At 43.6% G+C, this 144,179-nt stretch overlaps 1 protein-coding gene across 9 annotated transcripts; it reads right to left on the bottom strand.

Moving 5' to 3' along the window:
* Positions 1–46,743: 46,743 nt before the first annotated feature.
* Positions 46,744–124,288, bottom strand: LOC135519445 (FERM, ARHGEF and pleckstrin domain-containing protein 1-like). Of its 9 annotated transcripts, none has more exons than XM_064944678.1 (27): positions 124,082–124,288; positions 119,309–119,505; positions 78,073–78,177; positions 77,891–77,933; positions 77,267–77,345; positions 76,303–76,400; positions 75,697–75,811; positions 74,224–74,371; positions 73,721–73,816; positions 73,430–73,596; positions 73,147–73,215; positions 68,213–68,309; positions 67,763–67,973; positions 62,166–62,356; positions 61,722–61,811; positions 57,181–57,314; positions 56,028–56,109; positions 55,543–55,780; positions 55,289–55,419; positions 54,997–55,065; positions 54,006–54,095; positions 53,624–53,706; positions 53,148–53,260; positions 52,552–52,718; positions 49,576–49,683; positions 48,122–48,273; positions 46,744–48,015 (listed from the first exon to the last, which is right to left on the bottom strand). In XM_064944678.1, exons 2-27 carry the CDS (start codon positions 119,477–119,479, stop codon positions 47,934–47,936), a joined length of 3,129 nt encoding a protein of 1,042 aa, XP_064800750.1. In that variant the 5' UTR covers positions 119,480–119,505; positions 124,082–124,288; the 3' UTR covers positions 46,744–47,933. The 9 variants fall into 9 exon arrangements, with proteins under 9 accessions (XP_064800750.1, XP_064800757.1, XP_064800753.1 ...); XM_064944685.1 differs by lacking the exon at positions 52,552–52,718 and adding an exon at positions 51,727–51,863; XM_064944681.1 differs by having other exon boundaries at positions 62,178–62,356.
* Between the last annotated feature and the right edge of the window lie 19,891 nt (positions 124,289–144,179).

The following is a 144,179-nucleotide window of genomic DNA, read 5'->3' as shown; positions in this document are numbered from 1 at the left end:
TCAAATAAAATAACATTGTATTTGTCACATGCACCAAATACAATAGGTGTAGACCTTACTGTGAAATGCTTACAAGCCCTTAACCAACAACGCAGTTCAAGAAATAGAGTTAATAAAATAGACTAAATCAATTAAAGTAAAAAAAAGTATAAAATCAAAATGTAACACACTATATTTACATAACAATAACAATGCTTACTTTAGTGGGTACCGGTACCCTGATAATAAACAGCGAGTAGCAGCAGTGTAAAAACAAAGAAAGGGGGAGGGTCAATGTAAATAGTCCAGGTGGCCATTTGATTAGTTGTTCAGTAGTCTTATGGCTCGGGGGTAGAAGCTGTTAAGGAGCCTTTTGGTCCTAGACTTGGTGCTCCGGTACCGATTGCCGTGCGGTAGCAGAGAGAACAGTCTGACTTGGGTGATTGGAGCCTTTGACAATTCTACATTTGACATTTACAAATCAGCATGTAAACAGTTCTTGAACAATAATGGCAGTCATGCGGTGAAAGACTCCTAGACCCTGGATTGCACATTCAAACTAACACAGCACCCAGGACACAGTGGACGAACTGTATATTAGTCCAGCAGAAACAACCAGATATCAGCTCTGATGCCTAATTGGTTAGTTATTCTATAAAAGGAACAATAACACATTAACAGTCCATAATGACGTTGATCAGAGAGCTGTAATGTGTTTATACATGGACAGGAGTCAGGATCTGCCGGTTCCACCCCCTGCTCCTGTCTGCAGCAGAGAGAGATAATGTACTGTGGAGGACTTCAAAAGACATTGCCTCCCCCCTCTGCAGTGCAGCTACTGTATTCCCACACAGCCGTCAAGTCAACTACACAGAAGGGGGAAAGATTCTGGGTGAATTTGGGGGTTTTGTTATGCTATTTTGTTCAGTTTCTACTGAGACCAAGAATCACGCCAGACTTTAAGTTGAAACAGTGTATCCCTATGATATATATATATATATATCCTAAATATTCCTGAAATACATAACTACGGTACTATAGGATTGTGAAAGAGCAGAGTAAATACAGAGCTGTTTTCTATTGCATCCATAATATGTATCTGTATCTTTAAGATATGAAATAGTATTGATAGAGTGTGATGAAACACAAAGCAGAGCAGGGACAGAAGTCTGCTACAGTTATCATCATGTTTCATCATTACTGTTGCCCTTCATATCCACCCAGACGTTTTATCTGAAGCACTCTCATTAAGAAGAAAGAGTTGCTTCCTCTGTTTTAGTCCTCTGCATCAGTCCTAGACTTTTATTGAGTTTCAGTCTGCGTCATCACTGAATCACCTTGTTATCCATTTCAGTATAAGGGACTTTCATGGCATGAATGTAAATTGCTACGGCCTATGACACTGCATCTGGCAATAGAGGACGGTTATCAAATTGGGTAATGATAGCAGTGTTTTCATTAGGATTTTGCTTTAGCTCTGTATACCAATGATAAAGGTTAGCACATAGTGAAACACCCTCAACTAAATCTCTCTTCAGATGATATAAGCCCAAAAACAATGGCTGCCAGGTCTCAGTATGGACTGGTGTTTGCCCAGGTCAAGCTAGCCAGACATCCACACCCAGCTATCCCATTCCGGCCTGGAGGGAGCAGGGCTGGAGGGAGCAGGGCTGGGGCGGTGTGTTACATAACAAAGGCTTGATGCAATAATTGGGCCTTCTCTTCCCAGTAGGAGCCAGGGGAAAACCAGATGGGTGTAACCCTGGAATGTAACAAAAACACACATCCCCTCTTCATCAGAACACACCCTTCCCAGGACCAGCACCCAGGCTGTTTTCACTCCAGTCTCCCCGGGGAGCTCCCAGGCGCCAGGTAAAATGGAGAATTCACACTGACTGCATGGAGATAAGGCAAATCATAATACAGTCAGTGTTAGTCCACATCTACCCCCACTGCTGCTTACGTCAGTAGCGTATAAAGAGGTGAGAACAAGAGTCATCTCACACAAAGCAGCTGGGAAACAAAACATGACCACAGTAGGGATGGCTACAGCACACTATGGCATTTCCAGACTCCTCCTTCCTGCATAGATACATGTACTCTTATTCACCCAAGGCTGAACGCAACTCTATAGAACAAATGTGTGGCCCGTCAAGTTTGAACAGCTGCACATTGATCTACACATTGTTGCTCTAGTCTAGAGTCTCTAGGACTTGTTGCCAGAGCAGGTCACGGTGAAGGAGCCTAGCTTAGTGCTGGAGATAATGTTCTCCTGTCCCAATCGGAGTGTGTGAGAGAGGGCAACGGAAAGCACCTTCATGTTATTAGCATGTCTGGAAACAACCCATTCTAGGCAACTTCACAACGGCCTGAGACGCCACACACAATCATGACAAATAGAAAAACATTGCCCTAGCTAGCTAGATAGCTAAGTCTGTTGTTATTTAGCTGTGCTTACGGCGAGTGTGTAAAAAGTACAGGGGAGTGATCTGATTGTCTTCTCTCTGCAGAGATTTAACGGCACATTGCTTTCATGTGGATGTTCTGGTGAACGCCCAGCCTGTGTGTATAACACTGACTATCTATGGGGGCTAGTCAGAGTTTCCACTTGTAGAAAAGAATTATAAGGATGACATAAATAGAGGAGAAGGATTGTATGCCCATAAGGAATTAGGCTAGGATAATATATTATGATCTAATCAACGGACATTGCAAATAAATGGTTCCACACCTCGTCCTAACGACATTAAGACAAACACCAGACTAAATTCAACGTGGTCACCATCTAAAGGAACAACAGCCATCCAGGGGAGTAACACTACGGCTAATTCACAGTTATGCTGTACAGCAGGGGTATTCAACTGGGGCCCGGGGTACTGTAGGGGTCCACAAAAATGCATAATTTGTTGTCTATGGCAGTGATTGGAGTTTCTTTTTTTTTTATAAAAAAAAAAAGTGTGTGTACTTTAAAAAAAACATTATTTTTTTAAAGCACACACACACACACGTTTATTTTTTTTCCATAAAAAAAAAGTTAAACTCCAATCACCCGTCAGACTTTTCTCTCTGCAAGCGGTACCTTAGCCCCAAGTCTAGGTCCAAAAGACTCCTTAACAGCTTCTACCCCCAAGCCATAAGACTACTACTAATCAAATGGCCACCCGGACTATTTACATTGATGACCCCTACCTACATGTACAAATTAACTAACTAACCAACCTGTACCCCTGCACATTGCGTACCCCCTGTATATAGCCTCGTTATTGTTATTTTATTGTGTTACTTTTTATTTATCTACTGAATATTTTCTTAATTCTTATCTCTATTTCTTGAACTGCATTGTTGGTTAAGGGCTTGTAATTAAGCATTTCACGCATGTGACATTTTGAGGGGGGGGGGGATTTGATGAAGTCCTGAGCGCCCTGGAGCAGGACAACGACCCTAAGCACACAGCCAAGATGATTCAGGATCCGTTTTTAATTTTGAATAAATTTGTAAAAATGTCTATAAGCCTGTTTTTAAAAAAACATATTTTTTCCTCCCCAATTTTGTGGTATCCAATTGGTAGTTACAGCCTTGTCTCATCGCTGCAACTCCTGTACGGACTTGGGAGAGGCGGAGGTCGAGAGCCATGCGTCCTCCGAAACACAACCCAACCAAGACGCACTGCTTCCTGACACAATGCCCATCCAACCCGGAAGCCAGCCGTACCAATGTGTCCGAGGAAACACAGTACACCTGGCAACCGTGTCAGCGTGCACTGCGCCCGGACCACCACAGGAGTCACTATTGCGCGATGAGACAAGGATATCCCTGCCGGCCAAACCCTCCCCGAACCCGGATGACGCTGGGTCAATTGCGCGCCGCCCCATGGGTCTCCCTGTTGTGGCCGGCTGCGTCAGAGCCTGGATTCGAACCCAGAATCTCTAGTGGCACAGCTAGCACTGCAATGCGGCATTTTAGATATACAGAGTAACTGAGTCATCAGCATTTGTTATAAGTGAAAACATTGTTAGTCTATATTTCAAGCATTACTCCTCAACACACCACACATTAAAGCTTATTTTATCATGGCCCAACTTGACGGCACCATTCTCTCTCCCTCTCCTGCTCCCGAAACGACATTCCATTGATAAGAATAGCTGGCACATTTGCTTTTGTGTTGCAATATTGGTTTTGGCCTCAAATCTCCTGGAGCTCTAGAGGAGGAAAGAAGCTGTGCACTTGTCAACAGTATGGTAAGAATGTAAACATAGTGATGTACAACACAGCTAAGTAGTTTAGCAGGAGTGACAAAGACAAATCATGAAAAACTTAGAGAGCAGAATCCTAATAGCAGTGACCTTTGTCCCCTAAAGGCATCCACCCCACCCCTGAAGAGCGAGAGATGTGAGTTTCCTAAAGGAAGGAAAAGGGTGCGCTGGTGTAATCAGAGAGGGAGTAAAATAAGAGAACAGTCCAACTCCCAAAACAACCCCCCTAATGGCATACTGTGTGAGTCTGGACTGAAGAACTACCTACTAATAGCCACCCCTATCTCTCTCTCTCTCTCTGTGTGTATATGTGTGTGTGTGTGTGTGTGTGTGTGTGTGTGTCTGTGTGTCTGTATGTGTGTGGCCCACCCAGTGGCTTTTACCCCTTTAACCGTTCCTTTAAATTCCCCCACACAGAGATAATGACTTCAAGCCATGGGGAATGTATAGGACAACACTAATGGTTGACGTCTTTACAGGTTATGTGGACCAAAATACCTGCTATAAATCAGAAGCATAACAACAAGGAGAGCAAAACAGGGGATTCCAGTACGGCTGGTCCATCTGAAACATTGTTTTATGAGGGCAAGGAGCTAAACATGCTTCGGTTTCAACCATATTGCATTTCTTCTGACGTCCTACCGGTTACAGTATAGCACACGGGTGTCCCCCACGGGTGTCATGCGGCATCCTTCTCCCTGCCTGCACCTTTTCGCCTAATGATTTGTGACACGACCAAATGCTGAGAGGGAATTCAAATCAGTAGAGCTAGATGACCAGAGCATCTCTGAGCCATGGAAGGTCTCAATGCCCTTGACCTATACAGCTCTCCTGTCTTTTCAATCTACTCTACCTTGGAGCCGTCCCTGTCAATCTGTTCACATCACAGTTAACCCAATGGATGTCACATTCAGCAGGAGGAAAGAGCCATCAGTATCCTTTAGACACAGTTAGGAAGCATCCCAAATGGCACCCTAATCTATAAAGTGCACTACTTCTGTTCAGGGCCCATAAGGCTTAGTTTTAAAAAGTAGTGCACTATATAGGGAATAGGGTGCAATTGCATGCATCCTTAGAGAGCAAACAAGACATAGACAAAGGTCAAGACATACAAGCTGGTACTGGGTAGAACAGAAGATGCAGCCAGCCAGCAGCCCAAAGATGATGGATTTGTAGCAGACACGGAGCCCACTGTCTCTCCTCTCCTGCACAGGGTTTAACCCATGGAGCGCATCACAGAGGGTGAGATTCAAACCTCCTCCTCTTATATTTCACACACTGGTGCTTCAAGTAAAATATAGTACTGAAATAGGTGCACTTCTGCAGCTGAAATGCAGTAGGTCAGTTAAAGGAGGAAATTGATTAATTTGTCAAAAAAACGATTATTATGCTCCTTTTAAGTACATAAAAGCTGTCTTGTGGCTTTGGGTACCTCAAATGAAAGGATAAGAAGTCCATTAAAAAACGAATATGGCAACACAATGGGGTTCGGCCTACTTTCCTACAGATCATGTGCTGTTTCCTGAGTTGGAAAAACGGTATCACATTTTCCTTCAATGGAAGTTTGGTGTTAAAGGAGACCTTGAAAACTATATAATTCACAGGATATGGGAAGACAGTTGAGTGGATTTAGGAACTGAAATCCTGTCTCTGGACACTACTTTGATTTAAAGAAGCACCTGGCTGCTGAGGGAGGTCAGGACTGGATCGGAGCAGAGCTACAGTCTGGCAGGCACGTCATACACACACACACACACACACACACACACACACCTTCAGTACTCGAGGTGTTGGCCATGGCACCCGGGACTCCCTCCGGCTGCACGCAGCTTGTTCAGCCTCGTTCTGCCCAACGGGCTCGGCAGCACCACTTTTGCAGATGTACCCACAGTTCCTCTGTAAGACCGTACGCAGTCCGTCCAACACAACCACACTGGTGGTGCACCCCATCACTCCAGGTCCAAAACAGGCATCCCTCAGTAGAGCCGGACGATGACCCAGTTTCCCAGATCCAAACCTACTACAGCCTGGTCCATCCTGAAACACAGCTCCACAACTTCCTATGACTGCACCCCCAGGGCGAGGCTGCTGTCTGGGCTCCGAGAAACAGAGAGATAGCCTGGGAGCCTGGAGAGAGAGTTTATCCAGCCAGGGAAAGGAGCCTCGGTCAGAGCCACAGCAAAGCAGAGCTGTCCCAGCCTGTGTTTGCAGGAGTGCCTCAGTCAGCAGGCAAGCGAGAGAGGGGGGATGCTGTGAGCGCTGCTGCAGCTTCAGCCAATGCTGAGCCTCGACACAATGCCAGCTTCTATCGTCTGCTGCTGATGCTGTGCATCGCTCTCCCTTTCGCTCTCTCTTTTCCCCTGCCTCTCCCTTCTTTGAAACCTCAGCTCTATCTTTCCCTTACTCACAGTCAGACCACATCTGTACATGAAAATATTTGATTTTATTGCATTCTCTGGGGAATGCATTCAGAAATAAGCAGCCGGCATAACCGCACCCAAATACAATAGTTGTTCTTGTACAGTAAGGGGAGGGAATGTGATGAAGATTAAGGCGTTGACTAAGGAGTAAATGAATGTGTGCTAACTCTAGGATAGATTGTTTCCACAGTCAGGCAAAGAGCAATGTGGCTGAGTGCTTATTTAGTTGAAGTGAGAAACAAGGGGCAACGAAGGGACAATTTCTCCAAGAATCAAATAAGTTCATCATTTACACTTCTCTAAAACATGAATAATGATGACATGGCAGCATATTACGGTTGGATTAATGAAAGCCTTAATAAAGACACAGAGTAAAAACGTCCTCCACCTCAGCCAGACTGCTTGGAAAACTGTTTTCTAAACGGACATGATCCTCCGTAATCTTCTCGATCAAGGGAAAGCTCATCTAAAAAGAGCAGGATTTGAGTCAAACCTACTCTGTGACTTAACATATTCCAATTAAAGTGTGTGCCCACACAAACAGCAGCTGAGTCAGTCAGCCTGTGTTCAAAGACGAATCTGTTTTACTTTAGAAACCTGGAGAGAGAAAAAAAATCTAAACATTTACTGGCCAGTGCTTTTGCTCAAAGCCATCTTTATTTACAAAGCACACCAAGGAAATGTACGGATTTAAGCCTTTTATGCCGAGACGTCACGCAGAGAATAAATTCTAAATAAAAGATTAGCCTCTGGCTGGATGAGAGCATGTCCTTCCTGTTCTACCAAGTGCACAAAACATATTAGAAGTAGGACAGAAAAGGTTGATTAAGCCAAGACCTTCAAGGATGTCAAACTCGGATTCATCCAGATACAATTCAAATCGGCCACACAGTTTACCTAGGGCCAGGAACTTTACCCATAAAACCATGGACATGTTTATACTGACAAGAGTCTGCAGCGCCGTGTCTCATGTCCTGATTGGGGAAAGACAGACAGGGAAACCGGGCACTGTCCATCTCTTGTTTATTTATCAATTTCCCGTCATTCTGAGGCGGCCCTTGTTTCCTGCTGCAGCGGTGGGTCGCATGCTCATAAAGTACCCCAGTACACACACTTACAGGACAGTAGCTGGCAGGGAATCATCCACGGCACCTGGGGTTGTATTGTCACATGCACATATGAGCTACTGAAGTGCATACAGTGAACAGTCTTCCTAGATACTGGGAGGGATTTCATGAACCAGAAAAATAACACTGATGAGAGTTCACCACTGAGAATGAGATTCATACTAAAACATTCATATTTCATTTGATAGGATTTTACAAGCTGAAAATGCATGCGATGTAAAATGTCTAATGCAGAGTGGCTGCGGTCTTTGGGGGCACGGTAATTCCCCAAAGCCATGCAGTGTTCAGTTGACCGGTCAAAGGCTCAAACTCTGTGTGACTGGGGGAGATTTGCTACCACCATTGCAGTAAAAGTCATACTGTGGGGCAATAACATTGATCAGGACACACACACACACACAACCATCTGCAGCATTAGAAGTGCTTCCACAGGGCGCACCAGTGTAGTGTGCTGCTAAACCCCCTCAGCATGTGCGTGTGCTGTGTTAATATTTCAGCAGCACCTGACACACTGAACTACATTCGATTGGGGGGGGTGAGGAGTGCAGCTGAGCCCGGGGTTGATGGAATTCAGATATATGGGTGAGTGAGTGAGTGAGAGTGAGTGAGTGAGTGATGGATGGATGAAGACTTCAAGTATACTCATTGTTCTCTTAGAAATACACCCTCATTTCAACCTCATGGCTTCAACACGCTCTTCCCATCCCCCATGGCCTGCAGTCTACAGCAGGATAGACCGTCAGATGGTGGAGAGAGGGCTTTTAAGCTTAACATATAGAACAGCAAGAAGTAATCTGCTGTGAAATTGCCAAGTCAAACTCTACATTAGGGACTGATAAGAGCAGCCCGCAGAGTGGACTGTGAGGAATGAAAGCTTCATGTCTCCTGCTTGAACTGTTGCTACTGTAAGAGCAGTGATCACATCCCTAAGTAAGGTAAAGGGCAAGAGGATCGTGTACTATAGGGTTATGACAAAGGAATATCAGTGTGACTTCACAGCGTTATCGCTGGCTTGTCGTTCATAGTTATGCAGCACAGCAACTAAAATAGCATGCCCCTAAGCGACACAATACATGGACAGTCCACACACACACACACACACACACACACACACACCTAGTCAAGTAGGTTCTCTTTTGAAAACACTGTCTGTCAACAGTGAGACAGTTATTTTTGAGTGAGAACCATTGCAAATATAAGGTTAACTGGCTAATAATTAATTACTAGAGGACATGGTTTGAAGTGACACAGCTGGTTGGGATAAATCTCACCTTGAGGACACAGATTCATACTGAGGTATGTCTAAAACAATGCTATGACACTCACTAAGTCCCATTATGAATCTATTGCAGGGTAGAAAGACTGCCACCTCTCATAGAAGCCATGGAAGTTCAAGGCCGACATTAGTACTGCAGGCATTGTTTTCATAAAAAAGGATGACCATTATAGGCCTTGGTTCACTCCAGACCTGACTGCCATTGACCAGCACAAAAACATCCTGTGGCGGACTGCAATAGCATCAAATAGTCCCCGCGATATGCAACTGTTCAGGGAAGTCCGGAACCAATACACACAGTCAGTCAGGAAAGCTAAGGCTAGCTTTTTCAAACAGAAATGTGCATCCTGTAGCTCTAACACCCCAAACATTTGGGACACTAAAGTCCATGGAGAATAAGAGCACCTCCACCCAGCTGCCCACTGCACTGAGGCTAGGTGACACGGTCACCACCGATAAAATCCATGATAATCGAACATTTCAATAAGCATTTCTCTACGGCTGGCCATGCTTTCCTCCTGGCTACCCCAACCCCGGCCAACAGCTCTGCACTCCTCGCAGCTACTTCCCGAGCCTCTCCAGCTTCTCCTTCACCCAAATCCAGATGTTCTGAAAGAGCTGCAAAACCTGGACCCAATCAGCTGGGCTAGACAATCTGGACCCTCTCTTTCTAAAATTATCCGCCGCCATTGTTGTAACCCCTATTACCAGTCTGTTCAACCTCTAATTTCGTTCGAGATCCCTAAAGATTGGAAAGCTGCCGCGGTCATCCCCCTCTTCAAAATGGGGTGACACTCTAGACTCAAACTGTTACAGACCAATATCCATCATGCCCTGCCTTTCTAAAGTCTTTGAAAGCCAAGTTAATAAACAGATCACTGACCATTTCGAATCCCACCATACCATCTCCGTTGTGCAATCCGGTTTCCGAGCTGGTCACGGGTGCAAGTCAGCCACACTCAAGGTACTAAACGATATCATAACCGCCATCGATAAAAGACAGTACTGTGCAGCCGTCTTCATCAACCTGGCCAAGGCTTTCGACTCTGTCAATCACCACATTCTTATTGGCAGACTCGATAGCCTTGGTTTCTCAAATGACTGCCTCGCCTGGTTCACCAACTACTTCGCAGATAGAGTTCAGTGTGTAAAATCGGAGGGCCTGTTGTCCGGACCTCTGGCAGTCTATGGGGGTACCACAGGGTTCAATTCTCGGGCCGACTCTTTTCTCTGTATATATCAACGACGTCACTTTTGCTGCGGATGATTCCCTAATCCACCTTGACACAGACGGCACCATTCTGTATACATCTGGCCCTTCTTTGGACACTGTTAACTAACCTCCAAACGAACAAAACCCACTCGTAGCACGCGCTCCAGCAGGTATATCTCACTGGTCATCTCCAAAGCCACCACCTCCTTTGGCCACCTTTCCTTCCAGTTCTCTGCTGCCAGTGACTGGAATGAATTGCAAAAAAAAATCGCTGAAGCTGGAGACTTACATTTCCCTCACTAACTTTAAACATCAGCTATCTGAGCAGCTTACCGAATGCTGCAGCTGTACATAGTTCATCTGTAAATAGCCTTCCCAATCTACCTACCTCATCCCCATATTATTTTTATTTACTTTGCTGCTCTTTTGCACACCATCATCTGCTCATCTATCACTTCAGTGTTAATCTGCTAAATTGTAATTGCTTTGCTACTTTGGCCTATTTATTGCCATACCTCCTCCTGCCATTTTCACTATTATTCTAGAATGTAGAAAATAGTTGTAAATAACAAAATAAAAAACTTGAATGACTAGGTGTGTCCAAACTTTTGATTGCTACTCTAAGTATTCACAACCCTTTGCTATGACACTCCAAATTGAGCTCAGGTGCATCCAACTTTATTTCATCATCCTTGAGATGTCACTACAACTTGATTGGAGTCCACCTGTGGCCAATTCAATTGTTTGGACATAATTTAAAAAGACACTATATAAAAAGGTCTCACAGCTGACTGTGCATGTCAGAGCAGAAACTATACCATGTGAAGTCCACGGAACTGTCTGTAGATCTCTGAGATTGTGATGAAGCATATATCTGGGGAAGGGTATACATTGTTTTTAGTGTGTAGAAAGTTTCCAAAAGCACAGTGGTCTCCACTCTCCATCATTGGGAAATTGAACAATTATGGAACTTCCCAGACTCTGCCTAGAGCTGGCTGTCTTACCAAACTGAGCAACTTGTCGAGAAGAACCTTGGTCAGGGAGGTGACCAAGAACCCAATGATCACTTTGACAGAACTACAGAGTTCCTTGGCTGAGATGGGAGAACCTGCCAGAAGGCAGGGCCTGGGAGACTGGTATGGATAAAGGGAACAATAAGTCGAGCCAAATACAGGCAAATCCTTGATGAGAACCTGCTTCAGAGTGCAAACGACAGATTGGGGTGAAGATTTACGTTCCAATTGAATAGTGACCACAAGCATAAGCCAAAGCAATGCTGGAATGGCTTCAGAACAAGAATGTGAATGTCCTTGAGTGGCCCAGCCAAAGCCCAGACTTGATCCCATTGAGAATCTGTGGAAAGACTTAAAGATTGTTGTTCACAGCCACTAATTTAACAGAGCTTGAGAAAATCTGCAAGGAAAAATGGTAGAAAATCCCTAAATCCAGATATGCAAAGCTGCTACAGACATACCCAAGACGACTCAAATGTGTAATCGCCACCAAAGGTTAATCTACAAAGTATTAACTAAGTGGTGTGAATACTTATGTAAAAATAGATATTTCTGTATTTCATTTCTCAATAAATTTGCACAAATCTAAAAACATGTTTTCACTTTGTAATTATGGGGTATTGTGGGTAGAAGGGTGAGAATTATCTTGTTTGTTTTCTTTGAATCCATTTTGAATTCAGGCTGTAACAAGAAAATGTTGAATAAGTCAAGGGGTATTAATACTTTCTGTAGGTACTGATTCATTGTCAGACATTTCTCAATTTCAAAGTTTATTCCATAGCCAACAACAACATTTATGCCTGTGTCACAATTGAGGTCGACCTCTATAATACCATTTCTCAGAGTGGTCCATAAAACCTAACCAACTGTTAGAGAAAGCAGCCTTTTGCAACACAGTTCATCCTACTGTCATTTTGGAGGCTTGTTATCAGGGAATAGTTCTCTTAGCAATGCAGTGCAGAAATCCTCAATGCCTACGCAGGAGGTACAGTCCATGAGCACTGCTGGGTGTCTGCAATCCCACTCCACCCCTCATCACCAACCAATCACATGATCAAGAGTTGGAAGTCTCCGAGAGGGTTACCCCATAGAACAAACAGCTAATGATAAACCGGTACCGATAGTGCTGCAGCAGCAGTGCTGAGGAGAAACCAGACTGTGTGTGTGTGTGTGTGTGTGTGTGTGTGTGTGTGTGTGTGTGTGTGTGTGTGTGTGTGTGTGTGTGTGTGTGTGTGTGTACAGTACTGGGTTTGTTGTTATTTTCTGTGTTGTGCTAATGATGAATAATTCAGGCCATGCTGGGTGGTGAAGACTGCTGAGTCACAGGGATCAGCTGTGTTTCTCCTGCTTCACTCCACTCCTCCTCAGCAGGCTGCAGCACCGTAAGAACCTCTCCTCTGGACAACAAACAAACCACTGGGCCAGGATGTGGAGGGTAAACTCAGTGCCCCCCTCCCCACCCACCCACACAGTCCCTAACCACTCAATAACCTCAATAACATTGTGACCTACAAGCAGAAAATCCACAATCATCAGCCTCAGCAGAAAATCTGTCTTCTGTATGGACGCATTGTGGAATGAGACTATTCTGTACAGCAGTAGTTAACTAGACCAAGAGGAGCACTACTCCCTATACAGCAGTGATAGTACCATTGCAGGGTCAGCTATGGGAAATCGGAGTTGAAGCTTCTAAGCGCAAATCGGCTTAATGTATGCCATGGCAGAAGAAGAAGGCGGTTGTGTGTGTGGATGTTGGAGTGTAAACATCCTGTATTAGGGCATGGAAGCTGTACCCGGCCCACGCAGAATCTGGACACAGCTGCCTGCTGCTGGCTTCTAGATAAGCACGGTCTGTCTGGGACTCAGCTGCACTGATGTACATGGCTGGATTACTGCTGCTGGTACTACAGCCAAACTGCAGCTCTTCTCACAAGTCTGTTTCGTTTGTCCTCCACACTGATTACATCCCCCTCCCACCCGGTGTGTTTTGAAAGTTGGTGGCACGCAAACTCAGATTGATACCAACTGCTCAATCATACTTTTGTAGATGACTGGTGAATTCCCTGATTGGTGTTTACTGCTGTTTTCACATCAATATGAAGAGAGTCAGTGACATCGGCTGGGAACACTGCTGGACAGTTCTTCCCATCCGTCTATGGATTATACCATGTGACCGGAGGCTGCAGGACACACATCTCAGGGGCCAGCTCATCTGCTGCAGCCAGCTTAGGGCTGACATGGTACACACAGTGTCTAAAGATCTGAGGGCTGGACATAAAGGAAGGGGATCCAAGATGATAGACATTTAATATCCTACCAATAGAGTTTAATTCCTACTCAGATACACAGTGCATTTTGAGAGTATTCAGACCCCTTGACTTTTTCCACATTTTGTTATGTTACAGCCTTATTCTAAAATGGATCCCCCCCATCAATCTACCCACAATACCACATAATGACAAAGCAAAAACAGGTTTGTAGTAGAATTGTTATAAAAAATATAAAAAACTGAAATATCATATTTACATAAGTGTTCAGATCCTTTACTCAGTACTTTGTTGAAGCACCTTTGGAAGCGATTACAGCCTCGAGTTTTCTGGGGAATGACACTACAAGCGTGGCACACTTGTATTTGGGGGTTTCTCCCATTCTTCTCTGCAGATCCTCTCAAGCTCTGTCAGGTTGGATGGGGAGTGTCGCTGGACAGCTATTTTCAGGTCTCTCCAGAGATGTTAGATTGGGTTCAAGTCCGGGCTCTGGCTGGGCCACTCAAGGACATTCAGATACTTGTCCCGAAGCCACTCCTGCATTGTCTTGGCTGTGTGCTTAGCGTCGTTGTCCTGTTGGAACATGAACCTTGGCCCCAGTCGGAGGTCCTGAGCTCTCTGGAGCAGGTTTTCGTCAAGGATCTCTCTCTGTACTTTACTCACTTCATCTTTCCCTCGATCCTGACTAGTTTCCCAGTCCTTGCCGCTGAAAAACAGTTCTCTGTGACACTTGTCGCTTGGCATTCAGGCCAAAGAGTTCAATCTTCATTTCATCAAACCAGAGAAATGTGTTTCTCATGGTCAGAGAGTCCTTTAGAGACCTTTTGGCAAACTCCAAGCAGACACTCATGCCTTTTACTGAGGAGTGGCTTCCGTCTGGCTACTCTACCATAAAGGCCTGATTGGTGGAGTGCTGCAGAGATGGTTGTCCTTCTGGAAGGTTCTCCCATCTCCACAGAAGAATTCTAGATCTCTGTCAGAGAGCGACCATTGGGTTCTTGGTCACCTCTCTGACCAAAGCCCTTCTCCCCCGATTGCTCAGTTTGGCCAGGCGGACAGCTTTAGGAAGAGTCTTGGTGGTTCCAAACTTCTTAAATGGAATAATGGAGGCCACTGTGTTCTTAGGGATCTTCAATGCTGCAGAAATGTTTTGGTGCCCTTCCCCAGATCGGTGCCTCGACACAATCCTGTCTCGGAGCTCTACGGACACTTCCTTCGACCTCATGGCTTAGTTTTTGCTCTGACATGCACTGTCAACTGTGGGACCTTTATATAGACAGGTGTGTGCCTTTCCAAATAATGTCCAATCAATTGTATTTACCACAGGTGGACTCCAATCAAGTTTTAAAAACATCAAGGATGATCAATTTCATATCTTATAGCAAAGGGTTTGAATACTTAGGTAACTTTTTTTTTTTAATAAGTCAGCAACAACTTCTACAAAACTGTTTTCACTTTGTCATTATGAGATATTGTGTGTAGATTGAAGAGGGTTTTTATTTATTTAAATACATTTTAGAATAAAGCTGTAAGGTACAAAATGTGGAAAAAGTCAAGAGGTCTGAATCATTTCCAAATGCACTGTACATGGTTACCATGATGACACTGCGGCTAGACCGTGTAGTAGTAGCAGTTATATGTAACCAAGACTGCCCTGGTGTCACACAGTATGGATTCATAATACCATGCTGACTTGCTCAATTAATAAATGCTCCATCTGAACCCCTTAGAGACTTGAGGTCAGGAATCCCTGTGATCAATGAGCAGTGGTTGTTACCAGAACCCTTTATCTCTTCCACTTGGGGACACGGACACTGTACTCCACATCTGGTGACTGTGGACAGTGTCACTGTCCTGCAATAGCCTCTAACGGTGTCACCCTCCTCCTGAGGTATTATGTCATAGAAGTGTAATGTCAAGCTGTGAGAGCAGAGCGGGTGGGGTCTAATTAAAAACATCAAAGGCTGAACATGTGGACACAGAAGGGTCAGCTGGAGTCCCCCCGCCCCATAGCGGGGAGATGGAACGTCCCATCGTGTACACTACATTACACAGCCCCATGAAGTCTCTGGATTAGAGGAGTGGAGGGGGCGGGGAGTCATGAGGAGTTGGCATCTCATCTGAGGAGTGTCCAAGTCAGGGGTCAGGTCCACAGCTGGCAGTGTTTCTATGCCCTGGGTCGGCTAGGAGCTCTGCGGGGGGAGTGTGTGTGTGTGTTTAACGGGCCGATATATAGAAGTGGACAACAGTGACATCACCATGGCGTCCAACAGAGCAGGTAAGATAACACAGCGCTGCTCCCAGCTGGGTCTCTTTGGGGAGGTGGAGAGGGAAGCGGCTGTTTCCTTCTGATGTGTAAACCTTATCACAACAAAGCTACTCTCTTTGCCTACTTTCCTTCAGACTGACTTAAACCTCCTGAACGTTTGTCACTTGAATGTTAACCTCCTGGAGAGTTCACTCGCACTAACGGGAAGTAGAGTGAAGGTTCATTCTTCCAACGTGCCTTTTCCTGGTCAAAGGGTGTCTAAAGTGAGACAAAGTTCAGAACCATGATAGACAGTTACAAGAGACGGGGAGGCTGAAGGGAGGGATTACAGTTGTGCATACGTACTGTCAGAAGGGAGAGGGAACGGGGCTGGAATTCCATGGTAACGGAATTAAGCTTTAAAATGTGTGCCAAATAAAAACCATTGATTTCAAAAGTTTAACAAACCATACGACTCTATGCACAAGGACTACTTTGAACAAGTTAGAGACAATTTCACAAAAACACATTTACTAGAAGAATGGTGCAGATGGAAAATCTCTAGTTTTTTAATGCCAAGCGTTCCTCTGAGATGCTGGCCCATGTCGACTTCAATAATTCCCACAGCTGGCTGGATGTCCTTTAGGTGGTGGACCATCCTTGATACACATAGGAAACTGTCGAGCGTGAAAAACCCGACACAAACCGGTGAGCCTTGCACCTACTACTATACCCTATTTCAAGGCACTTCAATCTTTTGCCTAGTCTATTCAACCTCTGAATGGCACACATACACAATCCATGTCGTAATTGTCTCAAGGCTTAAAATCCTTCTTTAACCTGTCTCCTCCCCTTCATTCTACACTGATTGAAGTGGATTTAACAAGTGATATCAATAAGGGATCATAGCTTTCACCTGGTCAGTCTGTCAGGGAAAGAGCAGGTGTTTATAATGTTTTGTACACTCAGTGCATTTCTTATAGCTTTTAAGACCTTTTTTGGTAGATGTCATCAAAGACCCCTTTTTCCATCTGTTTGACCAGAAATCAAAGCCTTTGAATATTCCACATTTCGACGACGGAAATTGTTTGAAAAAAATGTATTTAAGCCTTAACAAAAAAATAAATACTCTTGGCTTTCATTTGATATCCAATTTGATATGCTCATACAAACTACACATGTTGGTGCTCATGGGTCATTTTAGACAGAAGTGCCCACAAGCCAAATGCTACACATTTCAGATGCCAATGCATGAGTTCACGTTACAGGCCAAAAAATACCTCCCTACTACTACGGACCGCACATGATTGAGTGCACAACAGGCTGCAAATACTACAGAGCGCTGGGAGTCTGGTTTGCACACTATATAAACTCTACTCGATCTTTCCTCTCTACTGACCCAGGATTATAGGCCCAGCCTGAAAGCATACTCCCATTGGCCTACACAAACTAAACTCTAGTCTCTCTTTTCACCTGCGACTGAGGTTAGCCTGTCCCTCTCCAAAATGGCACCGCAGCACAAATAAAAGGGGCCACATCCTCTTCCTCTTCCACTCAGTATTTTGGGATGGTTTATTTATCCCTGGAGAAGAAACCGACCCATTTTCCTGAGGGGCTTGGGCCCTGCTTCCTTTACTTTGTAGTGCTGCCACTGGGTGAGGCATAACTAACTTGGCCCGTTGTAGAAAAACATGCACTAACACAAATGTGGACGAACAGACCTGCGCACACACACCTTTTTTCCCCCACACAAGCCTATTGATTGTCAAGTGTACAGAATACAGGAAGACACATAGGCTACATCTCGGTCTTTTGAAGTATCCCCTTTGCATCCCAATGACTTACTTAATTCAGTCCTAAGCCCCCCTGGGACACAGATAAAGATTGCTGGGGAGCCTCTACAGTAGATATTTCACATCATCCGCCTATGCCCCCTCCTCTCTGCAGTTCCCACTGCAGCACCAGCGTTGGCAGTCTGAAGCAGTGCCAACCCCCATGCCCATGGGCCTGCTGTCAATGCCTTGTCACCCGGAGCCAGCTTGAGTTGGCACAGAAAAAAAACGTTAAAAATTTGTCAAGTAGTGCTGTGGAGTGAAGATGCGCTCCCAGGATTAGGAATGAGGATCAAGCTGTCATATGGGTTGATATTGGTGGAACTAACGCTTAGATGACATCGGCTCCATTGCTATTCTGTCTGCATTGCCTTAAGGCAGTAGCCTAGTAAAACTATATTTCAGATTATTATCTCATGTATATGATTTCAACAACTCCATGGTACTTTCCAATATTCCACTGCTCATCTTATTCTGTTCTGTTAAGTCAACACACCGTAAAATCTAACACAATCTTACATTTCTACCCTTGTGTTTTTGTGAAAATGTTCCCATAAAAAGATGAGCCATTGAAGTTCAACTGCTCCTCCTTCCATCACAAGCAGAAAGGTTATGGCGGCACAGGAAGATATCACTACCAATGCAGCTACTGCCACCTAAAGGCAACTGATCCTACTTCACCTCACACAACCATCCTCTTGTTTAGAAATGTTCACTAATACATTATTTTCATCACGCAAAAATACATTTGCATAGGTTTGTGTTCAAGCTCGTACTGCAAGCCATCTGGTTCCAATTAGACCTGAAAACACACAAACAGTCTTGATTCACCATGCTCTACTCTGCCAAAGTTATGATGTAATTGCTAAGGTCCTCTCCAGATAGTGAGTCATAATTGAGTATTGTGTTTTGGATATAAAAACTGCTTTTAAAAGACCATATTCATTTTTGCTCTGTAAGCATAAAGCTGTAGTCAAGCTCTTTGATGTGCAATGTTCTTATTATTTGTATAGTCTAGTCACTAAGCTTCTAACATTGTTCAGTCATCCCTACTTACAGAACGAGCCTGTGTTCGAGTAAGCGTGAGTGGTGTCATCACTGTCACTGTCCCTCCATGTCCCCACCAATGACGGTGCAAGACAAGTCACAGCCCGACCTGCCGGGCAACACTTGGCCGTCTTCACCAGTCACAGAGCTGACCAACTGTACCCCGAGCGTCAATCAACACACTGCAGTCATTGTTTATAGCTTACAACTCGGCCCTGGACAGCAGGTCAGTGAGAAAACAATCAGTACTCACACTGGGAGGACTTTCTGACCGCAGGCAGAGGGAGTACAGTGCAGTTAAGGCGGACCCAGTTCCTGGAATTCCAGCTTATATGACTTACTCGGCCTAGAACCACATCTAAGTCCACAAACATGACCATTACAGCAGACGGCCTGAGGGAACCAAATACCTACTGATAACATTATGATACCCACAATGTCTAAGCAAAGCTAAACATGACTACTCATTCAATTATTTTTGCGACACAAACATGGCTTTCACAGAGTAGCTGTGACTGTAAAAACCTGCTTCCCATTTGACAAGAGGCTACAGAAACCACAAATCAATCATTGACCTATAAGGGTTAAACAAACAGACTTGCCAAACAGAGGGGTTGAGGGAAAACCATGTGCTTTATGTGGGAAAGACATGGCTTTTCCTCCAACCAGACGCAGTATTTGGTCCACATGTACAGCGCACAGGGCTTAGGTGTGGGGTCTTTTCAAGACAGCGGTGAGGGTCTTATAAAAAGGGACGGTACACAACATGCAGTCACCCAGCTGGAGGAGGAGAGATCAGCAAACAAGCCCACTTGTCTGGCCCAGGGGTCACCTCTGTGAGAAAGGATATGACTGACCACATACTGTACATGACTCCTCATTGACAGCGACTGTGGTCCAGTGGTAACCCTCCGGGCATGGCGGCTCCACGGACATGTACGACTCTCCACCATAGACTGGGGCTCAATCTCTGTGTGCTCCCAAACCTCCTCGCCGACAGTACATTCGGAAAGTAGGAAGGTGGAAGGTGAACCTTTGCCCCAGTTTGAGGTCCTGAGCAGGGTTTCATCAAGGATCTCTGTACTTTGCTCTGTTTATCTTTCCCTCGTCTAGTCTTTTAGTCCCTGTAGCTACCTCTGAAAAACATCCCCACAGCATGATGCTGCCACCACCATGCTTCACCATAGCGATGGTGCCAGGTTTTCCTCCAGATGTGAAGCTTGGCATTCAGGCCAAAGAGTTCAATCTTGGTTTCATCAGACCAGAGAATCTTGTTTTTCATGGTCAGAGTATTTAGGTGCCTTTTAGCAAACTCCAAGTGGGCTGTCATGTGCCTTTTACTGAGGAGTGGCTTCCCTCTGGCCACTCTTCCATAATGGCCTGATTGGTGGAGTGCTGCAGAGGCGGTTGTCCTTCTGGAAGGTTCTCCCATCTTCACAGACAAACTCTGGAGGTCTGTCAGAGTGACCATCGGGTTCTTGGTAAGCTCGCTGACCAAGGCCCTTCTCCCCCAATTGCTCCGTTTGGCCAGGCGGCCAGCTCTAGAACGAGTCTTGATGGTTCCAAACTTCTTCCATTTAAGAATGATGGAGGCCACTGTGTTCTTGGGGACCTTCAATGCTGCAGACATGTTTTGGTACTCTTTCCCAGATCTGTGCCTCGACACAACCCTGTCTCTGAGCTCTATGGACAATTCCTTCAACCTCATGGCTTGGTTTTTGCTCTGACATGCACTGTCAACTATGGGACCTGATATAGACAGGTGTGTGTCGTTCCAAATCATGTCCAATCAATGGAATTTACCACAGGTACCGAGCTTCACCGTAATGCACCAGAGCTCAATTTTGAGTCTCATAGCAAAGGGTCTGAATACTTATGTTTTTTTTGTTTTTTTTTTAAATTAGGTGAGTCAGGTAAGAACAAATTCTTATTTACAATGACGGCCTACCGGGGAACAGTGGGTTAACTGCCTTATTCAGGGGCAGAACGACAGATTTTCGGGGATTCGATCCAGCAACCTTTCGGTTACTGGCCCATAGCTCTAACCACCAGGCTACCTGCCACCCCAAATAAGGTATTTCTGTTTTTGCTTTGTCATTATGGGATAGTGTGTAGATTGATGAGGAAAATAGGATATTAAAAACATTTTAGAATAAGGCTGTAATGTAACAAATTCCTACTTTCTAATAAGTATGTCTGTCAATAAAAGCATTCAAATACATTGATAGTCTCAGAATGGTGTTATGTAGTGTCCTACAGTAAGTTAATGGGTTGCTTATGAGATCAACAATTGAATGGACATTGGACAAGCCTTGCAGTATTATTGACTTGGTGTGGAAGGAGCAGCCAGTTGTAATGCACTAATGCATCAAAGTGAATAGAATTGTACAACAACTTGATGTTATTTATGCATATGCCTGTGTGCAGACAAAGGCATCGGAATATATCGAAACATATTGTAAACATAATAAAATGACAGACTCCTAAAATGTATCTAAAGGAGTCTAGAATTCAAAAAACACGGCATTTATTACAGAGTTAACCATTAATAACAATGGGATTCATTTGAAAATTAACCATGCAAAAATCAGTGGTTAAACCTTTTTCCTTTTGGAAACCAGTCTTCCAGTTGAGGCAGCTAAGAAAGGAGATGCTTACTGAGAAGAGCATGGGAAATCCCCACATAAGTGAAGTCATTAAGAGATTAACTTGCTGTCCCAACAGATGGTACAGTATGTAACAAGATTCCCTGAAAAATAGTTACTCCGAGTAGATTAAAAATACAGATCACTTCCTTCAATTGGCATATGTCATTTGAGATGCTTAAGCTTAGCATTGCCACACACCAACATAGCGTACTGTACAGTGTGTAACATGAGATATGCGATGGGCGGAGGGAGAGAAAGAAGGAAGAATGTCAGGAAGCGATCGTCACCCAGCTGGGGCATGCTGGGAGGAAGGTGCAGAGTGTCCGAGTCGCAGCGGGAGGGGACTCTAATCTTTAGAGCCCCCAGTGACAACCAGCATGGGACAGAACTCACTGGGCTGGGAAAGAAATGCCCCTGAGACAGTGAGTGAGCGAGAACCTGATAGCTAGGGGATCAAAGCTGTTCCTCATTCATCAATAGTCTATTTTTAAACCGATAGAGGGCTATAGGAAAACCCATCCTTTCACGTGTGCTTATTGAACACAGTGGGGTCCGGAATTAGTGATAAAGACGAGCAAAAAAAAAAAAAAGACTGAAATAAATACAAATACTGAACGCAACAACAAAAATTGTAATATTTTATACTAATACAATTGCTCAGAGAAAGATATTCTGTTTAAGAAGTAACAAAATATATTTTTTTAAAGGGTCAAAATTATTATTGGATCACTTGTTTTCAATACACCAGCACCCTCCCCCTGCGAGGATAACGACACAGCCTTTTTTCTAAAATGTTTTATGAGATTGGAAAACACATTGGGAGGGATCTTAGACCCATCCTCCATACACAATCTTTCCAAACCTGTGGTTTGAATTGACGAGGGCCGTCCATAAGCACAGATGAAGGACATGAAGGATCTGGTCATTTTTTTGAGCATACAATACAGCTCAGTATTTGTATTATACAGTCTTTGTTGCTCATCTTTATCAAGGGTGTCAATCATTTCAGACCCCACTGTATATTCCCGTACGTGTTCCTTACCACATTATACCCTGTGTAATTAAAGCATAAAGATCCTAATTTAAAAAGGATCACAGATAATGGTTTGTGACAGATGTCTTATGATAGGGAGGTGAAGGAGCAGCAGGGAAGGGCAAGGAAGTGGTTTGGATCCTCAGCTTTATCTTCTGTAATCAGTGGAAAACCTACTGAGCCTTGCTTCAGCACCCTGTTGACATTCAGAATGCCATGCATCCTTCCACCTGCACTGCTGTTGCTGTAACACTGAGAACCTTAAGCCTCTCTGATGAGCTGTGGACTGACACTGTAGGGTTGGCATACACACGAAGGTGACTGGACGCTGGACAGAAAACCTTGTGCATTCTGAGCTTTAGCAGAGGCAAAGAAATGCTGTCAGCATCCAGGTTAAATAAAAATAAAAAATTGATCTGGGTTAGCGTTTAGTTCTGTTGTAATGGATGGTGCTAAAACTGCAGGCGGTGCCTTTACGACTGCCTCCCTGGCCGGCTGGAAATTGGCAGGGACACTGGCTCGGTTTACAATGGCAGAGAGGTGGCACACAGCCCTCCTCCTGACATGGCAGTGTGAGATGGCTGCAGCCCGGTAGGGCTGAGGGTGAAGGTGGGGGTGGTGCCCCCTTGGAACCTCCCACCCTTCCTGACAGAGGAAACACATGTTCTGGCATCCCTGTTTTAGAAAGTCTGGGACAGTCAATATTGAACTGCATAGTTTCGTCTCATGGCCTGTCTGTGACTTGAATAGGCCACATTCTGCACACTGTCTCACCAGTCAGACCCAGTGTACAGTGCCTTCGGAAAGTATTCAGATCCATTGACTTTAACATTTTGTTACATTTAAAAAAAACAACATTTTTAAGTAATCCTCAGCTATCTACGCACAATACTCCATAATGACAAAGCAACAACAGAAATACCAAATTTACATAAGTCTTCAGACCATTTGCTATGAGACTCGAAATTGAGCTCAGGTGCATTCTGTTTCCAATGATCATCCTTGAGATGTTTCTACAACTTGATTGGAGTCCACCTATGGCCAATTCAATTGATTTGGAAACGCACACACCTATCTATGTAAGAACCAACAGTTGACAGTGCATGTCAGAGAAAAAAAAACCAAGCCACAAGTTCGAAGGAATTTTCCGTAGAGCTCAGAGACAGGATTGTGTCGAGGTACAGATCTGGAGAAGGGTACCAAAACATTTCTGCAGCATTGAAGGTCTACAAGAAGACAGTGACCTCCATCATTCTTAAATGGGAGAAGTTTGGAACCACAAAGACTCTCCCGAGAGCTGGCAGCCCGGCCAAACTGAGCAATCAGGGGAGAAGGGCATTGGTCAGGGAGGTTACAGAGAACCCGATGGTCACTCTGACAGAGATCTAGAGTTCTGTGAAGATGAGAGAACCTTCCAGAAGGACAACCATCTCTGCAGTACTCCACCAATCAGGCCTTTATGGTAGTGGCCAGAGGGAAACCACTCCTCACTAAAAGGCACGTGACAGCCCGCTTGGAGTTTGCTAAAAGGCACTTAAATACTCTCTGACCATGAGAAACAAGAGTCTCTGGTCTGATGAAACCAAGATTGAACTCTTTGGCCTGAATGCCAAGCGTCACGTCTGGAGGAAACCTGGCACCATCCCTACGGTGAAGCACGGTGGTGTTAGTATCATGCTGCGGGGATGTTTTTCAGAGGCAGGGACTGGGAGACGAGGCAGGATCAAGTGAAAAGATGAACGGAGCACAGTACAGAGGGATCCTTAATGAAAACCTGCTCCAGGACCTCAGACTGGGAGCGAAGGTTCACCTTTCAATAGGACAACGACCCTTCGCACACAGCCAAGACAACGCAGAAGTGGCTTCGGAACAAGTGTCTGAATATCCTTGAATGGCCCAGCCAGAGGCTGGACTTGAATCCAATCGAACATCTCTGGAGAAACCTGAAAAAGCTGTGCAGCAACACTCCACATCCTACCTGACAGAGCTTGAAAGGATCTGCAGAGAAAAATGGGAGAAACTCCCCAAATACAGGTTTGTCAAGCTTTTAGCATCATACCCAAGAACACTCGAGGCTGTAATCGCTGCAAAAGGTGCTTCAACAAAAGTACTGAGTAAAGGACCTGAATACTTATGTAAATGTGATATTTCCATTTTTTTTTATTATACATTTGCAAAAGTGTCTAAAAACCTCTCTCATTATGGGGTATTGTGAGGATTGATGAGGGGGAAAAAAATAATGTAATCAATTTTAGAATAGGGCTGTAATGTAACAAAATGTGGAAAAAGTCAAAGGGATCTGAATACTTTCCGAAGGCACTGTATGTATAGCACACAATGCAGCAACCCAAGCTTTTTAGTGAACTTTCAGCTGATGCACTTATTACTGGGATTAGGAAAGCTGCAATAGAGCTTTAAAACTGTGTGACTGGTTGCTATGGCAGCTGAGGTTGACTGTGGTCACACAGGGGGAGAACAAGAAAGGGCTTCTTCAGGGTTGGTGGTTGGTTGGACCGTCATTAAATCATGATCACCTGTCCTCAGGAACAGGGAGACATCCAATAGCCAAAATAACACTTTAAATGATTAACTAATAGCTTAGTGAGAGGGGGGTGGTATGACACAGGTCACGCCCCTGTAACAGTGACTAGAAACACTAAGAAGAGCTTTAGGAGGTCAGAGCTACTGAGCTCTTTATACTCCATCTTCCTGCAGGGCCACGCTGGTCAGAACAGACAGCGGTGGTGTGATGCGGCACGCTTCTGACACTCCCTTTTAGGGCTTGTAGGTTTTAGCCCCACATACGCTGGGACGTAAACAAAGCAGTGTCTGAGATCACCCTCGAGTCCTCGATCACAAACAAGGCTGATTGGGAGCAGGCCCCAAGGCTTACATACACATCACGTCCGGGCTTTATTTACACGGTCCCGTCGCAGCAGCAAAGTGCAAAGCCCAGTGCAATCCTGCTTCCTTATGATAAGTCCCTGTAAAACAAACGAGGAGCAAACAAAAACAACTCCTCAAGTAGAGTCCTCATTCCACTGTATACACAGCCTGGGACGGAGAAACCAAATACTGTCACATGGGAATATGATTTCCTGATTTCCTTGGTTTATGTCAATTGTTTTTTTGTCGCCTTTTGACTTTAATTTTCAATGTGTCAGCTGATGTAACGGACCACACGCATCAATGATCATACCTGACACTGGCACTGCAAAAACACAGTCATTTGTATGTAGGCTAAGCTATATTGTGGGAGAGTGTGAGGGTACAGCACAATAGGCTTGTGTCAGGTTTCCAAAACAACAGTTCAGTCTTTCAAGTACATTAGCCTCGACTGGGACACCACTTATCATAATTCCTCTATGATTGAAAGGTTCTTAAATATTAGCATTTTGCCTGAGCACAATAAAGAGAAGGATGAAACACCCACAACTCAAGTGTAACTTTTCCATTCCAGATCAGAACTCCAAACAGCTTTACAGGCTATAAAACATTACCACCAACCCCCAACCCACACACAATCCAAATAGCAGGCCAGGCAAACTGAACACAAACCCTGCCCATCCCCACCCGGTCTCTGAGAACAGCCCCCACCCTTGTGGGCCAGGCCTCTCCTCCTCCCTCCCTGGGCTACAGTTTCAGACTTAGGAATTCCAACTATGCAGCCAGCCTGATGAAAAGTAATTAAAGTTGATCCCCACTGGCTATGCAGACAGGTACCATACAGATACAGCCAGTGCAGTGCACAGAGCCATACGTGTGCTAGGCTAATGACAAAGAGCTTCTCAATCCCATTTAATCAAACTGGCACCAGGTAACATGGGAGGGGATATGATCAGAGACTGTGGCGACCCATCATTCAGGGCAGGTGTGGCAGTGCCCCTTGGGTGCTGCCATAGAGTTACATTAGAAGTGCCCATCCAAGAAGGCTCAAGGTCATTGGCCACATATAAAATGTTGTCAAATCAGGTTATATGTACAGTAGCTTTGATTGAACTGATCATGTCAACATCTTAGCTAGCTGTTGTCGACATCTGCTGGAAAATCCTTTTTAATCCTTGTCGAAATAATGAAGAGAAATCATATATAAAACGTATCGGTGCTCATCGGCCATTGAGCAAACATTACACAACAAGTTGGAAATCGCAAATTTGACAATGAGTGGTTTGGAAGCAATCAGTGACAGTGGCTAACTGCAAGCATTGCAAAGCAATCACTAGCCTGCTACTCAGTGGAGTGGCTGTGTGGTCCCAAATCTGGAATTAAGGGGATCTTTTCCAAGTTTGACACAATAAATATTCAACATTGGCCATGCTGTCAATGAAGCATGATTTGTGCCGTGCTCAAACCAAATAATCTCGGAACAGCCGAAAACTTGACTGCGTTCGGGAATAAACAAGCTGCGACTGGGAAAATAAGTTTTGAAAGGTCATCCAACTCAGAATTGTAAATCCATCCGGCATCTTTCTAGTGCTACGACCCGAAAATCAATGACGTCATCATTAACTTTTTCCCAGTTGTTTTGAAAGCACCATAAATCCAGAGAATACCAGACTTCAATCACAAAATTTGCCCACGAAGGATCGCCGCGCCACATTCCTGTTCAAGTGAGCACAACAAGGTTAAGTCCAAAAATGTATTGTATGCTGCTGCATAAATTATGAAATATGCCAGTGAGATATGTAGAATGTAGCTAAGAAAGTAATACTAAGTGTATGTTGTGTAGTAAGATGTTAGAAGCCCATGTGTCTCACCCTAATAATGTGGTATATTTTCGCCTCTTAATTTCACCTACTGTTCTGACTTGGTGGTGCACATGTAGCCTATAACCTGTTTTAGAGAAATGTAATCATTGAATATTGTAGGAGCTTTCATTTCTGCATTTATATGGCCCCTTTATTTATCCTACAGTTCTGACTTGTTGTACAGGGAGAACACCGTAAGAAAAGCCCATGTTCTGATTTCTGTCGCTGCACATTTCAAAAGTGCTAAACAAATAGCTATATTGACTGCGTCCATCCTAACTTGCTCATTAATGTCTTAATGGAAATTATGGATGAACTCTTATCCGCTTGTCGTCCCCTTATGCCATAGTTTGTACATCTCAATTGTCAGTAGAAACCCCATTTGTTTAAGCAAGTCAGCCGTATCAGCTACGTTTTTAAAAGGCAGTAAATGAGGCTAAATCAACTGTTTCACTGCCAATCAAGGCTCTGCTGATAGCCAGGTGTAGCAGTGGTAAGATGTTGGGACTGCTGTTGGGACTCTGCTGTTGGGACAGCTTTATGTAGGCCGTTTGTGGGCAACGTTTGTCAACGTTATAGTGCAAATAATGTATTGTTTAGTGGCTTTGCTGACATGCATCCCACTTTTTAACATTTTTTTTACCCCACCAAGATGTACATGCTAAAATGGCCACTGATCAGAGACATGGCCTTAATCTCGATTTAAGGTTTTATGATTTGAATACAAAACACATCTAAACATGCCTGTTGATAACAAAGCATAGATCCAATGGGACGAACTAAATACAATGACTGCAGTAGCAGATCCAGATAAGATACAGACAACTGGCACTGGAACACAAACAGACTAAGGGGGAAAATTCCAGAAGAACAATAAAGTTTTACAAACTTTCACTTTCATCTTGTAGACAGACTCCAGTGGCAGAGAACTGGAATTTTAAGTAGATCTCCTAACACACCACAGCATTCCTTCAAAATCAGAAGTCAAATATACTGTACCAGAACACTTTTCCCTATATGAGTCAATAGTAAAAGACTCTTTAATCTTTGAATTAAAAAAAAACACATTAGGTTTAAAATGTGTGTTATCAAATTGAACATCGACTATAAAAGGGATTTATTGATGATTTCAAAGTGTAAAGGGGGGGGTACTGGAAGTGGTTCAAAAATGGAGAAAAGGCCAAGTAGAGGAGTAAAGAAAACAGATGAGAGAAAGCTTGGCTTCAATTTCACCCTTCAGAGGCACCGGTCGATTCCCACAATTACAACGTTAAGGTAGTTAGTAGAGGGGGGTAAAGGGAGAGAAGCAATACTTTTATAGACAAATCAAGGGGCCTAAACGAAACAAAATAAACAACCTTTTAAATGAAATGTTTTCTCCATCAGTAAGTGAGATCCGTCTAGATTACACAATACTTCCCACACTTTACCTCCATGCAGTAAACACGGACTGGTCTCCACTCTCTGCTAGGTCCTGCACAGTTGGACGTAATGCTTGACATAATCCCCAGAGTTTAATCTACAAACTAGGAGGAGGAGGAGAGGCACAGCGCTGATCGTGCCCATAAAGGTTTTATGCTGGACCAACTTCATCTGCTGGTTATTGGAACATGGCCATGCACTCACAAGCCAGTGGATCAGCCCTGTGTGTGCGTGTGTGTGTGTCCAAGCACAGCTATAGACTTCCTCTGATTCACTTCCTGTAGAAGGGCTGGGAGGGACATGTGAGGGCCTGCCGTCTTTCCCCTTAATGACCGCATTAATATGGCTACTACCTCCAAGCTGCTTAGGGCTAATGGAGACATACTCATGTCCTTTCTTTAGAAATGAGCAAGAGTCTCAGGAATTACTGGGAGCTTTCTCAACATATGACGGGCACACCCTAAAGACAGAGGTATGTGAGATGAGGTTGAATATCTCTTCAAAAACTAAAGCGTCTGTGGGAAGATACTTCCCGGCGTCTGGTGAATATGTGGTTTATGGGGCTTCCCTCCAGGGGCTGAGGGGATGACATGACATGGTACCGTTCCATATTCCTCCTGGCTCCAGCCTGCCTGTCACTACGTCTCCACTTCAGTCACACAACAGGATAGGAATACGTTATTGGATAACAAATGAAGATTACTACAGTCCTATATCAGTTTACACTGGAATGCAAACTGGCTTTGCAACATAATCAGAGGAGGAAAAAAAGGTCAGGAGGATATGACTCAATCAGTTAGTCAGTCCCTCACCGCCACACCTACAGTTGAAGTCGGAAGTTTACATACACTTAGGTTGGAGTCAATTAAAACCTTTTTTCAACCCCTCAACAAATTTCTTATTAACAAACTATAGTTTGGCAAGTTGGTTAGGACATCTACTTTGTGCATGACAAGTAATCTTTCCAACAATTATTTACAGATTATTTCACTGTATCACAATTCCAGTGGGTCAGAAGTTTACATACACTAAGTTGACTGTGCCTTTAAACAGCTTGGAAAATTCCAGAAAATTATGTCATGGCTTTAGATGCTTCTGATAGGCTTATTGACATAATTTGAGTCAATAGGAGGTGTACCTGTGGCTGTATTTCAAGGCCTACCTTCAAACTCAGTGCCTCTTTGTTTGACATCATGGCTAAATCAACCAAGACCTCAGAAAAAAAAAATTGTAGACCGCCAGAAGTCTGGTTCATCCTGGGGAGCAATTTGAAAACACCTGAAGGTACCACGTTCATCTGTACAAACAATAGTATGCAAGTATAAACACCATGGGACCACGCAGCCATCATACCGCTCAGGAAGGAGACCTGTTCTGTCTCCTAGAGATGAACGCACTTTGGTGTGAAAAGTACAAATCAATCCCAGAACAACAGCAAAGGACCTTGTGAAGATGCTGGAGGAAACAGGTACAAAAGTATCTATATCCACAGTTAACCTTTATCGACATAACCTGAAAGGCCGCTCAGCAAGGAAGAAGCCACTGCTCCAAAACCGCCATAAAAAAAGTCAGACTACCATTTGCAACTACCATTTACTTTTTGGAGAAATGTCTTGTTTGGCCATAATGACCATTGTTATGTTTGGAGGAAAAAGGGGGAGGCTTGCAAGCCAGAGAATACCATCCCAACCGTGAAGCACGGGGGTGGCAGCATCATGTTGAGAGGGTGCTTTGCTGCCGGAGGGACTGTTGCACTTCACAAAATAGATGGCATCATGAGGGATGAAAATAATGTGGATATACTTAAGCAACATCTCAAGACATCAGTCAGAAAGTTAAAGCTGGGTCGCAAATGGGTCTTCCAAATGGACAATGACCACAAGCATACTTCCAAAGTTGTGGCAAAATGGCTTAAGGACAACAACGTCAAGGTATTGGAGTGGCCATCACAAAGCCCTGACCTCAATCCCATAGAAAATTTGTGGGCAGAACTGAAAAAGCAGGTGCGCGCAAGGAGGCCTACAAACCTGACTCAGTTACACCAGCTCTGTCAGGAGGAAGGCTACCCAAAAACATTTGACCCAAGTTAAACAATTTAAAGGCAATGCTACCAAATACTAATTGAGTGAATGTACATTTCTGACCCACTGGGAATGTGATGAAAGAAATGAAAGCTGAAATAAATCATTCTCTATAATATTATTCTGACATTTCACATTGGTAAAATAAAAGTGGTGATCCTAACTGACCTAAGACAGGGAATATTTTTACTAGGATTAAATGTCAGGAATTGTGAAAAACTGAGTTTAAATGTATTTGGCTAAGGTGTATGTAAAACCTCCAACTTCAACTGTATGTGTGGGTGCTGATCAACCAAAATAGCATCCTTCAACTAAAGGATACAGGCTGGAGTGAACAGATATCCCACCGATTGAATTACATAATGGTATGGTAGCAAGATAATCTGGATAATGTAACATATATTGCACACCATTCATTCACTTTAGCAGGTCTTAGGAAGTGCTTGAGTAAATGAGAGGGACGTTTTATCATGTAGGGAGGTGGTCTTTAAACCAGCCTTTAAAAACCTTGCAGGAGGCATGGCTGACTCCACGACCACCCAAAAGCTCAGTCCACCCAAATAACACCCCATCTGGATGGATGAGAGAGCACCAGAATCAAACAAACTGTCAGAGCAGCAGAGAGAGCATTCCAAAGAAACTAAACTCACGTCAGCAACAAGCCTCGACTAGACCAACGCTTGCCTCACTCTTTATATACAAACACACACACAAAAAAAATCTGTGTTTTGGTAACAAACCAAAATTTCTGAGTTCAAATATTATCATGAGAATACTTTCAACATTTGAAGGAGAAGCAGTTGTGTGGAAGCAGTTGATGTGTTGTCATGGGTGGTAGGGCGAAACAGGTCCCAGAGCAGTTGCCCTGCACTTGTTAACAGGAAAACACCATCTAGCCAGGCTCTTTAGAACTCAGGCACTTTGTTATGGTAACCTCCCTTGTGTTCCAAAACAGTCAGGCTCTATTAGGGAGAACGGTCACAGTGGGCAGGTTTCCCAGCACTGCCTGCCGGTCTGCTCCCCCAGTCCAGCTCCAACCACAGGAAACCACCTCTATCTAGGAACTATCAGGCCTCTCTACTCTCACAAGATGGGAGACAGGAAGTCATGGGCACTTCCTGTTTGGGCAGGGTCTATCAATTTTGGGGCAGTGCAGGTCAGTGGTGTATTCAATGGGGTGCCAAGTTTAGAGTGTTTTCATTTAGAGCTGGAAAATGGAAAGAGTTGCTCTGTTCTCTCGCCTCTGGTCCAAATGGAGAGTTATTTCTATCTCACCAAGCACAATTACATAAGAGCCTTTAAAATCAGTGCACACAAATGGAATCCCAGGCTTAGCCACAGAGAAATCAATGGGCTGATGTGCCAATAGGGCCAATACATCTGAGAATACAATAACCTATTGGAGAGAAGAGTTGGGAAACATAGAAAAGACGGTGCTTTTCCTTTTTTTGTTGTTGCAGGAAATGGTTAAATAAGCCACAAGTATGAAATGACCACACCTCTGGAAAAGTGTGATTGTCCGCTGGCACAGTGCACTTACTGGGGGTGCAAAGAATGTCTTCTGGTTAGCGGTCGCAAATATATTTACGGCTATGTGTCAGTGCAAGAATCAACCATGGTTAATCACTTTTCCAAATAAATGTTTTGTAAACAAAAGCGATCTCTGTCCTTGAAATAACTTGAGTTGGCCACATTGCTACTGGGTAGTTACAGGAAATAAGTGCATTTTGCTGATATTGTAAAGGGCAACTTAATGTCCTGATTGGCCTCATTTTAGATTTGGTTAATTAAGAAACGCTAGCGGCCATGACATGAGTTGGTTTCAGGGTGTGCTTTCATGTGGGTGTCTCATGTGTGTGTTTGCAGTTGGAAAGAGTTTGCCAAATCATTTAGAAAATTAGCTTCAGCTTGCTGGTGTGCGACTGTGGCAAAATTGGTTTGACTTTGGATAGCCTATTTCCGGGGATAGTAAAGAACCAGGCTTTCCGTTAGGAAAATGTGGTGCCGGACATTTGACCGGCAGTATTTTGAATTTACCAGACATTTAAGAAATGTAAGGGACTCATAATCATTGGGTGCGTAACCTGATTAGGCACGGTGCTCAGAATAACAGAAATCACATTTAGATTATGGTAATTTTTCTTAACAGAACATGCAAGTCAAGGATGCAACGATGTGAGGTTCTTCTTACCGAATTCCGATGCCCACATTTACTTTTCCTCAGCCAACAATACGAGTAACGAACAGCAAAATCACTAGCCTATGTCAATCTACTATCCCCTATAGTAGAAGAGTTGACCTATTCTATTGGTCAGCTTGTCGAGAAAGAAATGGCCTATTCCAAACAGACTCTGGGAAAGTTGTGGAACGATACATCCCAAATTCATACAGCCAGTAGGTCTAAGTTACACATTTTTATTTTATATAGCAATGAGTCTGATGGCAACAGATCAGAACATTTGGCTTAAAAACGTTGACAAACTATTATTTCTTAACATTATAGGCACAGCAATGCGCACAAGGCAGTAGGCGACACGCAAATGTTTGTTCCACAATGCAATTAGCGGGAAAACACTTGTCAAAAGCAAGCGGTTTCATGTGACAAATGAAAATCAGTTCTACATTTAGAAAGAGGGGAGATGTAATATGCAACAACTAGCATGCATGACTAGGATAGTGCCTTTGGCTAATGAACTGTGAAAGAAAGTTGATATAAAATAATAGCGTCTACATAGATGGTCTGATTTTGGCTTGGCTACTTTGAAGCAAGGTAACACACATGCCTCATAATATGCAGTAAAACGTTCAGGTTAGCAATGATTAAGTATGTGTTTTCAAAATGCATACTGCCTCCAGCTCATTGCAAAGTGGTGTTAGAGACGTGCTGATGAAGCCTGCCTTCCGTTGCCTTTGCTGTTTGAGATGCCGTCCTGTAGCAACAGCTCTGGCGCTGTCTGACAGATTTTCCGCTCAAAAGCTCTGTATGCTGTGTGTGTGTGATAAAATACATACCGAACATACATGGGCACAAATTTAATTCCACTCAATTATGCAAACTAACCTATAGACTGATAAGCATGACTGTTCAATTGTATTTACAGAAACTGGTATTTACATTAATGAATAGGCTAAAAAAGTATTATTTCAAGATGGGATTTTTTTTTCTTCTTCTCCCGGACAATTGGCCAATGCCAAGTCTATATAAAAATCAGCATTTCTATTTGTTCATTTATTTTTTGGCCAGAATCTGGCTAATACCAGCTAATGGAAACCCTGCCAGGGACTGTCAAATTACACAATGTAAATGGGATAATAATTTCATGTTGCACATCTTTTAGTTGTCTCATTAAATGCTTTCAATATTTGCATATGAATTTCTACAATTTATAGTTGATTTAAGATTAAGTCATTGAAATTTGGAGCCGTTGACCTTTTAAAATATTGTCCCGTGTACATTGTGTAATTCAAAGATGGTCTCCCTAACTAGCCCCATGGGAAAATCAAACGTCAAACCAAATTGACCATTGGCATTATGATCGGGTCGCGTGCAGCTGTGCTCCGAATGAATGATTACTTGGGTGCTGCCAGCCGTGGGCAGGATTAAGGAAAACTGTTACGGTATCCTTCATTCCATGACACCATTTTTTCCTATCATCTCGCAAATCTGTTTTGGACAAGACTGACTATTACCAAAAATGATAGATAAACATTTTATTCTGACTCATATCAATGCTTCTGTTGGCCATTTTCAAAATGAAAGGTAATTTTTATGGGGGGGGGGGGGGTCACTAACTTGAAATTGTGCATCAATATTGAATTTTAAAAGCCTGTAATATATTCAATTATGTGCCCTTTATTATAGACCACATGGATTATTCAGTAAATCAGATTGGCACTTTACCAAGTCTTTATTCATATAAAACAAATTGTTGTATTGTGACATGTTCCTCCATGCACCGTCTGACTTTAAGGAAGATTTTAATCCACTTAACCACAACATGTCTCCAAGTTCTCACCGTCATTGTAAAGCCCTAGTTATTTTTGCTGCTCTGACAAAGTAATTTCTGAAGATTAGGGATTCATTTAAAAAATAAAAAATAATAATTAAATTTAAAAAACTTCCTGTCAGTCGTTTTAAGGTCAACTCTGTTACGTGAACTGAACTCTCGTTTTAACATGGTTAATATATATTTTTAAAGAAACATTGAACATGTCATAGTCAAATCATGGTGTAAAAGCAGGTGAGCTGCTCTCTTTTTGGTCGTTTTCTGGTGTTTTGTGGTGGAAAACTGAGTGGGTCGAGCATAACAATTTAACCCTGTTACCAAGCTAGAACTGTTTCAACAATTTCATATTATTTTATGAAGCTTGCATTCAATTGCCCCTCCATGTTGCACACAACAAGCTTCCCTTCCCTCTGTCACAAGGGGATTCATGCCTGATTTAAGATGAAATTGCCAAATGTGTTAAGGTCAACCCTGCTACTTTATTCACCTCTAGGGATCGTTTTCCCTCCACAGGGACTGTTGAGCTAACGTGCGCTAATGTGATTAGCATGACGTTGCAAGTAACAAGAACATATCCCAGGACATAGACGTATCTGATATGGGCAGAAAGCTTAAATTATTGTTAATCTAACTGCACTGTCCAATTTACAGTTGCTATTACAGTGAAAAATATCAATTGTTTGATGAGTGCACAACATCAAAAAACTTACCACGGCAATTGCTGAAGGTAAATAATGTACTTATATTCAGTAATCTTGCTCTGATTTGTCATCCTGAGGGTCCCAGAGATAAAATGTAGCATAGTTTTGTTTGATAAAATCTATTTTTAAGTTTGAACCCCTGCTGTTTCTAATGTGTTATATTCTCCTACATTAATTTCACCTTTCCACAAACTTCCAATTGTCTCCTTTCATATCCTTGCTACAGGTCTACAGGCAATTTTTGTGTGGCATTTTCCTTTTAATTAAAACCTCTGAAGGATCGCACCCTTTCTTTAAATTTTTGCATAAAATGACATTCCCAAAACTATATTTTGGTATGTTTCATTAGTCCATTGTTGATATAGTCCAAAAATGTTAATACACACTTACTATAGTATTTTTTTTAAATGTAACTTCTTGAGATGGAAAAACTTTTTTTATTAACTTGAACATGTGCTCTATATGACAGAATGTTAAAATTAGGTGCAATCAAAGTAACATCTCAAAAAGGCACTGAATTGGTGGAACGACCCTACTGCATTCAGACAAGTGGAAAAACCAAGATTTGACAGACCCTGGCTTAAAAAGATCCCCCTTTCACTTGGGCATGATGGTGTTAATTATCCTCTGCCTCAAGTGCTCCACCGGGGACCTCTAGCATCTCTCCTCTGACCATGAGGACCTCAAGTGGTGGATCTGGTTTGGATTAAAACCACAGCTGCCAAGAACCCTACCCTGTGCCAAGGAGACGTTGTTTATGGCCGGCCCTGTGGGTGTGTTTAATTCTTTACTTTCCTTGACGCTTCCACGTCACAACTCACATCAGGTTTCAAGTTATTAGTCGAAAAGGACCCATGAGCACCAACATCTGAAGTTCATAGGAGCATATCAAATTGGGTGTCAAATGAAAGCTAAAGAGTAAGTTTTTGGCATAGATGATGGCATAGATACATTTTTCAACCATTTTCCAACATTTTAAAGTGAAAAAACTTTAATTCCGTTACCATGGAATTTCCCTCGTATCATTGGTCATAGCTGTGTCATATGGGCTTTAAATGTTTCTTAACATTAAAAGCAACCCCTTTCTGACATTTAAACATGGAAAAACATGACAGGAAAAAGCATTCCAGTTGTATACTAGGCTAGGGCATGAAAAGCAGCTGACCTCCTATTTCAGTTCTCTGTTGTCTCGTCCTATTTAGATAACAGATAGATGCCACTGAAATAGAATGCGCGACTCTAGCAGATGATCTGTAATTGAGCATATAAAGGCCTCTTCAAGTCCAATTCCCAAACAGAGGATTCTCTCCCAGTGTCACAGTCATTACATTGAGTTGGAATGATGGACTATACTATCTCTAATGAATACAGCAGGCCAGAGCCAATGGCTGCGGATAGTAGTGTATCTATTAAGGATATCAGAGAAGTTCAAATGCTGTCTACAAGCCAGACTGTTGTGTTGGGGGAGGCGCAGAGGGCTTGTTCAGTGTGCTAGATCAGTGGCTCTACATTTTGCCTTGGCCAAACCACAGAGGAGAGTGGGCCTCTTGATGGTCACATGAGCTCATGTATTATTGAACAAAAGGAAGAACCTGCACTCACTGAAATACTATTTAAGTAGTAATGTATTTGGTTTTTAAAGCAGCAGATCAGAACAAACGGACGTGTTTTGGTAAACGCTGACAAAGGCTACCACCGAAACGTGTGTCTGTTCTGACCTGCTGCTAAAAAAACAAAAAACAAAACATTCAAATGTCAAGAATATTGCAGTGCGTGCCGGCTTTTCCTTTCTTCAATAATGCCCTTTTGAACCCGGCACTCAAATACTTTGTTACTACACACATTTGAGCTGAGCACGCCAATTTCTCTTTCTCATGTATTATTGACCCAGGCAGGCTGACAGCTGATCTGTTTCACCATCTGACCCCCTGGACAGGTGTTCACGCTCTACAGGTGCGATTACAGAAACACATACACATTTCCCCAAAATGTTCCCCGTGTTTTATATGTTTAACTAAAGTACAGTTTTATACATTTAATTAAAGTACAATACCAGCAATTACAAAACATCCCACTTTAAAATGTATTATTGAATAGTCCTACAGCTTGCTCTGTGCTCGGGTAATATGACTCGAGTATAAAAAGAGAGTGGTGAATGCAGGCCCAGGTAGCCCCAAGCGTTTTATTCAGCTTGACCCCCTGTGGGATGGTGTGGCTTCCTTGACATGCCCTGCTGAATGAGAGAGAGCATGAAAGAGGGAGAGAAAGAAAAAGACCAGAGAGAAACCAGATAGAGATCGGAGAGAGTGCGTGCGGGCAAGCTGCTTAGGGCGCCACTGGACAACAGTGATAACCCACTAATCTCCTGACTGGCCTGGTGGCATACAGAATGTCACAGCCCACACATCACCCTCTCTTACTGACAGGAAACCAAATCATTTTACACGCAAGACTCACAGGGCAGAAGCTCAACACTGGATTCATGACTGTAAAGGGCCAAAAAAGGGCCAAGTGCAGGTGGATTTTTCCAAATTCAACAGACATGAATCACGTTAACCAGCCTGATAATAGCTCATTTCCAGTTTGATTCATTTCTCTAAACAGAATAGTAATGGAGTTATAGGCCTTTTTAGGTTGGTTACAGACAGACTGTCACATTTGGCCTATACCCTAGCCCATAAAGCCTATCTATCCTACTTAAAAAGGACTGAAGACTGAAGTGTCCTTGAACCGGGTAAGGGTTTTCACACTCAAAAAGTTTCCTGTGTGTATGAAGGATGATCCACCACTCAAAGAATACCCAGCCAACTTAACACAACTGTGGGAAGCTTCGGATACAACATGGACTAGCATCCCTGTGGAACGCATTCGACACCTTGTGGGGGGAACAACTCAATATTAGGAATGTTTTGTCATGAATGTTATGTACAGTGCATTTGGAGAGTACTCAGACCCCTTGAATTTTTCCACATTGTTACATTACAGCCTCATTCTAAAATGGATGAAATTCACATTCTTCCTCATCAATCTACACACAATATCCCCTAATGGTTGATTGGAGTCCACCTGTGGTCAATTCAATTGATTGGACATGATTAGATACACCTGTCTATATAAAGGTCACACGGTTGGAAATGCTCGTCAGAGCAAAAACCAAGTCATCAGGTCGAAGCAATTGTCCGTAGAGTTCTGAGACAGGATTGTGTCGAGGAACAGATCTGGGGAAGGGTACCAAACTATTTCTGCAGCATTGAAGGTCCCCAAGAACACATCGGCCTCCATCATTCTTAAATGAAAAAGTTTGAAACCACTAAGACACTTCCTAGAACTGGCCGCCCAGCCAAACTGAGCAATCGCGGGAGAAGGGCCTTGGTCAGGAAGGTGACAAAGTACCCGATGGTCACTCTGAGTTCCTCTGTGGAGATGGGAGAAACTTCCAGAAGGACAACCATCTCTGCAGCACTCCACCAATAAGGTCTTTATGGTAGAGTGGCCATACGGAAGTCACTCCTCAGTCAAAGGCACGTGACAGCACCTAAAGGCACCTGAAGGACTCTCCGACCATGAGAAACAAGATTCTCTGGTCTGATGAAACCAAGATTGAACTCTTTGGCCTGAATGCCAAGCGTCATGTCTGGAGGAAACCTGGCACCATCCCAATGGTGAAGCATGTTGGGGGATGTGTTTCAGTGGCAGGGACTGGGAGACTAGTCAGGATTGAGGGAAAGATGAACGGAGCAAAGTAGAGAGATCCTTGATGAAAACCTACAGCGATGATCCCCATCCAACCTGACAGAGCTTGAGAGGATCTGCAGAGAATGGGAGAAACTCCCCAAATACAGGTGTGCCAGGCTTGTAGTGTCATACCCCAGAAGACTCTATGTAAAGGGTCTGAATACTTATGTAAATGTGATATTTCCTGTTTTTGCAATGTCATTATGGGGTATTGAGTGTAGATTGATGAGGGGGAAAAAACTATTTAAAACATTTTAGAATAAGGCTGTAATGTAACAAGTGGAAAAAGTGGTCTGAACACTTTCCAAATGCACTGTAAATAAAATCTAAGTGTTTTGAATTATGTACTAGGCTATTTCACATATAAATGTGGACAGTCGGGTGCTTTGCAAATTCAAAACCGCTGGACGGCAGCATAATAAACTAAAGCACTGATCATTGGGAACGAGATCAGAATGACTGCCAAGGCTTGATCCATAAATTAAATTAGGAAGCCTAGCCTACAAAACTGAAACAATCTATATGTTGAAATCAAACGGCCTGATTAAAATGATGCAGGCACAACTCGAGTTCCCGGCGCCGACTCATTCAGAAACCAAAACATGGTTTAGTATTTCGTTTAAAAGCTCAGAGAAAAAGGCCAAGTGAACCAGAAACACTTTAATGAGAAAACAGAAGTCCAAAAAATAAGTCCCAAATCCATTTTCAAAGATGTCGCCTACGACAAAAACTTCTTAGCCTACATTTGAACACCACCGCAGAAGCATCGCTATTCTGCATCTTCCCAATTAAGTAGCCTAGTTTTGTTGTATGGCTACTTGAAGAGAACTAGGGCCTATTACTCACAGCACACCTCTTCCAGTGACTTGTGGAAAAACTTGCATTAAATTCTACTAGATGAAGAGGTGAAATGAGTAATATCAACCTGGCATTTAAATCAGAGTTGAGTTTCCAAAATCACATAAATTATTCTATTCTCGTCTACTGAAAATGCGTCATGAATGATTGCGTTGCTACCCACTATTCGTTGATTTTGGTAAAGCATCCCCATATCTAATTGATCAGCTTCCGTCAAAACCAAAATGAGTATGACATCCAGGCATTTAAAGTATACTTGATTTTCAAAATGTCGCTTACTATTAAATGTTCTTTTTTCTCGCATACTCAAAACAACCTAATATTTAGGACGCAAGTAAGGGTATTTGGACACGGCCCAGTGTTCCCTCTCTGTGGCATGGCCTATTTTTAACACGACCACCTGAGGTATCCCTGCGATTTTGCACACGTTATTTCTTCTATCTGGACCAAAATGGACAAGGGAACAGACAGCCAGAGACGATTTCAGCAGGTACTATAGATACTAGATAATCCTGAAGTTCTTTTTTTCAGGCTAATGGAAGTTTAGTAATAAATCCTGAGACACATAAAGCAGAACAACTCAGGGTCTGTCCTGTTGACCTTACTGTACGAATGGCCATTATGTCTCATCCTTTATCCTCAATGAAGACAGCTGGAGCTACTTATGAAATTAAAGTCCAATAGCTGAGGACACATGAACCCTTACAACTCTTACTGAGCGGTCTGTCAGTACACCGCTGTGAGGATTCATATCATGGAATAATAATGGCATGACTCACAAAAACAATTGTGACTGTTACTAGAAATGATGCCTGAAGAAAAAGCATAATGGACGATAACAAAAGAACACAAGTGGAGGAGGGAAATGGACAATTACATGGGTAGTGAGCGGATGTGCTTGACGACAGTTTGTTGATGCTCAGTAGGTTAGGGCCTCCTTACACTACTTTGACGACACAAACTAGGCCCAGAAGAGACAGTGTCTTCAGAAAGTATTCACACCCCTTTACTTTTTCCACATTTTGTTGTGTTACAGACTGAATTTAAAATGGATTACATTTAGATTTTGTGTCACTGATCTACACAAAGTAACCCAAAATGTCAGTGGAATTTAGTTTGTAGAATAAAAAATTAAAAGTCTTGAGTAAATAAGTATTCAACCACTTTGTTATGACGAGCCCAAATAAGTTTAGGAGTAAAAATGTGCTTAACAAATCGCATAAGTTGCATGGACTCATTCCGTGTTCAATAATTGAGGTTAACGTGATTGTAGAATCTCTGTACCCCACACATACAATGATCTGTAAGGTCCCTCAATCGAGTAGTGAATTTCAAGCACAGATTCAACCACAAAGACCAAGGAAGTTTTTCAATGTCTCGAAAAGAAGGGCACCTATTGGTAGATGGGTAAAAGAAATAGCAAAGCAGACAAATACCCCTTTGAGCAGGGTGAAGTTATTAATTAGGCTATGGATGGTGTATCAATACACCCAGTCACTACAAAGATACAAACGTCCTTCAAAACTCAGTTGCTGGAGAGGAAGGAAACTGCTCAGTGATTTCATCATGAGGACAATTGTGATTTTAAAACGGTTACAGTGTAGAATGGTTGTGATAGGAGAAAACTGAGGATGGATCAAAAACATTGTAGTTACTCCACAATACTAATCCCTAAATGACAGAGTGAAAAGAAGGAAGTCTGTACAGAATGTTTGGAAAAAGGCCCTTAAGAAATACTGCAAAAAATGTGTCAAAGAAATTAACTTTATGACATGAATACAAAGTGTTATGTTTGGGGCAAATCCAACAATACCACTCTTCATATTTTCAAGCGTGGTGGTGGTTGCATCATGTTATGGGTATGTTTGTCATCGGCAAAGACTAGGGACGTTTTTCAGGATAAAAATAAATGGAATACAACTATAAACACAGGCAAAATCCTAGAGGAAAACCTGGTTCAGTCTGCTTTCAAACAGACACTGGAAAACAAATTCACCTTTCAGCAGGAAAATAACTTAAAACACAAGGCCAAATCTACACTGGAGTTGCTTACCAAGATGACATTGAATGCTCCTGAGTGATCTACAGTTTGGACTTAAATCTGCTTAAATTTATGGCAAGACTAGAAAATGGCTGACTAAATGGCTGACGAGCAATGATCAACAATCAACTTGACGGAGCTTGAAGAATAATGGGCAAATATTTTACAATCCAGGTGTGCAAAACTCTTAGAGACTTACCCAGAAAGACTCACAGCTGTAATCGCCACAAAAGGTGCTTCAACAAACTATTGACTCCGAGGTGTGAATACTTACATAAATGTGATGTTTCTGCATTTAAATATTTCTAAAAACATGTATTCACTTTGTCATCCTGGGGTATCGTGTGTAGATGGGTGAGATTATTTTTATTTTTTTTAAATCCATTTTGAATTCCGGTATGAATACTTTCTGCAGACGATGTACTTTTGTAGGGTAAAGAGATGGATCTAGATTAAAATTTCTTGAAGACATCTACACCACATATCCTCAAAATAATTACCAGAATTTCCTTAATACCAGTAGACGGCATTTTTGCTCTTTTAGGCACATTGAAAATGAAAGGCTTTTAAAATATCCACACATTTGTGAATCATCGCATTAAACAAGTATGCAAAACTACATGCGATATGGTTTAGATGAGAAGCTCCTGTATAGTTTGAAAAGCTATCCTTATTTTGTGTCTGTATACTATGGTATTTACGGTATGCCAGTAGCTTCACTCACAAATAAAGCAGGAATGTGGCTTTGGCAACAGCTCATCCAAGACTAGTTTAAAGAGCAAATATGATGAAGATAGATACCGTAGATCTCACTAGACATATTTTACTAATGCCATATTTTATCATTATTATATAACTAATGTAAATCCATCTTTTGTTTGATTGAGACATGAAATACTCTGCTGTGCCTCCTGCCAAACAGTTTATGGGACATCTGATTTCTCCATCTCCCTCTGAGACAAATAAAGTGACCCACGCGAGGCTCCAAGGGCCTTGGCTACACAGACATTATACAAGTGTCTTAAATTGGTCTTTCACACAGGCCCCTGGACCATGTGACAGGCCTGGAGGCTGTATGTGATGACATCCCTCCTGATTTACAATCGTCTAGGCTCCAACCAACAGCAGGGCCAGTGTGGATCTAAGTTTATCACCATTAGCTGAAATCCAACATGGACTATTGATTGCAATTACATAACTGCCCCCAGCTGTTTTATAGCACTTGTGCATGAACAGATCATATCCAGCTGCCATCGATGGATTAGTTTCCACACTTTTCCAAACAAGGACAGCAGAGCTGGAATACAGAGCCTTTAAATTCAGAGGAATCTTCTCTAATGTATCCAATGCATTTCTGTTCTAATGTAATACGGGAGAGAGAGAATGCCGAGTCCTGTTTGTTTCAAAGGCAGACTTTGGAGTTACTGCCAGCACCACGACCAGCAGCACAACAAATTAAAAGCTGATGACGGCCATTATGGTTGCAATGGTTTTCACAAAGAGAGATCTGGCTCTGCTCTGAGCGTGCATGGAGAAATAGAGGGACATCTCAGCTATGAGTCCTGTCCACTGGCACGTCCCTTTATTCCAACAATAAACAAAGGGGCTCTGCCCAGTGTGTCCTCTCAGAAACATTACATGAACTGGCTAATCAGTGGAACTGTATTTGCCTCTGAAATTTAACTATTGCATTTGATCCTATCCATGATCAGTTTGAGCCATACAATATCTACTGACCAAAGAGGTCTATTCAGTTCATTATGACTTCTTAGTGGGTATTTGAATTACAATATTTCAGACAATACATTTGTGTTTCAATGCAGACTGAAACACAATCGTCCACGATGAGGGGGGGTCCGTCACAATCTCCCCTTTATGTCACTGAAAGAGATCCTTCTTCCTCTCGGAGGGTATTTACATGTTTCATGGAGGAATTAATTACAAGCTGTGTGTGTGGATGATGGTCTTGTGTAGAATCACATTCCTGTCCCACTCCACTGAGGGGCTCCACCAGAACAGAGCTATACTTCACACTTTATTCTTCCTACCATTCACCTTATGTTGGTCAGTGAACTTGGGAGTTGTTCTTATTCACAATGACTTCCTTATAAAAACACATTATTTTGCATACCCCTAGTCTCCTCCAGAATCCTCTGGCTTGGGTCCATGAGAGAAAATGAATGAATGAATAAATAAATAAATAATATGAAGGTGTGGTTGTGGGTCTGGGATCTTGAGTAAGGATTCCATTTCCCTGACAGAGAGCCTGGACGGTGTCCGTTTCAGTTACCTAGCAACTTCTTCTAGGAAAGTTGGAACAATTACGCCGAACACCACACCAAACACAGTACACACAAAATGGTAAACTCCTTTCTCTCCAGAGCCTTTGCAAAAATTAATATTGTGGTATCACTGGTCCCCGTTGCCCAAATGTTCCAAGCTGGATGGTCAAATTCAACATTAGACAAATGGCACCCGATACTGTCTGGGACACCGACCATGAAATTGATTCCAAACACTTCTCTTTGTAATGTGGTGCCTCTGAGCCTTTCTATGGACATAGACTACCTCACTGATACTAAATACCCTATAATGGTGCAGAGATTCCTAACATCTATTTGGTCACTATATAAATTGTAATTTCTAAAAGCAAAGAAAATAAAATAAAACAAATCCTTACACATAACCCCTTCATGTGTTTGGTTATGTACTAAAAATCACCTTTTCCTTGTATCATGCAAATATGTTGACCTGAAGGGGACAATATGGTGGCCTAATGAGTACAGTGTGCTAATACCGACATGTTGTGCATCCCATTAGACAGACCGGCCTAATGTAGTCTCTATAAGATTGGCCTTCCAAGTGCTCCATGGATCTCAGTATAGATGGCACCTTTAACACGTTACGTTTTTCACAACAGGTTATAAAAATGTAGGGCTAGTTAAAAAGTGCACTATGCAGAAAGACATTTCCATGTTTGCTAAAATTCTAAGAGTTTGCCGAATTTCAGTTTATATGACAAAATCAACAAGCGTAGTGTAGAGAATCCTTGTACCATCCAAACAGCTGTGATATATACTTTCCATAACCCAAAATATTGTGTTCTCTGTTTGAAGCTGGTGTACAGACCCTAAAGTAAAAGAACAGGAAGCATAGAAAGAACAGATCTACCACTTCTAAGACGTGCTTTCAGTGAGAATGACAGATCCATAACTCACATTTCTATGTTAATTTTGTAGGGTCGGCCAAAAAGTTACATATTGCAGCATTAAAAAAAAAAACGAATTTCCAGGATTATTCATATCCATGATAATCCATGTATAGGCCTACCATTGATGATGTGTGCATCTAATTTACATGTTTAATTAATGATAGAGGGATGATTGGCCTTGCTGGAGGGTCAGAGAGCAACAACAAAAAAATAGACTAGAATACAACTCAATGAAATGAGGGAGGCAGCTGAAGTTGGATTAACACTGTGTGCGCCAATAAGTAATGTAGGCCTAAACAATTAACAGGTAAACCAAGTCAAATAATAGGCAAACGACCAACATGGAATGCATAATGTAATGCTTTCAAGTAGGCCTACATGTACAAAATGTGATACAGGTCTTATTGCTGCACCTGCTGACTTCGAGGGTGGGTGACAATGGGCGCACATCTCTACGTGGCTAGAATGTAACACACAAGGCACAATAGCAAACAGACGTGTAGCATAGAGAGCTTAGAAGGGCATGGAAATTGTCTAGTGTACTTACAACAAGCACGGAGGTCCTGACAACCTCAGAGACACTTTGCCTTAGTTCAGCCGCAGTGCCAGGTTTACTTAGTCCCCTTGTAAATTTCCTGGTCTCCGGGTGTACTGGAACTGACATTGTCGAGTCCTGCCTTTCATCAATTTCTTTAGGAATTTATAAAACGTCAAAGAAGAAGAGTAAGAACGGAATCATCTGCCGGCTTTTTCCGTTTCTCCGTCAGCACAAGAGCGCACCTTGAGTTTAAAACTGGGTCATGTTGTGCTGGTTCACTCTGCCTTTTTGATCTCATAATTTGCAACAATTACTAGTGAAAGTTGTATTGTATTATCCTGCAGCTGTTGCATCCCCCCGCTGAGTTGTTGTTGTCATAATAAACCATTCTTCCGCGCGTTCACCGTCTCATTACGGCTGTCCGTCGTCGGTCTCGCTATGCTCGGTGTACATGCGACGCCAGCCCGAAAGCGTAATCTGCGTGCGTCGTCCTACCACGCTTCTCCACTCCTCCCTTCTCCAGTGATTTACAAAGGCCTGCCCAGTTCAGTTTCTGTATGAGCAGGCTATGAACGTACTGTAATCATTGTTACAGTAATATTCATAGGGAGGGGGGGCTGTTTTTATCGACATGTAACGTGGTAAATAGAGAAGATACAATGCCATGTCTGTCACAATAGTGGAAATTGTTCAGTGAATGTAGAATAACTATTAAAACGTGCATAAATTAAATACAGTGAAGTACTTCACACAACATTCTAAATTGGACGGTGAAAACCTAATGAGAATGACCAAGCTTGTTTTTAGGAGGACTACGTAGAATTCTTTCATCAGATTAAAATTATGCCATAACTTCGGGCCAGTACGTGACCAGCAATGGCACAGGTCTTATGTTATTGAGCAATGATGCCATCTATGGGAATACAAGAAACAAAATGTCAATTCTCTTGTAGTGTACTGAGGTGAAAGTGGTTAAAAACATTAAATGGGCAATTACACCTCTGTTAGCTATTATGGACTAGCAAAAGAACCCACAATACAAATGTTCAAATTAGGTTTTTATTGCTTTCATTTCCAAAGCGCTCTCTGGTGTCTGGGAAAACACAGCATTCCCTCAATAAGGAAAACCAAAGTTTTCCCTCTCTGTCATATGCATATATCCATTTAAATTTAGACTTGTAAAGGTCTCTTTACATATGGGAGGCAGCCTAGTCCAACAAGGGCAATGGTGCTTGGAACTGAAAGTTTAGATTTTGTTTCACACATATTCTTTAAAGCTTTCCATTACAGTTTCCTTCATAATACACAGATTATGAACATCTCACATTTCTCACACAATTGAGGGTGGAATATAATAGTCTTCAGAACACCCTCTGAAGTATCCTTACAACAAAGCATACCAGGAATATTCACTTCACTTGAATAATGGCGTTAGTGGTGATGGTAACTACCCTGATAGCTTTATAAGTAGTTCTAGAGTTAAGTCGATGATACAACAAAATATTCTGATATCTTACTTATCACAAGGTCTCTCACTGTCCAGAGACATCTTATTAAAAGAAAAATGGAATTTAAAGTGACTTTTTTTTTTTTTTTCTTACAACACATTTCAAGTCTCCTCACCACCAATGTAGTAAAATTGCATTAAAAGTGTAGGAAAATGGTTAAACTGTTTGGCACTTTTTTATTATCATTTTTTCATTATTATTTTCCCCCTTAAAGTAAACAAGGAGACACAAATCTTGAGGATGCAGTGATATTCTAACCATCTATGAAAAAAAAGTTTTAAAATGCAGAATCTCTGTATCAACATGTTCCCACCATAAAAACAATCCAATGACAGAATGTGAAACCAGAAGTACAGTAAGTGATTCAGCCCGTTAGAAAACAGTATAAAATGGCATCCTACAAAAAGAGGTTCAGAGCTGAGTAAAAATGCTGAAAATGCAGTCTCTGATGCAGTCTAAACCAGCGGACATGTCACCATTAAAGCATTAAAAAGCACCAAGATTGTGCATGGACACTGCTCAATGTACATATGTCCCAGATATGTGTAGAAAAGGAAATCAAGAGTGTCCAGAGAAGTGAAGTGAATGTGGCGCCAGATGGGCTCTGCTTCAGCTTGCTGCTTGGGGAGTCATAGTGTGATGAGAGGCTAGATGTGGCCAGACCCTATGGGAGATTGTGGTAGGGAGAAGAGGCATGGAGACAGGGAGAGAGCCCTTGCTCTTTGGATCAGTACGGATGGGGCTCTTTCCGGCTCAGAATGCGGGTGCTGCTGGCAGAGACGGTGGCACTGCGAATGACCTCCATCCACCTGTATGGAGAGAAAAAGACAGGGGGTTTCACACTGCCCAGTACCATCTGTAAACAAACATACTATATACTGTACACAATAGAGGATAGACAGAAGTGTACTGCACCTCTCAAAAGTGTATTCGCTCTCAGATCTGAAGTAGTAGACGTGGGATTTGAAATGCAGTTTGAAGACATAGTCCTTGTGGATGTTTTCAGACTCAGTGGGGATGGTGACCGAGTAGCCCAACAGGGGGAGACTGGCCAGAGGATAATCATCCTGGAGAGAGGGGAAAGGACCAAACAGTTAAGCATTCTGAATGTTATGAAGCTACTTACATCCAGTAACAAACAGTTAAAGAGATCGGGATTTCAAGGAGCTACTCACTTTCACTCAGTGGTGTAAAGTACTCAAGTAAAAAATACTTTGAAGTACTACTTAAGTCGTTTTTTTTGAGGTATCTGTACTTTACATGACCATTTTTTATTTTTGACAACTTTTACTTCACTACATTCCTAAAGAAAATGATGTACTTTTTATCCATACATGTTCCCTGGCGCCCAAAAGTACCTGGTACATTTTGAATGTTAAGCAGGACAGGAAAATGGTCTAATTCACACATCAAGAGAACATCCCTGGTCATCCCTACTGCCTCTGATCTGGAGGACTCACTAAACACACATGCTGTGTTTGTAAATGATGTCTGAGTGTTGGAGTGTGCCTGTGGCTATCCGTAAATGACAAAAACGAGAAAATTGTGCCGTCTGGTTTGCTTAATATAAGCAATTGTAAATGATTTATACTTGTACTTTTGATACTTAAGTATATCTGTTGCAAATACATTTACTTCTGATACTTAAGTACATTTAAAACCAAATACTTTTAGACTTCTACTCAAGTAAGACTTTTACTCTTTTACTTTATTTTACTCAATTTCTACTGTCTTTACTTTTACCACCACTGCTTTTCACTACAAAAACACTTGATAACACTATCATACTTTCATGGTGCATTTTAAAAAATGAGGGAAAATGCCCCACGGCTACAGGTCACAGAACATGTGACAAAACATGAGTAACTAACTATAACATTACAAACAATGGTTTCTTTCAGGTGGTGATTCTAATGGATTCAGGGGAGCTGTGCTGAAAGTGAGAGCAGATCAACTGGCATGGGGATGTGCGTAACTCCCTTACATGGCACATGGATTTGAAATTCCACAGAGAAATGGGATATTCTTAAATTAATGGGATATTGTTAGATTGTAAACAATACTGCCATGTTGAAGATCATGGATCATGAGCAGGAGGAGGCTAGGGGGTCATCCCCAGCACACATCGCTGTGCTTCTGGCCTTCACAGACATACATGGATCATAAGGAGGGGGAGAGAGGCCCCAGAACACATTGCTGTAGTTCTGGTACCTAATGTATCAAGCGTCTCAGAGTGCTAACTTATAATTAGTAAGATTACATGGACATGGGGGACCTGGTTGTAGAGCAGAAATCCTACTCAGACGCTTTGTGAACACGGGCCATGGTCTACAGACAGACAAACACGAGGAGTAGGTGCTAGCCCTCACCTGGTGGGTCTTGTAGAAGAACAGGCTGAAGTTGGTGAAGACCACCCAGAGTTTCTGCCAGCCGTTGCTGTTCTTGAACTTCCTCAGCAGGTTTCCTGACAGCTGATTCTACAGTAGAAAAACGATTTACAAATCAGTAAACTTTGTTCATGTACTACATAGAAAAATGACATGACAAAAATAAAAACATGTAGAGGGAATTTCAACAAACACTTACAGCACCTTCAGTAACTATTCACACCCCATCACCTGTTCCACATGTTTTTGTGTTACAGCCTGAATTTAAAATGGATTAAATCGACATTTTCTTTAACACTAGCCTACACAGAATACCCCATAATGTCAAAGTGGAATTATGTTTTTAGAAATGCATTCAATATGAATAGCTGAAATGTCTTGAGTAAAGTACTCAAGCCTAAATAAGTTCAATAAATAAGTTCAGGAGTAAAAATGTGCTCAACACATAATAAGTTGCATGGACTTACTCTGGGTGCAATAATAGAGTTTATCATGATTTTTGAATGACTACCTCATCTCTGTACCCCACACATAAAAGTACGCAAGGTCCCTCAGTCGAACAGCGAATTTCAAACACAGATTCAACCACAAAAAACTGAGTTTTTTTCAATACCTTGCTAAGGGTACCTATTGGTAATGCAAATTATAATTCAGACATTGAATATCCCTTTGAGAATGGTGAAGGTATTAATTACACTGGATGGTGTATCAATACACCCAGTCACTACAAAGATACAACTGTTCTTCCTAACTCAGTTGCTGGAGAGGAAGGAAACCTCTTATGGATTTCACCTTGAGGCCAATAGTTACTTTAAAACAGTTACAGAGTTTAATGGCTGTGATAGGAGAAAACTGAGGATGGATCAACAACATTGTAGTTGATCCACAAAACTAACCTAATTGACAGAGTGAAAAGAAGGAAGCCTGTACAGAATACAAATATTCCAATACATGCATCCTGTTTGCAACAAGGCAAACTGCAAGACATGTGGCAAAGAAATTAACTTTTTGTCCTGAATACAAAGCTTGGGGCAAATCCAACAACACATCACCCAGTACCACTCTTCATATTTCCAAGCATGGTGGTGGCTACATCATGTTATGGGTATGCTTGTCATTGGCATGGACTAGGATAAAAAGAAAAGTAATAGAGCTAAACACAGGCAAAATCCTAGAGAAAAACGTGGTTCAGTTTGCTTTCCAACAGACACTGGGAGACAAATTCACCTTTCAGCAGGATAATAACCGAAAACACAAGGCCAAATATACACTAGAGTTGCTTACCAAGATGATGTTGAATATTCCTGAGTGGCCTAGTTGCAGTTTTGACTTAAAATCGGCTTGAAAATCTATGGTAAGACTTGAAAATGTCTGTTTAGCAATGATCAACAACCAACAGATCTTGATGAATTGTTAAAAGAATAAATGTGCAAATATTATACAATCCAGGTGTGCAAAGCACTTCCCGACTTACCCAGAAAGACTCACAGCTTTAAATCGCTGCCAAAGGTGATTCTAACATGTATTGACTCAGGGGTGTGAATACTTATGTAAATGAGATATTTCTGTATTTAATTTTCAATAATTCTAAAAACATGTTTTGACTTTGTCATTATGGGTTATTGTGTGTAGATGTGTGAGAAGAAAGAACAAAACAACAGAATGTTGAATAAGACAAGAGGAACAAATATTGTCTGAAGGCACTGTATGTTAGTGCGTAAGGAATAATGTGTGCTGCACTGTAAGCTCTGAAAATAAACCCACTGTAATTAAGCCTGAGGCCTCTGTTCACTTCAGTGGTTTAAAGGAGGTAAGTACAGCTATAAACAGACAGCGTCTATCCTGGGGTCCATCCAGCAACAGTTTAAAGTCACTGAACTAACAGTGACCTCTATGGTCACTGTAAACAACTGCCATCTAGTGGCAATATAAAGCATTTACTTTAAACTGAGCCATCATTTTAGGCTTCCACCAACTTATTTCAGTTCATCGTAGGTCTTCACAGGTGAAAAGTGTTACACAAAAGCGTTCAACTTTTCACCAACGACCTCAAAGAAGATACAAGGTGCTAGTATACGACAGTAATGCTACAATGCGATGGGGAGGCCTCTCCTCTCTCCATGGCTCCTTTACCTCTAGACTCCTGCAGGAATCACTAAAGGAGAGGCTGTGAACTCGATACCAGCAGATAAGAGACAGAGGCACTGGTCCCTGGCCACTGCCGGGCCCCGAGAGGGAGGCCTCTGAGTCACTGACTGGACTAGGGTCCTCTACCACGGAGGACAGGCAGACGGACACACAGAAGAGACAGACAGAAAAGAGAGAGGGGGGGAGGGAGGAGAGGACAGAGACACAAAGACTGAGTAGGTGTAAACACACGCATGCACTGCAAGGGCTAAACACGGAGGGGGGGGGGGGGACCTAGCGGTGAGTCCAGGTACGGCTCTGAAGGAGAGAAAAAAGGAGCGCAAAACCACACGGGACATCCACAGTAGAGATTAGATAAGAAAACCACACTGGAACAGTTAGCCACAGAGGGCAAGATGAGAACAGTGTCCTGGCAGTGCACCCACCTCATGCTAAAGTCTGGTCTTGCTCTGGGCTCAGTATACAACATTACAGAGAAAATAAACGGCTTGAAAGATGCCGTCTCAGCTGCACTGAGATGTGCTGTTCAAGACTGAAAAAACGTCGATGACATCCTGCCGAGTGTCCTATGTAGCAGTTCACAGACGAGACAGTGCCAACAGCTTGGGGACAAAGCACTGAAGTAATCTAATGTCTAAATAGCAGAGGACAGAGAGAGAGGGTGGCACAGGAGGACATTGTTCCCAGGGGAGAGAAGCACATTCAATAAGGAGAGGAAACAGATACACACTCAGATACATAGTGAGTCAGAGAGAGATGGGGGAGGGGAAGGCAGGGCAGAGCAGGACAGGTTAGGACTGGTTGTGGTACCTCCACAGCTATGCTAAAGTCCACCATGGACACGCTGGTATTCCTGTGCCAGCACACGTGCACCGTGGTGTTACCACGGTGAGGGGCCTGCCTCTCCAGGGAGGTGCGTGACGCCATCAGGTCGTCCTCAGACTCTGCCTCCGCACAGGAGTCCTCTGTTGTGGATTCTGGGAAATTCAGGAAGCGGTTAATTCCACATACACACGGCGACAACGTGGGAAGACGGATCCTACTGTAAAACCTGATGAGATAAATAGTAGCACAATACTTCATAGTGGCTCGGTTTGTAAATACATGCAGACAGGCTGTAGGAATTTAGAAAAATAATTTCAAATCAAGACTTTATAAACCATCAATTTTGAAGCATTATATTTGAGCTATTCAAGCTCATTTCGGATGTATAGGTTGGCCCATTCTGCCTCTGAAGTTTCTAGAAGAGTAGCAACTGTCCGTGCAATGAGGGAACAGTATGGGGAGAACTCAGCGATAACTCATTAACGCGTGGGGTCGGATGATTCTCCAGACACTACTAGTTGTCCCCTATGGCAGGCCCAGTGCCCATGCTCTAGAGTCTTTGTACTGCAGTATCAACTTACTGTTATCAGTCAGACCTCTGGCCAGCAGGTCAGCCGTGTGGCCGTTGCTGGTCTCTGCCAAGTCAATGGCCATCTTAATGTCCTCCATCCACTTCTCCATCTCTGACAGGGAACTGGATGGGGGGGAAGAAAGAATGAGAGAGAAAGAGGGAGAGAAATGGACAGAAAAGGTAATGCCTTTTCTTCCACCAGTGCTGGGCTTCACCTAATAAATATTGCATGTGGTTATTTCTATGACCAAGTGTGCTGTATAAATAATGAACGTGCCTTTGTGATTATACAAATGCCTTATTGTCAACTGCTGAGTTTACCGGTCGCCTGCTGATTCACCAACCACTGTATTCTGAATACTGACCACTTTAGTCATACCACAGCAAACATGAAAACACACATCCCTGTACACATACTGTTGTCTGGCATCTGTCAAACGACTACCCAATAGTCCAGCTCGTTCGGAGTTCGGACCACAGACTCACCTAGCTGCTACCACCACTGACTGACGCTGCCCAACCAGGGTGAAGGCGTGAGGCACACCCCACTCGTCCTCGCTCTCCCGGATCTGGGGACACACAGACACAGCCAGTCAACACATGGGGCATGAGAGGAACAAATCTGCTTGTGGGAGAGGGACTGCGTGTGTGTGTGAGAGAGAGAGAAAAAGGGGGACAGGGAGAGAGCGACAGAGGGGGAATTAAAGAGAGACACAGATGGTAGGGGAGTTACTGTGGCACAGCACGCTAGTTTATTTACAGCAAGTAATTACAAACTTGTGACAGCTACTGTACTCTACTGTGCAGCACTCCACGCCAGGGCACAAGAGGGGGGTTAAGAAAAGGTGAAAGAAGAGAGTCAACTTACTGTCATGTCATGGAGAGGGAGCTGCCCATGCACTTTGAACTGGTTCGTCGCCGTCATCCCTCGACTCGTATACAAGAGGACGTCATTGAACTGTCACCAGAGAACAAGAGAAAAGTGAAGGCAATCATTAAAGGGTTATTAATAGCCACACCAACCTCACTTATTGACTTCACACAAAAAGAACACTGAACGATTGTCTGTGGCTTGGTGACATTGGCTGTGTTGGGCATACGCCTGTTGCAGCGGCACTAGATAACATTCCAGATTGTCTGTGGCTTGGTGAATACATTGGCTGTGTTGGGCATACGCCTGTTGCAGCGGCACTAGATAACATTCCAGATTGTCTGTGGCTTGGTGAATACATTGGCTGTGTTGGGCCATACGCCTGTTGCAGCGGCACTAGATAACATTCCAGATTGTCTGTGGCTTGGTGAATACATTGGCTGTGTTGGCCATACGCCTGTTGCAGCGGCACTAGATAACATTCCAGATTGTCTGTGGCTTGGTGAATACATTGGCTGTGTTGGGCCATACGCCTGTTGCAGCGGCACTAGATAACATTCCAGATTGTCTGTGGCTTGGTGAATACATTGGCTGTGTTGGCCATACGCCTGTTGCAGCGGCACTAGATAACATTCCAGATTGTCTGTGGCTTGGTGAATACATTGGCTGTGTTGGGCATACGCCTGTTGCAGCGGCACTAGATAACATTCAAGCTGTTCTAACACGAATCATGATTCAGATGAGTCGTGGTCTCAATTAGATGCCCTACAATAACGAATAGGGACACTGGCTCAAAAACAGTAAACAGCTGCATAGAAAGATAAGGCAGCCGTCGTCTTTGAAGCATTTTGTACAAAGTCATTCATACCGAGGAGGTTAAACACAGGGCTCTACTTTCCATAGCCGTCTATCTTGTCAGATCACTCGACTGAATAATCTGTTAAATAACTCATTCAGGATGACATCTCAGATGCATTGCAGACATTACCAGGAAAAACATTCGTTGCTGGAGGCCTTTTCCAGACAGCTTGCTGAGACAACCTAGCCGGATGAACTCCTGAAAAACACCAATCACAACTAATTCCATCACAACATCTCAGGGAAAGAGCAAAACTGATAAAAACAAATGAGTTTTTCAAACTGGCTACTCTCACGTACAAAATGTTGATATGGGATTCCGTCCAAAATGGCACCCTATTCCTTACATAGTGCACTACTTTTGCACTATATAGGGAATAGGGTGCCTTCAGGGACGCATCCAGATCCCTACTTGAACTCACCCGCCCTGGAGTGACTAGACTGTCGATGCCAATCAAATCCTTCTTAAGCTCCAGAAGCTTCTGGAAGTTCTCCATCTTGATCATGCTGCCGTGGAGCTGGGCCACCACCTCTGACACGTCCGCCAGCGCGGCTATGGGAGAGGACACAGCAACGCTCAGTCTGTGATGTCATAGACCTCAACTGCACCAGGGGGGCTCCCTAAGCTAGCCCGGGCTCAGAGAGCCCCTGACGGCTACAGAACAGTAACAGTTACCTCTGCAGTCCCTGAAATCCACGTGTGTGGGGGGGTAGTGTTTGCACAGACGCTCCAGGATCTGCTTGTAATGCAAGAGGCGGTGCAGGGGCCTGAGGATGAACACGTTGAGAGGGATGTAGCACACCTTCTGCAGCTCAAAGTCCCGGACCAGCACCTCCAGCCTCCGGGAGCCCCGGCATGCCTTCTCCAGCTCCACCAGGGCCTCCGAGTGCTTCTGGAGGTGGGCAGTCAGCGGCTACAATAGAGTAGGGTTGAGTAGAATAGATCTTTATTGGCCATTTGCACACACACACACACACACACACACACACACACACACACACACACACACACACACACACACACGGCTACGGGGAGCACAGGGTTAGCCGCAAAACAACGCCCCTGGAGCTGTACGACAGTTTGTACAAGTCAGCATACATTGGTCATGGTGCAGATACAAAGTGAATTTGATATAAAGTGCAAGAAAAAGCAGCCAATACCTTCAGGCCCTGTAGATTCTTCAGCATGACATCACCGATGCGCTGGTAATCTCCTTTAATGTGGGCATTGGAGCGCCCTTCCCTATAAAAAAATAAAACACTAGCAACTTCTTCTCTCTGGAACGGTTTCATGCTAGGGTTTGTGCTGAGATATTTCTGCTGTGGACAGCAGAGGAATGTGAAGCACTTAAAAGACTCTTAAAGCCATATTTCATATTCATGTGAGCTCCAACACTCATGCAAGGACATTTAAATGGCGTTTGACTGCACCGCTGAAAACCGCAAGCAGGTGTCTACCTTGAGCATGAATTGCAGTTGACAGCTAGATATAGCACCATGCAGACTGACCTTTCTCCACGCTCGTTCATTCAAAATATGAACCAATACGTTCTGGAGTGGGTAGTACAAGCCCAAAGAGGACATTTTGAATGTTATGCCTTTGAGATACAACCCCTGTTTCACTGACAAAACCCTCTACCAGATCTAAATCAAAGGTCAACAGTCAGGAGAGGGCTAAAATAACATTTGAATATGTAAAACAAGATAGCCAGCTACATGCATCTGTGCTCTGTATTCGGTCTGCTGATTTGCCTTTGGGGCTTTAGCCATGTTTTGAGAGAAAACACAGTCAGATCTTGCGTGGAGGTCCCTTTCGCTCTCGTTTGGTCTTGTAGTACGTCTGGACATGTGATGCTGATCACTACAGTATGAAGTCTGCAGCAGTGACAGTCTGCCAGCCAGGCCCTCTCTGTGCCACCATGGGGGAGCTCTGATGTAAGGACCACATCATTAAGAGGAGCAGACAGTGGAAAAACCCACAGGCTAGAAGTAGCGGCTTGATGCAGCGCGACCGTTGCCATAGCAACCCCAGCTCCCCAGGTCATCCACGGGAGGAGGTGCGTCTCTGCGATGAAGCCTCCCAGACTGAATGTCAATACCGCTCATTAGACAAAGACCAGACCCCGGGATCAATGAGCCCAGTTCACAATGACAAACCCCAACTGTGTTCTTAATCTAAGGGGACCTTACACAAAACGAGGCTAAGTGCACTGGCATTTTAAGAAAAAAAATGACCTGAACTATAAAAAGAGATGTATCATTGTGATGGATTACAGTCATCCAGTGAGGTACAAGGCCTTTCATGCCATCTCACCATAGAGCCAGTCTCTGCTCCACCTCTCTGAGGAAGCCGGAGTGGAACTTGTACAGAGGGTCAAAGTTGGAGAAGATGGTGCTCTTCAGGGAGTCCGGTGCAGCTTCATCTTTACCCACCAAGTTCTGAAAAGACTGGGATGACACACACACACACACACACACACACACACACACACACACACACACACACACACACACACACACACACACACACACACACACACACACACACACACACACACACACACACAGTTCTGCATTAGAGCACACTCTTTATTGTGCAAATCGTGACATTCTCAATTGCCAGTAGCCAAAAGAGGACTTGAAATCTAATGAGGTGAAATGCAGTGTTTCTGGTGAATTAGGAGCCCATCTGCTTGGATTGCATTAGAATCTGCCTGATGTGCTGCTTCCAAAAAGACCTCTGTGCTGTTGTTTAGCAACAATCACATTGGCCTCATGACTTCCACCAAATCCTTTAACGACCTGTAGATGAATGGAGGAATCGACCTAGAGATGAATGGAGGAAATGGAGGAATCAATAGCCCATCATTCCTGACAAGACCCAGGGGGAGTCTTTCATTAAAGGCTACCTGATCAGATTAAAAGGGAAGCTATAGCCTGATGTGGTTTGGGGTGGAGGAGTTGGAGATGGTGGTGGGGTGGTTTAGCTGGTTTGCATCACATATGACACCTTATTCCCAATATAGTGCACTGTTCTGGTCAAAAGTAATGCAAAAATATTCACACCCCTTGACTTTATCCACATATTGTTTTGTTACAAAGTGGGATTAAAATGGATTTAATTGACAATGATCTAGACAATATACTCTGTAATGTCAAAGTGGTAGAATTTATATATATTTTTAAATGAATGGATGTTAAAAAAACAAATATATCTTAATTAGATAAGTATTCAACCCCCTGAGTCAATCAATACATGTTAGAATCACCTTTGGCAGTGATTACAGCTGTGAGTCTTTCTGGGTAAGTCTCAAAGCTTTGACCACCTGAATTGTACAATAACTGCCCTTATTCTTTAAAGAAATTATTCAAACTCTGTCAAGTTGGTTAATTATTGCCAGACAGCCATTTCCAAGTCTTATAGATTTTCAAGCCGATTTAAGTGAAAACTCTAACTAGGCCACCAAGTAACATTCAATGTCATCTTGGTAAGCAACTCCAGTTGCTTCAGTAAGTATATACACCCCTTGACTTCGACATTTTATTGTGTTACAGCCTGAATTTAAAATATATTCATATATCATAATGTCAAAGTGGAATGATGTTTTTTGAATTTTTAACAAATTCATTAAAAATTAAAAGCTGAAATGTCTTAAATTAACCCCTTTGTTATGGCAAGCCTACATAAGTTCAGGAGTAAAAATTTGCTTAACAAGTCATATAATAAATTGGATGATCTTCGAATGACTACCTCATATCTGTTCTCCCACACACAAAATGATCAGTAAGGTCCCTCAGTCGAGCATTGAATTTCAAACACAGATTCAACCACAAAGACCCTCTTGCTAGATGGGTAAAAATTATAATGCAGACATTGAATATCCCTTTGAGCATGGTGAAGTTATTAGTTACACTTTGGATGATGTATCAATACACCCAGTCACTACAAAGACTCAGGTGCCCTTCCTAACTCAGTGGCTAGACGGGAAGGAAACCACTCAGGGATTTGGTGACTAATGGTGACTTTAAAACAGTTACAGAGTGTAATGGCTGTGATAGGAGAAAATTGAGGATGGATCAGCAACATTGCAGTTACTCCACAAAACAAAACAAATTTAAAAAAGAGTGAAAAAAGTGGAGCCCGTACAGAATAAAAATATTTTAAAACATGCATCCTGTTTGCAACTAGTCACTAAAGTAATACTGCAAAATAAATGTGTCAAACCATTCACTTTTGTGTTATGCGTTTTGGATTTGCCCAAACATTACTTAGAACCACTCTCCATAATGTCAAGCACAGTGGTGGCTGCATCATGTTTTGGGTATGCTTGTAATCATTAAGGAATTAGGAGCTTTACAGAATAACAAATAAATGGAATGACACTAAGCACGGGCAAAATACTAGAGGAAAACCTAGTTCAGTCTGCTTTCCACCAGACACTGGGACATCTATTCACCATTCAGCAGGACAATAACTTAAAACACAAGGTCACATCTGCACTGGAGTTTACCAAGAAATGTTGAATGTTCCTGAGTGGTTGAGTTAGTTTTGACTTAAATCTGCTTGAAAATATATGGCAAGACCTGAAAATGGTTGTCTAGCAATGATCAACAACCAATTTGACAGAGCTTGAAGAATAAAAAATAAAAAAAGGCAAATATTGTACAATCCAGTCTCTTAGAGACTTACCCAGAAAGACTCACAGCTGTAATCACTGCCAAAAGTGATTCTGCCATATATTGACTGGGGTGTGAATACTTATGTAAATTAGATACATCTGTAATTTATTTTCAATACATGTACAAAATGTTTAAAACATGTTTTCACTTTTTCATTTTGGGGTTTTGTGTGTAGATGAATGTGAAAAAAGTAATCAATTTAATACATTTTGAATTTAGGGTGTAACAAAATGAGCAATAAGTCAATGGGTATGAATACTTTTTGAAGGCAGTGTATATTTGGCCTTGTATTTAGGTGATTTTAGGTAATTTAGGTAATTGTCCTGCTGAAAGGTGAATTTGTCTCCCAGTGTCTGTTGGAAACCAGGTTTTCACCAGTGCTTAGCTCCATTTCTTTTCTTTTTATCCCATAACTCTAACTAGTCCTTGCCTATGATAAGCATACCCATAACATGATGCAGCCACCACCATGCTTGAAAATATGAAGAGTGGTACTCAGTGATGTGTTGTGTTGGCCCCAAACATAATGTTTGTATTCAGCACAAAAAGTCAATTTATTTGGCACAGGATGCATGATTTGGAATATTTTTATTCTGTACAGGCTTCCTTCTTTTCACTCTGTTATTTATGTTAATATTGTGGAGTAACTACAATGTTATCGCTCCATCCTCAGTTTTCTGCTTTAAAGTCACCATTGGCCTCATGGTGAAATACCTGAGTGGTTTCCTTTCTCTCCGGCAACTGAGTTAGGATGGACGCCTGTATCTTTGTGGTGACTGGGTGTATTGATACAACATCCAAAGTGTAATTAATAACTTCACTACGCTCAAAAGGATATTCAACGTCAGATGGGTAACAAAAATGTAAACAATCTACCAATAGGTGCCTTTCTTTGTGAGACATTTGAAAACATCCCTGGTTTTAGTGGTTTTGTGCGTAGGCCAGTGACACAAAATCTCAATTTAATACATTTTAAAATCAGGCTGTAAGACAACAAAATGTGAAAAAAGTCAAGAGGTGTGAATACTGTATGAAGGCAGTGTACACAGGAGAGGAACAGGGTTTAGAGGAGGTAAAGCAGGGTGCTGCTGAAAAGGCCTTGGGAAGCAGACAGCAGGCAGCAGCTGTTCCTCAGATGACTTAACAACACCAGCCAATGGGGGAGGGTGGAGAGGGGGAAGGAACAACAAAAAAAGAGAGAAAGAATGAGAGAAGAGAGAGACAGAGTGACCGAAAGAGAAAGAGCAGCCAAGGCAAATGTTTATGAGAAGTGTAAAAGGCTTCTCTAAACATCAGAGAAGACAAGAAGTGGTGGTGGCCCATATAAACAGCGAGAGAAGAGAGTGGTTCTGCAGTCTCCGTTTCCACATCTGTGAACGCTGCTACAACCAGATGATGTTCACAGGGTGAATACTGAATACTGACTTCATACCCCGCACGACTAAAACACTTGCCGCTCAACTCCCCTTCCCCAAAAGACGTGTAAATATTGGACTATAAATTGTGGCTGTATTATACTTATTCTAAAACGTTTATTTTATTCTACTGAGCCATTTACTTTATGTTCATATTATTATCTTTTATCGTTTCGTATTGCTGTTGCATTGTGGAGAAGGAACCTGCAAGTAAGCATTTCATTGGATGGTGTATACCATGTATACCGTGTGTATCCCGTACATATGACTAATAAAACATGACACCAACACTCACAGCAACTTCCTTCACTGATTGCAATACACTGGAAGGAGATGTGCCTTTCTTTTAATGTCCTGGTTTTTTTTGCGTCTCCCTTGAGAGACAAACAAAAATGCGTCCATATGTTTGTCTGTACAGAGGCGGTGGGAGCCAAAAGAAAAATGACTAAAATAGGATGTCAGCCCAACGTTAAGCAGGGACATTCAAGGCCGTGGATCTCATTGCACTGTATATTTACAGCCTTGGGTGAGATAAACAGATTAATACATTTCATAGCATTCTCAGACTATTTTCCCCACCTGCCAAAAAACATCTCCCACCCCCACTGCATGGATCCCTGTGTGTTTGCCATATGCTCTTTTGTAAAGCAGCTAGCCGGAATAATCAATGTTTTCTGCCCGGAGGATGGGAGAAAATAAACAAAAGGTCAGTGTTAAGTCCCTGAGAGAGCGGAAGAATCTATCTGGTGATGGGCCTTACCACAGTCACGACCTCCAGGTCCTTCAGATAGGTCCTCTCTGTGGTCAGCAGCTCCTTGGCAATAAAGTAGGCCTTGTCGGTGGGGAATCTCTGTGAAAAGAAGAGGACAGAGTGTGAAACTGAGCAGAGACAACACAGTAAGCTGTAGACTGTGTCTTGGGTATTTTTTTCACATTTTGTGTCATCAATTCCAGTGTTAAGACATGTAGCCCAGTTACAGTACATCACATTTTGTACAGTGTTCACAACACGGTTCCCTGTGGGTAGTTATTTAGGCCAGGTAATCTGGGTCCTCTGCTATTTTAGGTACTATATGACTGTAGCCTCTTTGAAGCTGGTTATGCTAACTGGAGATTTAAAACCACAATGACGTCCACACAGCAACTGACAACAATCCCTCTCTAGATCTAATCCTTTAACGGGGGCCCTCTCTGGACCACAAACCTTCCTCCGAACCTCGTCTTCATCATCGGTGCGCACGCTTCCGGCATCGTTGAGCAGGGGGCTGGTAAGGGGGGAGGGCTGCCGACCGTCCGGACTGTGACCACAGAGCTCGACCGGCTTCTGACCATTGACCATGCCCTGGGAGTTACCGGAGGAGGCGGAGAGATGAGGGCTGTTGGACACCACTCCTGCTGTAGCGAAGGAGAGGGGGATGAGAAATGAGGAAGAGTTAGAGAGGAACAAGTTCAATTACAGTCATATACATCTTATAGTATTGTCCCAGGGATAATAATGAGAGCTAAATTGGGGGATGTGCCTTGCCTGTAGCTAGTTACTGTAGCTACTTGCATCCAGACAAGAGTCACCCATGACTCACTCTGCTGCCCAGACAGCTCTAGTGCTCTTCTCTCTCTGTAATGTCTGCCATTTCAGCATAATACCATCAGGATTACGCTGCTGTTGGGTTGAATACAGTATTATGAATGACTGGAATCGATTACCTAAATCAACTACACTTCCACTAGGATGTTCACTAGGGACACTTGATTGCATACTTGCCCACTACCGTCTCCTGTCCTCTGATAGCACCACGTTGGCATGGACAGAACAATGATTAAACCAGCAACATCTCTGGTGAACACCTTACAGACGCCACGATACTACATTCTACAATGGAGGGAACAGCTGTGACAACAAGCACCACGGGAATACCAAACACGGACTACATGAACACAGCCACGAGACACACAAATGAGTGTATATTAAAAAAACACACTCTATAAACACACACACACACACACGTACATTTAACAGAGCTACGCTACATCTACGACAGCACAGGAGGATGAGGATGGGACTAGGGTCTAAAAACAGTCACGAGACAATGTTGGGGGGGGGGGGGGGGGGGGGGGTGGTCTTTATAAAAGAAGATTCTGGAGTCCCACTTCATAAAGGTCAACTTTATTGACACTAGTGCACAACCGTATACAAGGTTAAAAAGTGTAGAAAGTCTCCCGGGAAAAAGAGAAGATCCGGTAAAAAATCAGTATCAGAGCCCAGTGAGTGTCAAAGCAACATCAACACGAGACCGTAGCAAACAGTGTGTGACGGAAGTGAGTGAGAGAGCGAGTGAGTGAGAGAAAGAGGGAAAGAGAAACAAGTCAAGTTGGAATTTACAACAAGCATATTCTGGGACTTGTCTAATAGTACCTGTAGGTGTCACAGTGCACAAAGAGCTTCCCAGAATAAATGTCTCTATTGCAGTATTACTACGGATACCACTTTGCTAATACTTTATTAAGACAGTCAGTTGCTTTAGAGGGAGCATACCGATTGTACACTCAAGCTATGTTATACAAATCAATTGTGTCAATCGTAGGAGCAGCACAATCTGCAGAAGAAGCATTTTGTGTCCACTCGTTGTAAAATTGAACTTAAATCAAAGTTTAATGGGTGAGCAGTAATCATCGTAACATAATGCACATTGTCGTCTCAGATGGATCAAATTATACCTTGCTGCTGAAAGTGCTACTGGCTTGTCTGATGTGAGTGATATCTGCCTGGTGAAATGTTACAGCAGGTAGGAGTGAGGTGAGGGTACATACATCGTGAAACAGCCAGGGCAAGAAAGCATCAACATCATGCCTGAGCCCTGGGTTAGCTTCTTGGACATGCAATGGAACCAAGCGCGGTCGAGACTAGCGCACACACAAGCCTGGCCTATAGAGCCATGAGTTTAAGCCTGGCACACAATATATTACTATATTATATTACTATAGAGTAGATGTAGTGAATGTGTTGGTATCGAATACAAATCATGACCCGAAATATCAGCCGTGTGCAACAGCCCAACGCCACAGAGCCATAAGACAGTGCTTGGTGTACCTGACGGGGTTCTCCTTGCCTGCAGTGATCCAGCGACCAGCACTACTCTCACACTGTTACCTCTCACACTTAACCTGGAAGTCATCAATGAAATCGGGTAAAAACAACATTGTGTTATTATTTACAGTTTATATTCATTTTGGACTATGTTAATAAACAGGACCAATATCATAAAACGACACAATAGATAATAAATACTCTGTACACGTGGATAAAGCCCAAGCCTAGAAGAGTCTCAAAGATCCTAGCCGAGCAGAAGCCCGTGGCATTGACGGATGAGCTGAGAGACTGAGACGCTGCCCTTAAATTGCCTTTCAGACACATAACATGCAGCACATACTGAAACCTGCCTCCGTGTTCCCAGCGTATCCCCTGGTTCCTGTCATCCTGAACAGAGTCATTTCTCAACTCCCCCCAGTCCTACATTCTAGTCCTCTGTACTCTCTGCTGACAGTCACCTGGACCACTGCAGTAAAGGAGACCCAGTTTAACCCCCTTTTCTCTTCACACAGTCAGTTACAGAACAGCAAGACATCAGGACAGTACAGGAACAGGTTGACATGCTTTCAGAGCAGGGAAATAGAGACAAGGTGAGATTTAACCCCTTAAGTGTTGCATGCTGACAGAACAGAACAGTGTTTCAAATTGGACAAGGAAATTCGGGGAAAATAAAAATAAAAAATAAAATAAAAAAAAGCATTGTGATATAAGGTCAATAAATCCTTAATCAAAATTATACACTGCAAACAAATGACAAGGAGAATGAAGCAAAAATAAAGAAAAAAAAAATTGGGGACAGCAAGAAAACAAATAAAACACAAAAGTGCAGAGTAATTTTGTTAGGGAAAAATGGCTACCTTTGCAATGCTGGAGGAAAAGAACAAATCAGTGAGATAAGTATACCCCTGGAGTTCGCTGAACAATAGAGAATGAACGCTTACAAGAGATGTTTAGGTAGACAAGGAGAAGAAGAGATGCCAACAGTGGGCATCAGAGCCATATTACACCACCAACACCTGAGGTCTCTCACACACACACACACACACACACACTCTCTTAGGTCTAATAAAACATGCCTAAAACCCACAGAGAATTGCTTTTCTGGACAACCAGTACCAGCACTGTCCAGTAGTAGTAAGTGGGTATGGATATCTGCTGGTATGTCAAGTCTTTAAAATAACGTTCCTTCGTTAAAACGGATGTTCGCCAGAACAAACTACGTCTATGAAACATTATTGTGGCTCTGTTTGTGTGTATATATATATATATATATATATATATATACACACACACACACACACACACAGTCAACAGTAGTTAGCTGGATTTCAATCCGTTGAGTATTTGTACAGAACACAGGGTTACTGTAAACATAGTGAATATGAAATGAGGAGTTGGGACGTGCTGCAGCTGAACTGAAAGCTTTCTCAGCACCAAACAAAGACATGACCGGCTTCGCTCACTACGGACACCAATTAGATATCGACCGCATGTACAGTACAAGCAAAACCCACGTCTATAGTCAATACTATCGTGCCCTCCTAAGCAACTCCCTAAATATCAACCATTAATCAGACATAGAACATTAACACAGAACATTACAAGGAAACTGCCTGTCTGTCTCCTCTATTTCTAGGCACAGTATACTCAACACGAACCAACCCATCACAAAAGTCTACAGATACGATCATAACGATTACAAAAGCAATACAAGTGCATATACAGTACCGTATAAAACGTAAACCAACTCCCCCATCGACATGCTATCAAACAACAACATATTGTCAATTTACAGAATGGATGATATATCAGCGATGGGCGACTCCAGTCCTTGGACGGGAGTGATGTCACACTTTTCTCCCCATCCCTAGCAAACACAGCTGATTCAACTAATTGCGTTCTAAACTGAAGATCATGATTAGTTGATTATAGGAGGCAGGTGTGTCAGCTGGGGCTGGGGCAAAACTGTTACACCAATCAGGCCCCCCGAGGACTGGTGTTGCCCACCCCTGTGTTATATGAAGACACAAGACGGCATTAGACAGAGCATTGGAACCCTCCGACAATCAATAAACCCTACAATGCATCATCGTAGACGGAGTGTGAAACAATAATTCCCTCGACTACATCTCAAACATTCAGCTACAGAGCATCAGGGTGTTTGAAACCCTCACCGACCACTGCATTTCATTCATGCAGTGTTTGTTCAAAGGACTTGGCACTAGAAAACGATAATCTCTCTAATTCAGAACCACCTGGTGTGTGCAGACACCAATACAATCCGAGAAGACATGAAAGGTTAACCCCCTAAGGGTAGAAGAGAACAGAGAGAGCCTTCATCCCTCTCTCCCTCAGTTAAAGGGCAGAGCGACCCAATGGGAAACAGAGTGTCAGGCTGGCTCATGGTTGAGCGTACTCTACTGTATGCTCAGCACAGCGACAGAGGAGTGTGAAGGGGGTTAGTAGCGCCTTGTCTTAAACCCTCCTAAGCAACATCTGTCCCTCCACACAAACTGGCATAGCTATCGCCATCTACCACGCTAACCATCCCATCTCCTCTCAGAACCAACGCTACCCTACGCTGCCTATAGGGCAGGTCTCTGGACTTCTTTTCTCAAGGCTAGCCTAACAGCTGAACACCTGAGCCCCGTCCTCGTCACTAAAATTAAGGCAGCCATCTTCCTCCAACTCCTCATCCAGCTGGAGGCTACCGAATGAGTATTTGTTCCTGGGCATGGGGGAGGAGTTGACCCCCATGGCCATGGGGTTACCATAGGTCAGCGGGTGGCTGCTGGAGCTGCCCGTGGTGGTCTCGGTCTCCGAGTCACTGGACTCAGTGCCACTGCTGGTGGAGCCGTCAATCATCTGAACAGCCCCTATGTGGTCTACGCCACCCCGGCTGTACAGCTTCTGTAAGGGGCTGGGCTTGGGCTGGCCGGGGGCAGACAGGCCATTGGCCATCATACGACGCTCCAGAGCAGCCATGCGCTCGTTGCGGGAGACGACGGGTCGGGGATCGTGGGAGGGCGTGGAGGTGGCCTGCTGCGGGCTCAGGACGAAGGGGTCAGTGTCGGAACGGTTACGCATGTTGTGGAGCTTCTGTAAGTGTGGCGAGCGGGCCACGATGGGTGAGTAGCTGCCGTAGTTTGGCGGGGCCTGGCCCTCATCTCGGGGCCCCCCAGGGCCCCCCCGGGCGTTAAAGCCCCCGTGACCCGGTTCGTCCCAGCGCGGGAGCCGGGAGCCGTAGCCGTTCTGATCGGCGTGGCTGAGCGAACCTGTCCGGTGGAAGGTGCTCATAACGGGGCTTGACGTGGTGCTCTTAGAGCCTAACATATGGCGGACTGTCAGGGGGCTGCTGCTACGCTGATCCCCAATACCACGACCCCCCAAATCCTCCATCATAGTACTATGGAGAGGGCCACGTGGCGGACCCCCGCCGAAGAATGACAGGTTTCCCGACTCATCTAATGCACGGCTCATATTGAGGGGGGGTTTTGGGGAGGGAGGGGACTCCATGTACCTCATCCTACCCAGAGCGAGTTCTCGCTCGTTTATACTGCCACAGCGGGGGCCCGCCACCTCCTCCCCATAGCTCTCATTAGGGTGAGACCTGGTAACCCGGCCCTTGGCCACGTCGTATTCACTATCTATATCACTGCAGTCAATGTAGGGGATGGAGGAGCTGCTGCCCTTAGCGCCCCGGGAGGCTGGACCTGTGTTCAGATGTTCTGGGTGGGGCTGCCTGGCTGGGCCTGGTTCTGCCCCGGGGCCTGGCCTTTCCTCGCTGTGTGCCCCATTCCTCTGGCTGGAGGGGCTGCTTCTGGTCCGCAGGGCCGATGGGTCTTCGGCGCTCACCAACACGGACTCCTTCCAGTGACGGCGTGGCGGAGAGTCCACTACGTCTCCTGGAGCACGGCTCACACTCTGTGGCATACGGAGACGGGAGAAGAGGGAGAAAGAGAGGGTTGAAGGTTTTACTTGACAGTGAAACAAGGAAATAGAGTTTTTGTGTTATGGACGAGTTAGTTATTCACTCCACTTAATTATTAACACTGTTCTACGCACTATATTTTTCATGTTCTAATCTTCCTAAGTGAAAACATGCGTGGTTGGCTAGCAGATAGATAGAGACGGTTCCACAAAGTGCCATTTAGTACACTAGCCTCGAAGGAGACACTGACTTCTTTTGGCACTTGAGGGCGGTGCGGGGAAGGCAGTGGAGACAGACGGCTGCTGCTGTGCTGGACCCTGCTGTGTTTCCTGAAGAGGAGACAGGGTGACAGAAAGTGAACATGTTATACACCTGGCAAACCTTCACACATCCAGTCTCTGTATAGAGATAAATAGATAAAAAACACCGCCATTAAAAAGGGCTCTATATTAACAAACCTACGGTTAATCTAAGCGCTGGCGCTGTACATATGTCGTAGGTAGGGGTGTGTCAGAATCGTCTTTGCTATTTTCACAGTCGTTATTACAAGCGCAATAGCTGGCGGTAGTGCGAAAGGGCTGGGTTTGGATGAATAAATAAGTTGTAGGTGTGACGAGGGCTTGGCCACTCACTGGCCAATCAAGGCGTTCCATAGCTTAATACTGCATAGGCGTTTGCTTCAAGTTCTGTAGGTTATTGACAGTTAATTTGGCTGGGGGCACGGAATATTCTCATCCTAGTCCATTGTGGATTGATACTACAGTTTATTAAATAGCATAGGCTACAGTAACAAGTGATAGTAACAACAACAACAACAAAAAATCCTGTGTTTGCTCAATAGGTTTGGAATGTTAACAGTCAACATTGTAATTGGCTTCAACTAGTATTAGGTCTTTAGACATTGCACTTCTCCTCAAAAACAAAACACAGATAATGTATCTGTGAGGCATGTTCTCAATAACCTAGATATAGCCTCGGCCTAGCTTTAATATGGCGTTATAGGACAGCACATTTTGAACAGCCTATGTTTGGAGAAGTGAGTCTTTGTTAACTGGACAAGAGGAGTTCTTTGGAAATGGGGATGGATGCAAACCGAATGGAGTATGCACTGCCGGTAGGCCTGTGTGACTTGTAAATATTGAAAACGTAGGTCAGCAAAAATCTCACGAGTAGACCATTTAGAAAACTTTGATGAAAAGGCTCCGTGGCTAATAATTGGCCAGGATGAGCATGAAACCAAAACACATTGCTGTTAAACAAGCTTTCATTATCGTAGGGAAACGGTAGTCTAACAAAAGGACTTATTTTTTTAATCAAATGAAACGGAAAACAAGCCAACTGTTACAGGAAAATAACTTCAATGTTTCTAAATGAGTGTCACCAGGTTATGTAATTACTCGCTCCATGACGGGCATACAGCCGACATGGAGGGGATTGTAAGCACATCCAAAATAATAAGAGGAGCAGGCTAAAATCATTTAATAACCTACAGTTGAAGACGGAAGTTTACATACGCTTAGGTTGGTGTCATTAAAACTGGTTTTTCAACCACTACTCAAATTTCCTGTTAACAAACTATAGTTTTGGCAAGTGGGTTGGGACATCAACTTTGTGCATGACAAGTCATTTTTCCAACAATTGTTTACAGACAGATTATTTCATTTATAATTCAATGTATCACAATTCCAGTGGGTCAGAAGTATACATACACGTAGTTGACTGTGCCTTAAACAGCTTGGAAAATTCCAGAAAATTGTTTTTGGCTTCAGAAGCTTCTGATAGGCTAATTGACATAATCTGAGTTAATTGGAGTTATACCTGGAGATCAGCCAATACCTAAAAAAAAACAATTGTAGACCTCCACAAGTCTGGTTCATCCTTGGGAGCAATTTCCAAATGCCTGAAGGTACCACATTCATCTGTACAAACAATAGTACGCAAGTATAAACGCCATGGGACCACACAGCCGTCATACCGCTCAGGAAGGAGACGCGTTCTGTCTCCTAGAGATGAACGTACTTTTTTGCGAAAAGTGCAACTCAATCCCAGAACTACAGCAAAGGACCTTGTGAAGATGCTGGAGGAAACAGGTACAAAAGTATCTATACCCACAGTAAAACAAGTCCTATATCGACCTAACCTGAAAGGCCGCTCGAAAACCGCCATAAAAAAAGCCAGACTACGGTTTGCAACTGCAAAATAGGGACAAAGATCATACTTTTTGGAGAAATGTCCTCTGGTCTGATGAAACACAAATAGAACGTTTGTCCATAATGGCCATCGTTATTTTTGGAGGAAAAGGGGGAGGCTTGCAAGCCGAAGAACACCATCCCAACCGTGAAGCACTTCACAAAATAGATAGCTTCATGAGGAAGGAAAATGATGTGCATATACTGAAGCAACATCTCAAGACATCAGTCAGGAAGTTAAAGCTTGGTCGCAAATGTGGACAATGACCCCAGGCATACTTCCAAAGTTGTGGCAAAATGGCTTAAGGACAACAAAGTCAAGGTATTGGAGTGACCATCACAAAGCCCTAACCCCATCCTATTGAAAATCTGTGGGCATAACTGAAAACGCGTGTGTGAGCAAGGAGGCCTAGAAACCTGACTCAGTTACACCAGCTCTGTCAGGAGGAATGGGCCAAAATTCACCCAACTTCTTGTGGGAAGCTTGTGGAAGGCTACCCGAAACGTTTGACCCAAGTTAATTAATTGAAAGGTAATGCTACCAAATAATTGAGTGTATGCAAACTTCTGAACCACTGGGAATGTGACGAAAGAAATGAAAGCTGAAATAAATCACTCTACTATTATTCTGACATTCCACATTCTTAAAATAAAGTGGGGATCCTAATTTACCTAAAACAGGGATTTTTTTACCAATATTAAATGTCAGGAATTGTGAAAAACTGAGTTTAAATGGCCAAGGTGTATGTAAACGTCCGACTTCAACTGTATATGGATAAAAATGGGATTCCACTCACTATTGCTGCTGCCAAACTTGTTAATTTAATAAAGCTTTGGTGATGAGGAGAAGGGGGTGCTATGCTTGGTTTTTAAATCAAATGAAATAGGATTTTTGCGTTTCTAAATATGAGGTTTACGGGCACTAAAAGCACATCTCTCTTGTGCATATAGGTACTGTGCGTCACGGCTGGATAGGCCGTGCTTCCGCTGTCGAAATCCTAACCAACCCCGTCTTCTTTTATTTTTGTTATCAGCTTCAACATTGCGGCTTCTATCGATGTAATTGTCGGCATAATTCCCAATCCCCCATATATATATATATATATTTTTATATATATTATTTTAAATATATATACACAGTCCAGTTAAAGGTTTGGACACTATTCCTTCAAAGACATTGTAGAATAATGGTGAAGACAACAAAACTATGAAATAACACATATGGAATCATGTACTAACCAAAAAAGTATTATACATATCAAAATATATTTTATATTTGAGATTCTTCAAAGTAGCCACCCTTTTCCTTGACGACAGTTTTGCACACTCTTGGCATTCTCTCAACCAGCCTCAAGAGGTCACCTGGAATGAATTTCAATTAACAGGTGTGCCTTGTTAAAAGTTAATTTGTGGAATACCTTTCCTTCTTAATGTGTTTGAGCCAAACACTTGTGGTGACAAGGTAGGGGTGGTATACAGAAGATAGCCCTATTTGGTAAAAGACCAAGTCCATATTATGGCAAGAACAGCTTAAATAAGCAAAGAGAAATGATAGTCCATAATTGCTTTAAGACATGAAGGTCAGTCAATCTGGAAAATGTCAAGAACTTCGAAAGTTTCTTCAAGTGCAGCTGCAAAAACCACCAAGTGCTATGGTGAAACTGGCTTTCATGAGGACCGCCACGGGAAAGGAAGACCCAGAGTTACCTCTGCTGCAGAGGATATGTTCATTATAGTTACCAGCCTCAGAATTTGTAGCCCAAATAAATACTTCAGAGATCAAGTTTCAGACACATCTCAACATCAACTGTTCAGAGGAGACTTTGTGAAATCAGGCCTTCATGATCAATTTGCTGCAAAGAAACCACTACTAAAGGACACCAATAATAATAATAATAATAATATTAATAAGAGACTTGCTTGGGCCAAGAAACACATGCAATGGACATTAGATCGGTGGAAATCTGTCCTTTTGTCTAAGGAGTCCAAATTTGCAATTTTTGGTTCCAACTGTCGTGACGCGGAGATCATCCAGTCACCTACTCAGCATATGTGGTTATTTTGCCCATCTTAATCTTTTATTTTTATTGGCCAGTCTGAGATATGGCTCAGCACCCTGGAGTCGCCTCTTCACTGTTGACATTGAGACTGGTGTTTTGCGGGTACTATTTAATGAAGCTGCCAGTTGAGGACTTGTTTGTTTCTCAAACTAGACACTAATGTACTTGTCCTCTTGCTCAGTTGTGCACCGGGTCCTCCCACTCCTATTTCTATTCGGGTTATAGCCAGTTTGCGCTGTTCTGTGAAGGGAGTAGTACGAGATCTTCAGTTTCTTGGCAATTTCTCCCATAGAATAGCCTTAATTTCTCAGAACAAGAATAGACTGAAGAGTTTCAGAAGAAAGTGCTTTGTTTCCGTCCATTTTTAGCCTGTAATCGAACCCACAAATGCTGATGCTCAAGATACTCAACTAGTCCAAAGAAGGCAGGTTTTATTGCTTCTTTAATCAGAACAACAATTTTCAGCTGTACTAACAATTTCAAAAGGGTTTTCTAATGATCAATTAGCCTTTTAAAATTATAAACTTAGATTAGCTAACACAACGTGCATTGGAACACAGGAGTGATGGTTGCTGATAATGGGCATCTGTACGCCTATGTAGATATTCCATACAAAATTTGCCGTTTCCAGCTACAATAGTTATTTGTGACCCCAAACCTTTGAACGGTAGTGTATATATAACATTCTATTGGTTTTGTATAATTGTTTCTGAAATATCCCCACTGGCGCATACTGAAATTGGCACTTTGGCGCACGTTAAGGACACACCTCCGATATTGCCACCCATCCCATATCAGCGCAAGCGAGCTAATATAAGACAGGTAAATTACCAGTCCTGGCACTAGGGTATGAAAATAGAAGAATAGACAATCGCGCTGGCTTAACGTCAGCCAAAAATAGAGCCCTAAGTCTTTACCTTTCAAAGGGAATCTTCTTAAACTCAGAATCCTTCACGTAATCAATCACCTGCTTCTGGGTCCGACCGCTGCAGTGAGAAAAGTAGCAAGGGAGATGATTGAGGTCAGTGAACTTACAACAGAGCTGGAGCAGCTTTGTCCGGGTGACAGTTAGTAAATGAGATTCAGACTGAGGTACTGACTGGTTCTTCATCAAACCTGCTATATCCTGCTATATGTGTCATGAGAGACTGCTTTATTATTGTGTGGCCCCAGGGTCCCTCAAGGGGCCAGCTTGTCTACCTGAATCTGAAGGAGGAGCCTCGGGTGAAGAGGACAGGCTTGGGTTTGGGTTTGGGCTCCTCGAAGAGGCGGAAAAAGGCGTGGTATTCCACACAGATCTTCCAGAAGACTTTACAGCAGTCCCTGCTACCCATCAGGAACTCCAGAGTGTCCTGGTAAGAGCTCTGCTGCAGGGTGGGACAGATATAGATGTAACACGCATCAATGTAAAAAACTCAGGGCTGGACGCCCTGAGGCATTGGTGATGATTATCATTTTGAAATTCTTATAGTCTATTGCCAGATGACTTACGTTCAGGTCTGGTCTGAGCTTGATGAGAAACCGCTTCCGTTTGAAGCTCAATTTGCGCACTTTGGACCAGTTGAAGGCATTGATCTTGGTGTGTCCCTGCAGCCGATGTAGAAGTTCACACAATGGTTTAACATGGCGTGTGCCATGCAATAAAAGCCAGCCTGTTCGTCGTAATAATCCTGTCATCAAACATCAGCTCCACATTCCTCAAATAGAACTAGCTCTTAATCCCAATAGATTTGTGAACAGAGAAACTGTCACATGTCAAAAGCCTGTCAAACTCAATTCCACTTCAAAGAGCAATTGAAAAGCAGAACAGCTGCAAGCAAGTGTGGCATAACCAAGCTGGTTAATCATTTAAACTACCCATTTGCCATTACACCATCCACATCAAACGTTTGGATCAAACATCCTGTACGTTTCTAATTATAAACAGCAGTCTACAAATCCTCTAACTCCATCCAGCTCTACTCTGTGTTGACCTGTAAAGTAGTGTCGGTCACCTGAAAGACCAGGACACCAGTGTGCGCCACGGCCAGGCTCAGCTTGCTGCCCTCGCGGTCCTTGGCAGGATGCAGTCTCACTCCGTACAGCTCCAGCCTGCGTGCCACCTCCAGCAGCTGGTAGTCCGACTCTGCTGGCGTCTGACCCCTACAAGCACACAAACAATAGCCTGCGTCAAGTCTCATGTAAGTCTCATAGGCCTCTCCAAGGACATGTCCCAAATGACACTCTATTCCCTTTATAGTGCCCTACTTTTGACGCAGTCTCACACAAGTCTCTTATGAGCTTCACAATCACGGCAAGGTGGAGATGAGGTGGGATGCGTCAGAATTCAAGGCGTCAACAAACGGTTACATTTCACATCCATTTTGAGCTTCTGAACCTGGCTGCTCTAAATCAAGAACTGTACTTTAAATCGGAATAATATCTACCATCAAATACATAGTCCTATATGTTCTGTAAATGTGGTGAGAGACCAAGCCACAAGACAATCTGTGTTCCCACATTCAGTTGACACCACACACCACCGAGTTCTGGGTAGAAACGAAGTTGCACAGTACCTCATTTGCCTAATTCTTATCTGTGAAAAAGCTTTCCTGTTTCCTGTGTGCTGTAGTTAATGAGAGATTTAACTCTGGCCATGGCTCCCTGCCAGGAGAACTGTGGTTAGTGTTATCAGCTGAAAAGACAGAAAAGAAAAAGAACAAGCCGGGGAGGACAGTCAAATCTAACAGAGCTCCTTTCATCTTGTCAGCTGCTTGGTGATCTCCCATCTCTGCCGTGACACCAGTGTAGCGTGGAGGACTGGGGGGTGAGGGAAGGGCTGACCATGTCCTCCTGGCACATGTTTAGAGCCAGCCAGCTGCAACGATGAGGACGACACAGAGGGGATTGTGGGATATGAAAGCCTTCCACCGTGTGTTCTCCCAGGAGTACAGAACTATCCAATTAGGGAAGAGATTATAGGGGGGAAAAAATACTGGGAGTAGGAGAAGCTACAGTGAGTGAGTTCAAGCAACCGTTTCCCTTGTGCCAACCTGTCAGCTGACTAGACAGGAGAGATACAACAATGGAAATCCAAAGTTGTTAGCTGTTTTCCACGCTGAAGTCTGGTGCGGTGTGTTGCTCATTAGGCTGTGATCCGAGTAGATTCCAGACCTTTTCTGGGGACCCAAGCAGGGTTGCTAATAAAAGCAGACATTCACACATGCACCTCCAGGCCCTAACCGCTCAACCAGCCCAGGGGGCTTTGCCTTGTCTAAACATGACGAAGAATGCCATGTCAGTTAGCACACTGGAACAAAGCACTCTATTCATTCAGTGGCGAGTTTCCCCGACTGTGTCATCTGCGTATTAAACATTGCCTTGGAAAGTATAAGGGTCTTTCACGACCTTTTCCTGTTCAGAGTGGACCTGAATAATGCCTGCACACAGCTCAGTGCAGACAAACCAGTTATAGAGGAGTTACTCACACATTCTTGGAGTGGAACTCCATGATCCTGTCGATCAGAGCCACCTGGTCTGGAATGTAGCTGTTGTTGAGGAGGTGCTGCCGACTCTGGCTCTCCTCAAAGTCCCCAATCTCAGCTGGAGGACAAAGGGTTAATGTTATGACATTGTATTACATTGTGTGCAGTGTATCTGCACCACCGCAGGTTGATCATTTGGATTATTCGCTTACATCCCTAAATAGAACAGATGAGAATATATTCAATGGAATACATCCTCATCTGTCTCTTCCCTCTAGAATCACACTTTGACAGCTCCCTCTAGCATTAGAATCCTGGCAGGCTGAGGAACGGATGACTTTTCAAAAATACTTTCTCAAGAGTGTTTTCTGGGGAGGGTACTGACATGTTTGGTTATTCTGAAGCCGTCCGTCTTTCCAGATTTCATTCAGACGAAGACTATAAAAAGGTATCCATGGCAACACACTGATTGTCAATTTGGGATGCTGCACCACATCCTGGTCGGCACATTTTGAAGACGGCACGAGCAACACAACGTGTTTCCCTACACATCCATCTTCTCTACTGACCCTGTGATCCACTAAGCCATAAAGTAACAGAGAGACGTACACTGGATAATATGGGAGACCAGCAGGGCCGCGCTACTGTCGTTGCAGGCCAGACGTCCACAGGCAAGGTCATGCTTGACTTGCAGGGCGAAGAGGTACCTGAACAAGACGGTACAACGAGACAGGTTAGAACAGAGTCAACAGGATGACTGTGGCTGTGTGTGGTTAACATCAAAAACCTGTCAGACGACAACGCAGGAGGGAGCAGCCTCAAAAAGGAAACACTTGGAGGTGATCCCAGCTTGCCAAATACGATTTATAACGCAACAGGTTCAGAAAGACAGCTTCTTGGCACATACATGTCACCACACCTGGAAGTACCGACTGTTGACTGACCCCTTACGATTGCATCATAGTACAGTACAAACCCCCATTTAACAAAGACAACTGGACTGCAGAGCAACAGTCTTGTCTATGGATAAGCGGTCTTTCGTTACCCATCCAATATCAACTGTAACCTTCTGTAGGGTCAAGGAATGAATGATATAATGAGAAAATATACATCAGAAAAACATTAGTCTTACTGAAAATAACCAGCACCATTTCAAGGTGCTACATTAAAAACCTGGCAGGTTTAAAACATGGACGGCGTGAATTATATGTCCGAGGCAGAAATAAATCTGCTGGGAGGCTGGAACACATTAGTCACTTCTGAATTAGCAGTTATATTCTGTGACATCGCAGTCGTTTCCACACACAGATCTGACCCGAGAATGACTTACTCTAATGGAAAGACTGCATAATATGCCTGCTGATAGCCTGCTGTGTGCTGTGCAGTCAGCCTTATACGACTTCATGCACTGACAGCTCGTCAGCTGAATACAAATTCCAATTATTAAAGCACCTGTAGATGAGGAAATCTTATAGCTGAGCCTTGTAGACTGAAGGTTCCTCTGAAATGGTGGCTGGTATGTTGCTGGTTAAAACTCCTGTGGTTTAATAGGCCTCTTCCTGTTTAGTCTTACCTAGTCAGTTCCTCCAGTAGTTGGGTGTGGTCAGGGGGGAAAAACTTCACCACAAATCGCAGGACTGTGTGCTTGGGCCCTGTGGGTGTGAGATCATGGCATGGTTATATAAGTAGAGTCACAGCCAAGACAATACAATTGACACATTCTAAAATCGGGGAGATTCCGATCATAGAATTTAGAATCTCTATGATTCCTTCCGATACTCTACTTCACTCAGACCTGAATCTGGGTTCTCTCACACCAATCATAGCAAGGAAGAAGTGCATTGGCTCTTGCGCACCACATGTCCTCATTTGTAGATGAGCAGACCAGTCTTTTATAAGACTTCATGAATGTTTTATGACTGGAGATGTAAACATTTAACAGCAGAGCCTCCGACTGGAAGGAAGATGGTCTCTGTGTGTGATTAAGTTTGCTCAGATGAGACGTGGTTTTGAGAAGCCACAACTAAATGAATTCGCTGAGATGTCTCCTTTCAAAGACATTTAATGTTCCCATGTTTTGGCTTGATTCATTTTCTTCTGTTAGCAGCAACAACAACAGTGTTAGCTGAAGCAAATTAAGACTGAACTGTCCATTGTTCGCCGTGTAAAAGCGTGTAATGAAGTCTGGGTTACTTACGTCTCAGCTGCTTGACTATTGGCTTAAGGAGGTCTAGCCAAACCTGTGAAGAGAAGGAAGACAAACGTCCCTTAGTCGGCATAGAGATACGAATTTAAAGCTTCTACACTTAGACAAAGAAACAACCTTCCCGTCTAGTCGGGAAACAACCCCTGTCGTACTGTGTTTTTGTCTTCCCTCACCATCATCTTGTGGTGGTCTTGGTACTCTAGGCTGAAGTAGTCGCCTTCAACGAGGTTCAGGTGGGTACACACCAGGTCAAACACCACCTTGCCAGAGGCTCTTTGCTGTAAAAGACATAGAAACAGACATGGGTAAGTTACAGAAATACACGGTGCATTGTGATTGTCTTTTGACTGTAAGGCGGGCTGGCTGGCATTCACTAGCTCAACCATTCAATGAGCAATGTGTACTTGGACTAAGGATGATATTGTCCCCCCCTGGTTTCAAAGACTCATTCTGATGACATTTCACTGGAAATCCCCTCAGCAAACTCCATCTGCAAGTCTAATCAAGGACCAACGAGCATCAGAGCACATTCAGGACTGGGTCTCATCATCCCTCTAGGACTTAGGGGTTTAGGAGGAATAGCACAGACAAACAATAGTGACATTTGCAGTAGTGACTGAGTGTCGTTTGACTGACTGGATGGATAGTGGGTGGCTTCATAGAAGCCATATCCTGGTTGACTAACGCGCCACCACCCCCTCTCTTTTCACTCCCAGGTTCTAGATGATTGCTCAAAGCATCTCCCTCCCTCTACGAAGGCCCAGGGGTTGGGACACTGAGGATCAGACAGACAGGGGGACGAGTCTGTCCCTGTGACTTTGTTCTGAATTACAAGCGTCACCGTGGGGACTGTCGATGGCACAGTGCTCTTTGAAGCTGATCTACTGGCAGCCCGGCTCACCTAGGAGGTCCATTCCTCCACGACAACACTTTGAAGTCTCCGCCTTAGTCAGTCATCTGGCTGTTTTTCACCCACTACTTCTTTTCCAATCCCAGGGGAACATACACAGCCAACACCAAAGCAACCCCAAATAGCAGCTCTGCCTTTATAGAAGAAAACCTTCCTCATTTAGAGGCACAAAGGGATGTCAGGGACTGCAGTTTAAAGCCACAACTCCTATTAGAAAACTCCTAAGATGACTGAAGCATGGCAGAGAGGAAGGGAGTGGAGCCGTTTAGCCAGGCTGCATTCTTCTGACTGATTTTCACCGGAGCAGAACGTAGCACAGTTATTCCAGTGTTTATAGTAACAGTCCCACCCTGTCTACACTCTTAGAAAAAAAGGTGCCATCTAGAGCCTAAAATCTTCATCGGCTGTCCCCATAGGAAAACTCTTTGAAATAACCTTTTTTTGTTCCAGGTAGAACCCTTTTGGTTGCATGGATCGCAAAAGGTTCTACTTAGAACCAAAACGGGTTTTCCTATGGGGACAGCCGAGAACCCTTTCGGGAACACTTTTTTCTAAGAGTGTAGGATAATAACCCAGCACCATTTGAGACTGACTGCTTCCACCCTTCTGCACCCCTCCCCCCTCTCCTACTCTACTGGTGGGAGGAGCTATAGGTGGACGGGCTCATTGTAATGGCTGGAATGGAATTAATGGAATGGTATCAAACACATCAAGCATATGGAAACCACGCTCGACTACGTTCCACTGATTCCATTCTAGCCTCCCCTGTGCCCCCCCCCCACACACACTCTAGTCTCTATACATCCTCCGCCCACGACGTACTCCTCTCCTTCTCCACCAAGTGCTATCCCTCTCTAAGGGCAGTCATTGAAACTAAGGCCTTCTCTACTTCCTGGATTATATAGTGACCTCTTCCAATCACAAGTGGGCAACCCACATAACTAACCAATGGGAAATGTTTTCCATTATTACACTCACTTATATCAGTGTTCATTAAACAGTTACTTGCATCACCAGCATAATAATCCATTCAACTGAAGTGTCCAAAAGAAGCATCAACACAGCTTCCCTCTCCATAGGTTCCCTGCTTTATCTCTCCCTCCAATACTCTCCCTTCTGACTACGGCATGTAGGGAGCTCTGGGCACCACCACATAGGACCAGCTGTTTCCATATGGCGGAAGGGTGATGGGTGAGACCACAGGGGAGCAGGAGGCTAGAGGACACAAGAGCAGACACCAGCCAAACAACCACCCACACTGCTGCCTGCCTGCCAAGGCCGTGCTGCTGCAGAACCAACCAGCCGTAAACCAGCAGTGTCAGAACTCTCCACAGAAAAACAGTCATAGGCCTAGTTTTAATACAGAGAGGAAATCTAAGTCAGTAGCCTGGGTTTTCTGTACTTAGTACTATAACATAGTGCAAGAGTAGGGTATGGTAGAGTAGGGTAAGGTAGAGTAGGGTAGGGTAGAGTAGAAGAGGGTAAGGTAGAGTAGAGTAGGGTAAGGTAGAGTAGGGTAAGGTAGAGTAGGGTAGGGTAGAGTAGGGTAGGGTAGGGTAAAGTAGAGTAGAGTAGGGTTGAGTAGGGTAGAGTTGAATAGGGTAGGATAGGCTAGAGTAGGGTAGGGTAGAGTAGGGTAGGGTAGAGTAGGGTAGGGTATGGTAGAGTAGGGTAGGGTAGAGTAGAGTAGAGTAGGGTATGGTAGAGTGGGGTATGGTAGAGTAGGGTAGAGTAGGGTATGGTAGAGTAGGGTAAGGTAGAGTAGGGTAAGGTAGAGTAGGGTAAGGTAGGGTATGGTAGAGTAGAGTAGGGTATAGGTAGAGTAGGGTAAGGTAGAGTAGAGTAGGGTAAGGTAGAGTAGAGTAGGGTAAGGTAGAGTAGGGTAAGGTAGAGTAGGGTAAGGTAGAGTAGGGTAAGGTAGAGTAGGGTGGGGTAGGGTAGGGTAAAGTAGGGTAGAGTTGAATAGGGTAGGGTATGGTAGAGTAGGGTAGGGTAGAGTAGGGTAGGGTAAGATAGAGTAGGGTATGGTAGAGTAGGGTAGGTAGAGTAGGGTTTGGTAGAGTAGAGTAGGGTATGGTAGAGTAGAGTAGGGTATGGTAGAGTAGGGTAAGGTAGAGTAGGGTAAGGTAGTGTAGGGTAAGGTATGGTAGAGTAGAGTAGGGTATAGGTAGAGTAGGGTATAGGTAGAGTAGAGTAGGGTAAGGTAGAGTAGGGTATGGTAGAGTAGAGTAGGGTATAGGTAGAGTAGGGTAGGGTAAGGTAGAGTAGGGTATGGTAGAGTAGAGTAGGGTATGGTTGAGTAGAGTAGGGTAAGGTAGAGTAGGGTAGGGTAAGGTAGAGTAGGGTATGGTAGAGTAGAGTAGGGTATGGTTGAGTAGAGTAGGGTATGGTAGAGTAGGGTAGGGTAGAGTAGGGTAGGGTAAGATAGAGTAGGGTATGGTAGAGTAGGGTAGGTAGAGTAGGGTTTGGTAGAGTAGAGTAGGGTATGGTAGAGTAGAGTAGGGTATGGTAGAGTAGGGTAAGGTAGAGTAGGGTAAGGTAGTGTAGGGTAAGGTATGGTAGAGTAGAGTAGGGTATAGGTAGAGTAGGGTATAGGTAGAGTAGAGTAGGGTAAGGTAGAGTAGGGTATGGTAGAGTAGAGTAGGGTATAGGTAGAGTAGGGTAGGGTAAGGTAGAGTAGGGTATGGTAGAGTAGAGTAGGGTATGGTTGAGTAGAGTAGGGTAAGGTAGAGTAGGGTATGGAAGAGTAGAGTAGGGTATAGGTAGAGTAGGGTAGGGTAAGGTAGAGTAGGGTATGGTAGAGTAGAGTAGGGTATGGTAGAGTAGAGTAGGGTATGGTAGAGTAGAGTAGGGTAGGGTAGAGTAGGGTAGGGTAAGGTAGAGTAGGGTATGGTAGAGTAGGGTAGGGTATAGGTAGAGTAGGGTAGGGTAAGGTAGAGTAGGGTATGGTAGAGTAGAGTAGGGTATGGTAGAGTAGAGTAGGGTATGGTAGAGTAGGGTAGGGTATAGGTAGAGTAGGGTAGGGTAAGGTAGAGTAGGGTATGGTAGAGTAGAGTAGGGTATGGTAGAGTAGAGTAGGGTATGGTAGAGTAGAGTAGGGTATGGTAGAGTAGGGTAAGGTAGAGTAGGGTTTGGTAGAGTAGAGTAGGGTATGGTAGAGTAGAGTAGGGTATGGTAGAGTAGGGTAAGGTAGAGTAGGGTAAGGTAGTGTAGGGTAAGGTATGGTAGAGTAGAGTAGGGTATAGGTAGAGTAGGGTATAGGTAGAGTAGAGTAGGGTAAGGTAGAGTAGGGTATGGTAGAGTAGAGTAGGGTATAGGTAGAGTAGGGTAGGGTAAGGTAGAGTAGGGTATGGTAGAGTAGAGTAGGGTATGGTTGAGTAGAGTAGGGTAAGGTAGAGTAGGGTATGGTAGAGTAGAGTAGGGTATAGGTAGAGTAGGGTAGGGTAAGGTAGAGTAGGGTATGGTAGAGTAGAGTAGGGTATGGTAGAGTAGAGTAGGGTATGGTAGAGTAGAGTAGAGTAGGGTAGGGTAAGGTAGAGTAGGGTATGGTAGAGTAGGGTAGGGTATAGGTAGAGTAGGGTAGGGTAAGGTAGAGTAGGGTATGGTAGAGTAGAGTAGGGTATGGTAGAGTAGAGTAGGGTATGGTAGAGTAGGGTATAGGTAGAGTAGGGTATGGTAGAGTAGGGTAGGGTATAGGTAGAGTAGGGTAGGGTAAGGTAGAGTAGGGTATGGTAGAGTAGAGTAGGGTATGGTAGAGTAGAGTAGGGTATGGTAGAGTAGGGTATGGTAGAGTGGAGTAAGGTATGGTAGAGTAGAGTAGGGTATGGTAGAGTAGAGTAGGGTATGGTAGAGTAGAGTATAGGTAGAGTAGGGTAGGGTATAGGTAGAGTAGGGTATGGTAGAGTAGAGTAGGGTATGGTAGAGTATAGAGTAGGGTATGGTAGAGTAGAGTAGGGTAGGGTAGAGTAGAGTAAGGTATGGTAGAGTAGGGTATGGTAGAGTAGAGTATGGTAGAGTAGAGTAGGGTATAGGTGGAGTAGGGTAGGGTATAGGTAGAGTAGGGTATGGTAGAGTAGAGTAGGGTATGGTAGAGTAGAGTAGGGTATGGTAGAGTAGAGTAGGGTAGACTAGCAGAGGGCTTGATTAAAAGCAGAGGCACAGTGCAGTAATAGTCCTGCCATCTGCGACCGCCAACACAATAAGAACCCCAGTCATTAATGAAGCACATGAGTCACAGTGACTGATCACTGCCAAGGCACAGCCACCATCACTCTGCATACAGTACAGTAGTACACAGCCTGCTCTGCTGATAAGATACACACATTGCTTTCTCTCACATGTGCGCACAGACATGCACATTGAGACAGACACACAACCACACACACACCTCTTCCGGGAGCACACATGTTCACTGCACACACATTTCTCTCCCAGGGTACACAAACACATCATATCTGGTCCCACCCCCATGGCACAGAACTCACTATCAAAAAAGGTCCCACTACATCAGCAAATATCACACTTGGCAGCTGACATTTCTATCGTCCTCTACAGTTCCAGGAGAATCACAAATCACTCTGCTTTGGGCCTTCATCCAAGGAGCTTTTCAGATGGTTTGCACAGTAATGCCAGTGTCAATCCGATTTCAGCCCATCTCTGTATACCAATTGTAGCCAGACATCCTGGAAAGCTCTGTCTAGATTGAACTTATTTGAACCCGGTCTCATCGGATGTTAGCAGTGTTTATATGTTCCAGCGGAGGCATGTACTTCTCGGTAAACTGACCTCTACATGCTCCAGCTGACAGGAGAGGGGTAAACAGAGATGACAGTGTCTGCACTCATGTCTGCTTGTGTTGGTGGTCACAACCAAACCCAGGCCTCCTCCCTCTCCTCCGCCTCTTTGCTGTTTGTAAACATGCTGTCAGGTGTTTGGCTTTGTACCTCTCCCTCTCTTGCGTCTCTCCAGTCTACCCCCTCAGAGTACATTGTACGGTCCACCTCCCCCACCATGAGCCAGCCCACTGCACACCAAACCTCTCCTGGGGGGTCATGGCAGGCATGAAACAAAGGGGGTCATGCCTGGTTAGAGATGAGACACTAAGCAGGTCTGAGGGTTGAGGTCCCCCCCAGACTTCATGCTGTGGACTGGGTCTGCCAGGGTCTCCTAGCTGGCCAGGCCTGGCTGTGTGTGGAGACTGGGGATCCAGGCAGCTGGCCACAGCACAGAGCAGCATCTGGGAAGCCAGACACAGTGAAACTGCACTGGGCACTGAGAATGGTTTGTTAGATTATTCCTATGTCTGTTTCTCCATTTGGAAAAACTAGGTCGGGCTGAGATCAGAGGCTTGGTTACAGGACAGAAGCAGATGCATTCCCATTCGGTGACTCCTTGTGGTGCTTTCATTGGAAACAGATCTGAAGAGGGAGGAGGCAGTCTCTGAGGCAGTGTGTTCTCTCGCTCTCTCCGCCTCTGTGTTGTTTTTAACTGCGCCGCTGCGCTAAGTAATACCATATGTACGCATCACGGCATCATCATATAGAGAGGATTAAAGTAGGGATCAAAATCCCCACTACTTCGATTTACATAACAAATCATGTAACGGCAAAGATCATCTGACATGCCGATCGCATGCATTAGCCTGTTCGTTGTCCGTCCCATCCACACAGTAAAGGCGATAATGTCGCCATGCTAATGTAACTGCAATAGCCAAAAGACATCCAAGATCCAAACGAGACTGTATGTGTGTGTGTGTGTGTGTGTGCGCATGCTTGTGTGAGTATCAAGACTGTAAGCAAGGAACAGGGCCGAGAAGTGAGTGACTGATCATTGAGATGCAGGTCATGTAGAAGAGCCCAGAGCGACGTTATTGCAGCAGGAGCCTAAGACTGACAATGGGGGGAAGGAGGAGACATCACCAGGGCTAAGACTTTCAAACAACTTCCTCCAAAAAAATCACACCATATGTACACCCGCTTAGAAATGTCCTTGTTTTTGAAAGATAAAACATTTGTTGTCCATTAAAATAACATCAAATTGATCAGAAATACAGTGTAGACATGGTTAATGCTGCAAATGACTATTGTAGCTGGAAACGGCAGATTTTTTTAAATGGAATATCTACATAGGTGTACAGATGCCCATTATCAGCAACTATCACTCCTGTGTTCCAATGGCACGTTGTGTTAGCTAATCCGAGTGTATCATTTTAAAAAGACTAATTGATCATTAGAAAACCCTTTTGCAATTATGTTAGCACAGCTGAAAACTGTTGCTCTGATTAAAGAAGCAATAAAACTGGCCTTCTTTAGACTAATTGAGTATCTGGGGCATCAGCATTTGTGGGTTCGATTACAGGCTCAAAATGGCCAGAAAACAAATAACTTTCTTATAAAACTTGTCAGTCTATTCTTGTTCTGAGAAATGAAGGCAATTCCATGTGAGAAATTGCCAAGAACTGAAGATCTTGTACTACCTACACAGAACAGCGCAAACTGGCTCTGACCAGAATAGAAAAGTGGGAGGCCCCGAAGTACAATTGAGCAAGAGGACAAGTACATTAGATTGTTTAGTTTGAGAAACAGACATCTCTCAAGTCCTCAACTGGGATCTTCATTAAATAGTACCAGCCAAACACCAGTCTAGAAAACAATAGTCATTTACAACATTAACAATGTCTACACTGTATTTCTGATCAATTTGATGTTATTTTAAATGGAAAAAAATGTGTTTCTTTCAAAAACAAGGACATTTCTAAGTGGCCCCAAACTTTTGAACGGTAGTATATATGTGAGTATGTGAGTGAGTGAGTGAGTGAGTGAGTGAGTGAGTGAGTGATCTGGGACAGACAACCCTTACAGTAAAGGGATGCGGTTACAAAATAAGAGCTTAATTTACTTCAAGGGAGACTGTAAAAGTGTGTTATTTAGTGGTTAAAATGCATGGATATTTTACTTGAAAAAGGATCATAGATAAGATCCCGACTCTTCCCATATTCCATCCCAGCTTGGGCTGCGGATAAAAACACAGCGACATACAGTTTTTGCAAAAGTGGGGATGAGGCCGCCACAGCTGTCAAAGTCATTATGTCACAGCAACCAAACCTCTGGGGCTGGAGAGAAAAGCCATGACAGGAATGTCCCCAGGATTCAGAGGGGACTGGGGGGCTAAAGAGATTGAGGATGGCTTGATTTTTTTGTGTGGCTCCTCTCCCTCCATCCCTTGACTGTCCCCCTCTTTCTCCCAAACTGCCTCCATGGTGCCTGGCTTTAATGTGCTCGCCTTGGAGAAGACAGCTTGAAACATATTGATTTTTGCATATAATTGCATATAAGCATAATGGAGTGTCCTGTTGTGACCATTGCGCTGCAGAACGGAAAACAGCGCGTCACTGTGCTCTGAGAGTCTCCTACTGTTCATCTTAACGCTGCAAATCACCCAATTGATTTTACAGCCTTGCTTTGCCCTCTCTTTGCGGAACACGTCAACAAAACACAGGGGAAGCTTAGACAGCATAGGCTACAACATAGGGGCAAAGCAAAAGGTTTGGGCACAACATTTAGCAATCTTGTGCTCCACATAACCATGACATTGTGTATATTCTACAGCTGGAGACCTCTTTCATGGCTGGCTTAGAGGATCATGGAAATAAACGGAGGGCAGGGGGTTTCTGAGGAAGTTTGGAATTACTGAAAGGCTGGCCCTCTTTTCCCCTCTCGTCCCCCAATCCTTTTCAGCACACTTGAAATTCCGGCACCATGCTGCTTCGCTTAAAACTGTCAGCCACGAATATTCCCAAAGCCAGGGATTACTGTCACTCTGTGTAGGATGCTTTTCCCCAGCAGCAATGGACACTTTCCTCTTCTCCCACTCCAGATACGTCCAGAAAGTGACATACAACAAACAATGACAGAAAATAATATAGAAAATGACAAGGAAATTAGCCATGTTTTAAAATGGTATAATCCATCCTTAAAGGGAAACAGTGGAGGGACCCCCCCCCAGTTGTTGAGTTGTGTTGTCATGACTCTTTCGCTGCTCTAGAGATAAGCATTTACAGTATGTCCCTTATCAAATAGAGGTCAACATCATCACTTTGAGGTGATAAGATCCTGTTATCAACATTGTCTTTGTAAGGAAGACAGACAGGAGATGTTTGTTTCAGCACCGTTAGCCTCCCCGCAGAACAAGCAAATCACATTCCATTAAATGGTCGATTAGCGAGTGATGCCCCATTAAAAATGGTTTTCCTGAATATCTTCATCAGGTGCCATTGTTGTTACACCCTTTAAAAAACAACTTTATGGGCTGATTGAATGCTGCTAAGCGTCAGTTGTTACAGGGGTGCCGTGAGGTGTTGTAATTGGACACCATAATAAATAGACAGCACCTCAGCTCCCACGAGGACCTGCGTGGCTGATGTACGGGACACGCCTCCAAGAGAAACAGCAGAGGACATCTCTGACCTCGGCCCGAAGGTCATAAAGCGACTCAGAGTGAGTGTGCTGATCTCGGATCGGGTCACCCCTGTCCACGCAATCTCATTCGTTATGAATGAAAGGGCTAAACTGATCCTAGATCCGCACTCCTACTCTAAGAGTCTTCATGAACATGGGCACTGGTTTTAAACACACCACAGTACAGTACTCTTGAGAGCCAAGGCAATCAATAAGATAATTGACAGATTAATGAAGTGCTCAAGGATCTCAACATCATTAAAGGTGAATGTGCTGTTTACAATGTTGCACACGATCCAGATCTGCATACAAACAGAAAAAAAGTTGATTCGGATGTAATTTGATATCATATGTTGTTGCTGGTCCAATCTCATTGGACCTTTAAACCACACAGTATCTCATGACAGAACACTTTGTTAGTTCTGGAGAGCTGCGTTGAATGATAGCATTTAGGAACAGGCCCAATACAGATCATCTCAGATCAGCCATACAGCCAGCCCAGCAGTGTGCCAAATCTGCCAATATGCCACTCAGTGCCCGCAAATACAGCATGACTGATGCCAGCTTCTGTTAATCGCAAACAGACTGAAATATGGGCTGAGGTCAAAGCCAATGGATGGGGAAAAAAGAATAGCATAAATTGATTTGCTCATTCGTGCCTCAATTCTCTGCAGATTGAGGTCCATGTAAACAGACAGGGAGTGAACCTGAGAGGAGAGGGCACATGAAGATGCCAACTCAAACCTATATAGCTTGACTGAGGGAGCAACTATAGTACGCATGCGAGGTAAGAAACAGGGTGGAGACTTCCTAAAGCCATCACAGTCCATTGAGGCCGCGAGCTAACCAGTCGCGCAGTTGTCCTTTACACAGTAAATCCTACCGAAACATGCCACAACAGGCCAGGCTCATTTACCTCTCTGCTAACCACAGCATCACCTCCGGAGTCATGAACTTTGACTAATCTGTATGATCCTTAGAATAGGCCTAGGTGTGAGTATGAGACAGTTATACACATTACAGATTATTAGCCGGTGTTTAAGAACCTGAAGAACAGCTGTTATATTAGCAGCCTGGGCTTAGCTTCAGAAACATCCAAGGCTGCTGGCCAGGTACTCTCTCTATGGTTCAGGTCAGGTCTGAATGGCTGCATGCAGCAGACATGGAGCAGATGGGACACAGGCTTCTGAATTTAGTTTCTTCACCAAAGTATATGAAAGTTAACTGTACGTAATTATGGGCCTCTGTCTGTAAAAATAACGGTTTGGCGATATCGGAACAGACATATCTATGTGTGTGTGCGTGTGTGTGTGTGTGTGTGTGTGTGTGTGTGTGTGTGTATGTGAGAATGCATGAGAGAGGGGAAAAAAGAGACTTAGAAGGCCAAATAGAGGGCTTTGTATTTTAGATTTAGTGCAGACACATTATGTGTTCTTCGTCATTAATATCAGAGACCAGCACAGCAGATCCACAGAGCCCAACACAATGCTAATTATACCAACTGCAAATCATTGGTAACGCAACTGCAACTCCCAGTTGACAGGTTCCGCAACAGCAAAATGTGGAGTGATAACAGTATTTGATTGTTTGCAGTGATATTCAGTTACAGGAAGAAAGAAAAAAATTGGCCAATATTATTGGAGTGGGAAGGAGAGTGCGGTAAACCACCTCGAACCTACAGCTGTTACGTTACTGCCGGAGAAAGCCCTATCCCAACTGACAACACCTCACTAATGACTTAGCAGTGTGGGAGACAGCCTCTGTCTGAGGAATAGAGAGAGAGAGTCAAACACAGAACAGACACAGACGGTAGGAGTAATGGGACATGGCCCTGGGATGTTTTACTTTCCTCTCACTCAAACTAGCCTACCCACACGGTGACCCTGTGGTGGGCATCAACAGAGTGAAGGGAGACTAGGCTATGACGGAGTAGGTAGGCTCTGACCATCCTCCTAATGGTCACGGTTTGGATTCGCGGTTAGGTGATCTGATCCTAGATCTGTGGTTAGGGCTAAGGCAGGGTGTAGTGGGAAAGTCAACAGGTGCGTGAGGAGGGGGCAGGTCTCCCCTAGGAAGTGACACTGCTGGTGGTACCGCCCCATGGAACCTTTCATTTACCCATAATCCTCCTGGTAATAAATGATGACAGCTACAGACGCTCCGTTCCTGGAGAAGACCAATCAAAGTGTCTCCTGCAGATTAGTGTAAACGACTTAACCTTCAGCACAACAAATCCACTGTCACTCTACAGGGTGCTCCCCACAGGGAAGGCCAGTTTCAGTTTAACTGTACCTACAAAACCATCAAACACAAAGAGAATTGGCACGCTAGAACAAAAGAATGCTAGCATCAAGTTTGTCAAATTAAATAGGTATGACGGTATTATTAAAGTATTTATGGAGCTATGGAACATCAACATCTCCCACTGGGAAAATGTTTGGTTATTAAATTCCACTCCAATAAACCATTCTTTTTTTTTCTTTTTCTTTTTTTTTACAGTATTAGCTGAACGGTAACTACACAAAAGTTATTATATGGAAATTAAACTACAGGAATGTGTATTTAATAAAATAAATAAGTCAATATAAACACATAAAGGCAACTATCTTGTTTAATTATTAAAGAACTAAATATGGCGGTCAATGAGAGGAGTTTCCTCTAGATCCCCAGTTAGTCAGTCCAAATAGACCTGATCTGGGACAATGCAGATCCTAGGCTAAAGTCACTGTACTTCCCAGGGATGGGGATTAAGGTCAACAACCAAGAAATCATTTCCAGTTTGTTTTTGACAGGCTCCACAGTGATGTATGGTCAATACCAGTATACAAGTATCTTTCAACCTACGACCTTTGTGTCAGGGACAAGTTGATTGAATCACATTCAGGGTTCTCCACATACTAGGTTAGCAGCATGTGGTCGTGATTAAAACCAATATACAGCGCAAATGTAATTATTTGTTATTGGATGTGGTTTAATGAGTAGTAGAACAATAATTGAGACCGATGGATAGTCAATCTTCTAGACCACGACATCACACTGGCTTTGTGCTACTGGACGCTAAGCTCACATGATGTGAGAGTGTTGAGGACAATTATTTTTAACCCACTGAACTCACCCCTTAGCATAAGCCACACATTCAATCGTTTTCCAACCACTGGTGGGAGTTGCACACTGCAGTAAGATTGGGATGGATGTCACAGCACTCAATACAACGTCAACGGCTGGTATTCAAGACTAACTCACGCGATAGGGTGATGGTAAAACAAACCATTTGGGGGTTTTTAAAAGCATATATTCTCTATGGGAACAGCTATGGGACTTTGGAGGCCCGGACAGCTGGACTTTGAGTGTTCTTTCTTGATGAAATACTCTGATGAAGTGTAAAGCCAGCGGTGTTGGAGCAGTATTTAGAGGGCATGTAAGGCTACACACCCGTGTTTAAAACTCTGACACATAGCTAACAGGACGATTCTAAATGACTGCATCCGCAAAAGAAGGATTTTGGGATGCCATCGTTTGTCATCCGTCTTCTGACATGTATCAGCTTGTGCCACCGCATCCCAAATTTCAGTCAGACCTGCTTGTACCAACTCCTGTCAGCATCGTGAATAGAACTGTAGTGGAATCAGCTTAGTAGCATTCCACAGACTGCCAACAACGGCTCTATCCCTTAGCTGAATTCTCACATTCAGGGCTGCCATAGGAGGTCCTCTAACTAACACACAGACGGCCCTGCAGAAATAAGGGGCTGGTGCTCCTTCCATGGCCGCAGGCTGACGGTCCAGCAGGAATGTAGGTCTTTGTGACAACAGAATACAAATGTTGCACCCTGGGAGAGAGAGCGAAGCCTGTAACCATGGCAACTTAAAAAAGGGTTTTAATTCTTAAATCGCTTAATAAAACTGGAACCATTTCCATTCTGGAGGAATGCTGATGGCTCCCGCTAAATGGTTTGTGAATCGCTAACATAAAAAGTATTTCAGGGAGATCATTATAAATATAAAACAAGGATTCGAACACATGGCCGTATTATTGTGTGTGCTTGAAACAGTTCCATAGAAGGACAGAGTAGAGGACCTGGGATGGGGCCTGCACTCAGTCCAAGGGTCCACACATTGAGGTCTGGAGAACAGCCAAGCCCCCCACTGTGCTCTGTGAGAGTAGCTTTAGGAGCTTGAGAATAACAAGAACACCCCATTCTGACAGGATCAACACCCAGTCCCACAGAGGGGCGTTATCAGAAATTCACCATCACATATCATTCTGGGCTTAATTCAATTTCAATTTAAAGGGGCTTCATTGGCATGAGAAACATATGTTCACATTGCCAAAGCAAGTGAAATAGATCAAACAATAGTGAAATAAACAATAAAATTGACAGTAAACATTAAACTCGCAAAAAAGTTCCGTAGGCCTCTTCAGTGAAACCAAATGACTGGGTGTCGAGCTGCAGTAAGCTGTCAGCCATTGATCAGAGTGATGTTTAGTGGATGGTGGTCAGAGATGAGCCATATCTTCCCCGAGGTTCCTTGAGACCAACCAAGTCAACAGAAAAGGACCAGGAACAGTTTTAACATGGACCACAGCAGTATCACTTAGGAGATGTACAGTGTGCCATCATTGAAGTCATTCAGCATCAAGAGATGTATCATTGTTTCAGTTTAAACCCAAAACCATTTAACACATTATTCAGGGAATGTCTTATCTAGTTTACCTGAGGCCTGGGAGCCTAGTGACTGCTAAAACACGCAGTTACTGCACTGTGTGTCAGTATCAGCTGATTCAATAAGACTAACCCAATCTAGTGTTAACTCTGAATTATTAATGTACCTCCCTCTAACACTGGTTAAAGTACAGACCATTCATATGAAAGTTCTTAATGTAGCCTAATAAGACAAGTGAAGTCACATGAAATCCTGTTTCAACTGAATTTTTGGGCAAAATCCCTGGACCTCCGCCATTCTGATCACGCAATCCACGTCTTAAGACTGTAGATTCAGGGACTCAAGGTAATCGAGAGAGGGGTATGCCTCTTCATCAACAGAAAATTGTGTGCTCACTCTAGCGCAGGGGAAGGCTCGACTCATTGTTCACCCGTCTTGGAATACCTGATGGTCAAATGCCAACCCTTCTATCACCTGAGAGAGTTTAGCTGTTGTCTTGACTGCTGTACATATGTCATGTCAGGAAAAGAAAAACAACAAGCTGGCACTTGACCAACTGTATGAGGCTATAAACAAGCAGGAAACCATGCACCTGGAGGCTGCTTTTCCCGGCACCTGTGATTTTAATTGGGCGTCATTAAGACACGGTGCCCAACTTCCATCAACCCATCTCCTTCGCCACTAGGGGTGATAAAATCCTGGACAACTGTTACTCGAACCACAAGCAAGCATACCTCGCAAGCATACCCCTTCAGCAATCATGGTCATGGATCAATACTTCCTGCATGTCTACAAGCAGAAGCTCAAGTCCCACGCGCCATAGAGAAATGGTCCACTGAATCGGAGGCTATACTACAGGACTGCTTTGCTAGCGCCGACTGGAATATGTTCCAGGACTCCACCGATAGCGTCGGCGCGAGCTAACCACCGCAGTCAGTCACCGGCTTCCTTAGGAAATGCATCGGCGACTTTGTCCCCACAGGGAAGGTTAGTTGTTTCCCCAATTAAAAGCCCTGGGTTAACAGAGGTTGGCGCTAAGCTAAAGGACAGGGCTAACGCATATCGGTCTATCGCAGCCAACCAACCATAGGCTATGGCACGAACATGTAGAGCCATCAAAGAGACAACATAGGAACAGGGTGGAATCCCATTATACAGGGTCCGACGCCTGCAGCATGTGGTAGGGGCTCCAGTCCATTACGGACTACAAAGGAAGCTGTAGGGCTGGGCAATTATGGACTAAATATAATATCACGGTATTTAAAAGGACGTTGACGGTATTTTACGTTTTTTTAAATAATAGAAATTCAAATTTGCTTCATGAGTAATGGGTGATCCTAGGGTGGCAACACATACATTCTAAGTGATTTCAATGTCTTCCTCCATTCTGATTGTTCTATACTGTTCAATTCAACTTACCCCAAAGATCATTTTCTGCATTTCCTGCACTCTTTTGAGATCATTTCCACACTGCCACATTGGGCTGCACGATACTGGCAAAAAAATCGAGGCCTTATTTTGTTGCAATTTCGATTTAACTTGCGATTTATAACAAAATACTGTTGAACTGTTGGAATTTAAATAGTCATTCTAATTCCACTGTTATTATATTCTAGTGGGCACTTTGAATGCAGGGTTGTTGACATGACAACAAATTATGAATTATTGTGGGAGGATAGGAATCAAAGAGTTGGTCAGTGTTTCCTAGGGGACCCTATAATCTTTGGCTACATTAAATGTTCTCTCTTAGCTACTTTATGTACTTCATGTAGCTAAGATATTCATGCTTTGCCTAATCCTCTTTTGCACAAACAACATGCTGATTTAGGCCTACACTATCACTGGTATCAGGTTGTATAGGTAGCTCTGTTTACTCTGACTCAGTACATTTATTAGCTAGCTAGCCAACTAACTAGCGATTAGCATTAGCAGCTGACGATTTAGACAACTAGCTGTTTGCAGATGTAAGAAACACAATCTAATAGTGTGCTCCTAGTGGACGGGGACTTCAATGCAGGGAAATGAGTTTACCAAATTTCAAATCAGTATGTTAAATGTGCAACCAGAAGGAAAATAAAACTCTAGACCACCTTCACTCCACACACTGAGACGCGTACAAAGCTCTCCCTCGCCCTCCATTTGGCAAATCTGACCATAATTCTATCCTCCTGATTCCTGCTTACAAACTAAAACAGGAAGCACCAGTGACTCGGTTAATCAGAAAGTGGTCAGATGAATCAGATGCTAAGCTACACGACTGTTTTGCTAGCACAGACTGGAATATGTTCCGGGATCCTTCAGATGGCGTTGATGAGTACATCACGTCAGTCACTGGCTTCATCAATAAGTGCATTGATGACGTCATCCCCACAGTGTCCATACGTACATACCCCAACCAGAAGCCATGGATTACAGGCAACATCCACACTGAGCTAAAGGTTAGAGCTGCCACTTTCAAAGAGCCAGAAGCTGATAAGAAATCCCGCTATGCCCTCCAACGAACCATCAAACAGGCAAAGCGTCAATACAGGACTAAGATTAAGTCGTACTACACCGGTTCCGACGCTCGTCGGATGTGGCAGGGCTTGCAAATTATTACAGACTACAAAGGGAAGCACAGCCACAAACCCACCAGAAGAGCTAAATTACTTCTATGCTCGCTTCGAGGCAAGTAACACTGAAACATGCACCTACATGAGAATGCTATTCATTGACTACAGCTCATGTTCAACACCATAGTGCCCTCAAAGCTCATCACTAAGCTAAGGACCCTGGGACTAAACAGTCCCCTCCTGTACTCCCTGTTCACTCATGACTGCATGGCCAGGCACGACTCCAACACCATCATTAAGTTTGCCGATGACACAACAGTGGTAGGCCTGATCACTCCTCTCCCTCAACGGGATCAAGACAAAGGAGATGATTGTGGACTACAGGAAAAGGAGGACCAAGTACACCCCCATTCTCATCGACGGGGCTGTAGTGGAACAGGTTGAGAGCTTCAAGTTCCTTGGTGTCCACATCACCAACAAACTATCATGGTCCAAACACACTAAGACAGTTGTGAAGAGGGCACGACAAAGCCTATTCCCCCTCAGGAGACTGAAAAGATTTGGCATGGGTTCTCAGATCCTCAAAAACGTCTACAGCTGCACCATCGAGAGCATCCTGACTGGTTGCATCACTGCCTGGTATGGCCTCCGACCGCAAAACACTACAGAGGGTAGTGCGTAGCTTCCTGCCAAGCTTTCTGCTATCCAGGATCTCTATACCAGGCGGTATCAGAGGAAGGCCCTGAAAATTGTCAAAGACGCCAGCCACCCTAGTCATAGACTGTTCTCTCTGCTACCACACAGCAAGTGGTACTGGAGCGCCAAGTCAAAGTCCAAAAGGCTTCTTAACAGCTTCTACCCCCAAGCCATAAGACTCCTAAACAGATAATCAAAGGGCTACCCAGACCCCTGTTTTACGCTGCTGCTACCCTCTGTTTATAATCTATGCACAGTCACTAAAACTCTACCTAAAGCATTGTTGGTTAAGGGCTTGTAAGTAAGCATTTCACTGTAAGGTCTCCCTGTTGTATTCAGCATATGTAACAAATAAAATGTGATTTTGATTAATTATAGAACACTTGTGGATTTATGTTAAGACGCAAAGTGAAAATAGCATTACATGCGCAGAACAGCTAGCAGGCGTATTCACATTGATTTTCAACCTCTCCTTGTCCCAGTCTGTAATCCCCTCATCTCAAGCTGACCACCATTATTCTTGTTCTCTACCTGCTACAGTGACTACTGCCCTGTAGAACTCACATCTGTAATCATGAAGTGCTTTGAAAGGATGGTTAAGGCACACATCTACTCCATCATTCCAGACACCCTAGACCCACTCCATATTGCATACCACCCCAACAGATCCATTGACGACATAATCGCAAAGGCACTACACTGCCCTCACCCTCCTAGATAAGCAGACTACCTTTGTGAAAATACTGGTCATTGACGACAGATCAGCATTCCAACACCATAGCCCCCTCCAAGCTTGTCACCCTTTGCAACTGGATAGACTGCGTGGCACTCAACACCATCATCAAGTTTGCTGACAACGATGAGAAAGCCTACTGGAAGGAAGTCAGTTCTACAGCTGCACCACTGAGATCATCTGGACTAGCTACATCACTGCTCGGTATGGCAACTGCACCACCCTGGATCGCACGGCGCTACATAGGGTGGTGCTGACAGCCTAGTACATCACTGGGGCCGAGCTCCCTGCCATCCAGGACCTCTATATCAGGCGGTGTGAAATGAAGGCCCGGAAATGTTTTAAAGACTCCAGCAACCCAAGCCATAGACTGATCTCTCTGCTTCCGCAGGGCAAGCGGTACTGGAGCAACAATTCGGACACCAACTTGCTCCTGAACAGCTTTTATCCCCAAGCCTTAAGACTGCTAAATAGCTAACAAAATGGCTACATGGACTATCTGCATTGACCTTTTCATTTTTTTATAGGCATACTCACGGGACTCTACACATGCACACCGACACTCCCAACACACACACACACACACACACACTCATACTACACACACTCATAAAATCATATACGCTGCTGCTACTCTGTTTATATATATCTACCCCTACCACTCCAGTATCACTGCACACTGTAAATATGGGATTGGCACTGACCCTGTACAGAACTTACTTACCTTCTCATGTTCGTCTTTCTTTGTGTTTTTGTTCTACTTTACATTCATAGTACTAATGATATTGAGTACTGCATTGATGGGAAAGAGCTTGCAAGAAAGGCATTTCAATGTACTTGTGCACATTTTTCAAGGGGCTACTAAAACAAAGGGGTAGAATGTATGTCTGGGAATTGCCAGGGACCTCACAATACAATATTCATGGTCATGAAAATAAAAGTGCTGAAAACTTGTTCGCTCACTATTTGAAAAGAAGAAGAATAAGCGATAGGATAAAAAAAAAAGTTTTGGAGCAGGTAATGCCGACTAGCGCTAGCTAACACTACCTAGCGATTTTGACAAATCGATAAGTCTACTTGTATCTAAATAATATCACGATATGTAACTATATCGCCCCCCATCTCTGGTAGAATGCGGACAACGTATTGTTATCGTCTATCGAGTTGGCATTTAATGTGCAGTGGAGATCTTATTGCATTTCAAGATGACAACTGTCTAAAAGACCAAAGCAAGGTTATTATAGTAAACAAATAAAATAATGAAGAAATACTTTTGAAAAACAAAAACTATACTGAAACTATTATCTTTGAATGCAAAACTAACTAAAATTTTAAAAATATATTTATTTCTTTCAGTTTTATTTTTTCCACTTCTAAACTTTTCAAGGTTTTCTGAATCTGGTGGGTAAATGTTTCCAGTAGATGGTGTTGTTTCAAATTAGGTCACTATGACTAGCTATCAGTAGCTAACAGGGAAGAAATCCAATGGTGGCAGGAAAAGGGGAAAGTTGTTTTGAATATTTTGCTGGAAAGGACAAAAGCAAATGTGTCAGAAGATGGCGGCGTGTGGAACAGAAGATGGCGGCGTGTGGAACAGAAGATGGCGGCGTGTGGAACAGAAGATGGCGGCGTGTGGAACAGAAGATGGCGGAGTGTGGAACAGAAGATGGAGGCGTGTGGAACAGAAGATGGAGGCGTGTGGAACAGAAGATGGCGGCGTGTGGAACAGAAGATGGCGGCGTGTGGAACAGAAGATGGCGGCGTGTGGAACAGAAGGTGGCGGCGTGTGGAACAGAAGGTGGCGGCGTGTGGAACAGAAGGTGGCGGCGTGTGGAACAGAAGATGGCGGCGTGTGGAACAGAAGATGGCGGCGTGTGGAACAGAAGGTGGCGGCGTGTGGAACAGAAGGTGGCGGCGTGTGGAACAGAAGGTGGCGGCGTGTGGAACAGAAGATGGCGGCGTGTGGAACAGAAGATGGCGGCGTGTGGAACAGAAGATGGCGGAGTGTGGAACAGAAGATGGCGGCGTGTGGAACAGAAGATGGCGGCGTGTGGAACAGAAGATGGCGGAGTGTGGAACAGAAGATGACGGAGTGTGGAACAGAAGATGGCGGAGTGTGGAACAGAAGATGGCGGAGTGTGGAACAGAAGATGGCGGAGTGTGGAACAGAAGATGGCGGAGTGTGGAACAGAAGATGGCGGCGTGTGGAACAGAAGATGGCAGCGTGTGGAACAGAAGATGGCAGCGTGTGGAACAGAAGATGGCGGCGTGTGGAACAGAAGATGGCGGCGTGTGGAACAGAAGATGGCGGCGTGTGGAACAGAAGATGGCGGCGTGTGGAACAGAAGATGGCGGCGTGTGGAACAGAAGATGGCGGCGTGTGGAACAGAAGATGGTGGAGTGTAGAACAGAAGATGGCAGCATGTGGAACAGAGAAAACCAAACCAACCTTAAAGTTCATCTGGACAGTGCCCACAAAGAATCCTACAAACAATTTCCGGATGAAGACAAGGTGAGACAGTCACCAGCTATTAATAGCTGCATGTCAACGTTAAGACAACCCACTTTAGCAGTTTGCCTGAAAAGGGCAGAAACATGGCAACCTAATTAAAATGAGTAAAAAAGAAAGATAAGAAGCACTGGTTAATTTATTCATCCAGTCTGGCAAGTCCACAAGACCGTGATGAGCCAGCCTTCAGAAATGTAAAACCCCATTTTAAAACTACTGGCGCTGCACGAATAAAAGGGTTGATTGCTTTGCTAATGGATACAGAAAGAGGTATGAAAAATAACCCTGTATGTAGACGGATGGAGCAAGAAAAGGACGGACGGCTTCGTTTATGGGAATATCACCCTTCCTCCAACAAGGCACAGCATGTGTTGTGTTGCTCAACCTCCATTGGATTTAGGATCCACACACCGGAGTGCTAATTGACTGCACACTGGATGCATGGGACATACCAGAGGAGAAGATCCTACTTGTCGTAACTGACAACGGAGCGAATATAATCAAGGCTATCAGCCTATTACAGAACAAGCAAGAGAATACCCGTGATCAACAACAACCAGAACAGACCATAGCTTTGAACGGCGCGGCAGAAATGTCTGAATGACTGATGAGGGTACATTGGCTTCTCCCTGTAATGGCTTTGCCAATAGGCTTCCAGAGGTAGCCACATTGTTGGCAGTGACAGTGACGGACAGACCAAAACAACCGTTTGCCTCTGTTGTGAGAGACTAGAAACCTCAATGCCCATAACAAATACCAGTCATGCTGGCTCTGTGAAAGGAGAAATCTACAGGGACAAACCCTTTGATATCAATTAAGAGAACGTCCCACATTCGGCCTCCATTGACATGCCTTTGATTCATTCAGCTCTGCACTTCCGAGCATCACTCTGCAATAGAGACAAGGACAGAAAGCCTTCACAGTGTGGATGCCCAGTCCATCAGTCAATATAGTACCAGCATACAGTACCTCCATGAAGTTCACAGAGATAAAACTTGAACAATGAAATAACCAAAACTCAGGGAACCTGCAAGGCAATGCGAACTTGGCAGAAGCATTGGCGCCTCAGGCCAAATTAAATGTTGTGTTTTACCATTCATGGTTTGATGTGATTAGTTCCTCTTGGAGGCTTATGTAACACTTTCCAGTTTAATTGGGAGAGCACTGCTGTCACGTCAATATCTGCCGAGCCGGGCTGAGCTGTGCACAGCTGGGGCCCACCGATCCAGAGTTCTGGAGACAAATCAGTCTCTCTTCATCTCTCATCCTCCTCTCTCTCTCCCTCTTGCTCCGTTTCCCCAGATACCCCAAATTCAATTAAAGCCTTAGAGCAGTGGGACGCATAGAGAGGGAGAGAGAGAGGGAAAGAGAGAGGGAGAGGGAAGGAGAGAGGGAAAGAGAGGCCCAGGTAGAGCTGCAAGGAATGCTGCAATGAAAGTTAAAGCCAAACGCATCAAGATCGTGACATCATCGCAGGCATATTGCCCAAGGCTCAAGTGCTCAGTATGAGGGCAGGGCTAAGGTGAAATGCAACTGGGGGGGTGGGGTGCATTTCATTTCCATTCAGACACTAAGCACAGCAGAACATTCCATTAAAGGAGACAGTGGTGGTGGTTAACTCACAGGGTTGCCCGTTTCCATCCTTACCTCACAGCTCATGTCCTTGCTGTGCTCAAATGACTTATTCTTAGTTATTATAGACAAGGGCATCTTGAGGATACATTGTGTGATGAAAGCATGTCGAACTCACCTCCCTATAGGAGTCGGTTAATAAAGATGGGAGAGGTGAGGCCGTGGACGAGCAGTGGGGTGGGGAGGGTACATCAAGGCTGTGATTGCATGCGACTCATCTGCTGTGACATCATAATTAGCCTTCGGAATATCAATGAGAAATTCATAATTCATGGAGGAGGAGCAATGCAACTGTGAAGCGTCTGCATACAGCCTCCCACAGGGGCTTCAGGCGCTGCCAGGGAAAGCAGTAAGCTTGCAATGAGCTGCATAGCTTCCACACCCAACCACTATGACTCTACAGTGTACTGTGTAGCCTGTACCACCACCAATACTGCTGCTACCGACTCACCCCAGCAGGGCCATAGCTCCAACGCAAGGTAATGAAAGAATCTGAATTGCATCATCAAGGGGCACAGTTCAAAAGGAATAAATGCATGTTTACAGCAGGAAAGAGCCAAACGAGAGTCGAAGAATTGCCTCAGAACAGTGTTTGCGTAAGTCTCGTGCCTTTGTGAATTGACACAGACATGTTGTCAGACAAAGGCAGGCAGAATCTCTCCAAAGCAGAGAGCGAACCAAACAGAATAAGCTAGCTACTGCAGTGACAAGAACCGTCTCGGTTTCTATAGGAACAGATTCATGAAGTCATCGCTTGTCCCTATGCACATGGAAGAACCTATAGAATCTCAGGTTAGGCAAGTTAAGCATTTCACTCTACGTAAATACAACTTGAAACTAAACCCTGCGGTGTACGCCATAACAAGACAAACGTGTAATTGAGTGTGAGGAGGGGAGTGTACCGTGCTATGCGCTACCACTGAATGTTTCACCTTAGGGTTGTTTACTAACGCAGGTTTGTTTGGTTATCATAAGTCTTTATGTGGCCCCAGTGTATAGAACCGTAACACCATCAATTGTGTTTAACTGCCTTTTGAGACCCATTATGTTGTTTTTTTTACTGCAATGGCAGATCTATGAGGAGATGGAGGGAAACGCTGGCACTGCTCTCCTGTCGCAGGCAGCTCCAAAACGCTCACGGCATTGAGTGAATAAATCTTGTGCTCCATCCACTTTAATCTACACAACAAGGCAAAAAGAGACATGACGGAAAGATGTGCCATCCCAACGTCCGATAAGAGGTCGAGTGGCCGAGGAGAGTCATTTCATTAGTAGGTGAAGGAAGGAGGCTCCTCCCCTCTTTGATTACCTACTTCGACAGAGGATGCACAAGAGTATCCTCACAGCAAATAGCGTGGAAGTGTTTTAGAATCAGCCACAAGCCTTTTGGATCAGCTGTTGGTTTTCTAAGGAGAAAAGCATGCACACATTATCAAACAATTTGTTAAGCAACCATTTTTATTTTGGGATTCCACCCCTATGAACTTAAATTTGCCTGATGACGCACAAGTGGAAAAGGAGTCTCATTCCATACAAGATCATTTGTTTCCACGTTTCCTCTCCTCCTCTCCTTGATTACCTTTGACACCCCCCCCCCCCCCCCAGAGGTGAGGAGAGGACGGAGGAGTTAGCAAAACCAATTGAGAATCTCCCAGTGTGTGTCCCTCCTACCAACCACCATATTATGTATTCTGAGCCATGAGGACACCAGATAAGCTCTTGGCTGTTCATCTCTGTGCTTCTCGTCCTGCAAGACCCAATTACATTACAGCACGGGAGGCAGGCAGGCAGGCAGGAAGACTGGTGTACAACGGAAAACAATCTCTCCCACATCACCATGTGTGGGATTTCAATTTCATGGCACGAGAGGCAACTGAAAAGGTTCAGAGTTCAACATAAGAAATAATACGTTCAGACTGATAGAGCAATCATTTAGACTGACAGAAGGAGCATAAAGACCACATTTACAAAGGAATATACAAACTTAATATTCAAAGAAATTGCTTAATGTAATTGGAACAAAAGGTTACTTTGCAGTTTCATACTTATCCATTCACAACAGAGTGCAAAAGCTCATCATTCTTAATGAAAGAGACTTATGTTACGATACAGAAACCGAATAAAATTGTAATGGTCACATGCGTCGAATACCATGGAACGTAGACTATACCGTGAAATGCTTGCTTACAAGCCCTTCCAAAACAATGCAGAGTTAAAAAAATAATAATTAAATTAAAGGCACAAGAGGAATAAAATACACAACAATGGTGATTATACGCCACATTACTAAAAGTATGTGGATACCTGCTTGTCAAACATTTAATTCCAAAATCATGGGCATTAATATGGAGTTGGTCCCTCCTTTGCTGCAATAACAGCCTCCACTCTTCTGGGAAGGTTTTCCACTAGATGCTGGAACATTGCTGCAGGGACTTGCTTCCATTCAGCCACATTAGTGAGGTTGGGGACTGATGTTGGGCAATTAGGCCTGGCTCGCAGTCGGCCTTCCAATTCCTCCCAAAAGTGTTCTATAGGGTTGAGGTCAGGGCTCTGTGCAGGCCAGTTAAGTTCTTCCACCCAGATAGACAAACCATTTCTGTATGGACCTCGCTTTGCACACGGGGGCAAAGCAACAGAAAAGTGCCTTCCCCAAACTGTTGCCACAAAGTTGAAAGCACAGAATCATCTAGAATGTTGGGGCGGCAGGGTAGCCTAGTGGTTAGAGTGTTGGACTAGTAACCGAAAGGTTGCAAGTTCAAACCCCCGAGCTGACACATCTGTCGTTCAGTTAACCCACTGTTCCTAGGCCGTCATTGAAAATAAGAATTTGTTCTTAACTGACTTGCCTAGTAAAATAAAGGTAAAAAAAAAAAAAAAAAAAGTCATTGTATGCTGTAGCATTAAGTTTTCCCTTCACTGGAACTAAGGGGCCTAGCCCTGAAAAACACCCCCAAACCATATGCATTTGGGCTGGTATCGTGCTCCTGGCATCCGCCAAACCCAGATTCATCTGTCACAATGCCAGATGGTAAAGTGTGATTCATCACTCCAGAGAACGTGTTTCCACTGCGCCGGAGTCCAATGGTGGTGAGCTTTACACCACTCCATCTGACGCTTGGCATTTATATGGTGATCTTATGCTTGTGTGAGGCTGCTTGGCCATGGAAACCCATTTCACGAAGCTCTCAGTGAACAGTTATTGTGCTGGTGTTGCTTCCAGAGGCAGAGGCAGCTCTACTAGGGCAGAAATTTGCCGAACTGACTTGTTGGAGAGGTGACATCCTGTGACGGTGCCACGTTGAAAGTCACTGAGCTCTTCAGTAAGGCCATTCTACTGACAATGTTTGTCTATGGAGATTGTATGGCTGTGTGCTTGATTTTATACACCTGTCAGCAACAGGTGCGGCTGAAATAGCTGAATACACACATACTTTTGTGTATATAGGTAGTACCAGATCAATGTGCAGGGGGACGAGGTAGAACTTGTTCCTTGGATAAGGGCAGCAGGTAGCCTAGTGGTTAGAGCGTTGGACTAGTAACCGAAAGGTTGCAAGATCGAATCCCAGAGCTGACAAGGTAAAAAAAATTACAAAAATTGTTCTGCCCTTGAACAAGGCAGTCAACCCACTGTTCCTAGGCCGTCATTGAAAATAAGAATTTGTTCTTAACTGACTTGCCTAGTTAAATAAAGGTAAAAATAAGGTGCCCAACATTTATATTTCCATGATGCCCCCTACCCCCGCTAAACAGAAGATGCCATATTTCAGTATTGTCGACCATATTTTCCGCCGTGGCATTTTAATATGAGAGCCGCATACACAAGGAACATGGTGTGTAACCTGAATATGTTGCACCTAATTGGTGTGCCTCGTATATACACTCGCTAGCACCACCCCCCACCCCCACTGCACTCCCATTAAAACCCTGCATCGCATCATATCTAGACCCCCCCTATCCATTGAAAATGGCAGCGCAGATCAGTGGGAGACAGAACTCAGAACTCTGCAGCACGGCAACCAACAGAGGCCGACACACACCCCCTTCCTCCCCCAGTCCTCCTTCCCCTGCCCCTTGGCGTAACCATGGCGACCCGCCGATAGACAGGCCATCTGCAATTCCATGTGGCGCCTTGCCAACGAGCTCATACAGGGTTCAAATGCATGTGCACACCTTCACATGCCTGGTGATTACACAGGACTACAAGGCTGACAGAGGAAGAAGGTGAAAATGGGACAGGAAACGCCAAGGACGTTCAGAGTGAAGCTGGAGAGAATTACCAGGGTGCCATACAGAGGTAATGAGGTTGAGGTAATGATGAATGACAGGAGTGAGCATCCTGACAAATTCACTGCCAAGGTGGCATATTCTCTCTAGAGAGCAATCACACATGAGCAGTAGCAGACAGTACTAGGACTGTCTGTGATTCATTCATTCACACACAGTCGAGACACAGAATGAAAGTTTTTTCCTGGTTTGAAGAGCTCTCCACTGAACCCGTACAATCATGAGGACAGAAGAAAATAGGGGGAAAAACATCAGCTGATTGGGAGTTACCCCCTGGCCTCCCCACAGTGATGTTGCCTGTGTCAACCAATCAAAAAGGCTCCTTTCGGATTCTCTAACGAGTCAAACCACAAGCAAGCAGTCGCCATGAAAGATTAAATTAGAGGGCCATATCTGCAGACAGTGTCGACTGAAGTCTTTCACAATCCCTTCATTCAATATTTTCTGCACAGCCAAGCTAACCCTGAGGGAGAGGTTGCCATGGCCACAGTCTGATTTGAAGCATTTCTGAGCTGCTGGTCTATGGAGTGTCATGGTGATGGTTTGGAGAATTACAGAATGGTGTACTCTCACTCTCCAAAGGCCCCATTCACCCACAATACATAGAGAAATATAAACACACTAAAAATGCATCTTCATCTGAACGAGATAGAAAGGGACAGCACATTTCAGATCCAATACTAACAGTTCACTTATGAAAATGTAGTGAGGTAATAGGATGAGAAAGCTCATTTTCACAGTAGAAAGATTGGTAACAGGATTCATGGTGATGGGTTAGTAATACATGGCTCTTGCTACATCCTTATAGGTAGATTCCCTGTGGCTCTGTCTGGGATGGCCAATCAAATCCCACTCATCCTGCTTGGCCAACGACAGGTCATCAGAAAATGTCACGGCCAAATCATAGTCTATGTCCAAGTGACTCGTCCATACTCACTGTGTAGTCTGGCTGATAAACCAGACACAGCTCTCACACTCCACCACGACTCGTAGTTCACCAGAATCTACTAACTACCATAGAGAAAAGCATCTAGACCATTTCTGTAGGGGTGAGCGGGGTATGTTGAGCCACATTCAGCATCAAGGGAAATACAGTATGATTTATTACAAAGATATCTCCATATATTTCAGGATGATGTGTATCACTGGAAATAATCAGAATTCAGGTAAACATTACAGTTTTGGGTATGAGGGTAAATTGAGCATAGGAACAGGGTAAGTTGAGCCAATCAAATTAGTAGGCAAGTTCTCCGCATTTGAGGCTACTAAACTCATGAAACTGGTCTGAAAATATTCCTGGTATGTTTCTCAAGCTCAGAATCTATGTCATCAGACACGACCTTGTGTGCCCTCTGCTACTCTGTCACAAACACTCTTTGTTCGTTTTCCTTTTTTGTCAATGTACCTCTTCAGTGTCAGTCTACTTTTTCAAACCTCAAGGGGATCTAGTAGACCCCGAATTGTTTTACGTTTGGATACACGGAGCATGATGATGTCTGCTCTGTAACAACAAAAATACACTATTTTGGAGTTCACATGCATGACAAATAGCAAAAATACTATCCATACTATGCATAAAACTGACTAAATGTAATCACCATTGGCTCAACTTGCCCCTGGCCAAATGGCACAAACAAAGCAACCACTGACTATATTAGCCCACACAGCTACAAGGACACACTTCCATGCTAGTTTTAAGACCTCATACTGTAGCATTTAGAGAACCCAACTGATCTATAAAACAAGGGGTGGGTCAACTCACCCTTTGGCACAACTTACCCCACTCTCCCCTATTCGAGCACTGCTTTGCTCTCATGCAATCCACCCATCTCATTTGAACTACATGCAACAGGAAACACGAGACGCTGTGGGGCTTCTCTGTAACTCAACTCTTGAATGACCAATTACACAAATTTTTCTCACCAAGCGGAGAGGAGGTGAGAGAATGGCAAAGTGGAAACTCCAGAAGGTGAACATGACATGGCATGCTCTCTCTATTATCTGTCTGAGTAAGCAGCTGGGTTTAGCAGGCTATGAGCCCTATAGACATGGCCCTGGGTCCGTATTCATAAAGTGTCCCCCCCCCCATTCATTATGATCTACAGTGCCTTGTAAAAGTATTCATTCACCTTGGTGCTTTTCCTATTTTGTTGCATTACAACCTGTAATTTAAATGGATATTTATTTGGATTCCATGTAATGGACATACACAAAATATTCCAAATTGGTGAAGTGAAATGAACAACTTTTTCAAACAATTCTAAAAAATTCAAAACTGAAAAGTGGTGCGTGTATATCTATCCCCTTTGCTATGAAGGCCTTAAATAAAGATCTGATGCTACCAATTACCTTCAGAAGTCACATAATTAGATAAATAAAGTCCAATCAATCCAAGTGTCACATGATCTCAGTACACAGTTTAGGTCAAAAGTTTACATACACATAAGTTGGAGTCATTAAAAATCGTTTTTCAACCACTCCACAAATATCATGTTAACAAACTTTAGTTTTGGCAAGTCGGTTAGGACAACAACTTTGTGCATGACAGAAGTAATTTTTCCAACAATTGTTTACAGATACATTTCACTTATAATTCACTGTATCACAAATCCAGTGGGTCAGAAGTTTACATTCACTAAGTAGACTGTGCCTCCTACGTTGGTGCGAAAAGCAAATCAATCCCAGAGCAACAGCAAAGGACCTTATGAAGATGCTGGAGAAAACAGGTACAAAAGTATCTATATCCACAGTAAAACAAGTCCTATATCGACATAACCTGAAAGGCCGCTCAGCAAGGATGAAGCCACTGCTCCAAAACCGCCATAAAAAAAGCCAGACTACGGTTTGCAACTGCACATGTAGAAAAAGATCACACTTTTTGGAGAAATGTACTCTTGTCTGATGAAACAAAAATAGAACGGTTTGGCCCTAATGATCATCATTATGTCTGGAGGAAAAATGCTTGCAAGCTGAATTAACACCATCCCAAACGTGAAGCACGGGGGTGGCAGCATCATGTTGTGGGGGTGCTTTGCTGCAGGAGGGACTGGTGCACTTCACAAAATAGATGGCATCATGAGGGAGGAAAATAATGTGGATATATTGAAGCAACATCTCAAGACATCAGTCAGGAAGTTAAAGCTTGGGCGCAAATGGCTCTTAAAAATGGACAATGACCACAAGCATAATTCCGAAGTTGTTGCAAAATGGCTTAAGGACTACAAAGTCAAGGTATTGGAATGGCTGTCACAAAGCCCTGACCTCAATTCCATAGAAAATTTGTGGGCAGAACTGAAAAAGCGGTTGCGAACAAGGAGGCCTACAAACCTGACTCATTTACTCCAACTCTGTCAGGAGGAATGGGCCAAAATTCACCCAATTTATGTGGGAAGCTGGTGGAAGGCTACCTGAAACGTTTGACCCAAGTTATACAATTGAAAATCAATGCTACCAATACTAACTGAGTGTATGTAAACCTCTGACCCACTGGGAATGTGATGAAAGAAATAAAAGCTGAAATAAATACTTCTCTCTACAATTATTCTGACATTTCAACTTCTTAAAATAAAGTGTTGATCCTAACTGACCTAAGACAGGGAATTTTTACTCAGATTAAATGTCAGAAATTGTGAAAAACAGTTTAAAAGTATTTGGCTAAGGTGTATGTAAACAGCCGACTTCGACTGTATATACACACCTGTTCTGAAAGGCCCCAGAGTCTGCAACACCAAGCAAGCGGCACCATGAAGACCAAGGAGCTCTCCAGACAGGTCAGGGACAAAGTTGTGGAGAAGTACAGAGTAATAAAAAATATCTGAAACTTTTTTTTAAATTGAAAGAATATGGCGCCACCACAACCCAAAACTCACGGACCATGCAAGGAAGTCATTAATCAGAGAGGCAACAAAGAGACCAAAGATAACCCTGAAGGAGCTGCAAAGCTCCACAGCAGAGATTGGAGTATCTGTCCATAGGACCACTTTAAGCCGTACACTCCACAGAGCTGGGCTTTATGGAAGAGTGGCCAGAAAAAAAGCCATTACTTAAAGAAAATAAATAAGCAAACACGTTTGGTGTTCGCTAAAAGGCATGTGGGAGACTCCCCAAACATATGGAAGAAGGTACTCTGGACAGATAAGACTAAAATTGAGCTTTTTGGCAATCAAAGAAAACACTATGTCTGGCACAAACCCAACACCTCTTATCACCCCGAGAAGCATGGTGGTGGCAGCATCATGCTGTGGGGATGTTTTTCCATTGACAGGGACTGGGGAACTGGTCATAGTTGAAGGAATGATGGATGGTGCTAAATACAGGGAAATTCTTCAGGAAAACCTGTTTCAGTCTTCCAGAGATTTGAGACTCGGGCGGCGGTTCACCTTCCAGCAAAACAATGACCCTAAGCATACTAACTAAAGCAACACTAGAGTGGTTTAAGGGAAACCTTGGAATGGCCTAGTCAAAGCCCAGAACTCAATCCAATTGAGAATCTGTGGTATGACTTAAAGATTGCTGTACACCAGCGGAACCCATCCAACTTGAAGGAGCTTGAGCCATTTTGCCTTGAAAAATGGGAAAAAATCCCAGTGGCTAGATGTTCCAAACTTATAGAGACATATCCCAAGAGACTTGCAGTGTTAATTGCTGCAAAAGGTGGCTCTACAGGTATTGACTTTTTTTTGGGGGGGGGGTGAATAGTTATGCACGCTCAAGTTCTGTTTTTGTCTTATTTCTTATTTGTTTCACAATAAAAAAATATTTTGCATCTTCAAAGTGGTAGGCATGTTGTGTAAATCAAATTATACAAACGCCCCCCAAAATCTAATTCCAGTTTGTAAATTAACTCCAGTTTGTAAGGCAACAAAAAAAGGAAAAATGCCGGGGGGGGGGGGGGGATACTTTCGCCAGCCACTGTATAAGGCAAGACTGATCCTAGACATTTTAATACGGGCCCTGCTCTAACATCAGTATGGCGGGTCAGTGAGAACTAAGGCTGCTGGTCTCCATATTGTAGCTGCCAGACCAGGACCAGAACCAGCTCCCTCTCAAAAGAGCCCCTTCATCATGTTTCCACTCATTAAGTCACTGCTGAAGCAAGCCCTTGTTACCATTAATCTGACAACAAGGCCTGCTGGAGCTGCTTAAAATGCCCTTGCTTTCCATTTCAATGAATGATTATGTGCGGACGGTGGTGTGAGTCTTCAGGACCAGTTAGCCTAGCTATGGTTAGCGCCAGTCATGTTAAATACAGGTCACTAACGTGTGGTGTAGCCTTGGTGGTCTGTCCTGCTCTTGATTCTCAGTCTGGGAATTTCAATGAACATTTATGTACATGGCATGAGTACCCATACTGAAGACATTTGATAGAATGGGAAACGGAAGTGTTATACAAGCTGATATCTACAAACAGGCTAATATTAGAAATGGAAGGATCCGTTTTGCTACATTAGGTCAGATTTCTCTAGTAATAGACATGAGAACTAAAGACGAAAATGTTTAGCGATTGTAAACACATCAAACCACTGGATAGCCTAATGATCTCATCTAGCATTTTCCAACATCTGATTTACACATTTGTGCTTCAGTAACAAATGACTGATTATAATAAATGTTTCAGGCAGAAAACATAGGTGCAATACAACTTCAGAGACGGAGTGGAGAGACGGGTTACAGAGTAAAGTGGAATTAACAGACCTTCAACACACACACATCATTGTGAATGGATGAGTCTACCTCGGACCTCCTCTTTCAAAGGGGGGGTCATATCCCAAGGACACAATCCCTACACTAATCTGAGTGTTAAATGCACCCTAAAATGGGTCAAGAAACACCAATATTACATGAAACACTCATTGGCCAGCACAAAAATGGATTGCTCCTAGACAGTGAGTCACGTGGCCGTGGCTTGCTATATAGAGCAGGCAGACAGGCATCCAGTTACTGTGCAATTGAACATTAGAATGGGCAAACGGGTGAACTAAGCGACTTTGAGCATGCTACGATCGTCGGTGCCAGGCGCGCCAGATACAGTATGTTAGAAACAAAAGACACCCCAGATACAGGATATTAGAAACAAGACACCCCAGATACAGTATGTTAGAAACAAAAGACACCCCAGATACAGGATATTAGAAACAAGACACCCCAGATACAGTATGTTAGAAACAAAAGACACCCCAGATACAGTATGTTAGAAACAAAAGACACCCCAGATACAGGATGTTAGAAACAAAAGACACCCCAGATACAGGATATTAGAAACAAAAGACACCCCAGATACAGTATGTTAGAAACAAAAGACACCCCAGATACAGTATGTTAGAAACAAAAGACACCCCAGATACAGTATGTTAGAAACAAAAGACACCCCAGATACAGTATGTTAGAAACAAAAGACACCCCAGATACAGGATATTAGAAACAAAAGACACCCCAGATACAGTATGTTAGAAACAAAAGACACCCCAGATACAGTATGTTAGAAACAAAAGACACCCCAGATACAGTATGTTAGAAACAAAAGACACCCCAGATACAGTATATTAGAAACAAAAGACACCCCAGATACAGGATATTAGAAACAAAAGACACCCCAGATACAGTATGTTAGAAACAAAAGACATCCAGTCAACGGCAGTCCTGATGAGAGAGGTCAAAGGAGAATGACAAGAATCATGCAAGCTAACAGGCAGGCCACAAACAGACAAATAACGGCACAGTACAACAGTAGTGTGAAGAACGGCATCTCGGAACGCACAACTCGTTGGTCCTTGTCACGGATTGGCTATTGCAGCAGACGACCACACCGGGTTCTACTCCAATCAGCTAAAAACAAGAAGAAAGCGGCTCCAGTGGGCACATGATCACCAACACTGGACAACTGAGGAGTGGAAAAACATTGCCTGGTCTGACGAATCCCGGTCCCTTTTGAGTAATGCTGATGGCAGAATCAGGATTTGGTGTAAGCAGCATGAGTCCATGGACCCATCCTGCCTGGTGTCAACGGTACAGCCTGGTGGCGGTGGTGTACTGGCGTGGGGAATATTCTTCTGCTATTCGTTAGGTCCCTTGATACCAATTGAGCAAAACGTTTCCGATAGCTTCTAGAATCCAGACCCCAAAGAATTCAGGATGTTCTGGAGGCAAAGGGAGGTCCGACCCGGTACTTGATGGGTGTACTTAATAAACTGACCACTCAGTGTACACTATTATGGGACAACCATGTCCATTAACTCCTGTGGGAAGGAAGTGTGAAGTATGATGTTTAGGGTTGCAAAGATGACGATAACTTATGAAAGTGAATTGAATCTTCAGTAATTTTGGATATTAACATAACATTTATGATAATCTATTGTGACTTTGGTTATTTATACTAGAATAACTTGTAAAAAAAAATGCATACATATATAGCATTCATTTTTTATATCGGTGTCCATATTGTCCATGAGTTTCTAGAAGATATGGTTTTAGAGAAAATAGCCTAATTAATGAAAAATGCATGCCATTATTTTCAATTAACTCTGCAACCGTCCAACTATTGACTTTTCTTCACAACTGCCACCAGTTTGATGCCAAAAAACAAACAGACACTGTAAAATATATATTTTTTAATGAATGCTGAACCCTTATATTAAACACCAATGGTATTCACTAAGTTGACGATTCATGTTCTACACCATTGTCATTCTATTTTTGCACATTAAAATGATCTTATTTAATTATTTGACATGTGATAGGGCCAGAGATAATTACAGACACCTGTGATAATCTGAAGTATCCAAAAGGGAAAGGGGATACCTAGTGAGTTGCACGACTGAAAGTATTCAACCGAAATGTGTCTTACGCATTTAACACAGCCTCTCTGAATCAGGGACACAAGATGTCTTGTGGTAGATTACATAAAATCCTTGAAAGATACCAAAATGCTGGTAGTTTACCAGTAGACTTGAAGTTTCAAGTAATATACCCTCCCTTTGCAAACCTAACGATGCTAGAGGATAAATTATATCAACTGAGATATAGGGGTACAAATAGAGTTTACCACACAGCATATAGAAACAAGCATCCATCTTAATCCTAGCCCAGTGATCTAAGTCAATGTTATGGAGCAGAAGCTAAAGCTAGACAGGATTGTCTGTGGCGGTTCACAGGATTAGTGCCAGGCAACAGCAGTGAGTCTCTTCCCCTTCACTGTGATTAGTAGTACATTCATGAAACAACATGCCGCTGATGTATAATGCATTATGGCTTGAGCGCAAATGAGCTTTTGCTATATTAACATCCACACAATTTGCATTTACTGTGATCTTGGGGTCTTAAGAGCTGTGTAAATTTAGTCTCGTCTGAACGAGACCTAGGTGGGCCTTGAAGAAACCGTATGGCCCAATAAAAACGTAATAATAATTTAAAAAATAAGAGTTGGACCGCCGAGTGGAGGAAAAGCAGCCAACACGTAACCCAGCATGTGGGTACTCCTTCAAGACTGTTGGAAAAGCATACCAGGTGAAGCTGGTTGAGAGAATGCCAAGTGTGTGCAAAGCGGTCATCAAGGCAAGGAAGGCAGGAAAATGAGGCAGGAAAATGATGTGGATATATTGAAGCAACATCTCAAGACATCAGTCAGAAAGTTAAAGTTTGGTCGCAAATGGGTCTTCCAAATGGACAATGACCACAAGCACACTTCCAAAGTCAAGGTATTGGAGTTGCCATCACAAAGCCCTGACCTCAATCCTATAGAAAACATGTGGCCAGAACTGAAAAAGCGGGTGCGAGCAAGGAGGCCTACAAACCTGACTCAGCTACACCAGCTCGGTGTAGTAGTGATAGGTAGGGCACACATAGAGGGTAGGGTACACCCGCATACACACTCGGGGCTGGGAATTGCCATATCACGATACATTATGTATTGCAATTCCATACCGTGATTTTATTGAGATTCCATGTTCCAAACATATTCCTTACCATATGTCTGCTGCAGTGGGACAGAGAGAGACATGAGAAAACTAGTTTTGATCAGTCATAGAAATAAAAGTGCTGAAAACAAACGGTCTCCCTATTTAAAAAGAAGACGGAGAAAAGGCTATGAAGGAGTTTTGGTGCAGGTACAGCCAACTAACGCAGAAATAATATTGCGGAATTGTCAAAACGATACAATATAACGTCAAAAATAATAGTGTGATATGTAACTATGTTTTCCCCCCATCACTAATACAGAGAGGGTGAGAGTGTGAGAGACAGAAGGGATAGATATACAGTAGACAGAAGAGAGAACCATGCGGAACGTTCCACATGAACTGCCAGGATCTCTGTTTTCTCCAGTAACATTCCAGTAAGGTTTAGGTGTCTGGAGTTAGAGCTCGACTGTTTCTCTCATCCTGACAAACGAGAATGGGGCTCTCTGTCTGTCAATCCCCATTCCTCAACTACATGTTACCCAAACAGAGATCACCGCCAACAAGACAACCACTGCCATTGGCACCTCCAGAATGAACATCCATCCCATGACATTTTTGGTCACTTGCCCAAAGTCATGTTATAGCTGGCCAGAAATCTTTGGTTACTGATATGAACACATGCCTCTATATGAGGTTCACCTCATGTGTTTAGAAAGCACAGCTCCCTTGTATGACTCACGGGAGTCTTAGCTCTGGGCTGGTCAGATCAGGTCTGCTCTCGGTTGGTGCATACTAAAGGCCTTCATGGGACCACAAAAGAGTGCTCGTCAAGGTGTGACGAATCAGCCACAGGGGACAACAGTTTAGTTCCCAGCCAGAGGGAGCACTAAGTAGGCCACAGCAGGTTATGTGACCCACTCTAATGCTCCTTTTGTTTCCCTACAATACAATACCTTGTCTGACGGGCTGGGAGTTTATACCAGAGGAACAGGAAAGGGATCGATTTTCACAGGGGTGGTTGGGTTGTTGCATGCAGATCAGTGAAATAGAAAACATTTCTCACCGATCAGTCACTATGAATATAAATCCCTCCACCAATTCATATTTCATTGCCTGAACTCGATGCTCCTGTAATGAAATACACAATCGTGATAATCTAATTGTCTAGGAAGGGTGGGCTGACATTGGGCCAGTGGGACTGACAATCCTAAACATCTTGAGCCTCTCCAGTGGAGAGAACGCAGCCTGTCTCACTGCAAATAGGAACGATTCAGCGATCATGTTGCCTTATTACTGCAGTGATCAAATTCATCACCATCAGTGCTGCTGAAGCCAAGCACATTTGCATTTAAATCTGTGCAGTCCCCCCCTTCCCCCTCCTCTTTCTTGAAGCTCAGAGTGAGAAGGACCAATAGGCATAGTCTATTACAGGAGGGTGGGGGAGGGGACTGCAGGAAGTTATTGACGCAATTAAGGGCGTCACGCTGCAGGCCTCGGGCGTCGTGATTCTGACGAAATACGCTCTTTGTCTTTATCAAACTAATGTTTTTGCATATTTTCAGTGTGGAACTTGTCTCTGTTTAGGGGGCATAGGCTAACCAATTAGAAATGGCACTAGCAGTTTGCAAAGTAGCCTAAGCGGAAAATATATGGGACACAATTATTCCAAAACTTCAGCTCGTTGCTGGAACACATATTTTCCTACTTCAATCAACCAGTCCATTTTGAATTTGTGATAAAACTGTCGTCATTTGCACGACTAAAGACTCCTTTGTAGAAGTAACTCACACAGAGAAAAGTGTTACCACAGTGTAGCATAATCACTACGACTACCCCATTCCCTTTTAATTAGAGCGGTTTAGCTTCGGATGAAAAAACATGTCGTCTCTCTCTCTCCATATTCCTCATAACTGCCCTCCTTCTCCTTCTAAAATTAGTCTAGGTGGCAGCTCATTAATGTATGGGCCCCAGAGTTCACACTCACATTTGGTTAAAACGATGCCAAATTCTATAATTCAGACACAAAAAAAACTTCTGAATGAGCTTCAGGCATGAACGACTGCATGACCTGAAGCTCTTGGTCACGAGCTGGGAAGTAAAATACCTCCTAAAACTCAAACCAACCACTCAGAATGAAATGACTTACCCCCTACCCAAATGACACTGCATTTAGCTAGCCTAGCATTCATATCCTAATTTAAAAAGTCACACATTGCCTGTTAGCTAAATGCAGTGTCATTTGGGTAGGGTGAGTGATTTCCTTCTCTCAAAAGAGTAATTGGCTTTTGGTGTGACTTTTAAATTAGGATATGAATGCTAGGCTAGCTAACTCATGACATGTCAATGTGAGTTTTCCTGTCAGTTTTTCCTCAGTGTACAGTAGAAGAGCACACAAGAGCACTACACATTAGTGCCAAATGACGCATCTGCAATCCAGGGTTTATATACAATGTATTGCTGAGAGGCTTTGAAGCTACCGATCAGTCATATTGGCACTCCCCAGATTAAGCAAACCTCCATGGGAATGAATGGAATTCTACAGTATTTCAATGAAATGTTTCAAGGACAAAATTACGTATTTAAGTATTTTGTTGTTATAGTGGTGACAGAACTTTATTTGTATGTTTAGCTCACATAATACAACTTAAAAGTGTGCATTAAGGTGAAATATAATAAACATGGCAAAAACAAAATATAGACATTAATGAATTCATTTCTATAGCTTCTGAAAAATTTCACTGGTGGGGGAGCCCCAAGATGGAGGCAAGGTGGCAACAGCAGCCTCTCTCATTCATTTAGAGTATATAGTGCATTTGGAAAGTATTCAGACCCCTTGACTTTTTGCACATTGTTACATTACAGCCTTCTAAAATGTATTAAATAGTTTTCCCCCTCAATCTACACACAATATCCCACAATGACAAAGCAAAAAAAAGTTATGTTTTGCAAATTAATAACAAATAAAGTATTCAGACCCTTTGATTCGCTGAAGTTCCTTTGGCAGCGATTACAGCCTTGAGACTTCTTGTGTATGGCGCTACAAGCGTGGCACATCTGTATTTGGGGAGGTTTTCTCCCATTCCTCTCGGCAGATCCTGTCAGGCTCTGTCAGGTTGGATGGGAAGCGTTGCTGCACAACTATTTTCAGGTCTCTCGAGAGATGTTTGATCGGGTTCAAGTCCGGGCTCTGGCTGGGCCACTCAATAACATTCAGAGACTTGTCCCGAAGCCACTCCTGAGTTGTCTTGCCTGTGTGCTTCGGGTCGTTGCCCTGTTGGAAGGTGAACCTTCACCCCAGTCTGGGGTCCTGAGTGCTCTGGAGCAGGTTGCCACCACCATGCTTCACCGTAGGCATGGTGCCAGATTTCCTCCAGACGTGACGCTTGGCATTCAGGCCAAAGAGTTCAATTTTGGTTTCATCAGATCAGAGAACCTCGTTTCTCATGGTCTCAGAGTCTTCAGGTGCCTTTTGGCAAACTCCAAGCGGGCGGTCATGAGCCTTTAACTGAGGAGTGGCTTCCGTCTGACCACTCTACCATAAAGGCCTGACTGTTGGAGGGCTGCAGAAATGGTTGTCCTTCTGGAAGATTCTCCCTTCTCCATAGAGAAACTCTGGAGCTCTGTCAGAGTGACCATCAGGTTCTTGGTCACCTCCCTGACCAAAGCCTTTCTTCCCGATTGCTCAGTTTGTCAGGATGGCCAGTTCGATGAAGTCTTGGCGGTTCCAAACTTCTTCCATGTTAAGAATAATGGAGGCCACTGTGTTCTTAGGGACATTCAATGCTGCAGAAATATGTTGGTGCCCTTCCCCAAATCTGTGCCTTGACACAATCCTGTCTCGGAGCTCTACGGACAATTCCTTTGACCTCGTGGCTTGGTTTTTGCTCTGACATGCACTGTCAACTGTGGGACCTTATATAGGCAGGTGTGTGCCTTTCCAAATCATGCCCAATCTATTGAATTTACCACAGGTGGACTCCAATCAAGTTGTAGAAACATAAAGGATGATAAATAGAAACAGGATGCACCTGAGCTCAATTTTGAGTATCATAACAAAGGGTCTGAATACTTATGTATATAAGGTAGTTCTGTTTTTGCTTTGTCATTATGGGATATTGTGTGTAGATTGATGAGAAAAAACAAATATTTAATACATTTTAGAGTAAGGCTGTAACGTAACAAAATATGGAAAAAGTCAGGGGGTCTGAATACTTTCCAACGGCACTGTATACAAATAATTAATTAGCACAAGTGAAATGTCTCCCTGAAAAGCCAATCCTCATGGTCTGTAGAGGAAGTCTCACAGCATGCTGTGGGAACAAGACTGTTCCCTGCACGGCTGTTGGGAACCTGCCAATGTTTCTCAGCAGCTAGCGTCAAACACGTCCATATTGTCGGTCACAGGGTTCCATTTCAAGCATCTCTACTATGAAGCTCTATTCATACCCTTCGAATGAATGCTCTGCGTGTCTATTTCCCTCCATCATCACTTCTTCTTCCCTCTCACTGCCCATCGCGCTCCCTCACTCCCAGCAGGAAGAACTGTGGTCAAAGGATATTGCTAGTTGGACTATTCTCAGGAAAATAACATAGTTTTGATCCAAACTCCACCCTGTAGTTCAAGCGCTATATCAGGGTCATAGAGTATACCTTTCAGTAATACCACAATTTCAGAGGAACTCTTGGAGAAGAAAAACGTTACAGAACAACCAATCTGTTTTTATCCAATTCAACAAGGAAGTGCTGGGATTTACATGTCTGTTTGCTAAATCTCAAAGTCCTAAATTAACATTCACATCACATTCAATAAGCACCCATTACCATTCTCTAAAACATCTTCAAACAATATTGCAGTCTTCAGAACATCAGTCATTCATTATCAAGCAGATTACATTTCACATGAAAGGCATCAATCTAGGACTATTCTGAGATGTGATTTTAGGCTAAAATATTGCATTGCATACATTGGCTGATTTGGATCACAAAGCAAAGCAATCTCAGAGAGAATCTTTAATAACCACAGAAGTAAATAGGCTGGTAATGAAAAGCACAATTTATCATGGCAAATCTCTGCCCATTCAAACATCACAAATCGTCCCCTTTCCCCAACCATACTGTATAGGGTGGGCACACTGTGACAAGCATTTCACTACATCCACAATGACATCTGCTAAATATGTGTATGTGACCAATACAATTTGATTTGAATCATTTTGGGAATCATCAGGATTTAAATTCAGAGGAGGCCCGCACAAATTTATTTTAGGTTGTTTTCTTGTCAAAAGCAATTTGCATTGGCACTTATTTGAAAACACATAGGTCCACTAAAATGTCTACATACATTCTATTAAGTTTTAGACATTCAACAGTGGCCTGGAGTGTTTTTTTACTCAAACCTCCCGCGGGACAGTTGGAACAAGATCAAGCCCACGGGCTGTATTGTTGCCCACCCCTGTGGCCAAGACAGACCAGTTGGTCTCATACATTGAACCCAGGAAGTTGAAAACCTCATACTTTTTTTAATTCATGCATTGAAAGCAGTAACTCTCCTCAATGTCCTCTTAACATTCCATGACTCTAGGACCAATAAAATGTACTCAAAATACAGTAGCTTCTGAAGTTTAGAAAGAATATGTTTGTTAATGGTAAAATGTCAGTTTTGGAGATAAGAGGTTTTCACCCGACAACGACAATAGTCCTCTTTAAAAGTTGCTCTTATCTTTTTAGTAAGGCTTTAAATTACACAACAACATCCAAAGAACTAGAACAGTAACCTTTATTAATCACACCAACAGCTGAAGTCAGAGATGTTCAGAACGCCGGTTAGAACCCAGACATTTCTCAGCACTTATCAGTCGTGGCTCATTCATGCATTCAGCACCTTGAAGTTTAATACAGTAACCATGCCAACCTGTAACCCTTAACAACAGACTGCTCTCAAGAAGGGGGGGAAAAGTCCTTCCTTTGATGTATTGCTTTAATGGCAAAGCTATAAAAAGACGACAAAAGGATGCCACCATTTACACCTTTAACACAGTGCACTATAAACCAATTAGACAGACAGCCAATCAGAACTCACCGAGACGTCGAAGACCTCTTCTGTGTCGTCCAACATGCGTATCTTAATGGAGACGTGGCGTCCAGGGGGCATTGTTGGAGGCCGGTGGCCAGGGTCCAGGGTGCTGATGCCCAGGGTCTCCTGGGCTCCAAGACGCTGGGCTGCTGATGCTCTGTGCTCGGGCTCCACCATGGTGCTCGGTTGTGCTACCGTACAGCCTGCAGGGGAGGCAGAAGAACCGTCATATATACACACACACACACACACACACACACACTCGCACGTGTAACAAAGTAGGTTCCGTCCCTGTCCCTCACTGGGCTCGAACCCGGGACATTTTGTACAACACACACACTCACATGTACGTACGTACGTACGTACGTACGTACGCACGCACGCACGCACGCACACACACCAGCCAAATGCTGCAGTCTCCATAATAGCAAAAATTTCATAAATAGCTCAAATGTAATAAATGTTAGATGCACATTTTCTTTTCTCCTCCGCTCCTGACTACATGTGCTGCCACAGAAATAGGGAGAATAGAAAGGGTGTCCCCATTCAAGTCAACGATGGCATAAACGGGTGGATGGGCAGCCATTACTAGTGTACCCCATAAGAGCAGAGCAGGAGGTAAAAGCAGGAAGTAAAAGAAGGACGTGTAGTTTACCCATCAATATGGGTTGTAACTAGATGGAGTACAGCCACGACCGGAAGGGACTTTTCGTATGAGGTTGGGAGAGCATTTTAGCGTACCCTAATCCTTAAGGTCAGCTAATTCCCCTAACCTGTATTCCACCTAGTCAGAACCATCAATATGTGCTGTGATTTGTTCATTTAACTGAACTGACATTGCAAAAAAATACGTCCCAATACATGGGCCATATCAGTTTACATCATTGGAATGAGCATTCTACTTTACCATGGAAATGATTGCATCACAACACCAGGCAGCCATTACAAGTGTACCCATGGGTTTACAGGGTCAAATCGTTAGGGTTAAAGGTTCCATGGCCTTTCTATGTGTGCTACTGCTACCATTTTGATAGTTTCTTGTTTCAGCAAGGAGCAACAAAGTTTCATCATGTTGTTAAGAGTCCATGTTACTGCAGAAAAGGACTTAAGTGCACAAACGCCCGGCCGTCCCATCTTCTGTTGGTAATTATTTGTATTATTTCACAACGGTCTTCATCCATAACCTTGGGTTACATGGTTATAGCACGCACACACAAACACGCACCTTGAGTTACATGGTTATAGCACGCACACACAAACACGCACCTTGGGTTACATGGTTATAGCACGCACACACAAACACGCACCTTGGGTTACATGGTTATAGCACGCACACACAAACACGCACCTTGCCTGTCTGACTTTCAGTGGGGCAATAATGCAGTTTATGTCACGTCTGTCAACTGTTCAACTATTCATTGTACAACTTGAGCATTAGGGAGTGGGACCCCCCCGCCCCCTACCCCGGAGGAGAAAAAAGAGGAGAGGAGGTGGGTAGGTTACATTAAAGGAGATGAAGTCCCAGGGGAGAGAGTTCACAGCTTGTGTCAGACTAGCAACGTAATTGCAAATGAGGTATTTGCACTCTAAGCTAATGGGTGATAATTGTAGCCTTTGGGAGAAGCAATTAGTCCCTCTCTCTGTCAATGTGTTGCTTGATTTCAAAGTGCAAAGTCACTCGACAAAGCAATAACAGGGATAGTCCCTAAAATCAAAAAGTAGAAACAATTGACTCTTTGTAAATTATTTTCAAACTATTTGTTTGGACAAATGACCTGTGGCGTTCCAGTATATAGGCAGATAGAGTGAGTGAACTACAAAACAGTAGAGATAGTAAGGAGCAGCCGAGCGAGAGAATGTCCCAAGTTCACAGACATCCAGCTGCCAATAAGGACATAACATCTGGGCTGTGTGGATCTCCTCATTATGTATGACAGCATGGTTTCCATGGAGATCGCCATGCATGGCATATTAAATCACATGCAACATGCAGATAGTGTAATTAGGCATAGGTGGACATGTGTGAATGAGCAGTGCCTAAATCAGTTCCTTTCAATGAATGACTAGCTCTAGGTGATGGAATGTGTTTTGACCAGTTGCAGGATCATTTGATCTGGGTTGAGGCAACAGGAGCAGGTCAAACCACCCCCATCTCTCAAGCCAACCCCAGAGGCCCTGCTTAATGCTCTGTTTATCACACATTCCAGCATGCTGATGTCATGTTGAGAGCTCACCAAATGGGTTATTGGAGCGTGGTGGTGGGGGCAGCTCTCATTCAGACAGTACAGTGGTGGCTCGCTGACTCTTGAAGAAGTGCACACGCAATGTTCAAAGTTCGGATTCGAATAAAGCTGAGGATTGCATATCAAAGACATTTGAATTTGGCCGACCCATCAAGAGCGGGGAAAATTGAGGCTAAAACTGTTGATCCGTTCAACGACCGTATCTGTTTATTTCTAGCAGCCTCTTAGTCCCCCATAGAGCTGATCAAATAAACGGTTTGTTTACAGTGTGGAGGCAGTGCACCATTACACACAATGAATATTTAACACATCATCATCATCATCATCATGGTTGGAGGTTGCTGAACACGCTGCCACACCACACAACCGACCTTGTTTAGAGCAAATGCTTTAATCAGCTGCACCTGTCCATAATATACACGGCCATGGCCTGGGTGAGGGTGGAGTGCTGTTAGAATGTTCCAGCAAAGGGGTCACGCGTGTGGGAGGGAAGACACCATTCACTTGGGGAGATGAAAGCCATTGCCACTGCTGTCACAAGGGGCATAGCGATACTCATGCAGTCCAAGCACGGCTGTGTTAACCTCTCCTTCATGGTTTCTCTTGAAGGGGACAACTTCCCCTTCAAGAGAAACCATGAAGGAGACATTAACTCCCTTATTGTTTTACAAGCTACCACACTATGTCAAATGTGCATTGGGATTTTAATATGGGACTGAAAACCCTTGGCTCAGAAGTAACCCATAAATACTGCAACTAAACACTCCAAACAACAGAGTGAGACCCAGGGCTATGAGAGAGCAGACAATGATTATTTCAACTGATGCTTACCTTTCCCTGCGCCCAAGCTCATGAATCAACGGCCAGTCTGCCATGTGTCGCCCTACAGTATGTGGCCCTCTGAATAAGAATGTAGTCTTTGACGAGTGTGACTCAGTCACAGCTCTGTTACTACTATGTTGTTACTGTGGAAGACAACTAGGCTGGGACATATTACTGGTATGCCAACCTAGCCCAGGATACTATTGCGTACAATACCAGGAGAACATATTCATACCCTCAGTGTTCACAGGGCGATTTACCCAAGCTTGGAACTTGTTGGATTGAAATTCCCCACAGCCATGTAAGATAGTGCTATGGCTGCTGGCAGGCAGTTTGGGCTTTAACAGAGGCTCCTCTGTCTGTATGCAGCAGAATCACACAGAGTCCTTCAGAGCAGTCCAACACATGCAGGCACCATTTCTGCAACTGTACAGCTGGATTTGATTACAGCCAGCAGAATGGGCTTGAGGATGGGGTAGTTCAGCCAACTGTCTACCTGAGACGTGCCGAAAACCCACTCCTATTTCCACTGGACAGCAACTTGCTTCAGCTCCACAGACATGTATACCTGGGTGTGGCTCGCATATTTTAACCTATGCATTCAACTGTATGCAGAACTTCAATTTTAAATGTATATACCATTATAAATTACGTGTTAAATGGGGTTTGTATGATTGAATATGATTTCAAGAAATATACCCATATTTCTGAAATTATGTAGGAGCCCAGATCTGGGCAATTAACCAAAACCCCTCTACAGCGGTGGTTCCTACAAGAGGATCAATTAAATAACAGAACATCAGTTTGCCTTTTCTGTCTGACAATCCAGACTATTAATGGGTGTACTTTATGGGGGAGGAGCGATTGCTTGACAGTTCAGTGAGTCATACGATGTAATCTTTCTGGAAAAATTACACAAAAAAAATCTAGTCTTGACGCAGGCATATTTGGATTATCAAATTGAACCAATTTGGAAACGTACAGGAAATGTTTGCACACCCAAAACAAAAACAAATTTACAAGTTTTTTGAAAATATTTAATTGTTGCCTATTAAGAATGCAAGACGGTAACTGGATTAGTTATTGAAAAGTCCTCATGACATTTTGCGCACATACCTACGATAATGCAGTCTTGAGGAGTACAGTAATCCTTAAAACGTTATTGTTAGGCTACCACGCGTGGTGTGACACAAATACATAACCTCGACTCAACTGACCAGCCACTAACTACCCTCAAGGGTAACAAACTAACAATGGAAAACGTACTCTCACTGACGACGTTTCTATTTAAATTGCAAACGAGACACGGCTATGTAACTGCCGTATATCCAACACCTTTATGCCAACAATATTGTATACAGGCTATGGTCTACGGTCATGAGATGATATCCCATTCAATGTTGGTGTTGTTACGTCTGATTTAGTGGATGACTATTGCGGTTTTTTTAACCACCGCTCTTGGTTGTGAGAACGCCTGGGCAAAAACACGGTTAGCTCTTCAACCAATGTACTACTTGATTTTAATAACAAATTGTTCTATCGGCGACAATTCGCCTATATGGTGAAGCATACTGTTATTCTTTAAAACGGGCTACACGGTTACAAAAATACAAGACAACTGGGGATAGGCTACTTCTACGATTTCTCTAATCTGCTGAAACAAGTTGCACACTGCCGTTTTGCACATAGGGAAATGAATGGTATAAAATCTTACCCTGTTTTAAAAATGTGGATAATCCACGTGTATAATTCCCAATTTACAAAATATTTTACATCCACTTCCAGACGCAGTTCAGGCTGCTTGCGTGGAGCCAAATGTAGTTCAGATGCTGGTTGTACCGCCGAGAAGCTTCTTCATGGTCGCCATGTCGGACGACTGTGTGCGGGGAGAGACAGGATTACATTGAAACGAACGGCAGATCCTCTCTTGGCTTGTTACTCCGACAATAATTGAGGCACAGTGCCTCCAGCTATTGTGCAAGGAATTGCACCTACTTGCAAGGCAATCCTTGCCAAAGACATGCTACAACCACATAGCTCCATCTAGCTGTAAAATATGGGGCATACATTAGGCTACAGCCCTAACAAGTCATAACCCATATAGCTCTAACCTTAACCCTAGCTCTTTTTCTTCTTCAACGATATCAGGGTGGGCATGAAAAAAACGTTTAAAGTGCATGCTGCCACCTACTGTGCTGGAATGCACGATCAATCATGATCTATCCAATTCTGTACTACCATGAAAATACAATTCAAAACCAAATAAATCCATACTAACTTCTACCACACCCTCCCCCCAACCCCATTAAACTATCATGCTATATCCACCTTTAGGATTGTTCAGCATGTCAACCAATATTTCAACAGTAACATCTGTTACCCCCAATATGTATTGTGCAGTCTCCACAATAACCTTCAACCTGGCATCTCTGCATTCCACAACTCAAGTTTCATTGATAACCTTACCAATAAAAGCTATGAAGTCAACTTTATGGGGCGGCAGGTAGCCTAGTGGTTAGAGCGTTGGACTAGTAACCGAAAGGTTGCAAGATTGAATCCCCGAGCTGACAAGGTAAAAATCTGTCGTTCTGCCCCTGAACAAGGCAGTTAACCCACTGTTCCTAGGCAGTCATTGAAAATAAGAATTTGTTCTTAGCTGACTTGCCTAGTTAAATAAAGGTAAACTAAAGTTCATTATCAAAGTGTCCTTTGACACCGCACATTCATGAGTGCAGCTCCAATCCAAAGTCAAAATGTAGAATCGACTTTCTATTTAGCAACAAAGCCTCCTTCACTCACGCCGCCAAACTTACCCTCGTAAAACGGACTATCCTACCGATCCACCACTTCGGCGATGTCATCTACAAAATAGCTTCCAACACTCTACTCAGCAAACTGGATGCAGTCTATCACAGTGCCATCCATCTTGTTACCAAATCACCATATACCACCCACCACTGCGACCTGTATGCTCTAGTCGGCTGGCCCTCGCTACATATTCGTCGCCAGACCCACTGGCTCCAGGTCATCTATAAGTCCATGCTAGGTAAAGCTCCACCTTATCTCAGCTCACTGGTCACGATAACAACACCCACCCATAGCACACGTTCCAGCAGGTATATCTCACTTATCATCCCCAAAGCCAACACCTCATTTGGCCGCCTTTCCTTCCAGTTCTCTGCTGCCAGTGACTGGAACGAATTGCAAAAATTGCTGAAGTTGGAGACTTTTATTTCCCTCACCAACTTTAACCATCAACTATCTAAGCAGCTAACCGACTGCTGCAGCTGTACATAGTCCATCTGTAAATAGCCCACCCAATTGACCTACCTCATCCCCATACTGTTTTTATTTTATTTACTTTTCTGCTCTTTTGCACACCAGTATCTCTACTTGCACATCATCATCTGCTCATTTATCACTCCAGTGTTAATCTGCTAAATTGTAATTATTCGCTCCTATGGCCTATTTATTATCTACCTCCTCATGCCTTTTGCACACACTGTATATAGACTTCCATTTATTCTACTTTGTCATTGACTTGTTTATTGTGTTATTGGCTTGTTTATTGTTTACTCCATGTGTAACTCTGTGTTGTTGTCTGTGTCACACTGCTTTGCTTTATCTTGGCCAGGTCGCAGTTGCAAATGAGAACTTGTTCTCAACTAGCTTACCTGGTTAAATAAAGGTGAAATAAATAAAATAACATTTTTAAAAAGTGCAAGTTCTCTGAACAGCCCTCAAAACCATGTCAGGACCATCAGAAGCACCAGCCCTGACAGTAGGTCCACTTACTACAGGTACATCCATGTAAGCTCCATCAGTCTGCACTGTTCTACTAGTCTGTTTTGCAGCTTCTGCATATGATACATCATGACTAATTCCATATCTCTGAGCCTCTCTAGCTTCTCTCTGCACCGGGCATCCACCAAATGCTGCACTATGTCCTCCCCCACAATTACAACACTTAACCTTCACATTGCTTCCACATTCACTGTAAACATGTTCCCCTCCACACATCCTTTCTTTCCTTTACACTGAACAGCTACATGTCCCATTCTTTGGTATTTAAAACCCCCGAAAATGGGGATGGGACAAATTCTCTGACATTTAAACTAAGGAATCCTCTCTGTACTTTTACAGGCAAAACCTTATCAAACCTCAGCAACACTGATAAGCTTTCACTCATTCGACCCTCTTTCCTACTGATCCTCCGTTTGGCCTCAATCACTCTGCCTCCTTTCACATTTTCTTTAATATCATCCATGGACATAGATATTGGGAGTAACACTAGCTCTAGTTACTATTCACTTATTTATGAACTTCAGTGTATTTCAGAGTTGAGCAGAATACAGAAGTGTTTACTGTCAGGTCGATTTCCAATAGGCCTAGCTGTGGGATTTATTGAATAAAAGCGCTGAGCACAGGACTGCTTGCCTGGCTACCCAGACTCCTTGCTCCGGCCAAACACAGCAATGATTGAGACAGGTGGGTCCACCCCAAAGTGCCACATGTCATGATGACACTCACCTCTAGATCAATGAGAGAAGATTTGAAATAGAAAAGATGACAGCTTACACATTGATGGATTACCTCATGGAGCAAAAAAAATATACACCTATTTTAATAACCGAGCCTTTTCTAAATTCAAAACGAACCACCTGCAACTGGACATAGACATTTTAGAAGATACGCGTTTGGCAGAATCGAGGACGGAGATAGTATCGCCAAGTTAAGGTCGGTCGTAAATAATCTGTGCTCGGCCAAACAGTACCTATCCTGTAACGTTACAAATCTGTAGCTAGGCTCATCACATCCACCTACCTGGTATGAAAATGTAAAAATAAGCGCATAATCATTAAATACATAGGCCTAGTAATCTAAATGATAATGACTTCGCATGAAGTCACACATATTAGACCAATGTAGGCTACCTTATGAAAATGTTAATAATAAGTAGTATTCAAGCAAGTTTATTCATATGTAGGCCTTTTATATTATATATACATACTGTATATATAATATAAAATTATGTCAATAGCCTACACTGATGTTGAACAATGGTAACTTAGTCTAGCAACACTTGCTGGCATGGTTTCTTCACTGTTTTCAGTTGTCATGTTCTTCATGTACTCCCACAAAAACTGTTTAGTTGGTAAGGCTGTCCACTACATAACTACATGTACTTACATGGTGGTGATTAAACTGTAAGTACCATATGAATTACCATGTAAATACAGAGCTATTAGCGTTGTGCTGTTACTGTAAAGTGGGACCAAATCCTTCTCTCCGTTCTCTCTGCACACACATCCATTGATAGTAAAACGTAATGTCTCTTCATGGATGCACTTCACCAGGGTGAGAAATAAGAATATTCAGGGATGGCGATGGACTGAACAGAACTATATTTCCTTACTAGGCCCAAAGTTGCACCTGTCACGTTAAACTTATCCAAAGAGGATGATATCCAACAGCGTTCCTTGGAGTAAATCTAATTGGTCTGAACTGGCTTCCTCTCCTAGTCCCTTCCCCTATCTGGCGAGCCAGAATCGGTGAGATCAATATTCGGCTTAGGGGTATTTTGCACTCACCAGTCAAGTACTTTGACATTAATATGGTGGAGGAAGGAGATGAGGAGAGGAAGACAACTTATACTATTGAGATGTACCCCTGCTTTGGAGTGCATTTCATGGAGGATCCACTGGAGGGAGCATTGCTCACTGGACCAGGGGCTACGCAACTGTTCTGCAGCCTGGAAGGAAAACTAGAATGAAGAGAAAGACAACTGTGATATGAAGAAGAACAGTACATTTTCACTATTATACCATGCCATCAAAATAGGCGAACCCCATTACCTCAACAATTAACTTTCCTCTGGTCTCAGCACCATCACTGTCCCACCTCTTCACACTTTTTTCATCAAGTATCAGATCTGTTGGCACAGCAATGTCTTACTTTTATTGTCAGTAAATGTTTTTAACGGGCATGTCCTAGTCAATCACAGTTGGCCCTTTTTCACTCGTTGCTCCATTTTGTGAGTAAACCCACATGCTGTTGTTGTGGCCAGGCCAGTGAATTAGTTCAGCCGTCACCATAGCAAAGAAGGGAGTTGTAATTCAGATCATCAAGTTGTGTCTGTCAACAGCTGTTTTCATCATTAGAGAGCTTGCTGCCAAGGGTGAGGAGGCTGCTGAATGCTCCACTGTATCTGCATATGAATGGACTATTACAGAAATGCAACAACATCTTCCACTGGCCACTGCTATCTTTGGTTTTATATGACAGTAATGATGCACGATTATGCATTGCCTTGGTATAGCACTAGGTCTCAAAGGGCTTTACATTGTGGAGGATAATAGAGACATCAAAAACAGCTTACTGTAGATGCATTGTGCATGTTATCTCACAGAGATATGTGTAAAAGGTAATCATCTTATTATAGAGACTTATTTTTAGATCTGTTAGCGGCATAGGGTTCATCGATGAAAGAGCTGTCTCCTTCCTCTATGCAAGACATACAGTGCAGTACTCCAGTTTCCCTGCATTCCTGGTTTCTTATTCAGGAGATCTCCGCTCTGCTTTCTGGAGAATGGCCTTAGGCTTTGACTGGGAACAGTTCCTCCCTGCCGCCTACTCCTGCATGTAGCTGGGGCTGGGGACAGGGATAAAATATATGGACGCCTTGCAGTCTCTGGGGTGGAAGGCTGGAGCTGAGCTTGTTTAATGCCTTTGCGTTCGCCCACCTTCTCCCTGAATCCATTGGCAGGAAGAGAAGTCTCATACTCCTTGTGTTCTGTGGGATTGAGATGTGGAAATCACACTCTGTGCCTTGGCAGTGTCAGAACAGAACATCTCTGGAGATTTTTTTATTGGAACTAAGGCAAAGATGAACATTTCAGAGAGAGACCATAAAGAGAGTGAGAGCTATAGCGAGAGAAAGAAAGTGCAGGAGAGAAAGTGAGAGTCTGTTCTGCTGTGGACCAGGCATGTAATAATTTTATGCCTCAAGCAGTTTGAGCCAGGATCTTAGCTTATATAGTCATCTCCTCCGGTCTCCTGCTATCCCTGGCATGTGACAGGCAGGCAGTCCAGTGAGAAGCTGTGCAGTCCAGTCCACTGCAAGATTGTAATGAGTTTCCCCTCTCCATTACACCAATCGTTCACTAAACCTACAGGGCATATCAGAGGCCCTCAGTGGCCCTCAGTGTTCAGATCTTCACAAGAGTGTTGGAACAGTGGAAGAGTGACTCAGATGGAGCAATCTTACACAGACTTGAATGTGTTATAATGAAAATATAAAGACATAGGACAACACTGTGTATGTCCTCTATAGTTATCTATTGTGTAAACATCTCACTCATTAGGCTTATATTCTTCAGAACACAGAGATTACAATAAATCAGCCCGGTGGCGATGCATTCTGATAGGTTTGTCTTGTGATTAATTGATATTTAATGGAAACATATGGTCCCAGGTTTTGCATTTCAATGAGGTGGTGACAATCATTAATTTGTGCACTAGACAGCCTACAGCAGAACTAGAACTCGAAGCGATGCTCACAACAACAAGGGACTAACAAAGAGCTGGACACATATTCCTGGTAAATACATCAGGTGAGGCGGTCTCCTAATAAGGGGGTAGCTGATAAGAAAAATGCCTTTCCTTGCAACATGTGTAGGCCATTCCACTGCACCTGCTGAAGTGAATGGGGTTTGCTAGTGGCTATCTTATTAAGGGTGCGCTGATGTATCTGCAGACCCACAGGACGCTGCATTGTTTGTTCAGCTGCTACTGCGAGGAGAGGCTGCCTCACAATGGATGGGAGACCAAACAGGAAATCACACACTGCAGGGATCCGCTATTATAAAAGTCCCAATTATGTCTAGAAATGGGATTTGATGGTTATGTATGATGCAAAAGCAATATGCAAGTGCTTCCAGTGCATCAATAAAGTACATGTATTGTAGAAACTTTTTTCTGCTTATTAGTTTTGTATTGTTGACAATGAAATAAAACCGAAATATTCATAACCCACTGAGTGACTGCGTTAGTGACTTAATCTTTCATCACATTGTATGTAGAGTAATAGTGTAGTATATTTGTTAACTTACATTGTTATACAGTTGTTTCATATGCAGATTACCCACATACAAACACACTACAGTTTACTATAGAATGCTATAGTACTTATCATAGAATTCTGTAGTAAATTGTAGTAAACTGTAGTACAGTATACTGTAGAATCCTAAACTCCACACTGTAGTATCCCTCGATCATGTAGAGTTTATGATATACTTTTGAAGTATATTGTAGAATACTATACTACATACTATCCCTTGATCATGAGTAGTAGGGGAGAACCAGGATGAAATGAACACTTTTAGTTTTTTCCTTAATTACTCACAGATCAGAGGAGCAAGAGAGACCATCTTTAATGAAAAACAACTTATACATGTCCTCTACCATTAGCAACTGTAATTTCATTTTCAGGATAAATGACTTGAAATGAAATAGAACGAGAACAGAACTACTGTAACGTTACCTTTGTACCTTGACGGTGGGGCGGGAGTAACACCGCCTTGGGGCGGGAGTAACACCGCCTTGGGGCGGGAGTAACACAACCTTGGGGTGGGAGTAACACAGCCTTCGGGCGGGAGTAACACAACCTTGGTGTGGGAGTAACACCGCCTTGGGGCGGGAGTAACACAGCCTTGGGGTGGGAGTAACACCGCCTTGGAGCGGGAGTAACACCGCCTTGGTGCGGGAGTAACACCGCCTTGGGGTGGGAGTAACACAACCTTGGGGTGGGAGTAACACAGCCTTCGGGCGGGAGTAACACAGCCTTCGGGCGGGAGTAACACAACCTTGGGGTGGGAGTAACACAGCCTTCGGCAGGAGTAACACAACCTTGGAGCGGGAGTAACACTGCCTTGGGGCGGGAGTAACACAACCTTGGGGCGGGAGTAACACCGCCTTGGGGTGGGAGTAACACCGCCTTGGGGCGGGAGTAACACAACCTTGGGGTGGGAGTAACACCGCCTTGGTGCGGGAGTAACACCGCCTTGGGGTGGGAGTAACACAACCTTGGGGCGGGAGTAACACTGCCTTGGGGCGGGAGTAACACTGCCTTGGGGCGGGAGTAACACCGCCTTGGGGCGGGAGTAACACAGCCTTGGGGTGGGAGTAACACCGCCTTGGTGCGGGAGTAACACCGCCTTGGGGTGGGAGTAACACAACCTTGGGGCGGGAGTAACACTGCCTTGGGGCGGGAGTAACACCGCCTTGGGGCGGGAGTAACACAACCTTGGGGTGGGAGTAACACAGCCTTCGGCAGGAGTAACACAACCTTGGAGCGGGAGTAACACTGCCTTGGGGCGGGAGTAACACAACCTTGGGGCGGGAGTAACACCGCCTTGGGGCGGGAGTAACACCGCCTTGGGGCGGGAGTAACACCGCCTTGGGGCGGGAGTAACACAACCTTGGGGCGGGAGTAACACCGCCTTGGGGCGGGAGTAACACCGCCTTGGGGCGGGAGTAACACCGCCTTGGGGCGGGTGTAACACAACCTTGGGGTGGGAGTAACAAAGCCTTGGGGCGGGAGTAACACCGCCTTGGGGCGGGAGTAACACCACCTTGGGATGGGAGTAACACAGCCTTGGGGCGGGAGTAACACCGCCTTGGGGCGGGAGTAACACAGCCTTGGGGTGGGAGTAACACCGCCTTGGGGTGGGAGTAACACCTCCTTGGGGCGGGAGTAACACCGCCTTGGGGCGGGAGTAACACAACCTTGGGGCGGGAGTAACACCGCCTTGGGGCGGGAGTAACACCGCCTTGGGGCGGGAGTAACACCGCCTTGGGGCGGGAGTAACACCGCCTTGGGGCGGGTGTAACACAACCTTGGGGTGGGAGTAACAAAGCCTTGGGGCGGGAGTAACACCGCCTTGGGGCGGGAGTAACACCACCTTGGGATGGGAGTAACACAGCCTTGGGGCGGGAGTAACACCGCCTTGGGGCGGGAGTAACACAGCCTTGGGGTGGGAGTAACACCGCCTTGGGGTGGGAGTAACACCTCCTTGGGGCGGGAGTAACACTGCCTTGGGGTGGGAGTAACACCGCCTTGGGGCGGGAGTAACACCGCCTTCGGGTGGGAGTAACACCGCCTTGGGGCGGGAGTAACACAGCCTTGGGGTGGGAGTAACACCGCCTTGGGGCGGGAGTAACACCGCCTTGGGGCGGGAGTAACACCGGAGTAACACCGCCTTGGGGTGGGAGTAACACCGCCTTGGGGCGAGAGTAACACAGCCTTGGGGTGGGAGTAACACCGCCTTGGGGCGGGAGTAACACCGCATTGGGACGGAAGTAACAACTAGCGAGAAGTGCACAATATCTGTCTTATCTCCATGTGACCGGTTTGTAATGCTTGTTACTTTCAATAAACGTACTGCCAGACATAATTTCACGCTTGTGTCGATTAGTGCTATAGGTTCGGAATTTATGAAAATAAACCATGTGCCAACATGGCAATATTGCGCAACCACAATAGTTTGCCTTACAATATTAAATCAGGCTATGGATCACATAATAGCTATATTAACCATACTTTTCTCATCTCACATTAAAGGGAATGTAGTAGGAGATATTTTTTTCACAATTTCCAATGACTATTCACACTTAGCCCTACCAATCAGGTAACATTTTTATTCTCTTCTCAAACGTCAAACTCATCCCGTTTAGTACATTTCCATGGCTTGACACAAGGTAATAGACCCCCCAAATCATAAAATATATACATTTTTAATCACTAACCTGTGGATAAAAGCTTATGAGAAGGTGATGCATCAAGTCAATTGATTAAGGCATAAATCCAACGTCATATATCATTTTCAAACATTCCGTCACTTGTTGATATTTTGCTAACATCATAAAAGCAATTGGAGACAATAGCCTGTGTTTAAACTTTTAAAACTATTTCATTTTATTCCAGGTCATCAGTTAACATGGTGTTACTTTCATCCCACCCGTCTCTCTTGTAACTTCTCCCAGTTTTTATACTTGCATCGCTCAAAACCACTTTTTGTTGATAACTCATAAAATATGGTCAGGCTGGGCTGTTTTTTTTTTGCAGGGAGCTCGTCCTCTCCATAATGCACATGCTGACGTCACTATGTCATTCTAGCTTCTGAGAAAATGGGCGCGTTACTTTCGTCACGTGTTACTTTCGTCCCGTTGTTTTTCAATTTTCACCTAAAATGACATCCCCAAATCCAACTGTCTGTAGCTCAGGACCTGAAGCAAGGATATGCATATTCCTGACACCATTTGAAAGGAAACACTTAAGTCTGTGGAAATGTGATGTTAATGTAGGAGAATATAACACATCAGATCTGGTAAAAAATAATACAAAGAAAACAATACATGTAATCATTCTTGAAATGCAAGAGAAAGGACATAATATAATATTGAAGTTTATGTCAAATGTAGATTTTGCACAGTGTGTGCAAAGTTCTAGATTGATCCAGTGAAGCATTGCAATACTGAACAATATTTTGTATCAAGTCTGCCAAAATGTGCTAAATTGGTCAATTGATACATTTTCAAGTACATAACTATAAAGAACATACAAAAATGATATGCTAATACAAAATTTAAATTGACCCACTCACAGGAATGTCATACATGATGGATCATTAGCTTATACACTAACTTTCACACATCTAGATGGCCGGGCGGGGTGGGTTGCGGAGCCAGAAACAGCAGGGGTTCAAACTGTAGAACCTAGTTCGTACATTTGAATATAAAAATTGATTTTATCAAACAAAACTACAATACATTTTATCTATGGGACCCTCAGGATGTCAGATCAGAGCAAGATTGCTGAATGTAAGGACATTATTTACCTTCAGAGGTGAATGTATCAAACCAGCCGCCGTGATAAATGTTTTTGTTGTTGTGCACTCTCCTCAAACAATAGCATGGTATTTTTTCACTGTCATAGCTAAATCATTATTTGATTTGGGGGGTCTATTACCTTGTGTCAAGCCATGGAAATGTAGTAAACGGGATGAGTTTGACGTTTGAGAAGAGAATAAAAATGTTACCTGATTGGTAGGGCTAAGTGTGAATAGTCATTGGAAATTGTGAAAAAAATATCTCCTACTACATTCTCCTTAATGTGAGATGAGAAAAGTGGCGGGTCGGGCGCAGTGAACGCTGACACGGTCGCCAGGTGTACAGTGTTTCCTCTGATAAATTGGTGCGGCTGGCTTCCGGGGTAAGCGGGCATTGTGTTAAGAAGCAGTGCCACTTGGCTGGGTTGTATTCGGAGGACGCACGGCTCTCAACCTTTGCCTCTCCCGAGTCCATAGGGAGTTGCAGCGATGGGACAAGACTGTAACTACCAATTGGATACCATGAAATTGTGGAGAAAAAGGGTTAAAATAACTGTAGTATACTAAATTATTGATTGTAGTGTTTTTGCGTGACTGTAATATACTGTAGTGTTTACTGCAGGGTTTTGCAGACATGACTGTAGTGTACTATAGTATTCACTGTTGTGTTCTTGCAGACATGACTGTACTATACTATAGTATACACTGTAGTGGTTTTGCAGACATGACTGTAGTGTACTATAGTATTCACTGTTGTGTTCTTGCAGACATGACTGTACTATACTATAGTATTCACTGTAGTGGTTTTGCAGACATGACTGTAGTGTACTATAGTATTCACCGTTGTGTTTTTGCGGACATGAATGTAGTACACTGTAGTATTTACCGTTGTGTTCTGCAGACATGACTGTAGTGTACTATAGTATTTACTGTTGTGTTTTTGCGGACATGAATGTAGTACACTGTAGTATTTACTGTGTTCTGCTTGAGGTTTTCCCCTCATTAAACAGTAACTGATACAGTCTGGTAGTTGTGTCATTTTAGTTAACCCTAGTCGGCAGGTCTTACTGCAATATACTACAGTTATGTCAGTGAAAACACTACAGTAAAGTCTGCAAAAACACTACAGTAAATTCTATAGTATACTACAGTCATGTCTGTCAAAACACTACAGTGAATGCCTCAGTCATGTCTGCAAAAACACAACAGTTGTAACAATCCGGGTGTCGTGGGTGTGGAGTCAAAGGCAGGAGACAGAGAGTACAATGCTGTGTTCTTTAATGCACTAAACGCACCACAGGGTGCTAACAATAATCACGGCCCCAAAACACAGGGAATGACAAAATGACGATTCAAAAAATGCACGACGAGGAACTAACACGTTCCTCTGATACAGAGCAGAAGGTTACAAAGAATAATCCCGCACAACAACCAGGCGGGCCGGCTGTCTAATAAAGACAAGCTAATCATACACACAGGTGCTACCAATAAACATACAAGGAGGGGGAGGAAAGACAATCAGTGGCAGCTAATAGGCCGGTGACGACGACCGCCGAGCGCCACCCGACTGGGAAGGGAAACCACCCTCAGTCGGACTCGTGACAACAGTGAATACTACAGTATTCAGTGTAGTGTTTTTGCAGATTTCAGTCCACAAAAACAACACAGTGAATACTACAGTAAAGTTTTCAAAAACACTACAGTGAATACTATAGTATATAAATATATTAATACTATAGTATTTAGACCATATTATATACTATAGTATTTTTTCATGTGGGTCCATTGCTGTTGCGATCTCTCCAGCCACAGTAACACCTCCTGTCACAATGTTCCTCCAGACTGCCCCCCACTGTTACAGTTTAACTGTGCGTCTGGGCACACACCTCCAGACAGAATAGCTGGATGTTACCTCCAGCCCAATTGTGCATGTTGCTAGGCTGTCAATTGCACTGCTAAATATTCCTCCCATTCAATTTGAATTCCAATTGCAATATCCTGGTTGCTTGTATTCTATCACCAGCGTTGCCCTTGATAAAATCAGGAAACAATCATGCCAAGCAGTGGAAGATTTATTATGGTATTTAACTATCAAACAATAGCAGATATATTATTTTTACTCAATCTGTTGTAAGTGTCGCTTAATTTTTGATGGCGCAATAATCTCACCTAATCTGCAAATATTGCATCACTTTTTGGAGAATACAATCAACCAATGATAGAGCTGAGGCGGTTCGACTCGTTGGTTGACCTGAACTGTCTCAGACAAGAAGATAATTAGTACTGTTCCATGCATCAGCTGCTACACTATTCACAGCATGGAGCATGCATTTATGTTTTTCTTTCTGATTTCTTAAACACAATAACTTACATAGATCAGTAGTTCTGTGTATTCATTTAATCAGGTAAACAACAGATCTCCCTTGCTATTCCACCCACATCTGGCATCTGTGAAAAACAAGTGATGCATTCCTGGAATGCACTTAAGGAGAGGAGAAGGAAAGATGGGAGGAGAGTTGTTACAGCTGATCAAGCAGAGAGGGAGGGAAAGTATTTGTGGAAAGAGGCCATTAAAAGCAGGCAGGAATGGGGAGTGGAGAAACCCTCTATCTCCAGAAGCGAGCCTTGCAGCCCCCCTGTGGAGCTCTCTAAACCAACACAGGATGGACAGCGTGAGCACCATGTCACATGCTCCATTAAGAAAGCTCAAACATGGGAGAGGCCCTGCCAAAAGCCTGCTGCTCCTCCCAGTGCCGTTGAGTCGATATCATCAGAGAGACGGATTCACATTCATATACTATTATTTTCCTCTGTTGCAGTGACAAAGGGTTGGGGAGTTATCTTCGGGGTGCGTGGGAAAAGGAATGTTTGACTCAGCAGAACAAAACTTTAAAAGTATCAAATCAATATTATGTAATATGTACTGTAAGCTATTAACTTGCACTTCACATGGCTAGTCAACTTTTTGGGATATTCAGAACTTGATTTTACTCAGACCTGTTACTCAAATCTGTCTACTTAAACCAGTAAAACTGGAGGGACAAACTTTCCCCAAGTTAGTCATTGAACTTTTCTCCAGGGTCCTACTGCATTAAAACGTACATATGTTCTATCTATTCTTATCTACGCCACAAGGGCACCATACCTTTCCTTCTACTCTGACATTCTGAATTCATATTTCCTGTCATGTCGCTCATGTAATTCAGCTTGAGGAGGGGTTCTTGGGACCAGAGTGTACCAAATGTCATGCATTTTCCCCATAGCACTTGTAAATGTGAAGAAAGATTGGTCTTTGCTCTTTCCACACCATGAACCACATATACAGTAGTTCATACCCGGCACCTTCCTCATATCTTTCTGAAACTTGTGGAGAATTGGCCCTCTTTTAAAGGGGCAGTCAGGCAGCCTCTTTTTCGGACAGAAATGGCCCATAGAATGTTGCCTTGGTGTGGAAGTTGTCTTGCACCCTAGAATGACAATTCTATTCTATTCCAATGTTTGGTTTGAATGGGCTGTTGCTCAGGGCACTATAGGCTTGGCTCTTTACTAGCTCTTTGTTTTCTACATGAATTATACATCATATTCAATGTTCCCCCAAGCATGATGCAGTTACAGTAACTCAGTGGAGGAAAAAGAGGAAGTCAGTGAATAACTAGTCTGAGATCATTACCCACTGGGCACACACTGGCTGAATCAACGTTGCTTCCACGTCATTTACATTAAATGACGTTGAACCAATGTGGAATAGACGTTGAATTGACATCTGTGCCCAGTGGGTAGACACTAGCAATCTCCCCAAATCAATCTCTATGGATCTACAAATAGGCTTACCACACTCTTAGCAAATGCTCTGAAGAGATGCCATTGTGGTTGTGTTCAAGCTTGAATGCTAGATGCCAGCCTTGAAAATGGTAAAACATGGATTTGTAAATAAGAAATGACCAACTACATGTTTTAAATGAGGAATTTCTCCCTGCTGTTTCCCAAGATCATCCCCCCACACACTCCCTCTATCCACTGCCACAGCTGCAAATTAGACTGTGAAATTGACAACTCATGTGTTGCCATCTGGTTGCCATGACACTTAGTCATTAGGGCCTCATGACAGTCCTACCCGGGTCTGTGCTTTTTATCTCTCCCTCGTCGTCTTCCACATCGTTCCCTTTCTGGAAGGCGTGAAACTTCAAGGGGGGGGTCAGTGTGGGGGAGTATGTACTAGGCATGAGGTGGGGGTGCTCTGACTGCATTGGAGCTGGATTCCACCTGAGGTACTGTACTGTATGAGGAGGAGGAGTAAACACATTCACACATTCAAGCTGTGAACGCCATCACATTGTCTGTCCAAGCATGTGTTTGGCTCTACACTTTACAGTGATGCCTAGTCCAGCGAAAACCGTCCTTCAACTATTAGCTGTTTAGTCTATGTTCGATTCCTGGGTTACCGTATGATGCTATTTCATGATCTGATGTTTGTCTCTCTACATCTAACCCCATTACCATCCATGATCCTGAACGTGAACCTGTTCAGCTACTGAGAGTTTTATTCTCCACAGAATAAATGCTAGTCTTTATCTAGGGGTTGTGTGAGAGAGTTCAGGACCACTAATCAAATCAAACGTTATTAGTCACATGCGCCAAGTACAACAGGTGTAGACCTTACAGTGAAATGCTTACTTACGAGCCCCTAACCAACAATGCAGTTTAAAAAAATACATATAAGAATAAATAAAATAAAAGTAACAAGTAATTCAAGAGCAGCAGTAAAATAACAATAGCGAGAGACTGTACCGGTACAGAGTCAATGTGCAGGGGCACCGGTTAGATGAGGTAATATGTACATGTAGGTAGATTTATCAAAGTGACTATGCATAGATGATAGCAACAGAGAGTAGCAGTGGTGTAAAAGAGGGGGGGGGGGCAATGCAAATAGTCTGGGTAGCCATTTGATTAGATGTTCAGGAGTCTTATGGCTTGGGGGTGGAAGCTGTTTAGAAGCCTCTTGGACCTGAACATGGCACCCGGAACCGCTTGCCGTGCGGTAGCAGAGAGAACAGTCCATGACTAGGGTGGCTGGAGTCTTTGACAATTTTTAGGGCCTTCATCTGACACCGCCTGCTATAGAGGTCCTGGATGGCAAGAAGCTTGGCCCCAGTGATGTACTGGGCCATTCGCACAACCCTCTGTAATGCCTTGCAGTCAGAGGCCGAGCAGGTGCCATACCAGGCAGTGATGCAACCAGTCAGGATGCTCTCGATGGTGCAGCTGTAGAGCCTTTTGAGAATCTGAGGACCCATGACAAATCTTTTCATTCTCCTGAGGGGGAATAGGTTTTGTCGTGCCCTCTTCATGACTGTCTTGATGTGCTTGGACCATGTTAGTATGTTGGTGATGTGGACACCAAGGAACTTCAAGCTCTCAACCTGCTCCACTACAGCCCCGTTCAAATCAAATCAAATCAAATGTATTTATATAGCCCTTCGTACATCAGCTGATATCGCAAAGTGCTGTACAGAAACCCAGCCTAAAACCCCAAACAGCAAGCAATGCAGGTGTAGAAGCACGGTGGTTAGGAAAAACTCCCTAGAAAGGCCAAAACCTAGGAAGAAACCTAGAGAGGAACCAGGCTATGTGGGGTGGCCAGTCCTCTTCTGGCTGTGTCGGGTAGAGATTATATCAGAACATGGCCAAGATGTTCAAATGTTCATAAATGACCAGCATGGTCGAATAATAAAAAGGTAGAACAGTTGAAACTGGAGCAGCAGCATGGCCAGGTGGACTGGGGACAGCAAGGAGTCATCATGTCAGGTAGTCCTGGGGCATGGTCCTAGGGCTCAGGTCCTCCGAGAGAGAGAAAGAAAGAGAATTAGAGAGAGCATATGTGGGGTGGCCAGTCCTTTTCCGGCTGTGCCGGGTGGAGATTATAACAGAACATTGCCAAGATGTTCAAATGTTCATAAATGACCAGCATGGTCGAATAATAATAAGGCAGAACAGCTGAAACTGGAGCAGCAGCACGGCCAGGTGGACTGGGGACAGCAAGGAGTCATCATGTCAGGTAGTCCTGGGGCATGGTTCTAGGACTCAGGTCCTCCGAGAGAGAAAAGGAGAGAATTAGAGAACGCACACTTAGATTCACACAGGACACCGAATTGGACAGAAGAAGTACTCCAGATATAACAAACTGACCCCAGCCCCCCGACACATAAACTACTGCAGCATAAATACTGGAGGCTGAGACAGGAGGGGTCAGGAGACACTGTGGCCCCATCCGAGGACACCCCCGGACAGGGCCAACCAGGAAGGATATAACCCCACCCACTTTGCCAAAGCACAGCCCCCACACCACTAGAGGGATATCTTCAACCACCAACTTACCATCCTGAAACAAAGCTGAGTATAGCCCGCAAAGATCTCCACCATGGCACAACCCAAGGGGGTTGATGAGAATGCGGGTGTGCTCTGCCCTCCTTTTCCTGTAGTCCACAATAATCTAATGCTCCACTAATCAATCAATGTAAGGCTTAAGCCTCTTATGTGTGGTCCATCCCCAGAGAAGCTCGAGACAGTATTCTCTGATATCCTGATCCATTGCTCCGTGAACATCTTGACTTCCCAGTTCCCAATGTGGGGAACATGTGTTTAAAGGGGAGGAGAGAGAGAGAGCCTTCTCCATAGACCTCACTAAAGTTCCCCCAGTCACTGAGGTAAAAGCAGGGAGGAGGAGATTGGCGTGACTCATGCAGCGCTCCTCTTCATCTTGACAATTGACATAAGGACAGGATATCAGGTGGAAAAAACATGTCACAGAGTGCCACAGCTGCAGCGAGAGCCAAGAACGCCTCTGGTCTGAAGCTGAACAGGTAACCATGAGTCAGCTCCCATTTAATTCATACACCTACACAGCTTAGGGCCGCTCTTTTCAAGCATTTTTAAAGGGCTGCTTGCTCAACTTGATCAGATAGATCAATATTTCCCACAAAATAAATGTGCTACATCTGTGTTCAGTTCTGAACGATAATAAAAAAATCTGGGAAAAAATCCCCACAAAAAAATCAGTTTAGTGCCAAAATGACATGTGCCACCAGGCCTATTAGTGTGGTTTCTAGCGGTGGTAGCGGTTTCTAGCTATAAGCTAATATGACCCCATTCCTGAAACCCAGGACTCTCAAGAACTCATATAGGCTTTCTGTTTCCCTGTATGATGCTCACTACCCCTGCAGGACTCCAAGTGGGCTGTCATGTGCCTTTTACTGAAAAGGGAGTGTGAGAAATACATTTAAAAAATTAATTCAAAGCATACTTTCTTTCTACAGACTGAAATGTGCAATTAGGCTACCTGATTGGCATATGTTTGTGTAATTTATATCTGTTATTGAGATAAAGGCAATGAGGCCCGATTCAAAAGTTGTATACATTTGTTTCCTAAAATAGAGAATCAAGTAGCTTGATGGTCCCTGTTATCACTATATGTGTGTTAGGGCAGTAAAGAAAGCACCAATTTTAAAATTACCCAATTACTTTTAACAACACTGAACGGCATTATATGGTGTGTCCAAGTTGCTTTTAGTACAGTTCTTCTGAAGTATAATCACATCCCTGAACATGTCTGACCCCCCTGCAATTCACTTTTTAAAAATCTGTCTCTCACAAGAACATAGTTGAATAGCCCAGGCGTAGAGTGCCTCTCACTCCAATAAGTTCACATAGAACTAGTCTCATTCACGCTGGGATGTATTGTGTTAAACACACTTTCATTGTTTGTGTGCCAAATGAAACAGTGTCACCATTTATTTAGGGAGAGAGAGAAAGTGTAAATGGTCACATACCAAAATATTAAATTAACAACTAAACTGGTAACCCAGGCAAGGTCTCTGTATGAGACATGCTTTTGATATAGATATAAGATTATGTATCTGTATATAGGGATCCAAAAAAATATATATATAGTTGGTAGAACTGGTGCTCCCAACTTAAAAAAGTTAGGAGAAGTACATACAATTGAGAAAATAAGATGTTTTAAATTGATAGAGATACAGCTTTTAATTTTCCTATATTAATTCTAGCTACTTTTAAATCACATGTTGTGCCCTAGAAACTAATATGCAACCCTGGAAAGACATGTTTTTATTATAAAAGTTACAATGTTGATACAAATACCTGTCATTGAAATCATTTGTGTACTATTCGATTTCTACATTGTGTAAAAAGCACTGTTTCCATTACCATTGAGATGCATTCCATTGAAAATTGTACACTGTCATCGACGTTTTGAGTGAAGACATGCGAATCTAATCCATTCATTCATTGCTATGATCATTGAGCTCCTGAAGAATCTATGCCGTTTCCGTTTTTTTCTGTGCCCCCAAATGTTTAGATAACCTGATATCTTTACCAGTGTGTTAGCTAGCCAATGACGTAACAACGTGACTGAACACGGTATTAACGGCCCGCGAGTAGTTTTAAAACAGCTCAAGACATGGTTTATGAATCTAAAAGGCGGGCCGCCAATGACGACACATTCAGGGATCCAGTTGTTGCGCCAAAGGAGGAAAAAAATGTAGCGCCGGTAACATGGGTCACAACCTTTACAGTTTGGCCTCAGTCAAGCGGCTTTTCTCTGTAGTAATGGTGCAACCTCCACAGTTACAAATCTGTGCGCATTTCTTTCTCTAGGGCACTCAGAAACAGCATTACATCAAGCAAAGCCTAATCGTTACGGCCAAGATGGTCGCACTTTAAAGCCATGTCTGTATAGGCTATATTATAACTATATCTTACTGGGACATTTAAGGACTGTTAGAGGAGTGGCTGTCTCCAGGACCCCCAACAGTGACCTCATCTGGAAGTAGCCCTGCATCCTGCTTCATTTGTGTCAGTTTGACATGCCTTGCCCCAGCAACACAGCATGGCCACAGACAGTGAAGGCTCAGTAAAGTCTCTCTTCAAGGAACTTAATAGACAGCAGAGCAGCAAACTGGAGGTGTGTGGTGGCTGTTGACAGATGTCTCAGGCGGGGGTTGATGCTACCAGAAACATCTCTGGATCTATTAGCAGGTTATTCCCCAGAAATGGATCTCCCGCATGTGTCTGACTGCACCAGTGATTCGAGTCAATCTCTATCCCTAAAATTAGCCACGAGGCAAACCAAAGGCGAAGCTAAACCGATACATTGGGGAGCCCGCCCTTTATCATTTCCTTCAAGTGTTTAATCTTTCAATCCAATTTTCGGTGCCTCACCCTCTCTGAGATGAGGGACTACTTCTACATGAAAGCAACCCCAAAATTGAGGACCTATATCATGAAATGAAAAAGGTATAACTTGAAATCATTGAGGGAACCTGATCAACAATTCAAAAATGTCGGTGGACAATGCAACCTCGTCAAAGTTATCGGATCTAAATTAAAACTCAAAATCCCATTGTCAACTTTAGACAAAAAAGGACCTCCACACACTATTCCATTGCATATTGTCTATCTGTAAAAGCATTGTATATCTGTAATCCTAATTCCATTCTCTTCAAACAACACCCCACAGAATTATGTGTTTGCTGGCCCTAATCCTGGACCCCCCCTCTCTCTCCCACTCTTTTTTAGCCTATTCTGTTCAGTATACAGGCAATAATCGGCAGTCAATGGATGAAATGAGCCAATCATGATCAACCAGCTTTACATCACTGATGACATTTGCCAAGATACAATATGGATCAAGGGAGGAGTTACAATGGTCCCAGGACAGCAGAAGACAGTGTGATGTCCTGGGTAGTTAAACAGAGGTTAGTGGTTCTCTGGGGCTAGTACTTCCTATTTGACCGACCATGTCACAGTGGCTTTAGGAAACTAATTGATGTAATCCATGACAGTGGCGTGTACTGGAATAATGCCAACGCTCACACAGTTTACATGAACATACATGGCACAGCACAT

The sequence above is a fragment of the Oncorhynchus masou genome, chromosome 29 (assembly GCF_036934945.1).
Source record: "Oncorhynchus masou masou isolate Uvic2021 chromosome 29, UVic_Omas_1.1, whole genome shotgun sequence".
In the NCBI taxonomy this organism is placed as follows: Eukaryota; Metazoa; Chordata; class Actinopteri; order Salmoniformes; family Salmonidae; genus Oncorhynchus; species Oncorhynchus masou.
The sequence above is the reverse complement of the archived record's forward strand: the minus strand, read 5'-3'. Positions and strand labels throughout refer to the sequence as shown.

Coding starts and splice junctions, on each gene's coding strand:
- LOC135519445 (XM_064944686.1), bottom strand. CDS start 119,479: ATGGTGGAGCCCGAGCACAGAGCATCAGCAGCCCAGCGTCTTGGAGCC. Junction 61,812..62,165: donor AAGACGAGGTTCGGAGGAAG/GTTTGTGGTCCA, acceptor TTCTTTTCACAG/AGATTCCCCACCGACAAGGC. Junction 54,096..54,996: donor AGCAACGAATGTTTTTCCTG/GTAATGTCTGCA, acceptor CTCTGGTGACAG/TTCAATGACGTCCTCTTGTA.